At 40.8% G+C, this 144,179-nt stretch overlaps 3 protein-coding genes across 3 annotated transcripts in view; 1 reads left to right on the top strand and 2 right to left on the bottom strand.

Annotated features, from left to right (window-relative positions):
- The window catches only part of GPR26 (G protein-coupled receptor 26), an 11,794-nt gene extending 10,067 nt beyond the window's left edge, over window positions 1–1,727 (top strand). The window contains exon 3 of the mRNA XM_029962025.1: window positions 1,420–1,727. Within this exon, the coding sequence (XP_029817885.1) occupies window positions 1,420–1,651 (232 nt within the window). The 3' untranslated portion in view covers window positions 1,652–1,727. The remainder of the gene's footprint in view (window positions 1–1,419) is intronic.
- A 23,955-nt stretch (window positions 1,728–25,682) lies between these two features.
- Window positions 25,683–98,143, bottom strand: CPXM2 (carboxypeptidase X, M14 family member 2). Its single transcript, XM_018078529.2, has 13 exons — window positions 97,612–98,143; window positions 74,602–74,711; window positions 68,352–68,491; window positions 53,518–53,602; window positions 52,897–53,047; window positions 44,421–44,509; window positions 38,878–39,001; window positions 37,831–38,027; window positions 36,820–36,999; window positions 35,325–35,622; window positions 32,198–32,337; window positions 31,612–31,711; window positions 25,683–26,285 (listed from the first exon to the last, which is right to left on the bottom strand). The coding sequence occupies exons 1-13, from the start codon at window positions 98,138–98,140 to the stop codon at window positions 26,032–26,034; spliced, it is 2,397 nt and encodes a 798-aa protein (XP_017934018.1). The 5' UTR covers window positions 98,141–98,143; the 3' UTR covers window positions 25,683–26,031.
- Window positions 98,144–142,894: 44,751 nt separating this feature from the next.
- CHST15 (carbohydrate sulfotransferase 15) overlaps window positions 142,895–144,179 on the bottom strand; it is a 19,749-nt gene continuing 18,464 nt past the window's right edge. The window contains exon 7 of the mRNA XM_018078532.1: window positions 142,895–143,519. Coding sequence (XP_017934021.1) covers window positions 143,329–143,519 — 191 coding nt within the window. The 3' untranslated portion in view covers window positions 142,895–143,328. The remainder of the gene's footprint in view (window positions 143,520–144,179) is intronic.

Genomic DNA, 144,179 nt, shown 5'->3' with positions numbered 1-144,179 from the left:
TTCTCATTTTAGAACACATTCATTTGGATGTCATAGGCTCCATTTTATTAAACAAGAGAGAATACACCAGATGAGACCACCCAGCAGCTGGACTTGATGATAATTATGTCTCAGTCCTCATTCTACTTTGTAAGAAAAGTAATGGTCACGAGTTAGAAGGGGAGGTGGAAATAATAACATTTGTTTAGCTGAGATGAAAGGAGAGAGGAATGGGGCAGAATCTGAGATCTGAGGTTCTTTGGGACCTCAGAGCTGCTGAGCCCAGCACACACATCCAGGAAGAGACAGAGCTTCTGCCATGGAGCTTTGCAGCTTGGGCAAACGGAGAGAGACAGAAGGTCACAGTGCTGTAACAAATAAGGCTCCTTAGTCCCACTTTCATGCTTAAATGACTGGACTGTGCCATCTGCCAGCATTATTTTAAACAACACAATGTAGCGAAAGTTTATGGAACGAGAATAAAATGACTGAGGGAAAAAAAAATTCTCATCTCTAAAAAGTGCCAACATTATTGTCATTGCTGCTGCAGGAACCACGCTTCAGAATGCTCCTTGGAAATGGTGCTTTGTCTGAATAAACATGAGTAATTGAAGTATTTTCCAGTTTTAAGAACATCTGCTGCTGAAGACAGTTTCAGCAAAGATCTTGTTTGCCATGGCCTGGTGGGGCTCTCTAGCAGCACACGTGGTTGTTTTGTCCTCTATGAAAATCAATAGTTTCTAACAGCTACAGAGGCATATTGAATAGAACTGCCCTTTGGTCTTGCTCAAAGACATGGGGAGTTATCAATATTTCACTGTCAGAAATACTCCCCCTGGGCACACAGTGAACTCTCTGTGCTCCTTTAGGTACGAGGAGTATATGAAACTCTTCCCTCCCCTAATAATTTATAAGTTTTGTCTTGCTAGATTTGTTGCAAATGTATATACTTGGCCTTTAAGCTGTTCAGTTTTTAAATTCAAGATATAATATACCATCTCTTGATGATGGATTTTCCTTCCTAGTGTGCTTCTGCAACTCAGGCAAACTGTTTAAAAGCACTGAACTCTCTCTAGGAGTTGGATAGAAAGCTGGATAGCACTAGTGACTGGTTTCCCAGATGTCCTCAAGGGGACCTCGAACCACAAATTCAGACTAGATGCTGGATTTTCAGATTGATAATGGAAGAGAAATAAGAATTCCATGAGATCAAGCAGTAGCACTTTGGCCAACAGACCTCAAGTTTGCATTTGCAGTCTCAAAAATTCATAAGAGGAGGACAACATTCACGTTTTCATGAGTATGTCTTCCTTTTTGGTTTGCTGTGATTGCCCAGGAATAACTTGAGGGGTTTGGGGGAGGGTTAATGTCTTTCAGTTGTGCTGTTGCTCTGGGTTTTTAATGTGAATGTTCACTCTTTCTACCTCCCTCTTTCCACAGACTTGTTGAATTATCCTCCGTGGTCCACATCAGTTCCCACTGGGGAATCATTTCCAAGTGCTTGGCTTACAGCAAAGCTGTTTCAGACCCTTTTGTGTACTCTTTGCTCCGGCATCAGTACAAGAAGACGTGGAAGGACATCATAAACAAGATCCTCAAGAGGAGCTCCATCAACTCCTCCGCCCTCACGAGCGAGTCGCACAACCCGAATATATCGCAGCTGAACGAGTGAGGAGCCTGGTATGGGACCTAAAAGACATAAAACATGATACATGTGGAACAAAACTCAATGGCCTATCCCTAGTAGCTCTCCTCAGCTGTCCAGGTTTTGGGAGGCAGTGATGGACAGGGTCAGTGCCAGCCCATGTCCCTCCAGCAGCCCACGCTAACCCCTTAGGGAGTCAGGCTGCTTTGGACCTCCTGCCTCTGACTGGAAGAGCACTATTGATCTGTGGTCCTGCAGGCTTCATAAATACAAATCTCCCATTGATTTCCATCAGCAGTTGCATCCATAGATAAAAAGCTAGTCCTCAGCAGAAGGGCTCATGAAAGGAATGGGAGCAAACTGGTGTCATCATAAGATTATTCTAAAGAGCTGCACAGGGGTGTTTGTGCTGTGTTTTTCACTGGCTGCAGTTAAAGCTCCCCCTGATGTAGCTGCCAACATGGCTTTACAAAACCCACCCCAGCCTAGTTGCTTGAGAAGGATGTGTATAGAAAAAAAACCTTAATAGAAAAAGCTTAAAAAAAAAATAAAAATCCTTATCTAAATATTAGTCCAGTGCCCAACACAGCTTTCAGCCTTTTCATATATATATATTTTTTGGAACAATCTGGTAGAATTGAAGGAAAATCCACTTTTGAAGTATGCTACAGGGTGGATTCAGCCATATCTACTCTAAATTTTAAAGGAATTTACACAAAATCCCACTAATTTTCTCCCCCTTGGATTTTAGAAAAATTCATAAGGTAGGCAGAGTGGAAAGGTCAGGATACCTCCTGCCTAATTCCATATATCTGAGCTATAAAGAACCGAATTTTGCCCAAATCTGCAGAACTGGGCCCTGTGCCCAGGAGAAAAAAAAATAAATTCCTTTTCCTGAGGAGTTATTAATCATAGTTTTTTTACTACTTAAAGGAAAGATGAACCTAAATCTGAATTTAAAGTATAATTTTCAAAGCAAGTGGAGGAAAAATAATAGGCCTCCACTCCACCATGGAAGTGGGGCCAATCATCTGGATCTCAGGAGATTTCAGTCCAAATTTTTACAGCTCTAGATTGCAGTTATGCATAGGGACATTATTAACATTTCCCATGCCTTCAGATGCATGCCTAGATTTAGAATAGCCTTGGTTAATTAGGCTGCAATGGCAGTTTAAATAACAGCTGGCTGTGCTACCACCTCCCCTTGTTCATATTCCTACTGTCAATCCCATACTGAGAAAACACAGCCGGGATCATATTGAGAAAATAAGAGCCCACGTCGTAAAAATGAGGGATTACTTTTTAGTTACCACCTACTGTCATCCCAGAAAAGGGCTCGATAAGTTGCAAAAAATACCCACTGTTGAATTTTCTGGCCTCTGATTCAAAGCCCAGGCAGGGAACTCGGTGAGGGGCTTCACCCCAAAGCTGGTGAATGTGGGGTAACACCTCTGTTATCAATCTGGAGAGCCTTGACTTAGCCCTCGCCCTGGCATGGGCTACAGCTGCAAGGAACCATGTTAGTCTGTGAATTTACATAGTCATCTGCTCTGTAAATGGAAGAATTTATATGATGAAGATCATAAACAGCCACGTAAATAAAAATTTTTAGCTTAATTACTATTCAGCTATAAAAATACCACAATTACAATAAAACCTACACACTATTATAATCACAGATTTTAAGTTCTTACAACACTGCATTCAAATTAGCCCTCAGCCAGATTAAATAGTCTACCTCATCTTAATTATTTTCTTTCTTAGGCTTAACATAATTTTCTCAGGTGCAATAGATAAAGACACCCAGCTTAATACTTGTTTCTTAAGAAATTCCAGTCATTTTGATGACTGGGGTGTATCAGAACACATGAGTTTAAAAGAGATAAAAAGCTTTATATCGATTCATTATATGTTTTACTAAGATCACTTTTACTAAATTGCCCCAGGATGGTTGTCAAGGTCCACAACTGTTGTTAACTTACACATGGGCCTGTTGCCAAAGTCAGTGGGAGGTTTGTATGTTGATAAGGTTAACTCCAGAAGGATTTAAAATTTCAAATTTAAAGAGAGTAAGATAATTTCCTAGGAAAAAACCCCAACTATTCTACATTTAGGATATCTGTTAAAAGACAGAGAAAAATACAGCATTGGACTTGTCTCATTATGCTTGTGTATCACAGTCAGTCACCGGTTGATTTACGTGTCACCATGAGCAATAAATCTCTCCACTTGTATATGTTTAAAAATTTGTCTTTCTTTCATGGTGCCTTTCTTCTGTAATTAATCTTATAGCAGAGAATAGATATAATTTCCCCTTCCTTGCATCAGCTCTCCGACACATTGTCATATTTTCACCACCTGAAGCAAGCGAGAGTTGTAAATGCTGGTGCTTGACAAACTGCCTCAGTACACAAAATAAAAGTAATGCCCTAACATTTCCTGATGGCATTTTATAAGATACTAGAAATATGATACTGTGGCTTGTTAAGTGCTAGATATTCAGCTGAATTCTTATAGGCAACTGGCAGAATTTTCTAAAATGTATGTCTAAGTGATGAATGTAGATATGAGTAACTGTCTGCTGAGTATTATATGTACTATACAACACTTTGACTCGAGCCAGTTAGAATAATGATGGTAAATGTAATGCACAGTATTTATTACCTCTGCTCATGAAGCAGAGATGTTCTCTTGTCAAACACACGTGTGTGTGCGGGGGGAGGGGGAGAAGGGGAATTTCCATTTGTTATTTAAATATTTTTGGAAAATGTTTGTAAAGTATGGCTGCAATGTGTGCCCAAAATCTGGAACTGCATGTGCAAAACTGGGCAGCTGCTTAGGCAATATGCAGTTTTCTGTTTGTTGGTATCTGTGTCCCATATGCAATATCTATTCCTCACGTGCATGTTCAATTAACAATTTTTTCATATCTTGTAAATTTGGCAGGCAGAACACTGGCAGATGAGTAAGAGAACTTAGTCCACTATGTCATTTTGTGGATTCTGAGCTTTTCCTTTTGTTTATTTTAGAGTAATTTATATAATTTCAGAGCCCTAACTGTGAACTAGGATCATGGTCTATGTGATAGTTTTGAGCCAGTGTGAATGTGAAGATCTGGGTAACTGCATTTGGCAAAAAACTATGACAAACTGATAATTATTGAATAATTAATAAGCATCAAATTCTTTCCTGACATAAATCAACATAATAGTTGGTTTCACCTGAGGATTTGGTCCCATTACATGAATATAAATCTGCTTCAGGGCAATAGTAAAATCTTCCTGGAAGATATTTTTTAAAAATAATTTTTGGAAGACCTTTTAGACTTAGCTTCAGGAAACAGCTGCATCAGAACACCTTTAAGAGGTTACAGAAGTGAGGAAGAGAGAGATGTGAGTGGTAGGCTGAGGGCCAGGTAGGTTGGGAGCTACAAACTGGCTTTGTTGCTGCTCAAATAACATGTGTTCTCCTGGCTGCAGTGGGCTTTTCCCAGTGCCCTGTTTCCACAGAGTCTCTCAGACATTCACTCATCCCAAAGAGAAAGGCAAAAATTCTGTCAAAGCTCAGTAGCTACCATAGAATGGGCTGAGGCTGCAAGAGCAGCACAGATTCCACAGGAAGATCCTTGCTGGCTTGGGAAGACTCTGCTGGTATTCAGATGTGCTCTGTGGAAACTACTCACACTGTTTGAGTGACCAGAGACAGTCTAATTCCTGAAGCCCTGGGGGCTGAGGTCGATTGCAGAAAGTGAATTTTTCTGGACCTATCTGCCTAAGATTTCACAGTTCCCTCACATTTCTTAATCCCAAATGAAGAAGGTTCTGAAGTCTCTGCATATCTTGCCCTATGCATTTTTACACATATAGTGAATACCCTTTGGAGCAACCCTTTGGAAATTGTTGCTTTTCACTGCTGTTAGAGCTGTCTTCTCCCCACGTTCAGTGTTCTTGTCACTAAAGAAAGCTCAAAAGCAGAGACTTGTTACTTTACCCTAAAATCACAAAATACTTCAGCACAGAAAGCTCAGTTAAATCCTGATCCCATGCTCACTCTGTGTTCGCTCTGTTGGATAGTGAGGGCTGAGCACAGGCTTATGTGTTTGCAGAATAAGGGATCATACCTTTGTAACCTTCCCAAAACTGAACAAGTGAGAACAATAACATTGTAGCCTTAATTTTTTTTTTAATTTTCTTTTTATTCTTTCAGCATTCAGTATATAAAAAAATCTTTGATGGGTGAAGCTTCTTAAGGAAAACCACCCTGCTCCAAAAGGCAGCTGTCCCTCTTGGGGGGGCATAAAAGTTTACATGGAGAAAAGAGCTGCTGCAGTCTTTGTCAAATGTCTTCTTCTTACCTGTAATTCTGATGTGTATCGTGTAAATATGTATTTAGGATTGTTGGTTTCTAAGCAAATAATGCTGATCTAATGAACTAGAGAGGTTGCTATAGTTTATCACATATGTCTATATTTATAAGAAGGATGATTTGCCCTAGAGACTGTAAGTGCACTTCAGAAATGTGTGTGCCAAGAAAAAGATGCATCAGGTGTGTGACAGCATGAATGGGTGGCAATTGTGTAGTAAAATACTATTTTTTTGTTCAAGAAATACTATTGCACATGGTTTCAATGCACCCAAAGGCACAAGTCCATATGGCTGATTAATAATCTACAAAGATATGTTAGGAAAAGGATCTCCATTTGGAGTTGTTACTGAATCCTAGAATGGTTTGGGTTGGAAGGGACCTTAAAGCCCATCTCATTCCACCTCCTGCCATGGGCAGGGACACCTTCCACTAGCCCACATTGCTCCAAGCCCTGTCCAACCTGGCCTTGGACACTTCCAGGGATGGAGCAGCCACAGCTTCTCTGGGCAACCTGTGCCAGGGCCTCCCCACCCTCACAGGGAAGAATTTATTTCCTAATATTCAATCTAACCCTGCCCTCTGGCAGTGGGAAGCCATTCCCCCTTGTCCTGTCCCTCCATGCTGCTCTAAAATGTCCCTCTCCATCTTCCTTGTTCCAGTCACTGTAGCTGTCCAATCAGAGCTTTAAAGCAAACCTTTCTTAAAACTCATACAAAGAGCAAAAAGTCAAAAACCTCCATCCTCTTGGATTTTGGATCCAGCAAGAGTCCCTAAGGAAACAGAAAAGCAGTGCTTTTGAATGAAATGCCAGAGCATCCTGGTCAGATATCCGTGGGAATGCAGCAGGGTCCAGGTGCAAAGTTGGCTGCAGATTTGCTGCCTGTCTCAGGAGGTTCTGTTCAGTCCTGCTGCACTTGCACTGCTTTGAATTCTTGAACAAAAATTTTTAAAAGCCCTGTTGAATATCAAAGGGTTTTACATGCCCTTCTGACTACGAAACCCTTATGTAAAGACAGGCAAATTCTCCTTCTCCTTCTTTGCTAATGGGATCAATGAGCAACAGAGTTAAAAAAGAAATAAAGAAACCTCATTAATTGAATGACTTCTGTTAGAAAGAAAATCAGTGAAATACTCATTGTCCTTAGGGTCACACAGTAAACATGTGACAAGGCTGGGGACAAGTTCTCTGTGCTCTGTCAACCAGCCCAGCCTCATTCAAGTAAAACAAAGCCACCTGCATCAGCCAGAATAAAGAATGGATCTTTTTATAGCAGAAACCACAGGGCTTCCCAGATAGACATTTGAAAACTATTATCACAGATTGCCTTGGAAAATAGAAATAGATAACTAAGAGGTGCCTTGATTTACCTTTATTTGTACACAGGGCATTTTTCTAAACCTTGGAATTTTTTTCGCAGTGTTTTTATTTTCTTAAGATTATTTTAGGATAAAAATTCATGTATTTGGCAATCACTAATCATTCCCTTCTGAATTCTTACAGGAATGTAATGTATTACCAGTCTTTCCAGGTGCAGTTGGACTTAAACATTTGCCCCTACGTTAGATTATTAGATGATTACTTGCTCTAAAAACAAGATGTTAGGAGCTGGTTTTACAACTTCCTGCTGCAAGGAGAGTGGGGTTGCTTGGCTGAGTAAGGACCATTCATACCATGAGAGGTATAAAATGTCCAGTCTGTGTATTTAAAGTATTTTATTTTGCAAATATTGAAAACAGTTTGTTCCCTATTTCTAAAAGCACCTAGCCAGTCTGAAGGAAGATAGTTAGGAAATAACATTAATAATACCTGCTGTAGATAGGGCATGTTTTGATTATACTATTATAAATACCATTATAATTTATTGCATTTGACTTTTTTTTTGTATAACAGTGGGATGTAATTGCAGGGGATATTTATTTAGGGGGAAATGGTAATATAAATTAAACCTTTCTAAATTGCATGGATAAAGGGATGCACAGACCTCTTTGTAATGACAACATGCTCAAGAGTCTCATGAGTAACCATGGATTTTAGGGTCCCAGATAAGCTAAACTGTAATAATCTCCTAAAAGATACTTCAGTGATTCATTCATTTAAAGGCAGATACATAAAATTCTCTGTGTCTACAGTTTAAAGGAATGCAAAAAAAAAATTAATTCCAAGTTCAGGTTTTGAATAAAGGGGCCTGTGCTGTCTATTCTGTTTACAATGGCTTGTGCTTTGTGAATACATATCAAATGTTGTAATATATTTTTATTACATAGAGTTAATGGTTCATACAAAGTGACATATATAAATAAATACATACTATAAATGTATATTGTGATTTTGTTAATTCTACTGTTAATGAAATGTGATTATGATAAATGAATTGGTGTGAGCTATTTTTTCATATAAAATCAATGTTTTAAAAAGTCTGTTTCAGTTCATTGTTGCAAAAGTCAAGCCTGGTGTGTCATTGCAATGATGTGACCCGAACAATCCTGCCCTTTTTTGGAAAACAGCTACAAAGTCAACTGTAATAAAATATAATTTCATTGCAATATCAGCAACACAAGTGAAATAGTTGGAGAATCTGAATATCTGATGCATATGTCTAGTTGTAATATATATCTTTAGTCTTAGTACACATGATGCTACTTAGCTGTTCCTTAACATCTTGAGCAGGATTTTGGAGTTGGTGTGAAATCAAGAGTGGAGGGGAGGGGTGGGGACTCTTCCTGCTTCCTTCCTCCATCCTTCCCTATTTGGAGTTCTCACAGGAAGGTATTGGGTTGAATGAAGTGTTTCTAAATTCCACCCAAGCGGCAAATCCTGCAGAGGGAATAACTCCTGGTCCTCACAGAGCAGAAATCTTTTAATTGTCTATGTAAAGTCCAAACTCTTGGTCCCTAAATGTGTTTTTCTGCTGAAATACAGGGTTTAATCATTACAACTGGAATCATTAATAATGATTCTGGGCTGGAAGGGACCTTAAAGCTCATCCAGTCCCACCCCTTGCCATGGGCAGGGACACCTTCCACTAGCCCAGGTTGTCCAAGCCCCATCCAGCCTGGCCTTGGACACTTCCAGGGATGGGGCAGCCACAGCTCCTCTGGGCAACCTGTGCCAGGGCCTCCCCACCCTCACAGCCAAGAATTCCTTCCCAATATCCCATCTAGCCCTGCCCTCTGTTAGCTTGAAGTCATTCCCCCTTTTCCTGTCCTTGACAACCATCAAAACTTTCATTCTCAGGTGTGGGGAAGCACTCACTGAAACCAACAGCAACATCTCCAAATGTTCTCCCTGGGGTCTCTAGACAGAGATTTGAGTTGAAGATTAAATTCCAGTCCAGTGCACAGAGGAGGCCTCTTAAGGGCTCTTCTGCTTCCCATACAGGTGTTAAATCTCCACTGTAGCAGAAGAGATCCCAGAAGAGCTCAGAATTCTCAGACATCAAATAATTTCTGATTTAGCCAACACAATTACTTTGTGTTGTATTTTTTTATTCTCATTTCCCCCTGTTATTTTAAATAGCTCAGCATAGTTATATGTATAACTATACATCTATTTTCCCCATCTTTCTCTGTGCATTCCCTCCCTCCCTGCTGGGCACACACACACAGATTAACATGTGTCTCTCCAGATCAACACCCTGCTCTCAGAAAGCCAGGCAGGGCTGGATGAGGTAAATAATTTATTCACGTTCAGCCTGTAGCCACTTTCAGTTTGTACTGAGAGCAAGGCACAAATGAGGCTCCAAATGCAAAGCTTTCACTGTTGTCTTTGAAAGGAGAAGCTGAAGACATGCTGGCTCTGCAAACCCTCAGTGCTACAAGAACATTCCCACATGGGGGGAAGGCATTTCCCAGAATCACAGATCCATCCTGGGCTCCAGGGGCTCAAACAAACAGTTAAGGAAGACCTGCTAACATGATGTGAGAGATTCTGGGAGGCTGTTCCATTGGAATCTGTGGGAGGTTTTATTTTGCTCTGGTCTCCATTACAACTTTTTTTCCTCCCTCAGGAAGGACCTAAATATTGTCTTTCACAGTACAAAGGCAAAGGCAAAGGAATATTAATTCCTGGATAGTTCTGCCTGGAGATTTAGCAGAGGCAGAATAATTATCCTGGAAAATGTAGGAAAGTGTAATTTCAAAGGACTTGCCATCTACATGGTTATATAAATTTCTTCTTTTGCCAGCATCATGCTAGAACCAAGTTAAAAGCTTCATACCAGCTTCTGCCACCCTGACTTTGGAAGAAAACAAGCTGCAATGCCAATAATACAGTGGACATGTTCCCAGCATGGCATCCTCAAATAATATGATTATTTATTTAATCTTTTGCACTCAGTAGCATGCACAAGGTAGAAAAGGGGCCCAGACAGAGCTGTAGGAGTCCCAACACAAAATAAAGAGAGGTATGTGTGTCCCTAGAGGTGCAGCCCATCCCTGAGTCACTCTGGTCCCCGACGCTGGAGCAGCACATGGGAAGGTAAATCTCAGCACATCACCAGGGGACCAAGAAGGCTCTGAAGAGGAAAGACTGTGAGCTTGGTGGTTTCTGGGCCATCAGATAACAACAAGCTGACCTTGTTGTTATCCCCTTGTGTGGTCATATGGGTTGTTTTCCAATGGATGTGCCCAGATATGCTGTGCAAACACTGGAGAAATATCCATACCCATCAGAGGGCTGGAGCCCCTCTGCTCTGGAGCCAGGCTGGGACAGCTGGGGGTGTTCTCCTGGAGAAGAGAAGGCTCCAGGGAGACCTGAGAGCCCCTCCCAGTGCCTAAAGGGGCTTCAGGAGAGCTGGAAGGGGACTTTGGGCAAGGGCCTGGAGGGACAGGACAAGGGGGAATGGCTTCAAACTGACAGAGGGCAGGGTCAGATGGGATATTGGGAAGGAATTCTTGGCTGTGAGGGTGGGGAGGCCCTGGCACAGGTTGCCCAGAGAAGATGTGGCTGCCCCATTCTTGGAAGTGTCCAAGGCCAGGTTGGATGAGGCTTGGAGCAATCTGGGCTAGTGTCCCTACCAACGGCAGAAGGGTTGGAATGACATGAGCTTTCAGGTCCCTTTCTGAAAGGGGAAAAGGGAGCCCAAACCATTCTATGATTCTAAGGGGAAAAGGGAGCCCAAACCATTCTGTGATTCTACAATATCAGAATCATTAACTCAAATTATTCATGTTGGTGTCCAACTCAGAGTATTCCCAATGCATTTATTGACAGAAAGGTTCTAACGAAAGATAAAATTAAAGGAAACAAACCAAGTACAAATATCTGGCAGCAAAGAAGTGGCTGTTCATTTTTAGTGTTGAGTCAACAGAAAGAAAAAGTATTCCAGAGGAAGAGAAGATCAAACACCTACACTTCAATATAGGAAAAGTGCCTTTGGAAGAAGACAGAGCTCTGGAGATGCTTTTCCAGCTAAGTAAGAGAAAGCAAGCAGCAGCTCTAGCTGTTCCTGCCCTGCCCATACCCTCTCTGAGCCATGTGTAGCACTGGAGAACTCATCCTTTTTTTTCCTTAATTAAACAAATTCAGATCATTGTAGGACAGTATTTGCCAAGCAATTACTTTATTAATCTTTAAGCCTTGTATCTGAATATGCATATGCTGAACCATTGTATTTGGTAAGTCGGATCAACTAACTTTGATTGTTGTTTTGAACACACACAGAGGCTTCAGCAGAAAAAAACACCAGGAGAAAACACTGCACGATATTCTGAGCTGAAGCAGTCTAAACTTTCCAGCTGAGCTTGGTCATAGCTAATGCTATTTTCTGCTTGCCTTTGGGATTTGCTAAGGAGTTTTATCACTTAAAACTGCAAATATTTCTATTCAGATTTCTTTTTCTTTTCAGCACTTCCTGCAAGTGCTTTAGAGAATCTATTTCCAAGATGACAAGTGAGGTTCTGACATCTTTCCTGATGGTTTCATTATATACAACTGACTTAATTTAAAAATTAATACAGCATCTTTGCTGTCCAGGTATTACATTTAATTCCCATTTTACTAACTGCAACTACATAGCATTTTCCTATATCTGCCTATATGATATGTCACTTTTGCTTTCATTAGTTTGCAAGCTTCTTAAACTGTAAAATAAATTATTATGCACCTTTTTTACAGAGCAGTAATTGCTATTGCTATGTATTAAATATCCTGACTCTCATGATATATGTGGAGAAACAATGTTGGCTTGATTCATTCTGTTTAACTATGTTTCTGTCATAGTGTTCTTGGACTTCATAGTTACAAAATCTAAAATGTACCATTTGTCCAAGGTGACCATCCAAGATCACAGAATCACAGACTGGTTTGGGTTGGAAGAGACCTCAAAGCTCATCTCATTCCAACTCCCTGCCATTGGCAGGGACAAGTTCCACTAGACTAGGTCGCTCCAAGCCCCATCCAACCTGGCCTGGAACACTTCCAGGGAATGAAATGAATTCAAGATTTCACTCGTATCTTGGAATAAACCTCTCATTCTGTTAATGTTTGAGGAAAGGACCCATGGGGGCAGGACCCTGCCAAAAATGTTTTTATTCTTTTTTATTATCCTTTCTATTTCTTTCTATTGTAAACCTTCCACTTCCCAAAGGCAAACTGACAAAATCAGATTGTTCATTCAAGATCAGGTTCCTCTGGAATTCATACAGCTTTATATTGCTCCTAGAAATAAATGTTCAAGTGGACATGAGAAAGGACAAAGTGTGTTAAATGCATTTTCTTCTTCATATTCAGTGTAAGAGTGTCCAATAACCATAAACAGATATCTTTGGGAAGTCCAGTGACTCAACAATTTAGGAAGTAGATTTTCCTTCTACCTTTAGAAAATAATTCTCAGTAAAAAGATGTAATCTGGTCTACTAATCATGAACTTGCATGACAGTCTAAACTACTGTTTGGAACAGTTTATGCTGTAAACTGGTATTCAGCAGAGAGCTTTGCTTCTCTGAGTTTGCCTCTCATCCAGGGAGATTTTTATGCCAGCTGATATGATGATCCATCTTGCCTAGTGCCTAGAATTGCTTTTCCAATCAATTCAGACAGACATTTCCAGAGGGTAATTCATAAACCCCATGTTGCACAGAGTAAGATACCTAAGGAAGGTGACATGGCCTGCCATTGAAATGTCTAGCCTTTCTTCCAATTAATTTGCTGAAAATGTTTTATCTGAAATTCGTTTATAATCACTAAATCACAAAAACCCTACTATATGATCCTACTATACACTTCTTTTAAAATTTCTGTTGTTACACTTACTGATACCAAACAGCTAAAATTCCTATAAGCCCATAAGGAAGTATTTAAAATGCTACAGCATATGACAGCAGGAATTTCTTAAGAGATACCCTGGAGGGACCTGATGGACAGGATGTTGTAGAGACTTTCCATGGAGTCCAGGGGGCCTTGGAGTAAAGGCCCTGGTCTGAAAGAGTTTGATTACCAAATTCTCTATTTGCAATCAAGAAGGCATAAACACCAGATTTACAATGACAGCTACTCTGTGGTGTTTACACTGACAAAATCACTCCCAGCTGCAATGCTTTGGGCTACAGTGTAATAAAATAATTGTTAAGGAAATTATTACAGTGAGTAACTGTCCAGAAAAGTTACTGACACTCCATCCCTGGAAGTGTCCAGGCCAGGTTGGATGGGGCTTGGAGCAACCTGGGCTAGTGGAAGGTGTCCCTGCCCATGGCAGGGGGTTGGAACTGGGTGATCTTTAAGGTCCCTTCCAACCCAAACCCTTCTGTGATTCTGTCAATCTCACATTTGAGGCTCCTTGTCCCCAGGTGGGCTCAGTTATGACTAATTCCCCTCCAGCACAGGCAGACTAGTTTATACAGCTTCACTGCTGGTTGTTCCACAAATCTTCTCTACTCTCCAAATTATTTCCAAGTCTAACTGTTCCTGCAGCTAGGTTACTGTCTAAAATGTCTAACTTATTGCTGCAAACCTTGATGCAAACTGTACATCTCTGAATCCCTTTTATTCAGATACATCTACAGGAGGAAACATTTTAATAAGTGAGAATTTTAAGAGTTGAAGCTCTATTGGAAAAAACCTAAAAATATAAAAGATCTTTCAGGAAAAAAACCCCATAAACTTATGCAGCTCCTCTGCAGCTCCAGGGTTCACATCCTTCAGCCTGTGCCAGCTACCTGGGCTGCCAGGCTGGTCCTGAAATGCTGAAGTATGGTTTTGTAATCAATACCCATTAATTTCCCTGAATACCCTGTTGCTCTGAGGTGGACAGTCTTGTCTAAGTGGAACGAATGTCCCATAAAATCATGGAATGGTTTGGGTTGGAAGAGACCTTTAAGATCATACAGCAAAATTTCTTGGCTAACTAAAGGGAACTAATTAATTTTGAAATTATAAAGCCTAAATACCAGGATTTAGTACAAGAGACACTGCAAACATTGAAGGATTCTATGTATTATTCTGGATAAAGAGAAGCTTAAAACTTGGATGGCAAAACTAGTTTTTCCTTGTAGAGGGCACTGCCTGAAAAAATACTGCAAAGGAAACTCTCCTCTGGGATGTGTAACTACTGTACAGATATTTTCCCAGGGGATGATACAGACAGATTGTAAATCCTCTGCCTTCTTTCCCCATGAGCCTTAACTCCAGACTCCAGTGGAAGGGACACCTCCCACTAGCCCAGGTTGCTCCAAGCCCCATCCAACCTGGCCTTGGACACTTCCAGGGATGGGGCAGCCACAGCTTCTGTGGGCAACCTGTGCCAGGGCCTCCCCACCCTCATAGCCAAGAATTTCTTCCTGATATCCCATCTAACCCTGCCCTCTGGCAGTTTAACACCATTCCCCCTTGTCCTATTACTATCTGCCCATATAAATATTCCCTCCCACTCCTATTTATAAGTCCCTTTAAGGTACCAAATAAACCAGAAACAAACAGCAAACCTGGCAGGACTCTGAGGCTCAGACTTGATCCAAGGTAAGTCTTTTCTGTACTTGGACAGAGGAGTAAGAGCCAGGGTGGCACTTTCCTACACTAATGCTTTCAAAGGTCTACAATTTCTCAAGATGCAAATTATTGTTTTACCACTGTGGGAAAAAAACCCCAAGAGTTAGGCTTTACATGCAAAGTCATGATATGTTACATTTAGAAGGTTGCTTTTTCCTTCCATTTTTCTGATACAAAGATTGCTCTCAGCACTTTATCATCTGTCCTCGTTTAATCCACTGCAGAATTATCCTTGCAGCATGAAACATGGCCGTTGAACTCATTAAGTGACTTTTAATAATTGCAGGTTTTAAGGAAGCGAAAGACAAAAACCAACTGAAATTAAGCTTGTAATGAAAAAGAACGTGAAAAAAATGAGTAGGAGTATGGTAATTACATGCTTATGACTGTGACATTAGGCAAAAGAAAACAGAGCAGCAGATGGTATCTGAATCTAAAGAAAAATGTAAATGATGCTGAACTCAGACCATTCTCTAAATAATGGTGTGTTTAGCAGCAGGTAGGTGTTCCACCTAAAGAAGTGCTGCCTGGTAATTCAAGGATATACATCCAATATAGGAGGGAAATATCAGCATTCTTTATTAGATGAGAACTCACTTTATCAGTTTCTGTGTACTGCAGGGCCTTTCCTGGCCAGCTCTACAATTCTGCCTGTCAATAAATTCACATTAGTGTTGATATTTGTCATTGGCAGTCACACAAAACATCACCTTCTTCTGTGACCTTGGTACCCTCAACCCAGCTATTTGCAGTGCAGCCTGAGTCAGTTGTAGCAGCTCTCTAGCTCAGTGGGGAAAATAAACAGAACACCAAAAGCCAACAAAAATTATCAGCAGCTCTTTAGGACGTGCTCCCAGGAAGGCTGCTCAGGATCCTAATAAAAGTTTTGTGTAACTGCAATGTAAAAATCATCTTTCCCCAATTTCCCATGTCTGCGCCCACAGCAAAAGGCCAAGAGGAGGGGCAGGAGATCTGGCCAGCAAAGTGCTGACTTGCAAAAGAGGTTTTTTAAAGAAGGGTAGAAAGCAGGGCTGTACAAAGGTTTCATCAGTGAAAATTTGTGTGTCAGGTCTGATAAACTGCTGGCTGGAGCACCAGCCAGCTGCCTAAAAGCCTCTTCCCAGCCATGAATTATTGGGGGAGTGTAAACATAGTTAATAAGTTTCTTGGGCTTTGTTTTGCTCATGTTGTTATAATTCTGGAACCAGCAATGTATGACCACTCTGTAGAGCAAGGCACTATTTGTCTAAAGATATTTTTACTCGTACTTTGTTCCTCCTTTGCAATGCAAAAGAAAGAAGAGGAGGGGAATATATATCCATGCATTTTTCATATTTATGTACTTCTATATTTATATCACCTATAAATATGTATGTGTTTTACAAGTGTATTCCTCCAAAGGAATACTACAAAGAAAATAAAATCTATTGTCTGTTAAAAATTAGTCAATTATTTTATAAAAATATTAGTATTTTGTAATAATAATTTTTGCATCTTCTATGTCAAGAGGACTCAATATTTCTGCCTGCCAGCAAACAATGAGGCCAGTGAGGCAAACTATATAGGCAGTGAGGCCATCTCAGAGGAGCTTGTGGTTCCTCTACATGGTTTTCTCCTCTATTTTTTGGCCAACTTTCACAGGCTTCACAATATATCACAGGGACTGTGATATATTCCTGTTTGTGGTAAAAACAAGCAGGCCAGGTTGAGTTGATTAGGTGACAAAGGTGACCTGTGCCTTTCTAATTTTAATTTTTCTTCTTCCATATCCCAAATTCCATGTGTGTTCCAGAATCTCCATCTATTTCAAAGAGTCTACCAAAGGAAGGTAGGAAACCAGTGTGGCCCCACATGACAAGAGGAGACTGAGGGGAGACCTCATTGCAGATGCAACTTGGGAGGGGCAGAGGAGGGGCAGGCACTGAGCTCTGCTCTGTGGGGGACCAGGACAGGACCCAGGGAATGGCCTGGAGCTGTGTCAGGGCAGGCTCAGGTTGGATCTCAGGAAAAGGTTCTTCCCCCAGAGGGTGGTTGGGCACTGAACAGGCTCCCCAGGGCAGTGGGCACAGCTCCAGGGCTGCCAGGGCTCAAGGACATTTAGATGATCCTCTGGGGCACAGGGGGTGACTCTTGGGGATGGTCCTGTACAGGGCCAGAAGTTGGACTTGATGATCCTTGTGGGTCCCTTCCAACTCAGCATCTTCTGTGATGACTTCCTGGTCTCATTCCCCTTGCTCAGCTCACCTGCACTACCCATGAGCTTCCATTCCATGACCAAAAACAGCAACACTCTTTTATGTTTTGCATTATGGTCAAGAGCTTCATTACACCATCCCAGGCTCCTTACAGTGTATTTTCTCTCTCCCCTGTCCACCCCAGTTCCCACCAGTTCATGCCACGCCCTGCAGATGGGCTGACAAGTTACTGCTTGTTATTCCATATATTTTGTTTCTTTTAATGGATGCAGGTGCACACACTACTGAAATACTTTCCCCAGGAGCCCACAGTTCTTAATCATCCTATTAAAGTGATTCTGTGTTTGCCATCATTTTCACATTAAGATTATCTACTTTAACTGCACACACTGAGATGTTCAAATTATTTGTTGTGAACAGCTGATTGAATCTAGCTCTGTTTGCTTACAAATTGCCTCCTGCCTGCTCACAGGGTTAGGGAGCTGCTGAGTCACTGAAGTTATTCAAGATATTTCAGATATTTTGGGCTGGAGGGGCACAAGAACTATTGCTTACAGTGAGCTGATCTGACACCCGGTGTCTGACATGCCACGGGGCACCCTGCAGGTGAGCACCTCACCTGGTGGCATTTCAGTAGGAAATCAGAGTTCTTCTCCTCATTAATGCACATGTGCACAGTCTTCCCACAGCCACAGCACAACAGAAACAGCCTCCGTGCTCACCAGGCAGCTCAGGATGGAGCACAGAGACATTAAGCCATCCAGATAAATATCTATATCCTGGCTGTGTCCAGCAGGACCAGGGCAGTGACTGTCCCCCTGTGCTGGCACTGCTGAGGCACCTCCAGTCCTGGGTTCAGTTTTGGGCCCCTCATGTCAAGAAGGACATTGAGGGGCTGGAGTGTGTGCAGGGAAGGGAACGGAGCTGAGGAAGGGTCTGGAGCACCAGGAGCAGCTGAGGGAGCTGGGGGGGCTCAGCCTGGAGAAAAGGAGGCTCAGGGGGGACCTTCTGGGCTCTGCACTCCCTGACAGGAGGGGAAGCCGGGGGGGAGGGGGGGGGTGGGGGGTCGGGCTCTGCTGCCAGGGAACAAGGGACAGGACAAGAGGAAACAGCCTCAAGTTGTGACAGGAGGGGATTGGCTGTGATTTCTCCATATCCTTGCAAACTTCTGATCCTTGGCTTTCTTTTAAAACTTTAAAGGCTTTAAAAAACTACCAAAACCAGAGATTCTTCCAGGGAAAGCTGTAGAAATACAAATGTTGGCAACATCTTCCCAGAGCTCAAATGATATTTTTTTTTAGTATTTTGTTTACAGCAGCACCCACAACATGCTGGACCATTTATAAACATTCAAGTGTGGATGGGTCATGAACTTTGATGTAGAAAACCATTGTACTTTCCCAGTAGGAATCAGACAAAGATTAACTCTTGGCAAACCATGACCCTGGTCTTTGAGATACTGATAAGGAAGTGTCACAAAAAGGGACTGGGCAATATTATCTTGATATCAGTAGGCTTTGGATGGTTTCAATAAATAACAATGTGTTCTTGTTTCCTCTTTAAAGTCTCTTTACAACCTGACATATAAAACCATGGCCAAATTCCTAAATATTTCAAGGTAGTATTTTCAGATAGAAAACTCACAAAAGACGTCAGAGTTTTCTTCAGCAGGGTTGGGGGTTTGTTTTTTTTTTCTTTTCCCCTCCTTTTTTCCTTTTTTTTTTTTTTTTTTTTTATTGGTGTTTTAACCACTGTTTTATATCATGAGTTCTTAGGCTCACTGAAGCTAGATGATATATAATCAGGAAAGCTGAGGAATAGTAGAGACTCCTACATTCTGCTTAGATTGTTACTATAATAAGGCTACACTTGTACAATTTGTATTTCCTAATGTGAAACAATTGGCAGCTCTGCAGGGTGGATGCCCCCTGAGGGCTGCCTGTCCTCCCAGTTGCTTCTGTCTACTGAAAATAAACATATGAAGTGCACATAACATGCCCACACAAGGCTTAGGCTTAGAAACACACATCAGTGGTGCTGTGGGTCACAGAGACTCACTTCTACTCCATCGTTTTTAACATCCTTATTTGGTTTTTCTTTCCCCTTCAGAGCTGTTTTGTTTGGGGTTTTTTTATTCCTTCTAATAACAGACCTTTATTTTATTTCAAATTGGAAACAGATGATTTCAACATCCTCAACAGTTCATGATACTCCCATTTTAGAAACTCAACACCTCCATCAGGATTCTCAGTTGTGAGACTGATGATTCAGAGCTGTGCCTGTGCCTGCTATGGGACAAATACTCTGGACAACAGAAGAGGAACAGAGCCCTGGCTTGACTTGTTTCATCTGTTCTCCACTGCCTGTCCATCCTCCTGCTATGAAAAGGATGTAACACCATTTCCTCCACAAAAATTGCTGTGAAATCACAAACTCGTTGAAGGGGTGTTTCTCTGACCATTTCGTTTCCTGAGCTTTTACCAGCTCTCTTTCAGGCCCCTTGGTGTGAAAAAATAGCCATTCTGCTTTCTGCCAGATCCCAAATTTCAGTCATTTTCTGTTATATGAAAAACTAGTTATCAACAGAAATAGAATATGCAGCATCTGCTTCCGAACTCTCTGGGAATTTTGAAATGCCACCACTTAGGGTGTTCTTTGTTGGTCACCTCAGTGACTTCTTCAGAAACATGGACTATTTGAAAATTCAGGAAAAGGCAAGTTCGAAGAAGGTTATTCAGGACAAAGAGGGGAGTAGAAGATTTCAACTTGAATCCTCTTTTCCATCCTTCAGTTTTTCCTCTGTAAAAATGGTTCTCTTTCTCCCGCCCCAATCTCACACTTTTCCTGATCTCATTTCCCAAACACCAGACCCAAAAACCTAACAAGTTTCCTGCAGATGACAGGGATGATTTCTAGGGAAGGTCTTTTGATTTATATTTATATTTTATCAATCATCCAGCAGTCAAGGTCCTAATAATACACCTAAAGACTCTGATAATCTGGAAAGTATTCTCTGGAGACCCATACTGCTTTAAGAATGATAAATTGCTTCTGAAGCCAAGATGGAAATTCATCAATTAATTTGTGTGAATGCTTTCATTAGTGAGAAACTGATTTTACAATGCTGAATTATCTCCAAATGTATTATTTTCTGCACATAATTCTGAGGGTGACATGGTTATTGACATCAGTACCATCAGCACTCAAATTTACAGTGACTCAGAGTCATTGGACTGGTCCTTTAGGCCTTTTTTAGGTAAAAATAATATAAAGTGTGCAAGGAAACGCTGCTGTGAAATTTTAGTAAAACCAGATACATGTCTCTGAAAAATAACTCTCAAAGTTTTAACACTGAAAGAATATGTTTTAGCATTTAAAAATGACAATATAGCAACAAACAGCAGCAAACCCATTTAGAATTAAACTGAATAGGCAGATTGAACAGTTTATGTGTTGTTTCTCGTGGAGCTGCTGATCAATAATCGTGGTCCTTGAGCAAAACCACTGGGGGTTGGAACGTTCCAGGAAACCATTATGTTCATCCAGTGGCTCCAGACACCCTTCCATGGACAAATATAAACAAATAAGGCAGATACAGAGCAGATCATAAAAAGAGAATCAATTTTTCCATTCACTTCCCACTCCTTCAAAATTATATTTGTAAAGCTACTCCTGCTCGTGAGAACAACCTTGGAGTGAGGAGGAGCTGATCACTGAGCTCAGTCAGAGCTGGGGCCAAGCCAAATTAATGATCCCCTTCACCTGTGAGTTAAAGGCCTCCTAATAAATAGGAATGTGACTTTAACACTGTGAGTTAGAGGGTTCACAAGAAAATAACAAACAGAAATGTGATTTTAACACCTTTCACATTGAGGCAATGTAATCAGATCCACATTCTTGTGGTAAGAAACAGATTTGCAAATTTACATCCCTCTGGTCTACTGAAGTGAGATCATGCTGCCATTGATCCTTATTAACCCAGGTATTGAATTTCTGTCACATCCAAACCACAAAAAGTAACTCCATTTTTCAAATTTTACTTGCTGACAATAAGACTGGATGATTTTTTTTTTTTAATCTTTAAATGAGAGTTTGCTCTGAATGCTCTTTTTTATTGCCATTGGGATAGCACAGAGTTAATAAGAATGATTGCGCTGTTGACATAAGTGATATATTGAATTCTAGAAAGCAGCTGCTGCAAATTAAAGGAGAGTTAATGACTAGATAATTAGAATATTAGGTGGTTGATGTTAGTTCATTTAGTAATAGGTGGGAATTGTTACTATCTGTTTTCTCTAAACAGCACAAGTATTTCAGAATATGCAGTTCAGATTTGAAATGGAATTCAAAGGAAAAAAAAACTTTCTGTTCATACTGTGAACTGGTAAATAAATATTATTTCAAATATACAGAGGAGATTTTCTGGCCCTCTCTCTAGGTGTGCAACTGCTCCAGTAAGAGAAGAAAAAGGCTTTGAAAAGTTGTACCCTCTTAGTGAGTGTGAAGTAGAGCTTCCCTGGGCTCCAGCTGGAGAGTTGGTAGGTGTGCACAGAACTGTTGGTCCTGCAGTGTTTCCAGGCTGGAATAGCAGAGTCCTGCAGCAGGAGGTGGTGGTACCACGATTTACATGAATTCTTTGTGCTTTTATGCTTCCTCCCTCAGGCTTATGGCTGCTACCTAAACTCACAGAGACTGGTTACAAAGATAACAGGTAAAGAACCTCCAAACTTGGGCATTTTAGGACCCACAGCATATCACTTGCCAGTTTTTAAAGGTTAAACCAGTGAGAGTCATTGGTGTGAAACTTGTACTCTGTTTCAAGTTAACTCATCTCTGTTTTTGTGTTTCTCAAAAAGGTCAACCACCTACCACAGGATGATAAAAGAGACAAGTAAATCTGACTGGATCACTCAGTCACTGCCTGCTGAAATCCACACTTTGGGGAGATGTGCCAAATTCAGGGAAAATAATGAGCTGAAGGTAGAGAAAAAAACCCACAGCTATACGTGGATAAAGGAAGGGAAAATAGTTGGTGACAGAAGCTGAAAATATGTGACAGGCTTAAAATATCCAATGAAAAAAAAAGTATTTTTCAACCAGCATAGACAATGACTTCATTCACATTCATTTTTATCAGTTTTACCCACACAGAGCTCAACCTCCTGGTAAAAGCCAGACTAAGATACTCCTAACAGCCTTCTGGTGCCAGCAGATTAAAATTGGATTAGAGATTACCAAGATACACTACATTTATACCAACACGTGTAAGGAGATATAGTTTCAGTAGGTTCCCAAGCTGATTCACCCACTCCTGGAAGTGTCCAAGGCCAGGTTGGACGGGGCTTGGAGCAACCTGGAATGGTGGAAGGTGTCCCTGCCCATAGCAGGGGGTTGGAACGAGATGACCTTCAAGGTCTCTTCCAATCCAAACCATTCTGTGACTTGCAGATGCTGAGAGCTGTCTTTGAGAGGTTACTGCACTTATTACAAGGATGAATGAGAAGAAACTGAGATAGAAGATGATAAAAATTATGATAATTAGAGAAATAAAAAATGAATAGCTGGATAACATGACATGGATAGTTAAGGAGAAGCCAGTCAGCTCCCACTGTGTTTTATGATTGTCAGGGCTCTGCATGGGAGCAGATGAGTGATGGCTGATATTATCAAGGAGAGTGGAATATCTCCATGTTTTAACCTTTCATTTGTTTAACCTTTACTGTGTGGGTGAGGTTGTGCAGCTGAATTTCTTATTACTTGGAAGGGGTTGTATTTTTGTCTTTTATAGCACGGATGATAAAAGCTTAGCAAAGTTCTCACGTAAGTGGCTGTTAAAATGGATCTGTAATTATAAAAGGGCTGGTATTCATCCTCAAGTTTCATTTCCTTGCATTTCTGCAGGATTTTCTGTTTTCCTACAACACTGAAAGGAAAAGAGATTAAAAGCACAGAATTCAGAAAAAAGTACCTGTTCTAAAGAGGTGGAAAAGGTAAATAAAGAGAAAGCACTGGTATCCAGATTTATTGGTTTCTGTTTTGGATCTGTCTAAAGGCTAAATAACAGTGCTATGTATTTCAAAGGAAAGGAACATTTTAGCTCCCAAGTGCACAACTACATAGAAATAGGACACACATCAGTTTGGTAATATTATTATATCCAAGGCAGGCATAAACATCTTAGCATGAGACATTCACACGTCTGAAATTCCTGGTAAAATTCCTTTGAGCTTGAGTGTTTCCCAGTGTAAAGGTGCTGGACAACCAAAAAATAATTGCACAGACAAGTACACTTGACAGCTATTAGGCCATTTATTTAGTAATGCCTGGACTAAAATGGAGTAGGGTCACCTGCATTAGTCACATTTTGCTGTGCCCAAATATGTGTCAGCACTAGTGATGGCCAGTGAAGAGCACCAAAGCCACCATCTTCAGCATCTGATGTTCATGAGGTCTTCAGCAATCAGAATCTCTCTAATTTCACCTAAGAGATGTCCAGGAATACCCCATGAAATCCACTTCTTGCTACCAAATGAAAAATAACTTCTCGCTGCGATAAGCTCATTTCTGAGAGCAAAGCATGGCAACCTCCAGGTTTGTGAAGTTAAGCTCTAACACCGTTATCTTCAGGTGGAAAAAACTGACCTGTCAGGACTAAGAGGGTGGTTTCCACCTCCAACCTGATCATCAGAGGGATTTAAATTTGGCTCGTTTGTTCCTCGTTTGTCTGTGCATGTTAAACCACCCCCAGCAAGGCAACTGGACAGCCTTTGTGGGACTGCAGAGAGAATCCACCTGAGAAACTCCATCAGTTCATAGCACAAAATATAGTGTATGATCCTGATCTATTGTGGTGACAACAAAACCTACACATGCCAATAAACAAGCCAAATTTAACTGCTAACAAATTGTCTGCTCTCATTACTCCATATTCAAAAATTATGTCACGTTGCTACCTGCACAAAGACATCATTAATCCCTTCTCACCTGTCAGAAAAGAATACCCTTTTTGACAAATTGCTGTTACATTTGCCATGCAAAAATATATGGCATATAGAACGTTGTAAGGGTGGTAAATAGGGTGAAATAATTCCAAATGATTGGATTATTTGTTTACTTCTATGAGTTAATCTAAATGATGCTGACTTGGAGCTGTTCCACAATTTAAGTCATAGAGAATTACGTTTGCACTCTTCTGTTTTGTTTAAGCCCTTGCTGGCAAACACATTGCTGTTATTTAATGGTAATTGCACAAAAAGCATGAGCTGGAATTATCTAAGAAATTTAAAAATATGGCTATTTACTATGCAAGAGTTCATGATTATGTTATTCATTCTCTAAATCTTTTTGCCTTGTATGTGTTTCCAACATTCCTTGACAAGAAAAACAAAGGATTTAATACAGATGGCACGTGATACTTTTACAGTAAGTTTTCTACTGGCACTTTATTTTTTCCTCAGCTTTGAACGATACTTTGGGGAATGTCTGTTCCAAGAATCATATCAAACAGGCAAAAACTGTAATAGCAATTAAAATGTTTAAAACAGAATTGTATTTGGAAGTGTATGCTGCAGTCTTTCTACCAAGCATATTACAAGATGTTTGTTTAGCCACAGACTTTTGGCTGGCTAAAATCATGTAGCTGACCCTTTTTTTTTGGTATAATTAAGATCATAGCATTGGAGCTAACAGAGCAAAGTCACATTTTCATCCACTGACACTTTGTCCAGTGTGTATTTAGTTCATTCTTTCTAGATCTGCATCTTTCCTCAATCCTATCCTGCTGTACAGTTTTGTTACTTAAAAGCCAGTAAAAAAAGCACAAATCCTGCTCCCATAGAAGAAGCAGCTGCAGAAGCAGGATGAGCAGATCATGCAGTGGGACCCAAAATCCCTTGCATGTCACAGAAGACAGTGGCATGAGATGTGCATGAGCACAAAAGGCACTTAAAATCAGGCCAAAAATCAATTAATTTATGAACTAAGCACCTATCAGTGGCTAAGACTCTCCTCTCATACACATGACACAACTGGCTGTTCCTCAGGAAAAGCTTTGTTCTAGTCCTTGTCCCACGTTAGAGAAGGGCTGCAATGCCACAGCACCAAAGTGGTCCTTATCCCAGGATCTTTTTATTAGGTTTAGTTCACAGAGTAAAAGTGCAGTCTTAAAAAGCCAGAGAAGAAAACACTCCTGGCATTAAACTCTGGACTCACATTACATCATTAAATATAAACAACCCAAGCAGGAAAGCAAAGGTGGGTTATTCACTGCAGGTTTTTTTTCTGAATGTTTTGGTGTTTGTCAGAAGAGAGACTTTCAGGGAAAAGGGGATGAAATTATGACATGTTTTAACCACATTAAATGTAAGTTGTCCCCTCTCAGCTTTCCTTCCATATGAGAATAAAACATAAGGAATGTCAAACTTCTTTAGAATTCCAAAAATACACCAATTTTATACTTTAGATACAACATTTTTCAATTTTGCATTCAGAACAACACTTCTCCTTTACAAGTGTCTTTTTTTTTTTTTTAATCCTCCTTTCTCCTCTTTTTAAAGAAAACAGATTTACAAAGGATCAAACAACCCAACAAGCCAAACATTTCACTCCAGGTTAACTCAAAACACCTTCCTACGTTCTTCCTGCCTCTCCCTTCAACCCGGGGGCCGTTTTTGGTTGAGCCTGAAATTTTGCTTCCGATTTTTCCGCCAAAAACGAGAACCCCCACCGTCCATCCCGCTCCACTAACAGAAAGGCCTCTTGCAGAGAAATATGCACGAAGAGATGGGCTATGAAACTCTCACTACGACTACAGCCAGGCTGGCAGAAGCAGAGCTCGTGGGCACCGGGAGATGCCGGGCCGGCGCCTATCGGTGCTGCTGCCAGTGCCGCGCCCGCTGCCGGTGCCGGCGCATGGACAGGCTGATGGGCTGCTTCCCAAACTTCCTCATGATCTCCTTGATCCTCGCCAGGTTGGTTTTGGAGATGGTGAAGTCGCACTGGGTGGCCCCCATGTCGTAGCCCACCTCGCAGGTCTTGGTGGCGGCGGTGTAGCCCTCGGCCCTCACGCCCACCACGTACTCGCCCGGGTTGAGGAGGCGCCAGTAATCGCCGTCGGCTCCTGGGAGGGGAAGAAGAGGGTTTTTTTAGGACACTGGTCTTTCCTCCTTGAGGAAGGTGTTGTTTATAGACTCATTAAGGTTAGAATAAACCTCTGAGATCATCGAGCCCTACCATCAACCCAGCCCTGTGTTCACCACTGAACCGCATCCTCAAGTGCCACATCCACGTGTTTTTTCACAGAATCACAGAATCTCCTGGGTTGGAAGGGACCCACAGGGATCATTGAGTCCAACTCCTGGCCCTGCACAGGCCCATCCCCAAGAGTCACACCCTGTGCCTGAGAGTGTTGTCACAACACTCCTTGAGCTCTGGCAGCCTTGGTGCTGTGCCCACTGCCCTGGGCAGCCTGTTCAGAGCCCAACCACCCTCTGGGGGAAGAAGCTTTCCCTAATATTCAAGCTAAACCTGCCCTGACACAATTTCAGGCCATTCTCTCAGCTGGAAAAGACCTCTCAGATCATCACCTTCAACCATCAAACCAGCACCACCACCATGTTCAACACTAAATCATGTCCTCGAGTGCCACAATCCCATGTCTTTTGAACACTTCCAGGGATGGTGATTCCACCACTTTCTTGGGCAGCCTGTTCTAGTGCTTGAAAACCCTTTCCATGAAGAAGTCTTTCCTAATATCTAACCTAAACTGCCCCTGGAGCAACCTAGGGCAATTGAATGAGGATACAGAAGTCCATGCACAGGGGTAAGATGACACCACAACCAGGAACTCCCCCATCCTCACACCAGGAGGGTGTCAAAGAGGCTGCTCCCCATCACACACACCCCCTCCTTGTCCTGCCAACCCTAGAGGAAAACACACCTCAGTCACATTTTCCAAATGATGAAAAAAGGACAGTGGGCTTCAATCTGGCTTAAAATTTTTGGCAGGTGGAAGGTCCTGAGGCAAGGGGTACAAAAAACCTTCCCCAAATTAATTGTAACTGATGGATCCAGAGGAGCCCCAGTGGAGTAACCACACTGCACCCATGACCCTGACCAGGCTGCCTGGACACAGGTTTTGGTGCTATTTTGTATGCAAAGCATGTGAATACATAATATCAACTCACTTGGAGATGTAAGTAAATATCTCCGTCTATAAAACCTTACACTGAGTTTTATTACACTGATTTTCCTACAAAGTATAATTCATCAGGGTACTTAACCACTTTCTTACCTGTAAATGCACAAACAGAACTCCTGTAATCAACTAAACTACTCATGCACAAAGATATATTTTAACACCTCATTGAATCAGGACTTACTGGTTTCTTCTTTTTCCCTCACAAATGATCTCAGATGTACTCATTTTATGTACCCATCTGTACATAAAGATGACTTTAGGCTTCTTTTAAATATGATTTTAACTAGCAGGTATTCTTAGTTGTGAACTGAAATAGGTCAAAAACTAATACCAAAAATCAGTTTTGCACTCTGTTCCGGGAAAACCCACTGTGAATGAAAGTACATATTCAAACATGTAATTCTGTATATAAATAGAAATGGAACATCTCTTGCACTAGGAGGGGTTGGAGTTTTTTAGCACTGATGAGAACTGACAGCCTTACTAGTGCTGGCCTTGGGTTGATGGCAATGCAGGGTGTAGCAGAAAGTAAAGATGATTTGCATAAAAATATTATATTTAGGGAAAAATCAGACTAGCCAGGCTCTTTTTAAAGAAATAGGATTTTAATTTAGGGTTTGGTAAAATAAAAAAAACACGTTTGCAAACAGCAAGTGTTAAAAAAACATCAACATTGACTATACCCTGAAACTGCAGTCTCTGAGTGCCTCAGAATTGCACCCATTCCCATTCAGGTTAATTCTTACATCCCAACTTGCTTAGATTTTTCTTTTATCCAGTTTGACCACATTTGGGTTGATGATCAAACATTCTATTTCTCAGGATTCAGGTATTTTTAGGAAGGGCTCTAAGAGAAGCTCTTTATTCAGTTCTCCTTTACCGTTGGGTCCATTGGAGACTTAACAAAAGGACGAGACATAAATCTGCCCAAGTTCCTTGTATTTATCCCCAAGGGCTCGTTTTTAGCTGCAAATGCTCTGGCATTCCTACAGGGCAGGGAAAAGGCTACGGATCACCCTGTGAGTGGCTGTGAACACATCCCTGCTCAAAGCCCTGCTCTAGCCCCGGGAGTGCAAAACTGACCCACATTCCTCTGACACATTTAACAGTCAGTTCATCACAGCCCCACACAAGGCCAGAAATAAACCTACACACACACACACATCACCGGGAATTTATTACAAAGCTGGATATTAAGCCATTAGCAGGATGCACTTTGCCTCCTTTCCATTTACAAGCCAGCAGACACAAGTATTTCTGTCAGCTGTCAGTGCCCAGAATTTAATACCAGGCTAAAAGGTTGGGGGTTTTCTGAAAATCACATTAAATCCAGTAGGTAAAAAATTTCAGAACAGATGGCAAAAGAAACACAATTAAAAATCCAGATAAATTTAGTAAATAATAGGTTTGCTGAAATAATAGGTTCCAGTGGGAGCAGGCTGGAGGCAGACGACATCCATTTCCACCTCCTGGATGTGGAAAAGGATTGCCATGTCTGCTTAGATACAATAATAATGCATTAAGGCAAACACAGTACTACTACAAGTTAAATGTGTCAGATTACTCCATAAATATTTCAATTAAGAGAAATACTTGGAGCCTTATAGGACAGACCTTACTTACAATTACGTAAAAGTGCAAAAGTGATTTTTACACTAAAATTTCACCCTTTTCAAATAGACTATAAAAATCTATCTAATACTCTCTTACCTATGGAAGACTGTCCAGGAAAGCTGACCATACTGCTGCACACCAAATGCATGTAACAACTAAAACTCAAATTTTCTCTAGTGCCCAGGCAGCAAGGAATGAGCCTGGATAGTTATAATATCAGAATTATGCTTAGCTTGGACTAATTTTATTAAATATTACTAAATGCGACTTCAAAACCCTTGGGTTTTGTTACATAATATGCACCGAAATCATAGGAATCTTATCAAAATATTGATTAAAAATTTCTCTAAATGTTGTGTGAAATGAAATTAGTTATGCTTTGGCACAAATCACACAGAAACATGTATTGGTCTTTGAACTCTGGCTGTGATTCAGAAATGTTTCACCAGGAACAAACTGAATGTTTCTTCATCCATATAGACTTTGACATTCCCAAAATGTGCAATTACAGGAAGCAACCCCAAAAACGCCTTTGCACCATGGGGAAAACAGGTGCATTTGCTCATCCAGTTGATGAACTCTTTCCAAAGGTTATCTTATAGACCATAGTCCATATCTAACTGTGACAACATGTAATCACTCAGATTTAATCGATAGTTACATCTGCATCAGGAGAAAATGGAATAATTTCCCACAAAGCTCTTAGTCTCGGGATCAATGTCTTCAATTAGCCTATTAATAGTGTTAGCTGAATGTCAGCATCCCTCTCTTTCCATAAGATAAATTGTATGTCGAAGAGAAATTAAAAACAATGTGCGTTTCATGCACTTTTTTTTTTTCTTTGTCCACAGGAAGAAGCAAAGAAATTTTCTCAAACATGTAAATGTTATTAGAGGGATTTTACAGATAAATTTTGTCTGGCTCTACGGAGTAGTTAATCACATTAATGTATCCATGAAACAGTAGACACCTGAGAGCTGAGCTCACTTGAAACAAAACTTATCTGAATAGAGATAGTGGCCATAATTCTTCTCCTGCTTGGCCTATTTTTATATCAAGGCAACTCAGAGGTTTAAATAGAAACATTTTTCATTTTAAAAGGTATAAATGAAAGAAGACTGCTGACAGCTTGCCTTCTTTATCTGGAGTTATATGTGTCATTTTAGCTTTTTGGCTCTAACATAAATCCTCTGATTTCAGAGACTAATGAGACGTGTATTGTTATCTGGATAATATAAAACAGGAGACAACTTTTATGTTCCCATTTAAAAAGTGGTTCCCAAACAGAGTGTGAGCTTAAATGTCTCATTAAAAAGAAAAATTAAAAAGAAATAAATAAACACTTTTATTTTAAACAAGTTCAGATGGCCTTGAGCCATAGAAGCTCAGCAATAAGATGAGACACAAATAGCTGCATCATTCCCTGAGTGTTACAAGGTGCATTTTGGGATCTTGCCCATTTATTGGACTTGTCAATGAGTCTCCTTCCTGTAGCACTTTTACTGTCTTTAATCTGTTGACTTCTGTTTCACATGGCAATCCAGTGTACAGAGGGCTGGAGGTTAATCACACACTGCATTAACTCAGCCTCAACCAGAGCAATACATCAATTCTGTTAACAGAGTAGTACAACCCACACTTCATGGCAGACTTTCAAGACTGCCAAGGCTTCCAAGACAAGAAAAAACAGCTGATTACTTTAATTCCCACTATCATCTCCCAGTGGTCCCGTTTTGAAATGTTTAAGGCAGAATCATTATTGTCTAATTAAATATCTGTCATTCAAGGTTTTCTCTTACAATGGAGACATAGTACCACTGAAATCAATCATAAACTAAGTTAGCTATTCCAAGACTCATTATTGGCTCAGATCATCTACTGTAGCAAACATTAAGGATTTGGAAGCCAAAAGCTCCGTGATATTCCATAGCTTGAAATCAGTTTATGTGTCCATGTGCCATACTGTGCCTCAGTGGCAAAGCTCATGAAAGTGGCATCAAATAAAGGACCCAGAACACCAGCAAAGACATAAAACCACATAAAGGTAGTGTTCAAAAAAATATGTGGATGTGGTATTAGGGACATGGTTTAGTGGTAACATGGCAGTGCTGGGTTAATGATTGGACCCAATGACCTTAGAGGTCTTTTCCAACCTAAATGATTCTGTGTTTCTCTGATTCACAGTCCTATAACTGTTAACAGCCAGAGGAACATTCTTTACCCAACATGGCATTACCTGCACCCTTGTTTTTCAGTGCTACATTTATTCTGGGTTAGATTTGCACTACATTTACATGAGAAAAGTGACAGTAAGAGTTCTTTAGACACAGTCTTAATCAGGCTGTTGATTTGGGGCACATAAAAGCCTATTTGCTCAATACTTTGTTGGAGGTGGAAAGAAGAAGGGGAGTGGAGAGGAAAACCATAGTTCTGTTCTTGTCTACACAGCTGCAACATAGAAAGAAATGACTCCCTCCTCATGTGCCAATCCTTCTGCACCACTCTCCTTGGACTATATCCTACCTGCTGGCCTTTCTCCTAAAAGAGTTCAAACCTTCCATAAAATTCTGTATTTTGCTTTTAAACCACAAATCTGCCCTTTTGCACTCATGGTTTTGCTTTTTTCTTTTACCTGTGCGAATGTCATGGTTGACACCTTCTACTGAGATAACAGCATTTGGGATTCCCTTTCCATGCACATCTTTCACTATGCCTTTGATGCCACGATGGACCTATGGAGAGAATAAAAAAGCAAGTAAATATTGCACAGCAATGAACAGTTGTATTAATAATGAGTTACAATGAATTATTAATTCCATGTGTGAATTATGTGTATTATGTTCCTATTTTATGGCTCACAAAATTGTGAAATATCACTATTAAATCCATATCAGCCCTCCAGGCATTAACTTGTGAATCAGATTATGAATTCTGTTAGGATTCCTGAGGCATCAAATTCAAGATATAGATAAAAAGAACAGATGAAGCAAGAGACCCAAGGTTTTTGGCAAATTTTCTAGCAAGCTAGAATCAAGTTTTGAGAAGCTTCATGGCTGAAGTGACATGTCAGTATTATTTGTAGGGAAGATTTCTACCATATATACCAATAACCATGTAATTAGTCATGCAAGAAAAAATAAATCAGAAACCTTAAACTCTCTCTCAAACTGAAAGGAGTAGTCACCAAGTTATTTAGAATTTGCACTTCTGTGGAATACCTGCTCCATGAAAACAATCAGGGACTCGCGGTTGTTTTCCCATTCTTCAGGCAACTCACTCTCATGGGGATATTTGTCACAGCCAACGTAGATGGAGAGCTCAAAGCAGTTTGTGTGCAGGTAACTGAAGTCATTTATGCCTGTCAACAGGGGGCAAAAAAGGAAACAATTTCATATCCTTTTAAATCTGTTAATCAGATCTGATCTTTTTATGCAACTTGTTCATGTAACTTCAAACACAAACTGGGTATTTATCTGGCTGGCTCAGTGTGCAGGCCTGGCAGGGCAAAAGATTTTTAGAAATGCCACAGTGTGGCCAAAACAGTAAAACAGATTGGCTGGAGTTGCAGTCACCAAAGTTGCTTCTGAATGAAAAGAGTTAAAACAAACCCCCTGCTCCTGTCCAATTACCAGAGAGCAGTAGTCAAGTATTTAATGAGCCCTCTGTGCCTTCTGGAAGCAGAGCAGGAGGATTATATAATACAGATGTTCAGCTTTTCACTTCTGGTGATGGGGAAAACCTAAATATCAGCCAGTGGCATATGCTACTCTGCATAAATGTGCTTCCTCTCTATTTGAGAAACAGCCACAATTATTTTCTCCTCGCATACTGTATCCCATCCTGACTAATCTGCTGTGAAATGTTTAGCAATACATGGTAATTGCTCAGTTTTAATACTTGTATTTAAGAAAATGGCTTAACTTTGCCAAGAGCAACTCTTTCATAGTGTCTGAACATGCAAATCCAGCCTTGAAAACACTGGAAATAAAACTAAATCAATCTATTCTTTGTCCTCATGCAGTTCAGCCAGTGTAGAAACTTTATATGTGAAATTGCTGAAGAACCTGCATTCATTGCAGTCCAAAAAATGTGCAGGAAATCACATGGCTGGGTTTTAAAGGTGTTGGATATCTGTGCTGCACATACTTCTCTAGGGATTCTCTGGTACTGGAAAGAAATTAGAAAAATTCCTTGTAAATTCTCCCATGGGATGAGCAGCGAAAAGTTTCTGTGCATGGTCACTGCAAGGCCAGGAAGAAGATGGATGAGGAGAAAAGGAATGGATAGCTTCAAGGTGTGGTACAACAAGATGCCACCCACACTGAAGGGCAGGTGGGAGAGGTTCTGCAAGCAATTTATTGGAGTGTCACCTTCAGGGCAGGCACGAAACAAGCAGGGGTTAGGACAAGAAAGTGTTAGTGTTGATTTAAAAGGTAAAGAAATAAAAAGAAAAGTGGAGTGAGCTATACAGCTATATCTACATAGTCATGGAATTACAGAGTGAAAAAATACAGGAGAAATCTGGAATCATATTTGGACAACCCTTTGCAATGCAAGGTGGTTGGTTAACTGACAGCTGCAAAATACATATCTATATATGCATATATATATATATATCTGCACTACAAATCACTTCCTTGCACTTGTCTAAGCAGACACAAGAAGTCTAAAACTACTCTGTAGGTTGAAGATTGAGCTCAAATAGGAACCATATCTTTTGAAGTTTACTGTGGAATCCAGTGTAAAAACTGCAAGTGAAAACAATATTCTAGAGTTTGTCTCAAAGAGTATCCTGGAAGTCTCACTATAATGGGACAGAGCAGGGTATAAATTATAATGAAAACATTATCAAGAAATAAATCAGATGAAGCAAATCCAATATGTAATTGGTACTAAGAAATCAGGATAATATTCAGCATCTATATTGTCCATCATTACTTAATGTAGCTTAGTATGACAGTTGTTAGTGACATGGCCAATGTCATCTTTCTGGATCAATTCATAATGATGTTTCTTATAGCACTTAGGAAAATTAGGCTCATAAATTAGATAATTAAGTGGTCAAGTGAGTTTTCAGAGTATGCTTTAGAATTTGCAGAAATGCACAGCAATGTATTGTCAAGCATTGGCCTTGTGATCTAAAAATTCAACAGTCCCCCCCCCCAATTTCACCCAATGCTTTTTAACTTCCTGAAAAAATATTTGAGAAGTTAATTCTTGACTGTAGCCTTTAAAGGCTGGCCAGGATTAACTTCACATGGGCCAATGTAAAAGCCACAGAAGCTGTGTCCAAAATGTAGAAATGTTTATGCAGTGGAAGTACCTGCAAGTTCCAAACACGAGCCAGTTCCAGTGAAACGTGGGCTGCACAGACACTTTCCTGCATCTGTTTGCCATCACTGCTGCCGTTGCTCCTGTTGTCATCAAGTGATGGCAGAAGCCAGGCTCATTTCTTAATTTCAGAGAATATGTTGTTTGACTGATTTACTTATAGAAACACCAAGATTTTGTGCAGAACTGTGGTGAATCAGCAGAGTGGCTGATTCTGAGTCTGCTCCAAGTGCACACCCTTAGAGATAACTGTGCCTAATGCTGTTAAAAATGTGCTTCTAATTGGGCTTTCCTGGAAATCCATGTTTTGGCTGCACCACGGGACGCAGCTTCCCTCTCGTGCTCCTTAACAGGGTGACAGGCTTGGGTGTGTGGTGATTGATGCAGCCTGGATTTTATCCTGGCAGCAGAAATGTCTATGGAGCCCATGCAAAGTTTTAAGTGTAAAGATTTCCAGGTCTTTTAAAAATAGGATGGTAGCAAGCAAACAGCAGCTTTTTTTGGCATATTATTACAACTCAAAGTGAATGTGATGGGGGGCTGATCTGTGACCGAGTTCAGTGAGCAGGAGGCTGAAATCAGGATTGCCTTATCTGCAGGCCACTGGAATCTCTCCCTGGAGTTACTGCTTCAGCTCTGACACTTGTTCTAATGTTCAGTAGCAGTTTTCTGTTGTCACCTTGTGAGATGACAAAGGCTGACAGCGTCCCCCCTGCCAGTGGGTTTGACCTGGGTTGGTTTCCTCCTGACAAAGCATCTTGAATGCCCAGAATTCTTAAAACTAATGTACTGGATGTGCACTTTGGGAAAACTCAGTTGTAAATTAAATAGTCACCAGGTGTTACTGACAGTGCCTCCTTCAATGCTCTGCTAAGTGATGAAATGCAGTCAGCAGACCGTCAGATGGGGATTTATTCCTCTTAGAACACGTATTTGACCAGCACTGCCTCTGCAATGTGCACCAGGCAGTGGTGGCACTATCACATCCAAGTTGGAGCTTCTACCAACACTCACTTCCAGCCACGGTGTGCCAGGAGGCTCCATTAACAGTGCCATCCTCCTTCTGGAAATCCTCCGTGTGACACGCTCTCCTCCTCGCGTCCGTCATCAGGCGGTGGGTGGAGGCGTAGGAATAGGCCAGCCAGCGGAACACGTGGTCGTCTGGGGTGGGGGTGTAGTCCTGGGTTTTCCACATGGACCTCACCATGTCGTAGGGATAGGCCACCACCAGCTCCCCTCCCTGCAAATTGCCACCCAGCACGAAAGGGATTTTTTCCATCCACGCTATTATTGCCCGTGTCTCCACCGCCACCTGGGAGGAAAAGGAAGAGCAGCCTTGGTTCAGCCTGTGGGAATCTGAGAGGCTGGTTTCAAGGTGCAGGAGCCCTGCTGTGAGTTCCTGAGCTTGAGTAGCCAGCAAGGAGAGATGTGGCCAAGGAGAAGGGCTTCTTTAAATTGTCAGCCATGCTTGGGAGGTCACAGACAAGTCAGAAAAACTAACAGAACCTCCTGCTATTAATTTCTGAGGAACATCTATGTGCAGTGACAAGAGCAGGAAGTGATAGAGATGTCACATGGTGACACTGCTACCCCTGCCATTGGCTGAAATGAGTTTCCAAACCCAGGGATTTTAAACCTAATGTCCATAAACTAAAACACAAAAGGTTCCACCTTGACATGAGGAAGAACTTCTTTTGTTGGAGGTTGGCAGAGCACTGGAATAGCTTGCCCAGAGAGGGCATGGAGTCTCCCTCTCTGTAAACATTCCAAACCCACCTGGATGTGTTCCTGTGTCACCTGCTCTGGGTGACCCTGCCTTGGCAGGGGGGTTGGAGTAGAGGATCTCCAGAGGTCCTTTCCAACCCTTATTATTCTGTGATTCTGAAGCACTAAAGAGCTGCCACAATTAATTGCCTTCCCCTCATCCACTCTTAATGGTTGTCATTTTATTTAAAAGGTCAGGCAAAAATAAGTTAAATTTTTGGCACTAAAATCCAATAAAGGACTTTAGCATAAGCCACTGCATTGGTTTTGCATATACCTGAGCTGTTGCTGTGTTATTTAAGGTAAGAATATGTTTCAAATAAGAACAAATAAGAAAACCCCAGGAGAAATCTGTAAAGACACTGAGTTTGCAAAGACCTCATCTACACCACATCACTAAGGAGAAGCCTGATTCACATGGCTGAGCTCCATGGTGGGCTTTTCCCTGTCTACCTGTTGCTGCCTGAAAATTGGGTATTGAGTCCTCCAGGTTCTCTCAACAGCCAAGGGAAAAGGGAATCCTCCAGGAAGCAGATCCTTCCTCAAGACCTGCCTCTAAAACCTGGGGGTGAATGGTCCTTTTGTGGGGCATTTTTATTTCCACTGACTAACAGGGAAATCTAGACAGGAAGATTAGATCAGCTGGGGAACTTCAGCCTCAAATTCCTCATTCCTTGAGAAATGTAAATCTCTCCGTCTCAGTACATCCCAGCCTTGGTGTCCCCCTCTCTCTGGCCTTACTCACAGTGGCGTTTTCAGACAGGTACCAGTCAGGGATGGGGATGTGATGGTTTGGAACTTTTCTTTTACTCTTCTTCTGATCTTCTGACTCCCAGAGCAAAGAGTTTAAGTCAGGGAAATTATTGTTGATGTCAATGCCGTCCTGAGTCCATCGTCCTAAAGACCAGCCCCCTAATTCTGAACCCTTAGATTGAAAAATAAAAGAAAAAAAAAAGGGAAGAAAAAAAAATATAAATGTTCATTCAGAATATAACAACCTGTGAGCCCTCAGCAAAGTGCTTGGGAATGTGCCAGAGGTAATTCTGTACAGAGAAATGAAGGAGTAACCATTTAATTAACTGAAATAAATGTTTGGCTTTTTTCTTTTTTTAATTTTGTACGAAACCTTGAATGCGGTGAAGCAAAACCCATGAAAAACTCCTCCAGGTTAGCCAAAATATATCCCGCAAAGGAGATAACACACTTTCCCTTCCATGACTATGAATGTGACTTTTCTGTTCCAGTCTTCTGCTGACTTCCCTGGAAGATTTTCCAGTGCATTTGACCAACCCTTACAATTTTTCCTCCCGGTGTCTGTCTTCTTCCAGACAGAATTATTATGATGCCCTACACAACGTGCTCCCCTTAAAGGTGCACTATTAAATTTCAACTGTGGAAGAATGCAAATACTCATGTGCTTAGTTTGGTTCCTCATGAGAAACACACTGCCTGGATTTTCCACTTTCCATAACGGTGTTCCCATTAATATATACACCTCAGTATGGTTTGTTCTGGCAGTGTTTGTAACCCTTCTTTCCATATATATTTTCCTGTTAGCCAATGTCATATAAAATATTGTTTCTTTCAGTTTTTTCCTCAGTAAAATGTTCCGGTGGTTTATTTTATCTTGACGTGTTTATTGTTTAATTTTTAAATTGTAAAACATGAACTTAGAAAAAAATAATGACAAGAGGGGCATGTTTTATTCATCTACTACAAATAAAAGAATTCCTGGAGGTGCTGATAATCACATTACCGCTTTATATGCCTTGTCATATCCATCTGGGTTGACTGAGGGCAGGAGGTGGATCCTTGTGTCCTCAATGAGATGGACAATCCGTGGGTTCCCAGCCAGGTATTCCTGGCACATAAACTGCATTAGCAAGAGGATTAGCTCACGTCCAAGCACTTCATTCCCATGAGCTCCTGCAATGTAGTGAAACTCTGGTTCCCCTGTTGAAAACACATGGAGCAGAACTGTGGTCAGAGCAGCAAATCAAATATCTATTAAATGTCATTGATGTCAATCAGCCAAGGAAAGCTGGAGAAACGCCTTAACTGCACAAATGATGCACAAACTTTACAGAAACAAATTACTTTCTGTTGCTATTTCAGAAGAACAGGTTTATGTGCCAGTGATATCTAAAGCCACTGTGTAAAACTTCCGAAATCCAATCTTGGTTAAACATATTTCTAATTGCACTCACAATTTTGGCATGTTAGAGGTAGATTTTAACAGTTCTGATAGTCTAAAAATAACCTGAAAAATACATTGCTAGTAGTTCTCTCAGACAGATGTTAATGCTCTTAAAAGATAAGTCAGTAACTGTACATAATTGATTTCTGACTTCACAGACTCTTTTCCTTCTCTAAAACAGGTTCACATATGCATTTCAAGGTTATAATGAGTGCAACAATCCTTGTACTCGACAACAAATTACTTCAGGGATGATTAGGAATAATGTGCATTCACCCCATGTAAAAAAGGTAAATTTCTTCCATAGCTCCATAAATCCCCACAACTAAAATCCATTCCCCAGTACTAAAATTCACTTTTATTTTATTACTGTAAAGAATTATCATTAAGGAATTTGATCCCATGTTCAAAATGTCTTCTATTAGTGCTCACCGTCCTCTTCCCAATTTAGAAATACAGTGCTGAAGTTCCTCCCACATACATTTGAAATCTTTGCTGCCATGAATATAATTCCATCAGTGATAATTACAGCAGATACAGGAAAAGAGGAGGGGAAAAAAAACCCCAATCCCAGCACCCTTCAACAGATTTAGATTAAATCCTAACCAACTTCGTGCTCTCCTGGGTTGTCAGAAATCTCGACAGCATAAAGCTTCAGTCCTTGGTTGCTTTTTCCAATATTGTAAATTCTTGTGATATTTGGACACATTTTATTCACAGTTTTCATCAACTGCCAAAAAAACCAACAAAAAGACATGTAGTTAGACAATGCAGCATCAAAATAGACCCACTATGAATTACTTCTTTCCAAATTGGATGTGGCAAAACTCATCATTTTCTTCTCTGATTATTTCTTAGTTGTAAAAGCTTTATGTTTAGTTCATGAATTTATAGCTCTGCTATCACAGTTTTAAAACATTACGCAATGGAGAGGAATTAAAATAAAGGAGATTAATTAAAATAATCACATTATGATGTACTACAGGTAAGGGACTTGAGATGACCCAGGGTGTTGGTGACAGCACCTTACAGGTCACCACAGACACACTTTATCCATAAGGAAGATTTTCCATTCCTTTACCCTGTGCAGCAGCAATTTAATCAGAAACAAGTGAAGAGAGAAGGATATAATCCATTTAAACAGGATTTTCCCAGTGAGTTCTGATTATATCTGTTTCTGCTGAGGGAAAAACCAAACCCACCCTTCTTGCATTACAATGTGAAATCTCATATGGAAAAATTGTTAATTAAAGTAGTGATGACGTGGCCAAAATTGCAAAACAGATATAATATGGATGAGTCCCCAAACAGAAGATGTACTCCTTCAGTAAATAAAAGATTCCTCAGAATGTGCTTATCACATTTCAGCAAAAAATAGGAAAAAAAAAAAGAAATAATAACAGCAATGTTGTCAGTGAAGACATTCTGCCCATCAAAATCTATTCAATTCACTCTTTCTGCAGATATTGCATGACATAGTCAAAATATAATCTAATAATTATAATAATATAATAATAAAATGCTTAGAGTTAAGCATATATTTCTGTTTAAACCAATGGAGTTCCACAGATGTCATCCAGATCAGCATATCTTGAGCCTAAATTGTCCCACAAATACTTTACTGTGGTATTTCAGGTGAATGTTAAAGTGTACAAACAAGACTGAAAATTTCTTTACTAATATTAAGCTATTGCAAATAGCTTTAAACAACAAGAATATATCTGCCTTGATCTTTTTTTCTTTGGGAGGAATTAAAGAAAGAAAACAGTACTTTACTGTAAATTGGAACCCTGGGGACTGTTAATTAGACAATCATTTCATAAACAAGCGTGCATATATTACTGAGGAAATATTGTGGCATAACAAAACTGCTTGCTCACACATTGTTAATTTAGAAACAATATTGGATGATCATAAGGCTGATGATTTAAAAAATGTAATAATTAGATATGTCCAATTCCCATGCCACCATTTAGCAAATCTAAGTGCTAACACAACTCACATTGGGAAGATCATTAAAATTCCTCTCATATAAAGCTTCACTTCTATTTATAAACATTTTGCAAAGAGACTGAAAAGATGCTATTTCTGTACATTTGTTCATCTCACAGATTGGTTTTATACATAGGAGAAACAATTCTTGTGGCAAGTCTAAACTCATCACTTGTCTGAAAAATACAGTCAGTTGTGCTCTTTCAGTGTATTTCTTGTTTCATATCTACTTATTTTCACCACTGTCATTATCATCAGCGTGCTGGTATTATGGGTACTCAGATATTCCCACAGAACTCTTTTTAATGTTCTGGGCATAGGTAAGTGTGTGTAGTTTATTGTTCCAGCTCAAACACGCAGGTGAAGCCAGAGAACACTGGTTTACATTTGGTAGCATTTTATTTAAATGAGTCAATTCCCTTTGAGACCTACTGCCTTAAATCTTCCTGGTTAACCTGCTCATAATGAACCAAACATTTTATCAACGGATATAGAATCACAGAATCATTTAGCTTAAAAAAGACCTCTAACATCTTCAAGTCCAACCATTCCACCAGCACTGCCAAGGTCACCACTGACTCATGTCCCCAAGTGCCTCATCTACAGAGCTTTTACATCTCTCCAGGGATGGTGACTCCTCCATTGCCCTGGGCAGCTGTGCCAGGGCTTGACCACCCTTTCTGGGAAGAAATTTTCCCTAATATCCAATCTAAATCTCCTCTGGCACAACCTAAAGCTGCTTCCTCTTGTCCTCTCCCTTGTTACGTGGGAGAAGAGACCAACACCCATCTGGTTCTAAACTCCTTTCGTGGAGTTGTAGGGAAAGATAAGTTCCCCCTGAGCCTCCTTTTCTCCAGGCTGAGCCCCCCCAGCTCCCTCAGCTGTTCCTGGTGCTCCAGACCCTTCCCCACCTCTGTTCCCTTCCCTGGACACGCTCCAGCCCCTCAATGTCTTCCTTGTCATGAGGGGCCCAAAACTGAGCCCAGGACTCGAGGTGTGAACTCACCAGTGCCCAGCACAGGGGGACAACACAGAGATATGAGGCTCTAACAGACCAAAACTTATTGAGGTCTTCTGTGTGGGGATTGCTCATGTCCCACTGACAAGAGAATGAGGTGGATCGTGATAGGATCAGATTCTATGTTTCTCTCCAGTAGAAGTATTAGTTTTTCACTCTGCCAGTGAGTAGAGATATTACATTAAAAGGAGTTCTATTTTAGGTAAAGGCTAAAACTGTACTGTGTAAATATTGTCACTGTCTCAGACTTGTGTTAACTAATTTCTCTCCTCACACCTTCTTCCAATTGGAAACTCTGTCCTTGCTGATGCATCACTGCATCCATGCAGCTCCAAAGCTGTGAAAGAGGAAAGATAAGCCTGTCCTCTCAGAGCTGTCTCTGAACCCAAGCAGGGAAACTTCTGCCTCTGGAACTTCCACAGAGAAGAAGCTTTGCTAACGTGCCTGGCACTCCAGTGCTAGCAGGATACCAAGAACATCAATTTAGCAAAGTGGTTAAAAGTACGTAAATGCTCATTAATAGTGACAAAAATGCCTAGAACCAACTTCAAAGTACGTTACATGCAGTGGAAATATTTGTATTGGCCTCAGTAAACCCCCCATCATTTCTTTAATTGCAAACATATGATTATTTTCTGAGTCAAAGAACTTTTCCTGAATTAGAGCCTCTGTATCAGACTTTACTGTGACTGTTTTGGTAACAGTGGGGAATTAGTAATGTAGTTAACTGTTTCTGTAAATATAATACTGCAAATGAACATATTTCATATCTGATCTTCTCATAACCATTTCCTATGAATGGCACAACAGGTCACCTGAAATGTCACTGTGTTTGTGCTTGTACAAACTGCCAAAGACAATTGATGATAACAGTCAGGTCAGGCTTTATTAACAACCAGCAGGACTGTAAAATGCTTCCCAATTACATTCACTAACAGCTGTTATTGACACATGTTCATGTTTGTCACTTCCAATTATTTACCTTATTAGTGACCTGAAAAATACTTCAGGCAGTCTTTGAAGAAGCCCCACAAAACTGGTTTCTGAGGGTCTGATTCCTCCATTTTGCAGAAAAGGTGTACTAAATGTAGGTCTAAGTTCCATCTACACTTACAGGAGGCAAAAGGACTCTCAGTCAATGTTTTTCAGGTTAGGACTCCTCTTTATCCCCTATGGAGATCACAGAGTTGTTGAGGTTGGGAAAGTGGAGTCCAACTGTTGAACTAACAGTACCAGGCTCTCTGGAAACTACCTCTTCCTTGAGCTTGGAGAGTAGGAGATACAGACCATCATCCTGGCGTTCAATGAAACCCAGGATGTTGAGCTGGCATGCTCTGACCTTGCACATTTGGTTGTTTCACCCTCAGATCAACCTGTTCAATGGTTAACATACACAGTGCTCTTCAGTATTCCCCATTATTACACCAAGCCCATAAACAGCTGACCATGAAGAGCAGCCTGAGGATTCTGGGGCCCTTGGAGCCTGGCTTGTACAAAGATGAGTCAAATCCAGTTATGTGGATTTCATAATTAACATTCCTCTTTCCCAAGAAAGATATGGTGTGGGTTTGTGGTTTCAAAGACAGGGTTGTACTCACGTGTCCATCTCAAACCATTCTAACAGCTTCCTATGCTGCATGAATACCTCATATAAATATTTTGGACTGACTTCTGCACAAAAGTTCCCACTGACTGGAAGAAGAATATTGAATGCTTTTTTTACGAGAATAAAAAATTGGAACTATAAATTTCACTTTCCTAACCAGAGAGTTCTATTAAAATAATCTGACACTGAGAAAATCCCCCCCCTCACAAATGCTTCACATACTGCATTATGTGACGAATGCAATGTTTCTAAAACATGGCCCAGGGAACACCCTCTCCTCCTCCTTCAGTATTTATAATAAATAACTTCAAAGACCAGAATTTTTCTAAGATGGTTGGTGGTGAAGTAGCTATGAAAAGTGGCATTAATTTATAGGTTACAGGGGGATTTGGGGGAATGTTTGGGTTTTTTTTTAAGCTGACTCTGACAGTTATTGTTCTTTTTTGCCCTGAAATTCTAAGAATAGTTTTGGACCCATTGTAACGCAACCCACAATCTTCTGCCAACCAGCAGTAGAACCCAACTAGAATCTAATGAGCTCTAAATAAATTAAGAGGAAAACTGAAATTGTGAGAGCATAAATACAGTTCACAACTGACCAGCTCTCAACCACAGTCACAAATTTCCTACTTGTAGGAAAAGACTAAAAAGATTATGTTTTAAAGCTGTAGGTTTTTCCCCCACGATGTTTCTAATCTGATCAATCTGTCTTTCTGCAATGAAAACCTAAAACACGCTTTATTTTATTGTTCTTGACAGTAATTATGCCAATTGAGTTTCTACTTGTCTAATCTCTGTGCTCAGAAATATGGGCCATGAAATCCCTACCAAAATAAATGTGTGACTCAGTACACAATTGCTCAATAAAAACGAGTGGTGATTCATGCAGTATAAATACACTGAAAATTCAGCACACAGCAAGTGATTCACACACATCAAGTCCAAACATATTATCTTTATATTTGAAGACAAAGAGGGCAGAAATATTTCTTCAGGACAACCCACACTTGTGTCTGTGGTGATATGAAGCAAGATTAAAAACAACAACAAAAACAAGACCAGGGTTGGCTGTTTGAAGCTAAAGGAAATAAAATAACAAGGCTGGTAAATTTAAAATTATACTAACGGGATTTTTTTTCTAGTGCTTTTGGTGAGTTTCTGCTGATTTTCACAGCTGTGAATATGGAATTGGACTTTGTAGTTTATTCTGATTATCCAAAACCACTGAAATACATGAGAAAATTGATGGCTTAATCAGGGTGAAATTTGAAAGGACAAACTGTGTCATTCCCCACTCAAATAAAAATGGAAGAAAAATAATGTCACATTATGAGTAGATACTCCCTCTGTCATGTAGTCACCTGTTTAAGGTTAGTTTATGTACAAATTTTAATAAATTAAAACAGGAAAAAAATATTTTAAAAAGATATTGCAGACACTGTTTAACAATATTTTTAAGAAGTGGAATCCAGATTCCAGAAGACCTGAAAAGCCTGCACCCTCCACCCTCCAGCCTCCAGCCTCTTTGCCTACCTGCCTCATTTCCTTGTAGTTGTGATGCTTAAAGTCCAGATTATCTGTGGTCGTCATTTCGTTTCTTCTGTGGTAATAATTATTTGGGTCTGAGAAAAGAAATAAAAGAATTTTCACGTGAATTTCAAATATAGAATTTTTTTTATGCCATAACGCATGTAGGAAAGAGGAAATCTGAATTCTACTATCCCATATGTACTTAGGGAGGGTTTTCAAAAGCAAAACTCAGACAACTAATTTAAAATATTTCTAATTACTGCACGAATCAACTCATCAAATCAAATCACAAGTCAATAGATCCAAATAGAAGCCAGGAGGCATCAGATTTCCAGGCAGCTACTCTGCACAAAGTACTAAACTTGAACAGAAAAGCAGAAGGGCAGCCTGGGGCTGCAGAGGAGGGGAAAAGACACTGGAAAATGATGAGTCAGATGCAAGCTAAAAGAGTGGAAGAAAAATCAAATTAGAGGAAAATGCCACAGTAAATGTTTTGTGTCCACTTGATTAATTTACTATTGAAAAGAGTTATCTATTAATTTTCTTGATGAGTATTTTCAGAGTCTTTGTGCTGCTTGCAAAATACAGAAAGGATCCACTGTGCATATTAAATATTCCTGATTATCCTCCAAAACTGTTTTTGTGAAAGTCAGAGGACTTTGTTACTTAAAAATTAGCATATTCATTTCTTTATGGATATTATTTATAGTTTGTGTATTTTGAAATATCAAAGGAGAATATTTAGATAGAACAAAGTCTTTTGTCTCCTTGACATTCCTGGCCATTCACCTAGGAAAAAAAAAAACACAAACAGTCCAAGACTGTTAGGGCTCTGCTTTAAATTTCCTGATAGATGTGCTCCTAATCTAATCTATTATGATTTATTTCCAGAGACAAACAAGTCTATTTGGAAAACATCAAACACATTCCTTAATTTGCCATATCTGGGATGTCTGGAATTTTGAGTAATCGTTTGTAAAGCCGGTGGCTGTCAGGCTTTTATGAAAAATTGTTTCCCTGCACACAAAATCATCTTCATCGGTTTAAAATTATTGGGAAAAAAGTGAAGTATGAAAGTCTAAATATCATCCTCTCTTATTGCGACACAACCAAAGAAATTGTCTCCAGAGAATAAAAATCATTTTTTTTTAAACAGTATCCCCCACAGCTGTGATATTTTTTTGGGAGGGGAAAGCATAATTCTTAGTAGGAAGAATATGTAGTTAATATCCTGCAGCAATAAACACTTACAGAAAATTACAGAAAATACTTCAAAATACTTTAGAACTTAAAATTTTTAAACTTCATATTTTTACGTTAAAACCATTCAATATTCCCATAAAATTCTAAAAGTATTTGGGTCTTTTGAACTATTTAAGGAATATATGGAATGAAGCATGCAGGTTCCATTAAGCTTCACAGTAACATTACCCATCTTCTCAATCACTTATTGAGTCTTTATTCCCAAGTTTGTCTCCACTTCCATTTCCTAATCTACAGCAGAAATGCTGGAAGGTCAGTTGAAGGTTGTTCTACAAATGTGACTGAAAAATATCCAAAAAACCCTATTGCCCCAACAAAGTGTAGTTGTTCCATACAGTTTGTCCTCTCCAGTGAGAACTTAGTTCTGTAAAATGACCACCTGGAAATGGGCTTGAATTTGACCTTAATTATAGAATCACAGAATGGTGGGAGTTGGAAGGGACATTAAAGCTCATCTCATTCCAACCTCCCTGTCATGAGCAGGGACACCTTCCACTAGCCCAGGTTGCTCCAAGCCCCATCCAACCTGGCCTTGGACACTTCCAGGGATGGGGCAGCCACAGCTTCTCTGGGCAACCTGTGCTGGGGCCTCACAGGGACGAATTTCCTCCTAATATCTAATCTAAACCTGCCCTCCTTCATCTAAAAGCCATTTCCCCTTGTCCTATCACTGCATGCCCTTGTATTCAGGTGAGAGAACAAGATTTCTTTGCTAATTTTTTAAAAAAAAACCCAAAACAGTTTCGAAGAATCAGAGCATTAAGATTCACACAACTGACCTGGGTTTTTTCCAGTCTAACTTCAGGCTAAAGTGATGCAAGTCCACGACAGCAGCAATGCAATCCTAACTCTGCAGATCCCTCTGGAAAGCCAAACCCTTAAAGGTCATCCCATGTTAATCTGTAGAAATTATTCATTAATATGTTGATGACCAAAAAATAGAAATCATAAAAAAACCCACTTCTTCTCACACAATCTGTCTGATGGCCCACAGAATATCTTCATAACTGAAAAAATATCCCTTTGTTGTAAAAATGTAAAAATAAACCTCATAAAACTGCCAGGATGTTGAAGGTTTTCTATATCACCACGAGCCAAAATATACAGCAACTGATTTTTTTTCCTAATACTTTAATCCCATTCCTTTCAAAGTCTGGCACTTTTTCCATACATCAAACACTAATATAATGGGAATGACTGTGAATGCTGTAGAGTTGGTGGAAACTCAAAATATTTGTAAAGTGAGAATGATTGTATCTCTGGCCCTTCCTCAACAGCAGAGTACAATTTGACAGTTCCCTAGAGAATTAACACTCATATTTTGCCAGGTTCTGCTGTAGTCTGGATCACTGGATTTCTGCTGCAGCTAAATTCAGAAAGCTAAAATTTAGAAAGGCACATGAAGTTTGTGCACAGCTGGATGGGCCCACTTCAGCAAAAATTATTTTCTTTAACAAAACAGAGAATAAAAAAACTAGAAAACTCGAATTGTGTAGAATCACAGAATGGCCTGGGTTGGAAGGATCCTTAAAATTCATCCAGTTCCAATCTCTCCCCCTGTCACAGGCAGGGACACCTTCCCCTATCCCAGGTTGCCCCAAGCCCCATCCAACCTGGCCTTGGACACTTCCAGGGATGGAGCAGCCACAGCTTCTCTGGGCAACCTGTGCCAGGGCTTCCCCACCCTCACAGGGGAGAATTTCTTCCTAATAGCCAATGTAAACCTACTCTCTTTCAGTTTGAAGCCCTTGCCCCTTGTCCTGTCACTCCAGACCCTTGTAAACAGTCTCTCTCCATCTTTCTGGGAGCCCTTTCAGAGCATGGAAAGCCACAGTTAGGTCACCCCAAAGCTCCTCTTCTCCAGGCTGAACAATCCCAACTCTCAGCCTTTCCTCACAGCAGAGGTGCTCCAGCCCTCTGATCGTCTTGGTACCTCCCCTGCCCAACTCCTTTCCAGCATGAAAGCCCTGAGAATTGCCCATAAAAAGTACCAGAAAGGACCAATTGCTCAGCAGTTTGACATAGAGAAGGGATTTTCTGTTCTGTTCTGTCACAGCTCAACACTGCACCTCAACCACTGGAGCCCTGATGCTTCCTGAGGGTTCCCAGTTATTTTGCTCACCACAACGTCTGCTGGTCTTTTTTTTTCTTTCCTACTTTAGTTTTCAGTGTTAACTGCTGCTAGAAAGGTATGAAGTGAGCTTCCTGATGTCTTGGAATCAACACTCACAGAGCAATACTATCAAAAGAGTCTCATCTATTGATTAAAATTTATGTGCGTTCCCAATGCTTCATTCTCACAGAATTCCTTCTGTGAGCTTTATGGTATCATATTAAAGGAGTTCTGCATACTCAGAAGTTGTGTTCATATGGTGCTTCCAACATATGAGATAATGAAGTCAATCCAAGTGATCCAGAGACATTTTAATAAAAAGAATATTCTCATCTAAATCCTTTGGATCGCCTTAAAAACCTCAATGAGCTACTTTGCAAATGACTGATTTTTTTTAATTTCTGAGTAATATAAGTGAATTTGACTTGTCTTCACAAAATTGAACATCTCACAGACAGCACATGTGTAATCTTGAAATAAATCCGCTGGCAGCCACATCAGGTGATTCCAAGTTTTTTTTCCACATGACCTGTTTCATGGCAGTCTCATGAGCATTGCTCACGAGCATTAAGATCACACATTAAATCAGCAAGGAAAAAAATCAGCAATGAAATAGTATTTTTCAACTATAAATGGATTCTTTTATATACATGTGGATGTATAGTCAAACATAAAACAACTAATTCCAGTTAAGCATAATGAGTGACGATAATGGGTGAGAGGAAACTCAAACTCTTAATCTGCAATAGTTGCTTCTTAAAGGTTTTCTACCACCATTTTATCATTCTAATGATTTCCTGCAGCCTGATTCTGACAATAATGACAATTCTGAGGATTCTTAACACTTCTTCAGGATAATACACACTTAATTTTAGAAATAAAATATGAAACAAAACCTTTTAATGACACCCACTGTATTGCTGGGGGATGTTACATAGCTGTCTTGATGAGCATGGAGAAACATAATACATTTGCCTTTCCCAGGAGAATTACCTAATTTGGTCTCATTTTATTCAGTCTTTGCTCAAACTCACAAAAAATTTTAGCCTGTCCAAGATTAAGTTTTAGCTTTGAAATGATAAAAGTAGAACCCAAAGACAGACTGTCATCCTAAGGAGGGATTTACTCTCAGAAGTAAGTCTGAGTACTGCTGTTTACATGACCACTTATAATAAAAGATACTTGCAGAAATTCACATTTTTATACAAAATGAACACAGTCCTAAACTTGACTAGGTAGCCTGGCATTAAGAGAGAAGCAATGAAAATGGGACTTAATCCACTGCAAAACACAGTACTCCATTATAGAGTTGTTAAAGTTCATTTTTTAGCATGGGTTGAAAGTGATGGCATAATCATGGTACCAATGATAGTTTTCTGTGTAAGAACTATTAAAAATTAAATTTCATCACAAATTTATACCATTAAAATAATTGCCTATTGCCTTGAATACCGTACAATATAAATAAATGCATGAAGAGCTCAGCTAATTTTCTCTCTCCGATCTCTGGGTGCTTTTGATCATAAGCAATTCCTTTTTGACTCTCCTTAGGTTTGAGAAAGAAAAGGCAAGGGAAGTACATCCATCCCTCTGAGGCAATTGCAAAAGACTGTGTGTGTCAATCTGCATCTGTGTAAATACCAACATTTTTGGAAAGTGGAGAAGGAATTAAATGCTTGTGGTTTTGTCCTCTTTTAGCCCAGTGAGAAATGGCAGCACTGATCATCTGCTATAGGTGGGATTTTCTGGTATCTTTCCTCCACAGATAAATGTCTTTCCCTTGGTGAAACAGGAAATCATTTCTGTTGCCCCAAAAATATTACTGACACAATTGGATAACACAGCTTCTTTTTATAGAGCTACTGTAACCGTCTAGAAAAGGTTGTTTGTCAAAACTAGCCTACAACATACCAAAAATGTATGTTATGGATAAGATATAAGCATTTCAATGATAAAAATTACAATTATCTTGTAAAATACAGATTAGATAACAAGTAACTTCTCTGTTCCAATTATGCAAGTAGTTTTCTCATTTGTCCAATTTTTAGTGCACCCAGCACATGCAGTAGGTTTTATGGTCAGAGCCTTACCCACAGGAATGGATCCTAGCTGTCTTTAACCATTTCCATCTCATTCTGAGAGTGCTAAAAAGCTTTCCCAGAATATTAATATTAATTATGAATATTAACCTTTCCCAGGTTTCTTCTTTATCTTTTATACTTTCTCCTTATTCCTTTATTACCCTCCCCTGTGAGTCAGCATGATGAAAAGCTGATACAGATCACAGATTGAATGCAAATGACTTAATTTATTCAAGGATTAATAAAGACATAAAACCTAAAATTACAAGTCTAGAAGACATGAAAAGAAATTCACAGTCAGGAAAAATGTCTTACTTTCCTTCCACCTTTCTTTTTTTTGGAGATTATTTCCCTATGCCCCACGTGCCTGTGCATTGTCATTGCCTCAGGAGGATGTGTTACCTTGGGACTCTAAATTGACCAAACTGCTCCTCCTGACAACTTGATTTCTTGTATGTTCACACTCAGGGTGCAAAATAATCAAAACCACACACAGTGTTCAAGGAAACAGAGCATCACATAACTTCTTTCATGGGTCTTTGGGCTCTGGAAAGGCTGGAGCTAAGTGAACTAACAGAGCTTCACCTCCTGATTTTGATTAATTTAGGAGACTTGCTCAGTTTTATGGAAAAAACTGTGTCAGGACAGAACCCCTGATTTCTGTCACACAAACGATGCAGTGTATCAGAGCAGCGCTGTCAAAGTCGCTGCTCCCACGGCCAAACCATTGGATTATCCAACTTGGAACGAGCAAGATGACACCAATAATGGGTGAGGAATCCACTTAGAGTGAACTGCAAAAAGTGCCATGTCCTACAGGAAGAAAACGTGCGTGGAAAGGCCACTTCAACCTGAGGAGCAGCTTTGTTTCGAGCTCCTCGCGTGCGATGAATAAAATGAGCGAGAAGAATGAAATGTCAGTTCTTTCTGAGCTAAAAAGATGGGTCAGCACTTATCAAAACCTATTAGTTCTTTCAGTCCAATTACATTTTGTAATGAACACACCCCATTCCCATTATGTTTCTCAATGAATGATTCTGGTATTTTCTTTCAGGAATATACTGAATCAGACACTGCGGGCAATTAACTCAATAAATGACTAGCAGGAAGATGCACTGATGCTGTTTCCATGCTAATGCAAGACCTGTGACAAGCTGTAAGAGCACTCAGCAAAACAGTGGTGGAAGTGCAGACGTGTTCTCACCTTTACCCACTGACACAGCCCCAGGAAGCTGAAGGGTGACAAATGTTAACACTGCAAAGCAGAGTTTGGCCCTGAGTGGGTATATAGCCAACAAAAATCTGGGGGAAGTAACTACTGTGCTAACTAAAAATCACCTTCCCAAATACTGACATTTTTGCTCTTTCCTCTTTGATTACACTTTTAGGGAATAGAAAAGACCCATGAGAATTTCCCTACCAGTTACCCTCCCAAATGGTTTGAGTGTCATCTCTTTCATCCCCGTGCCCTCTCTGTCATCTCTGGAGACCTCTCTGTAAAGTCATGGGGCTGAAGAAAGCCTCAGTTTTCCTTCAGCCTCACACCTGGTTTATACAGAGTGGATCCTTTGCAAACCTGCATAGGAATTTGGGATAGATCACTGTTCTTTGGGAGTTCTTTCAAGAGCTGAAGGGGAATACTGGCTGTGGAATTGCCCATCCAGGGTAAGAGGTACAATGGGGAAGGAGCAACCCACAGAGCTGGAGTGCTCTAAACCCACAGCAGAAAGAGAAAGAAATCAGAATCCTAGTGAGAACATAAAAATTCACATGCACAGGGCACCCCTGGTCACTGCCATGAAATCCAGGATATATTTTTTACCCACAGATAAGCAGTTGTCTATGTGCTCCTAAATTTCACACCTTTATGGTAACACAGCTACAAAGTTTTACGACAGTACTTGCCCCATACTTCTCTTTGTCAGAGAATTACCCCTTCCCAGAGAATTATCCCTTCCATGCCCCAAACTGTTGGTTTTTTGGTTGTTTTTTTTCTCCCTCGAGTATTTAAACATCTAAAGGACAAAAAAATCAGGTTACCTCTGCTTGGCATGTGGAGACCCTACATCAACAGTGGAATTGGAGGCAGCAAGACTCAGAACAGAGGTAGATATAATGAAAGCTCTGGAAAGGCAGTTCTCCTTCTGGCTCCAGTATTTTGAAAATACTATTTATAGCCCTCTGCAAAAAACTCCCCAAGGTGCCAGAATTTGAGATCAAATTAAAAATAAAAGCAGATGAGAGGCATGGAATGAGCAGTGAGAGACTTAGAAAAGCTTTGAGCAAACAGGTTTTTAACTATTTATATACATACACATACATATGAAGACATAAATCCTCTACAAGACTATTTACAATGTGCTTAACAGAATCGTGGCCTTGCCAGAATTTGCAGTATTGAATGTTTGTTTGGGTTTTTTTAAGTGGTCTTTCATAGCATAGGACCATTTACTTTCACTTTTGACTTACCATGGATCATGCTGGATTTAATAACACTTGAAATTTGCTAGGAATTCCTTACACCCCCACTTCCCTCTCTTCCCCCCTATAAGATAAGCACTAGTTGAGTCAGATTATTTGCCTTCAAAATATTTCAGAGAAGTCCTATGGCTTAAGGAACAAAATAAAAAAAAAAAAATCAGGCTATAGAATTATAATTGTTTTTTCTTGCTTTGGAAGCTTAAGACATCTGCAAGTGTCTGTCCCAATACATAATCCTATTGCCACCATAGTACCTGTGCACTCAGTAAGATTAATTGCACTGTATTTAAGCTCAAACAACTAAGAAAATCTTGTTGTATCTCCCAGGCAATCTTGTTTTATTAATAAAGCCACTTACTGTGGGTTTGCCTGTGAAAAGTTATCCTGATACTACTTATGATTCTGGACAGGTATTTCGGTTTCTTTTTGCATAACTCTACTCTGTCTAAAGTATTATATCAAAAGAAAAGATATTCAAAGGAAATGGAAATTCTGAGTCTTGGCACAAAGCCATGTCAACATCAACTGAGAAATCTCTTACCTGGCAAAGGACAGCCCAAGATTTCCAGTCTCATGCAGATGCTTCCTTCCTCAAACCAGGAGCGGGGGTTTATCCGGATGTAACGTGCCACCAGTGGCACCGGCAGCATATTGAGAACTGGGATCTCTTTCTCACTGTTTCCTGTAAAAATCTATGCAGGTCAAACATAAGAAAATGGCAAGATCAGTTCTTCAAAAGGTCTTTTAGCAGTTTTGGTTACAGAAACAAATGAAATCACCCAGTCGAGCCCCAGGCTGATGGTGGCCCAGGCCAGAACTGCTCTTCAAAGAGCACAATCCCCTCATGCCCCTCGGAGCTCTACAGCCTCTCTCTGAAAATAGGCATGAGATGTCCTCAGGGATCAGCAAATTGATGCTAATCCCAGCATGGGCCAGCAACAAGAAAAGCATTTTATCATAGGCAGACACAGCCTTGCCAGAAGGGGCACTCTGGGTCCCTTTCTTTACTATGTGATTTGCTCTTAAAATCAGGGGGACCACTGGGAGATGTTGCCTTTAAGTGCTGCACTGACTAATCTGGCAAATCAAAACTCCAGATGGCCAGCCCCCTGCTTTCCAGCCTCTGCTCTTTATCATAAAACATCTGTTTCCTCATACTCACCACGTCTCCAGATTCGTTTCTGACAGCAGTCCATGCGTGGCTGTCATTGCTCACCAAGACTCTGTAAGAGGTCACCCAGTTACTCCTTGAAAAAGACAGAGAGTAACTAAGTTATTTTTCATAACTTCAAATGACTGTACATTGTTTAGTGTAATCAAACTTGTAAAGCTTCTGGCAATGGAAACTCCGCTGGACAAAGACATGTCAACAGCTGGCTGAAATAGGGACATGCAAACCCAGATTCAAAAAACAATTCAAAAATCATAGCACCTAGAAGCAAAACCCCAATGTGATAATATTCTTCTATTCCAGGAGGTGAGACATTATTGTTCTCCTTCCCTTTTATATGCAGAGTTTGGCATAAATGGCTTATCTAGAACAGATTTATACAGTGTTCAAAAATCATCTTTTCAGCTACAGAACATTTATTAGTTCTGCTGTTATTATCAGAGAGGATGGGAAAAAAAGTAATAAATCCTCTAGGATGAAATGTCTGTGAATTTCAACGAGAAAAATTTCCATTTCTTTCAATACAAGAATAACTGGAGCCTGCAGTCATTCTTGTATTTATTAGGAAGAGATAAGGACAGAGAGACAATTCTGTCTTTGCACAGCAGAGTCCAATTGATCACAGCACCAGTTCATTCCTACAATATCCAAATCAATCCTCAGTAGGCTGATCTTGGTAATGGCCTGTTATCTGATTTACAGCAAAATCCCCTTTAAACTAAAAAAGCAAAATTTACATTTGCACTTCAGTTATACCTTGTCTGGATCCAGCTAAAGAAGAGTATGAAGAGAAATACAACGCTGGTTCCTATATTCTGAGTGGAGTAAAAGTTATGGAGTTTTTACACTGCTTGGGCATTATCCATGGAAATGCATATACAGCTATGGAGAAGGCTGGAAAAATTAATACCCAACTCTCATATTTGTAAGAAGGAGCAGCAGTAATTTATTTTTGCCCCTAACACCTTCCTGGCTTCAGTAGGCAGGGACTGGGAGGAGACCTGTGGCTTAGAGGTGGGTTTGTGCCATAAAGCCAGTCCAGGATGATTAGATTCTGTATTTATGTACATAAACTGATCATGCAAAACCAGCAGGGCTCCAGAGCTGTCATTCTTCAACACAGGTTCTTAGCTAAGCTACACTCAGATTGCTGGGAGTGAAACCAGGGTGAGGAGAGCTCTTGGGACCCCAGGGAAGAATAGAGGCCATTTGGGAAGTTATGGGAGAAGCATCAGAGCAAAAGAACTGGAGATCAGGGAGTACCTGGAAGGACAGACACATCTGTACAAAACTTCCCCTTGTACTGCACCCAAACAAATACGACTTTGGTTGTTTGTGGTTTTTTCTTTTAAAATCAGCAAATAGTATTAACAAACTACTTATGAACACACACACAACACACACACGTTGGTTCCACTGTGCTTGTGTGCAAAGGGACAAACCAGCCTTTTTGAGCTCACTGAAGAGAGTCAGACTTCTAGTGAAGACCAAAAAAGGGGCAGCTTTAAGATCAGCCCAAGTTCACCAAGCTTCCCCTTGTACAAGACAGTGACCTTCAGGTAATGCCTAAACCAATGGATGGCAGCAGAAAATTTGTAACTTTAGATTTCCATCTGCTATTTCATTTTCTGAGTATCAGTGCTCCCACTTACGTAGAAGGTTCAAACTGATGTCCAGACTTACCAAAAAAGTACATCTTGACATCAGGTTTTCTTGTGTTGTTTTTTCTTTTACATGCTGAAAACCAAAGATGAGGCAAATGTTTTGCAGGATTTGGAAAAGCACTTCTGGATGTGTACATTAATGCCTCCAAAGGCAAAAAAATGAGATATCATGTGATTTTGACCAAAAAAAAAAAAAAAGACTAAACAAACCCAGCTCTGTTTTAGACACTAAAACAGTCCTTTGCAAATCTTTCACCAGCCTCCTTCAATGAATAGATTTTGCCATTCATGTTAGATTAAGTGGAAAAATCTTGACTATTGCCAAGCAGACTGAACTTTTTGTTATTGCAATGAAAAGAAGGATACATCTATCACTTGTAATGCACACAACTTTTGTATTTGGTAAACAACTGTAACAAAGTTAGCAGCACTCTGCAAATACTAATTGTCTGCCTGTCAGTGGAAGATCTCCTGGGACAGGAGATTTACTGGAGATCTGTGAAGTGCCATGCTGGCATCTCTAGTACTTGGCTGTAAAATGATAAATGATATACAACAAAATAAACAGTGACTTCAACATGTTAGATAAGTTTACTGTTGGCTCTTGCAAAGAACTTCACTTTCTTCCCTCCACTTCTCCGTTATGAAAAGTTAAAGAAAGGCAGATTTACTTCTTTCAAACAGAGGGGCTACAAGAGAGGAGGAGAGTGACTTGTGACAATGGCATAGAGTGACAGGACAAGAGTGATGAAAGAAAGCAGGGTTAGATTAGATATTAGGAAGAAATCCTTCCCTGTGAGGGTGGGGAGGCCCTGGCACAGGTTGCCCAGAGAAGCTGTGGCTACCCCATCCCTGGAAGTGTTCAAGGCCAGGCTGGATGAGGCTTGGAGCAACCTGGGCTAGTGGAAGGTGTCTCTGCCCATGGCAGGGACTTGGAACAAGATGGTTTTTAAGGTCCCTTCCAACAAAACCATTCTGTGAATCTGTGAAATGGCCAACAGCAAAACTCCAGGAAAAGGAAAATAGCTTTTTCTTTCTGAATTAAAAGAAAATCTTTAGAGCAAAATATGTGGGCTTGAATAAGGATGGTGGGAGTGTACATATTGAGTGTGCATTTGGGGTTTTTTTAATTTGTTTGTTTGTTTTGTTGGAGTTTTTGTCTGGATTTGAGGCTGTTGGGTGGTTTTTTTAATATTATTGGCCATTTGCAAAAATAAGATTCAATGACCAAAAGAGGCAATGTCACAAAACAAATAACATCATTGTTTCTGAAGTATTACAGAACTTTTTTCACTTCAACTGCACAAATCAGATTAGGAGGGCAAACACAAATACATCCATAGTCATTGCTCAACATCTGCAAAAGAAATTCAAACAAAATGCTGCAGTCACATAAAACCAAGACAACAGTGGACAGTCTTTATAACTGTGACTTCTTGAGAAACTCATGGCATGTATAGAAAGTTTTTAAAAGAACAAGCTCATTTCACTGGCATGAGAAAATACTGCTGTCACAGTAACTTTTCTAAGATGGGACTTTTATTTAACGTATTTTTATTTTCTCACTCCCCACCATTGCAAAGGTTCCAACTTCTCCCAAGGGAAAACGTATACAAATCAGTCCTGCACATTTTCCATCCTGAGTGGCAACGAGTAACGTGCTTTTGAGCAGCAGCCTGCAATTAAAGTCCAAATGGGACTGCATCCAGTCCTGTAGAAGGACCTCAGAGGGTCGTGGGATGAGATAAATCAGTGTAATGTGTTAGGACACACACCATATACTGTTATCTGTGCTTGCCTGTAAGGGATAAGCATTTTGTTGAGAAGCAAAATAAAGACATCACAGTGACGAGATCCTTCTCCCACTGGCACTACAAAACTGCCTCCAGGGGCTTAGACTCTTCCCCTATTTTTTTCCAATGTCATTAGAAAAACAGCTTCTGATAACAACAAGAATCACAGAATCACAGAGTATGCTGAGTTGGAAGGGACCCACAGGGATCATGGAGTGCAAACCTTAGCCCTGCACAGACCCATTCCCAAGGGTCACACCAAAGAGGATCATCCAAACCCTCCTTGAGCTCTGTCAGCCTTGGTGCTGTGCCCACTGCCCTGGGGAGCCCATCCAGTGCCCAACCACCCTCTGGGGGAAGAATCTTTCTATAATATTCAACCTAAGAAGGTTCCTGTCAATTCAGATTCCCCTCAGAAATGGTGCCTCCTGCCTAAAAGTCACGTCTCACAGGATGGGGAAGGGGAACTCTGTGTGTATTCTTCTGTTCAGAGCATTTGGAAAACTAGCAAAACCTACTGCTCAGAGTTCCTGACCAGGCAGCCGAGTATCTTCAAATCCCAGATATTTCTACAGCTACAGACCAGCAGAAGAACATTCAACCCACCAAATATTCCTGAAAGCTGCAGTTTTCCCACACATGTGTGACACATGAGGTCTGCTGCTCCCAGGAAGCAGATGGAGGTGTTGCATGTCCCCAGTCTGCTTCCAGCAAGCACGATGCTTCCTGGAACTGAAGAGTTCAATACGTCTGTGGTGCTCAGTTTATTCATGTAGGCACAGAAATCTAAACATTTTTGTGGAAATCCATCAGAGAAACACGACAGCTAAAGCAAGACCTTGTGCTAGAAGAAGTATTGGGGAGTGTCATCTGTGCCATTACCTGGTGACACCAAGATCCATCTCACGGGGTTGGGATTTGCAGACACTATTTCTGCAGCACGTCACATCCAATCTTTTCAGGGCCCATCAGCACTGAACAATAAAGCTGTCTAAGGAAGGCTGAAACAAAGCCATGAAGTTTTCCAACACTTAGGATGTCCCTGTTGTGGTTTTGAGAAGCTCTTCTGGTTTCAACCTATAAAACATTCCTGGACCTACCATTATACTCCTCAGGGAAAAATACAGATATTCGTTGGGTTTACCGAGTGGAGGAGACATGATTCAGGGACAGTCCTATGCCAGCATTCAGAAAAGAGCGTGTTAATTACTGAGCTCTTTCTTGGTAGAAAGCAAAGCAATACAGAAGTTATTGCGTGACAATTCACAAGTGCCCAAGCTTAGCTCCAGTTCATCAGGCTCTCTCACAAAGTGCCTCTTCCAGGACTGCCTCACAAATTTCATCCAGGCTAGAAAACGATCACGAGGTACAGATTTGACAGGAACCCTTTGGATTCAGGTGCATCTCATTAATAATCCTTTTTAAAATTTATGCCAGCCTTATCTCTTCAGAAGGAACCCATCTGAAAAACCTCAATATCCATTGCCAACACTAATCAATTCCTTTCAGACAAAGTAAATGCAAAAATCAAAATATGATTCAAATTCACTTAATGTGGTGCATTTTTAAATTATTACTAATTACTTGGGTTTTATCTCTAATGCATTAGCCTTAGACAAGGCTTATTTGAATATCTTCAATTTCAAATTCAGCTTCTTGTGACGCATGGAAATGTCCTGCTTTTCCGTTTTCATCAAAAAAAGAGACAGTCTGAGGGATAAAGCGCCTTGCCCAAGGACAGAGAGAAAACCTGAATCAAAGCAGAGATTTAAAAGCAGATCTCCTACAGCCTTGGCAGGTTCCTATCCCAATAATCAACTTTTCCTTATATCTAACAGCAGCATCAGGCTACTGAGCACAGGGAAAGGCATCCTGACAGCACCAGAACAACAAAATATCCCCGAGACAATTCACTGACTTTTCTTGATGTGTGTTAGACACGAGGCTGAATCCCAGCTCAGCAGAACACACAGTGGGTGTTAAATGGGAAGCAGTGGAGGGATGCCAGGCTGGTTTCTGCCAGGCTCCAGCAGGCAGTGCATCAGCTGAGACTTGGCACTATTTGGGGATGAGTTTATTTGGTTTGAACAGCATCTGCTGCATGTAATGTCTTAAGGCCAAACTTCTCACTCATGGAAAGCTGAATAAGCAACAAGTGAAGTAAATCTGATACTTCGATCCCAGTCCCTAAGGATGCTTTTCCACATCAGTGAAACCCCACATGATTTGAGATAAAGAAGGAATGTTGAGGTCAGCAGAAGCTCAAGCCCACAGTGGCAGAGATGGGCCACAAACATGATTAGAGGAATGGAACACCTCTCCCGTGAGGAAAGGCTGAGGAAAATTGGGGTTGTTCAGCCTGAGGAAGAGAAGGCTCTGGGCTGACTTTATGGTACCTTCCAGGGCCTAAAGGGGCTCCAAGAGAGCTGGAGAGGGACTTGGGACAAAGGTCTGGAGGGACAGGACAAGGGGGAATGGCTTCCCACTGACACAGGGTAGGGTTAGATGGGATATTGGGAAGGAATTCTTGGCTGTGAGGGTGATGAGGCCCTGGCACAGGTTACCCAGAGAAGCTGAGGCTGCCCCTGGATCCCTGGAAGTGTCCAAGGCCAGGTTGGACAGGGCTTGGAGCAACCTGGGCTAGTGGAAGGTGTCCCTGCCCATGGAAAGGGGTGGGACTGGATGATCTTTAAGGTCCCTTCCAGCCCAAACCATTCTGGGATTCTATGAGATTCTGGGGATGAGACTGGCAAACACTGGCAGAGTTCACATTAATATCTTCTACAATGGACCTGGCTCCAGCTGAGTGTATTATTCTTCTCCTGTCATGATAATCTGATTAATCTGCAATAAAAATGCTTACAATTATTATAAAATAGAACCAGTCAGGCAAACAAATGTGTATGCTCCAATAATATATAAATTGACAAGCCCAAATACTTGAAATAGCATAATCTCTATACCAAAAAAAATGCTAGGCAAGCCTTAGATTAAATGGTACTCGTGCAACAGAATCCGCATGCTGGCAATTAAATGGCTTTCTACTTGAAAAATTAATTTGTACTCTCATGCAATTAAATGTAAAACCATTAATAATAATATTCTATAATAATATTTATGCTGACAAAATTTTAAATCACCCACTGCCAAACACTTTTCAAGCACGACAAGTCAAAAAAATGCTCAGGTTAACCACAGGTAACCCAGTAAGTTTACAAACTGATTAAAACAAATATGATTTAAGAGATGGAGATTGACTTGCAAGTAACGGTATTTTTTTAATAACTGAAATATTTGAATGCTTAATTTTTAAAATTGCTTCTAGCTGACTTAAATGAATGTACTGCTGTGAAACCCAGCTCTTTGGAGGCCTTATGAAGAAAAGCCCAGGGCCAGAATTTCACTTGCTGGAAATGAATTCAGCACAGATTTTTCAAAGCTTTCCTCCATGAGCAGGAGTTGGGGTTGCAGATACCTTTGCCACCCAATGTCTGCAGTTTACAGCCAGGTTTTTATGAAGATTTTCATGTCTTTCTGACCTTTCTATAAAATGCAGTGCCAGCTGTAGGTGTTTCCTTTTGCTGCTGTACATTCAGACAGGAACACTTGAAGCCACCAGGGTCAAAGACGTTGACCTCTCCCCAAAGACTTTGGTCTTAACACTCTCATTTTGGGTCACTCTTTGCAAAAAGATCTGCATGTGTTTGAAATTCTTCCTATATCAGACTTTCCTTTTTCATATTTTCTGTATCTGTTAAGCACAACCAGGCTGTGATTCCTTTTCTTCAGAACCTCCTTTTGTGATATTTTTAATTCTCCCTTCTCTTTGGTGCCTATCAGTCATGTATTTGAGGAGAAAAATCCGGACTATGCAGGTACTGCCCCATTGCATCTTTTTGTCCCCTTCTTAACTTCCATTAATACTAAAGTGATGGAAAATAAAAAGCCTTGACAGTAACCAGCAAACACTGCCATTTGTGTGCACAGCTGGGAGCCCATTTAAAGCAATGCTGAAGGGGCTCATTGCTACCAGGCTCACACAGAGATGTGGCCAAGTGCCACTTGGAGCATCCAGAAGGGACACTGGTTTGGGAAAGCTGCACAGGGCACGAGTGGAGGGACAGGGAGCACGATGTCCCTTCCATAATCCTCACACAACCATTCTCATTGCAAGAAGCCACAATGCACAGGCAAAACATACAAATCAAGGCTTTGATGAGTAAGTGTGAGTAACCTGCTGCAGCAGATGCCTGTTTTCATTTAATGGAGCCTTTTCCAAAAGGCTTCAGCTCGTTTGATTTCAAGTCCCTTCTGTGGAGCTTAAAAAGCTTTTCTTCCTCTTCTGAATGTCCCCAGTGAGCCTTGTTGTACAGAGTAGGTTCTCTCCACACCCCAGCTCCCTTTCCCAGGGCAAAGGGGTGGCTGACCAGGCAGGAGCCCTCCCTGGGGGGTGGCAGGGACCTGCTCCCTCCTTGTGCTGCGCTGTGAGTCACCCAGCCTTTGGCAAAAGAGCACCGTGACAGATCCTACCCTCAACAGAACAGCAGCAGTGCTGACATCCTCACCAAACAAACTTGTGGAAGTGTAAACACGTTTCTGGGTGTGCTGTCAGAACTCCACCTGCACAGAATCACCCCAGCTGGTCACCAACCCAGCTGCCCCTCTCCGGGATGGTGAGTGTTCATCGGCAGCGGTGAACGCTGTGTCAAAACCTTGTGTGAGGTACAAGAATTGAGCTGGAAGATTAACAGGGCACAGGGACTGAAGTAAAGCAAATAATAGATGAAGAGTACTGGAAGCTACAGCTGCCAAAGTCTGGCTCAGCACTGCAACAACTGAAAGCCCATGAGATGGATCCACCAACACACAGTCAAAAGAAAATATAATTTATAAAGTAAACCAATCATAAGCATTAACATAACATATAACTAGTGATATTACTGTTATCAAGAGAGCTTTTTCTACACTGTATTCAGGTTATTTTATAACTCCCATCAATATACTTGATAGATATCTGTGGATTTGGAACAATTCCCTCTATGAGTCTGACTTTGGGAAAGCTGTAACAATCTCTGCAGTTCTGTCACCCCGTCAGGGCAAATAACTGACTTAATACACTTTGCACTGACTTAATACACCAGAGTAATTCAAGTCTGCATGCAGCAGCTGCTTATTTTGTTACACGACTTGGATAAAACATCCAGACGTTTCCATGGAACTTGTTGAAGTTTCACCAGGGTGTGTTTTCACAGCCTCTGCGTAGGGACAGGAGGTACTGCTTTAAAAGTCAGTCTGTAAGTTTGTCTGTAAGCTGTACTTGTGAGCTGGACAGGATTTAGAGTTTATTCTACTCCACTCTCAAATGCAGCATTACACTGCTGTATTTTGACCTTTCATGGGTACAGTGCAAAATTCTGTTTTCATATGTTGTAGAAACAACTCAAATACCCATAAATAACCACTACACTGTCCCCAGTGCTAATGCAGTTACACTGATAGGATTATCACTGCTCTTTCTACTACTGTGATTGGAATACTAAAGATGCTCATGTGATTATCTCTTCATGAAGCCAATCTTATACTGAGACCATGGTCTTACCATCAGGGATGGCTGATAAGAGCCTGGCAGTGTTATTATTATTTTAATGGTTGGACTCGATGATCTCTGAGGTCTTTTCCAGCCCTAATGGTTCAGTGATTCTATGTCTTTTACCCCCTTGCAGTCCTCATGTGCAGACTGCCTAAAACCAAAATCTAGCTCCTGAGGAGCAGCTAGTGAGTGTAACAATAAGTTGAAATGTGGGGCAACATTCATTTTGTGACCAAAGAAAGAGCAGAATGCTGTACCGCCAAAATTAGCAGCAAGCAAACTGCACTGACCTAAATTTATCCTCAGCTGTACCTCTGGAAGGCACCCAGCTTGCTACAGACCTACAACTCCCTAAGGACAGTTTGTCAAAAGGGATTTTAGGGGATCAGGGAGGGCTGCAGTGCACAGAGAGAAGGCTGAGGATGAGGCTGCACTATAAAAATTTTGCAAAATTATTCCCCTGTTCAATCACAAGTATCTTGTCATTAGCAAAAGCATAATCAGACAAAATCAAATCTGCTGGATATTTATTATTTGCTGTCCCTACTGAGCAGCACAAGGAAATCAAACGAGTGACACAGTAGGGAGCATGGGCTGGTGGCTACACCAGCTTCTAGTTAAAAGGCTGCTTCAGCAGAGATGAACAAAAGTGACCAGCTGAAAAGTGTGTCAGTTTGGAACCAGGTAAGTCATTCCCTCCAGCCAGCAGTGCCATTGATTTGTTGTCTCCTCAAAGCTTTTAAGAGTTATTGCAATTTTGCAAAACCTAGAGACCCACCTCTACACAAATCAGGCTTTAAAAATTAAGATCCTCCCCCTTCCATTTTTTTTCCCTAAAGACAAATATCTTGCATAAAATGTCCTCCATATTTTCATGGAGCTGAAAGGTTTTAAAGAGAATATACTGGAAACTAAGTCTGTTTTGATTTTTTCCTGAAAACTTCAGAATTTTGCTTTGGACTTCAAGCATCCTGCACAGATTATTTTATCCATGCTTTTTCTTATTGTTGTCATTTTGTCATTCCATGATACTGAATAATTTAATGACTGAAAGGTTAATTATAAGAAAATGCATTGTCACACATGTATTTTACTCACTGCAACATTACATCTTCTTCTAAAACCAAAACATCCTCTGCATTCACACAGCCTGAAGCTCTATAATAGTCAGCACACACTGACTCTATTTAGACATGTGGGTTTTCTCTTGATACAAAAGATGATGTTCAATTATCAAGAGAGAGTTTGGTTTGTGGGAAACATGTTTCCTCTGCTTTTTAGATTCTTGCCAAACTGCTAAGAGTGGTTAATATTTTCTTGCCCTCTGTCAAGAGAGTGCATATTTTAAAGTGTCACATCATTCCTTTAAATATGTGGCACAATTCCACAGTGATGCATCCAGTGTCTCACTCAAAAGCCTTGAACAGTTGTCTAAAGATACTTAGTTTATAAAACTGAGAGTTGTATTGGCAGCAATATGAAGAATTACATATAATATTTGTCCCCCAAATATTCAGTCATACAAAGGAACTGATACTCTGCCCATTTTCAAGGCACTGGATTTTATTCCTATTAACCAACACATGTGGCACTTCTGACTTCTGGATATTTTCAGTGAAAAAATCAAAAAGAAGTTCCGGTTCTTGCAGCTGGGCCTCACTTTTTCTGTGAAATTCAACATCTGCAGATCTTCTGGATAATTTAAACAGATTTGCCATTTGTGGTGGTAAAAGAGCACTTTCCATGATTTCAGGTTTCCCAAGAATGACTGAGGTACCTCAGGTCCATGTGCTTGCTTTAACTGGTAAAAGGAATGACTCCTCAAATCCAGGAGTTTTTGTTGAAAGCTTGGTTTTGCTTATTACAAGTAAAAAAAAAAAAAAAAGGGCAAAAAAAGATTTAATTTCATGTGACTATCCCAGAATTCACAGCCAGGCAGCTTGAGCAAAAAATTTGACTCTGATGTGTTTTTCCTTAGAAAGGAAATGATTAAACAATTCAAGTATTCATTACAAACCAAGCTCAGTTTCCTTCTCTCCTTTCAGGTCATCTGTGTTTTCAAGAGCTGTTTCTGCAGCTCTTCCTCCTCAAGGCTCTCATGTCTCAAACACGAGAGTCTGGGATGGACAAGCAGAGCCACAACAGGGAGACAAGACAAGGAATAGCAGCTTTCCAAGTGAGATTGAGGAGAAGCAGCTCCAGTCACCAGGCAGAAAGTGGCCACTCCATGAGTTTTTCTGTTCTTTGCATTGTGTAAAGGGTAACCTTCAGGTCATCATAGCCTATAAAGCTCAAAAAACCAATAAGCCAGGCAGGGTGTGAATAGACTGTCACTGGTTGGGGTGGCCCATCAGCAAAGCCAGGCTACAGTTGCCAGAGCTGCTATAAAGGAGTAAAGGGCTGCATCCACCACCAGTATAATACCTCTGGCTACAGCATCACACATAAAGCAAAGCAAAGGCCAGACTGCTAAAAACTCAAATGCTGCAGCCCTGCAGTGAAGGTCAAAGCTGTTTGATCCAGGATACAGCAGGGTGTCCTTGCCTGTCCTCTCTCATGATTTCACGTGTCCTCCTTTAGCCAGCAGCAAGAAAGTAAAGGGACCAGGACAGGCATAAACCTGACTCAGGCAGAAGCTCACACAGGACTTTCAGTTAAGTACATTTTTTAATTTTGTTAAAGTTTCTTGTTCAATAAAAAGAGGAAAAAAAGGTTGATTTTCTGGTTCTTTATCCCTGTTACATAACAACATTGGTTAACCGAGCATATATCCCTGTGTCATAGAATCACAGAAGGGTTTGGGTTGGAAAGGATCTTAAAGACCATCTCTTTCCACCCCCTGCCATGGGCAGGGACACCTTCCACTAGCTCAGGTTGCTCCAAGCCCCATCCAACCTGGCCTTGGACACTTCCAGGGATGGGGCAGCCACAGCTTCTCTGGGCAACCTGTGCCAGGGCCTCCCCACCCTCACAGGGAGGAATTTCTTCCTAACAGCCAATCTAAACCTGCTCTCTGTCAGTGCCTTGATTTTTCATTTTTATTTTTAATATATAATGTTGGGAAAGTCTCCAAGGCTTTGGACTAAATAAAGATCTTACCTTGGCTCCCCTGCTTGGCAGGCTTTTGCTTTTAATACAACACAGATCAGAGAGGTGTTTTTTGGCTCTCCTATCTACAATAAGATTATTCTCCAACATATGTTTCCATCAGTCAGGAAAGCACTCTATTCTTGTCACATACCCTCAAGAAGTTGGGAATGTGCCTCAGGTAACAGAATGGCATCTTTTTGTACAAACTTTCATATCATAAACAATCCTTTTTGATACCACCACAGGCAGCAGCTGAGTAAAGGGAAAGAAGCTGATGATTCTCCTTTGTTTCTGGTGCCCATTAGAGAAAACAGTCACAAAGGAACTTACCCACTCCAATAAAGTCCTGCCCCACTGTTTTTCCTGGGCTGGTTTACAAGAGTCAATTCACTGCATGCAACCCCTATGGCTGCAGTCAGGTCACTGTTTCCCAAATTTACCACACGTATTGAAACTTCCACCAGTGCCTCTGAACCCCATCAAGGCAGTTTCTGCTCCAAGCTCATGATCTCTGCTGTTGCCTGGATTGAACTTCCCTTGGCACAGCTCTTCTTCACAACAGAATTTCACTTTTTTCCCCCTTTACTCTCACCTTCTTGGCTGCTGGAGGAATTGGTACAGAAAGTCCTAAGGGATCCCCTCCTTTCATGTGCAACAACAGGATCAGCTCAGAAAGCAGCATCTGCCACCTTGCTGGGTATGATGTCCCCAGGTACTGAGACTCAGGAAACCTCCAGGACACCACTCCTGGCTCAGGTGAGGGCTGCAAACATCAGCCTAAACTCTTCTGAAAGCACAAACATCTACTTTGGTACCTTGGGGACTATCAAGCTATTTTTAAAACCTGAGGACACACAGATGAAAGAGCAAAGCACACAAACATCGACTGCATTGATTTCATCTGCTCAGTCTGAGGAGGAGAGGGAGCAAAAGAGGTGGATTCCAGGGAAGCCAGTCACACTGCCAAAGCTGCATCAGGAGACACCGAGTGGGATGGAGAAATCACACCCTGACAGGAAAAGCCACCACAAAAGCCACTCTTTTTTGTCCCTTGTGTGCAAGCTGGAAGTAGGGAATGAGGTCACCCCTTTCTGGGACTATTTCTCCCCAATTCTCTGGTCCAGCCATGGGGCACATTTCAGTCTTACAGGACACGTTTTCCAGGAGGCATTAACCTGCCCCACAGTGCAGCTGCTCCAGGTGAAAACATCTTTGCTCCTGTCAGGCAGAAATGGGCCTGGTTTTCCTCAAATAAGAGTAGAAATCCAGGAGGAGCCTGAACCTGCACTCCCAGCATCAATCCTGCTCTTCCTGGAGATCCTCAGGGGTCTTTAAGGGGAAAAAGGGCAAAATGAAACTCCCTGCCCATGACAGGGGGGTTGGAACTAATTGATCTTTAAGGTCCCTTCCAACCTGACCCATGCTGTGATTCTATGTTTCTACAACTCAACGAAAAAACCAATAGAAAAACCCCCACAAACAAACAAACAAACAAACAAAAACAAGATGACTGTGAATATCAACTATAAATAGTGTCAAGTCCTGCTGTAAACCCACAACAGAGTTGAACTAAAAATAGAAATACAACAGGATGAAGCAGTGAAGCACTGGTGTTGATAGAAACAGCAATGTCAAGAGAATGAATATAGAAGAGAATAAGAGTTTGCCACAGTAATTATCTACCTACAGAACAATGTGGAATAAATATAGAGATCTTATTGCCCAAAAGGCTCCTACTCCCACAGCGATGTTAAAAGGAATTAAAAAAATCCCACAGAAAATTAAACTCTAGAGAGAAAATTATTCTTTTTCTTAGATATAGTGGGATTTTTCTGATTTGTCTCTAATTACATGTCACTCTTAAGTGAGAGGTCTGACCAGAATGGATTCCCTGCATGCTTTGTCAAAAGGTCCAGCAGCACAAGTGAGATTATTTGCTCACAGTGAGACAATGAAAAATTAAAAGACTAAGTAGACATTGTAAAGATCAGGGAAAAAAACCAGATCATCACCTCCAGATCCTGTTCCTGCCCTCTGACTGCTGCATCCCTCATATACAGCCAGGATGAATGAGGGAAGTTGTGCTATAGAGCATCTGGGTGCAGGTCACAAAGGAGGAAATGCACACCAGTCTGCTACTAAACACTTCAATTTTGGTCAACACATACAGCACTGGTTTGTTTTTTTGCTTATATTAAATTCCTCTTTAGAAGAAAAAAGTATAGCTATGAAGTTTGTTTTAACTGCTTGTTTAAAAATCTTGTTGCTTTGGAATTATACCAATTGGTAATTGCCCAGGGATTAGGAAGTCTCAAAGATGAGTGGTTATTCTAAAGTAAATAAAAACCCCAAAAGCAGTACTTAAACTAACCAAGTTAAATGTTGGAAAAGAGTGAGAAAGTTTGACATGAGCAAATTGGACCAGGTGAGTATAAAGGCCCCCAGTCTGAGGGAATCTTTATTCCTTTTCCAGAGTTAGATAACAACTACACAAGTTTGCTATCCTCAAATTTGTATTTTATACCATATATAATGACTTTGCCTCTTACTGTTCCTCCATTCAATTGTTGCATGTCAGATAATTTCCACTCCTTCTTTTTTTTCCTTGAAGAACCAAACCACAACACAAGACAAATTCCTCGGTCTGAAAGCTCAGAATCTGATGGAGAAAAGCAAACATGTACTTACGACCAGAGGGAGTTTCTTCCTTGTGTGATGACTCCAGTGAATTTTGTGAGCCTTCGAGCATCTACTTCAATCCACTGATATGGGTCATTTCTTCCTGCACACCAAGCACCATCATAAAAATCATTTTCGTTAACACCTGCCTGAAAAGAAGGTAAAGCTGTCTATAAATCAGGACTGAGGAACTGAAGGTCTCTCATGGGAAAAAGAAAGGAACACATGAAGTAATCTTTCATCCCACTCACTCCTTTGGTGCCAGTTTAAGACCCTTGAGATGGTTATCACGAAAATATTTCCTTACTCAAAGCGGGGAGGGAAATTCTGTAAAGTCCCTTTAAAAACTAAGAACCCTCACATATAAGTTTCAGTCAGATAGAGTGTCCTGAGCTTCAGTCTGTTCACCTCTCTGTGCTTGTGTCCTGACAGAGCCTTTACCCAGAACAAACTATCCACGTGGTCTTCAGTTTTGATAGTCCTAAAAAGCCAGTTCCAACCCATGTAAATAACATTCAGGGTTTAGGCAATCTCCTTTCCCCGGGAAGCAGCAAAGGAGAGTGTAGGGTGTATGGAAACAGTACTTCCCACCAATTTTTAGCACCAGAATTATTAATTTTCATCACTAGGGTGGCAAAGGTTAAAAATTCAGGAATGTCCAGCTGTACTCCAACTTGAGTACCAATCTATATCCCAATTTATGTCATCAAACCCCTCACAAACAGCCTTCTCAGCATTTCCAAAGAATTAGCTGAAGGTATTTTGGGTAAGATGTATTCCAAATAAATCTGAAATAGCATTTAATGAAAAATGGAATCTGAGGTCTTCAGATATTTATTTTCTTTCTCAAGCCCAGGATATGATTTGCACCAAGCTGGATACTGGCATAAAGAGCAAGAAGCTTTGCCATATGGTCCTCTGAGGCTACATGTATTTTTATGATTTTTCATCTGCGATTTATGTGGATTTATCATTGCCACCCATGCAATTCCAAGAATGGATATCCTTAAATATTTCCCAGATAAAACTGAAGAGTTTTACAGACTGTTTCTACCCAAATGGGCAATGGGTGGGTCTAACTCAGAGAGGATACAGCCGTTAATCCCTTTTCCCAGTGTGAACCTTGTGGCATCTGAAGGAAATTCTGCAAAACACAGACATGGATTCAACTTCTAAAACTTCTCGTTTTCTCAGGTATTCAAATCTGAGATAGGGCAGCTTAGAAATTATTTGTTATCCTACTTCTACCAAAATAAAATTAAGCCACCTACTTCTATGCATTAGCTCTGATATTTTGAAGTGAATTTTGTATAAAAGTTGAAGTATGAGATACAAAGTCTATTAGCAATGGAAGGTAAATTCTCAAGGGGAACTGAACAATAGGAAAACATGAGGATACAAATCTGATCACTGACCTGAGTTATAACCCTTTTGAAGAAAAGGTTTCAGTGTGTTCTAAAATAAGATGGAATTTGAAGCAGCCTTAGGCTTTAAAACCAGTGCTTGCCAGGAAGAGTTAGGATCTACAGAGTACCTTGAACAGCATCCTGCTAATTCCTTTCACACTGGTGAAATTCCACCAGTTTCTGCAGACCAAGTACCCACATCAGTTGGAATCTGAGTTTCATCTGAGGATATTTCCCACTGGTGTGATGCTTATCAGGGTATAGACCTCTCCTCCACATTACAATGAGAAGAGGGAAGCAGAAGAAAGAAAAAAGTGCTCATTTAAAAGAAAAACCCCACCTAAATTACATACTCAAGTCTCCAGGGTTTCAACTGGATTTAAATAAAGTCAAGTTTAAGTTGTATATCCAATATGGGGAGTCTTAGTTATCCACAACTTAAAATACTATGGCCTTAAATAGGGGAGAGGGAAGAAAGGGAGAAGGAAAGGGAGAAGGAAAGGGAGAAGGAAAGGGAGAAGGAAAGGGAGAAGCAAAGGGAGAAGGAAAGGGAGAACCATTCTGCTACTTCTTCCTACTTGCTTATTTTCTGGCATCAGCTGCTTTGAAGCTAAAATAAAGGTTTTACTAGGTAAAAAGAAGCAGATGTCTGATTAACACAGAGTACTACCTGAAAAAGAGAAGTTTAATCAATGAGAGGTTCTTTTCAGAAATGTTCCCAAAGGAAAGGAAAAGAATCACCAATTTATTGTACAACTTCTTTTTTCAAGCTTCAAATCTGTCTTTTTTTCTTAATGTGTTTAATTTGCCTTATGGCTGGTTCAAAAAACTATGAAAAAAAAACTTATAAACACAATCAAATATTTTGTAATTAGAATTCTTATTACATTTCTTCAGAAAAAAAATGTTCACTCCTGAACAATGGGAACAATTATCAAATATTCTATCAAATTATATAGATCAAGATACCTTTCCTCAATAAGATGTTTACTTGAATTTTAAAAATCTATATTGAATTACTGGAAAGAATAGATTCAAGTTATGACATGGACAACTTTAATTATCTTCATAAACAGGAGACTGAAGGAGCTGATGAAAACTGGAAGCAAGGGCTGGGTCTTAAACAAACCCTTTTCTCCTTCACTGAATTTTCAAGAATAACACAAAGTCTAACCCAGTTTGTATTTCACCGGCAGCCAAATGCAAAAATATTTCTCAGTATGCAGTGTCTTATGAAAAAATATCTTTTGGATACAGGAAAGGAGACCTTTTTTTCCTGTCACTCAGGAATAAGTTATCTGGAAGTGTGAAAGTTAAAAACTGTAATTCAGCTAAACCAAATCAACTGTTACTATGTACCCAGAAACTGAGATGAAGGGTACAATTCCTTTACAAATAATTACTTTGTAATTTAATTAATGTTTCTCTTCCAAATTATATATATGTGCAAGACAGAATAAACACTTGCTCACATTATCACTGTTCTAAAAGCCTTATTCTATAATGAGGAGATAGATACTACTGCCAAAATCTATTCAAATGAAGAAAGAAATACCAGTCTTCTGCCACAAGTCAGCTGGAGCAGCAGTAAAAATATATCAAATATCAAACCACCTCTGCTCAGATTCTTCTCCATTCCCAGCAGGATGATCACAAAAATTATTTTACCATTGGAAGTTTGGGAGGGGAAAAAAAAAAAAAGCATTGCTCATCACAGGTATTTATAGCAACCACTACCACTAGGGAAGAAGTAAAGCACACAGGCTGAAAGGAGATCTTCAATAATTTTGTCTTTTATTTGTGTTTTGATAATGGAGTTTTTCAAAGTGAACTGCTGAAACAAAGAACTGGAAAGACAACCATAGAATCATAGAATGGTTTGGGCTGGAAGGGACCTTAAAGATCATCTCTTTCCATTCCTTGCCATGGGCAGGGACAACTTTCACCAGCCCAGGTTGCTCCAAGCCCCACCCAACCTGGCCTTGGACACTTCCAGGGATGGGGCAGCCACAGCTTCTCTGGGCAACCTGTGCCAGGGTCTCACCACTCCCACAGCCAAGATTCCTTCCCAGTATCCCATCTCCCCCTGCCCTCTGGCAGTGGGAAGCCATTCCCTCTTGTCCTGTCCCTCCATCCCTTGTTCCAAGTCCCCCTCCAGCTCTCTTGGAACCCCTTTAGGCACTGGAAGGTAATATAAGGTCTCCCTTATAGATGTATGCCTGTGTTTGCATATTGATTTCATTACATGGTTAATCTTCAGTGTTGTTTGGATTTCTCCTATCAGGAAAATGAGGAAGGGAAAGAAACATAGTCTGACTTACTATTTCAGATTTTAACCTCTGTTAATTATTGTAGTAGTGACAAATACTAATGACTTTCATCCCTGAAGGCAGAGCACCTCAATTAATATTATTTTATGCCATAATTTTTCCTGATTATGTTAAATTACTACTGATTGTGCCACTGTTGCAGTTGCAGGCTAGATCTCCAAAATATGGGTCTCTACTCACATTGCTCCTTCCACGAGAAATCCCAGCTTAATCACCATATTCATACAGGACTGGGAGCAAAATCAGGTCCTACACAGTGCAAGGGCACAAAAGAAGCAGATCCTAGAAGGTCTTATCCAATTCTGCTAAGCCTGTTCTTCTTTGGAATAAAGCACACATGGACTGTTTCATTTCATATGCTTCAAATAATCTAAACAGAAAAAAAAAACCAAAACAAACCCTTCAGAAGCTTCATTATTCTGCAAATTCCCTGTGAACTGAGGTAGTGCCAGTTACCTGGGGAGAGCCCTGAGCTTCTCAGCTGACTTCTCATCAGATGATGAGGTCAAGCAGAGAGAGGATTTTGCCTTATTTTGGGGAGGAACACAACAGTCACATGAATATTGTGTTGAAATCCAGATCATTGAACAGGGGCATCAGCCCATAAAATTGCTCATCACCATACACACGGATGTTCAGAGAATTTCAGTAGCACACAAGTCTCTAAGAGTCTCTCCAACTTGGGCCAAGGATTTTTCTCCATGTGCAGTGCTAACCAGCATGAAAACACAGTAGCCTGAATGCCAGTGCCTTTTGCCTTTCCCCAGCATGCTGCAACCTTTTCTTCTGAGCAGCAAACAGAAATCACCAGGGACCTCATTACCCATCTGACACATCAGTCCCCTGTAGAACCTGCTCTTGGTTAGAAGCAAATACTCCTTAAATATGACTGAAAATCAGGAGCCTTCATGCAAAGCAAAATTAGGCACTGAAAGCCCAGTGACAGGGTCACTGAAACCCCAGTGACAGGGATCTGCACATTCTAAGTGGCTTGAAAAGTTTTAGCACTGTTCATTTTTAACTGATCCCAAAGAAAACAGTATCTTAATAAAGACAACCCCATACTTTTAACACTGCCAGCCATAGTAGTAACCCTAAGTGGTCAAGTGTTTAGGGAATTCTTGTATATACATTGTACAGATAAGCTTTCAGTAGGGGTAAAAGCTTTGGATCAAATTTGGTCTAATCCAAGCCCTGGGAGCTTTCAGGAAGAGCTAAGTGGCCCTTTTTCTTTTTTTTCTGCTTGCTTCCCTTGGCTTCTGCTGCAGACTCTGGACAATATTTACAGGAAACCTCATCCACTTCTCTATTTATTTTAAAGCAGTGCTACTGGTGATGATGGACCCCTGGTCTAAACAAGTATGGTCATCCTTGTATTTAAATAAATTAAACTTTAACACCAGCATGAAAAATAAGCAACCACAACCAACATGGAATTCAGAGGTTTACACCACAGTCCTTGGTCTCATGCCACTAGATAAACAAAACTGTAATAAAATAACTAAGCATTCCTCTAGAATCCATCTGAATATCATCTGCACATCATTTTTGTGTTTGTGAGGGTTTCAGTTTTAGCAGAGAATATGAAGCAAAGAAGCAAACTACCTCACTGGGATCTCAGAAGACATTAAGTATGAAGGCTGCAGGTGAGACCTCACGCTGCACACAACCCACTGTACCTGCACAGGGGCTGGGAAAGGAAAAGCCCCTTCCCATGTCTGTGCTGGCCTCCTGCCACTCCTAGTTCCAGTCCTAGTTCCCTAACTAGCAAGCACCTTCAGCTGGAGAAAAAAAAAATCAATCAGAAGGTATAATAATAAGAGATAACAAATAAATTAAATAAACTTTAGAGATTTTTCACTGTTGGCTTGGTGCTAATATCCTGTTTATGACTTTAATGCTGTACTTTATTATGCAACATAACATTTTTAGTCTGGGAGAGACTGCAATTCAAGTAACAGCACTAATCAAGTGGAAAACAGAAACATAAGACATGGGAAAATGGAATTGGGTCCTGCAAGACACCTAAACACATCTTTAACATGAAATAAAAGAAACTAAACAACATTGTATGCTGGAGGCTTCTGAACTGAAGTATTTTTAGGTAGCATAATCACTGCAAAACTGCCTTAGGGAAAGGACTTCACTTCAAACCACACTTTCAATTAAGCATTGTCATTAACTACAAGCAAAAAAGCACCTTGCTGTGTGATCTTCCTTCCAGGCTGATTGTTAAGGCAGCTGGGATGATTTTCTATAGCTGGGAAGGGAGCTGCTTCCACCTTTGCTTGCTCACAGAGGTCTGTTTGGATTTGCACAGTAAGTTTGGAGATTTTTCTGACTCGCCCACGAATTTAAAGGTTATCCATCAACCTCACTCACTCCTGTAATTCCAGTGTTTCCCCTTCATTTGAATTACATGAGCTGACAAAGCAGTCAGAACCAATAACTATCCACTGGTTCTCTTTATACAGCAGAACAACCTGAAGCCATTCTCCCACTTAGGAGAAAAATGGATGTTACCTGAATATTGAGCCTTCCTCTGTGGGCCCCCAGGCCGTAGCGCTTCGCTGTGGAGGCATGGAGCTGGAAGTCAGTAATTTTTAATGTCTCTAGACCAAGTGGGGGGCAATCTACAAAACAAAAGATCGGTTAAATTTTAATTAAGCAGAAAAACAAAACCCAACACCAGGCGAACAAGTGTTCAAAGTTTCTGGGTTTCAGCAGCGCCGAGCTGGCTGGGCTCCTCACCGGGATGAAGGAGCACAGTGGTGCCAAGGTCCATGAGAAATGGCAGCTCTCAGAAAACCCACGAGGCAACGCAGATCTACATCATTTTGAGGGTCTCAGATAATTATTACTGCTTGCTGTGTGCTTCAATTTTTCACAGATACGCACAGTATTCCCTATCAAGTGCTTTTCAGTACAAAACACCACTAAAATGAGCTTTTATTTTTCTTTTTGGTATTTTCTTTTGCAACACTCAGTTTGATTTTTTTTTTCCCCCTTTCCCTGTACTCATTCCAAGCTACTGTATGAAGTTATGTTTCTAATTAAAATCTGTTCTGGGAACTTCAATCACAGTCCCTCCTGTTGCACAATAGCATCTGTTACAGAGGTCTGGGAGGCTGGAGAGCTGAGCTTGGCAGAGGTGGTGACTAAGCACAAAGAGAGTAATTTTTAAATAAGTGGGCATCTCTTTAAGCCCTAAATTCTGCAAAGCCTTGAAGAAAGAAAAGCAGGTGCCATATATCCCACCTATATATTTTTAATCAATCACCAAAATATCGTGAGGCTATCACAGTTCACAGGACCCTTATTTTGGAAAAGCTCTCTGAGATCATTGAGTCCAAACATTAACCCAGCACCACCACTGACCCATACCCCCAAGTGCCACATCCACACAGCTTTTAAATCCCTTCAGGGATGGAGGCTCCACCACTGCCCTGGGCAGCTGTACCAGGGCTGGAGAAGGTACCTGCCAACCTCATCCTGGCTGTGTCTAACTTTCGGGTGCAGTTTTGCATTATTAGGCCCAAACTGGCATGAGATATGAGATTTCCTAGGCTCCTCCTTAGTTCACAACCAATTAAAATCCCTCAGGAAAAATATTATGTGCTGTCAATTCATGCTGTTGTTTCTTTGTTTATCCTTAGGAAGGTTCTCACACAAATCCAGGGTCAAATATCTCCATTAGAGGCAGTAAAGACAAATGCTAAAAAATAATGTATTTTCTAAAGTACCAACAGTGATCTTGGTATTACATAAGAGACAAAATATAGACAGCTCCTCATTTCAAAGAGCTTTCAATTTAATTATCCAAAACAGAAAAGAGACAGGATGTATAAGGAAAGCCAGAGGAAGGAATAGCTGGGAGGATTTTGGTTTCATTGGCTGATTGTTTTAATTGCATTTCCTTATAGAGTATTTCATCTTTCATCATATTCTGACTGGAACAAGGCTCAGGCTCTGAAAGTTCTCTGCTGGGAGTAAATAACATAGTTGGGAGCTGTCTGCCTCTCTTAAACAAGTTCAGTCCTCAAGACAGGTTTGGCAATCAATCTCATGGTGTAACCCTGAGAATGCTTTTGCACTTTGGTGTATTTTCCTCTGTGAACAGCTGACACTCAAAAATTACCCAGAACTACCCATGCCAGGTCTGAGCTGAAAACAAAAGCAAGCTGCTTTTAGATGCTCAGTTCATAAAACATCATTTAATAGAATCTTTATGCTGCACCTAACAAAGCTAAGGGGCGATCTACAGGTACTGCTGGGAGTTATAAAATAAAAGGCTCTTTCACATTGTGTTTCACATTCTGCTCCCAAACTGCAGCAAAGGCTTATGGAGCTGCCCCAGGTGCAGCCAGCACATCCCTGCTCTGTGGGATCATGCTGTGCAGAGACCTATTTTCATGAAATCTGTAGGAAATGCACTATTTTTGAGCCTGGCAGCTGCCTGTCAGGCCTGGCTGAGGTTACCTGCACTGCCATGCACCTGCCAGTGTATGTACAAGAAGCAGGTTTGGTTTTATTCCGACTGAAATGTTATTAATTTACTATAAAGATGCAATATTCTAGGGCTTGCTGTGGATTTGGATGGGTATTTACAGGCTAAAAAAAAAAATTCTCTGCATATTTTGATGTTTATTATCTCTGTTTCAAGAGAAACTGGAGCCTAATAATACGCCCCAAAATATTCATGTGGATTTCAGATAACGGCGCTTCGCTGCTCTTTAGTTTTCAAGGATGAATTACTTGTGTTGCCTGTGAAGGCATCAGATTAACAGGCCAACGTTATGAAATGCTCAATTTAGCAGTTGTCGTCAATGGAAAGAAGATTAGGCTTGTATGAGCAGGCAGGGACTACAACAGGCAGGACAGATACCTCTGATGAAAACTCTGCAATAGGTTGTTCACAATCCATTGTCCTTTCCCAATGTGCTCAAGCCTTACAATATTTCATGTGAAATCTTCAGTATCTTTACCATCAATTCAACACAGTATCCGGGAATTCATTTTTTATCCTTATAAATTAGTAGGAGAACACCTAACTTGCTTTCTCTGAAGGTGGACTAGACCTTAAGCTGTGCCACCACTGACTTACCAAATCACATAAAGATTCTTTTTCTTTTACCTTGGTGAGAAAAACCCAAATATTTTGCTCCAATGTTTGACTGGAAATTAATGAGAATAATTTCTGCCACAGTTGGCTCCTCTTTCTCCAGGGATTATCCCAAACCCTGGTGCAGAGCAGCAGGACTCTCCTTACAAGACCACTGACCTTGAGATGTTTCCATCTGTGCAGCTCTGCACAGAAATTATATTCTTGGAGTCATCAAGCCTATTGTCTGTAGCAGCTTTGATGTATGGAATTTGTGCAGTTTTCCACAAGATAAGACCTTTGATTTTGCTTTTAAATAAAATTATGCCTTCTATTTCTAACCATAAAATTTGAATATTAACACTTTAGGAACATCAATGTTTTCCAAATGCATACGAATTCCAATGTCAATAAAGGGATGAAAAGAGGAGCATGTAGACAAAACCAGAAATCTATCATGTACACAGATGGTGGGAACAAACTTTTCAGTATGGCCTCTTCTGTTTAACTCCAATTTACTTACAAAAATACAACAAAATCCACCTAAAGTTGCCATTTCCTTACTGAAAAAGAAAAAATTCCTGAGTCATACCGTGAATTTAATTTTAGATAAATTATTTTGTTGGGGTATGTGTCCCCTACTTCTTAAAGCTACTGGAGATAACCAGGACAACCTTGTTTTGAAAAACATATGGGAAAAGAAACTGATTTATGGCACTCATAAAGAACTGTGCTTTTTAAAGTATTGCTTTCATATAGTTTATTTATCTTGAAGAAATCTTCCATATAACAATGAAAATTGCCACCTGATCAATAAGACTGTCTTAATGATTTTGTATTCTCCATGCTAGTTTGAAAAAACCTTGGGGATGCTACAGAAATTGGACAGCAAGAACAATCAGAGCAGTTCAGCCCTTACAGCTTCAACTGGAAATGACCAAGTTATTGGGTTGCTTCTTTAACTGGCTGCAAAATTAATCATTAGAAAATTCAGAAAATTCCACTGTGGTTTTGAAAGACATTGAAATACATATAATATGAACATAACTTATTAATAAAATAGACCTGGAGCACTGGTGTTTTAGAGAAACTGAAAAACAAGCATTAAACTTGTAGATGCAGGGAAGAGGCTGAGTTATGGACATTTCTCTCTTCATGGCCCATATCCAACCATAATTTTGTGTATGATTTGCAACCATGGATAGGTATTCACTTTAGAAACAAGCCATTAATAAGATGTCTGGATCAAAGTAATTGATTCCAAGATGTAAAAATAAACGGGACTTGGATTCAGACTTAATAACATTTGTACCTTGCAGTGTGTTCTTGTGAGGTTTCCATTTCAAAACAGCTTTCCTAATAGAGATGCTAAATGGTCATATCTCAGTGTCCATTATTTTTAATTATGCTTCTCCTATTCAGTCAGATGGTTGTGCCTGAGGGCAGCAAAGCATTTCTGGTACATCCACACCTGTTCCTTAAAATCAGCAGGAGGAAACACTTAGGAATTACTTCAGTCACAACCTCATCTCTTGAAATCTGAATTTACCACTGGTAATTTAGGCTTGCCTATAGTGAGAGCACCACCTGAAGATGCTGCTGAGCCATTGTCAGCTCAGCCTGCAATCTCAGCATGTGTGAGGGTATTTGGAAGCTGTTTCATCCTCACAATGGCTGTGTCCTACTGATGCAGCATCCTCTACTGAACCTCTGGTCAAAAAAAGCCCCTTCTCAGAGCCAGCTTGCTTCTCTTTAACTGCTCTGAATGATGCAATTGTATTAGCAGGGATCCTTAGAAACATAGTAGTTCCACTAGTAGGAGATATATGTACAAGCAGGACATGGAAAGCACTTGCCTTCATCTTTATTGCCTAAATTATTCATTTATTTTATTCCCTTTTAGTCTAAATAAAGGTTGCCAGATAAGCCCAGACTGCCTTTATAGATCTTGTATCTAATAAAGATGCATTTAGGAAATCGTTCTGTCCTCATCTTCTGGAGGCAAAGCAGACAAACGATTGTTTTATTTAAAGACTCTTTTCCACCAATTTAGGAGTACATCCAGTTTTTCAAATGGAAAGAAAGAGAGAAGCATCATGTTTCTCTTCATTTATATTTTTAAGAGCCATACCTACAATCATTTTCAATTCCTGCAAGTCTATGCTTGTCTAACTCATCGTGCACAGTGATGTTCAGATCCAGAAATGGAGGAGCATCAGCCTTGTGCAGCCTGACAGTCCTTGGTGTTTGGAGGCAGAATGTTCCCTGACCATATTTATGATTTTCAATGTGTTTTAGCTCCAAGAGCTTTGTCATTTTTAAATACAAAAAATGTATTTAAAATACCCTCAAAAGAGGGGAGAAAGGATGTCACACTACAGAGGTACAGGATTTTAGAGGAGACAAGAGGAGTTCAAGGCAGTGCTGATGGTGAGTTAACACAGATGTTTTTCTATGCAAAGAATGGTTTCAGTGCCAGGATTTTTTTGTTGCTGCAGTATCTGTAATTTTGTGTTTGAGGTCTGAGCTTGCACCACCAAGCCAACAGAAGGACATCACTATGAGGGATATGAAAACCTCATCACCCTTCCAGTGTGATTTCTTTAATTGGTGCATTTTCCATCAGAACATGCACTGCCAGTAGGATTTTCAGTAATGCAGCAAGTCCCAAGTTACCACTGCAATGAGCAGCAACAACATACACTTAAGTGCCTCTAAAAATGATGCTGTTCAGCTTAGAGGGTCAAAACCACACTGCACATCTTGGCCTTGGCGTGGCCAGAGTTTGCCCAAGATCAGAGGGTGACAGTGGCCAGCAGGTGCCTACAGCAATGGAGGTGATTTGTCACTGTTGGAAGGGAAGTGGGGATGGTGATGTGCTTTAGGATGTTATTTCTAATTCTAGAAGCAACAAATCACTGTAATTAATACCAGTTTTTTATTTCTGTAAACTCATTTGCCTGCCATACTTGGCTATAGACTCATCCCTGGTTCTCTGGGGACTGAACACATACCTTGTAGTCAGGTATCTCATGGCAAAATCCCATCTATATTTAGGTTTGGATTCCTTGTTTCTTTTTCTGGGCCATCCCAAGGTAGATACAGAATTTAGGTCTTGTTTAAGCAAAACACTTCAACATGCAGTTAAGAAAGAAGAAACAAAACTGTGCAGCTACTGATATAGGTAAATTAAGCACACAACTAAGGGTGTGTTTTGTGGGAATGAAGACTTTAATGCTCATTATACTATTCTTAGGTCTTTATGGACTTGCACAAAAATTCTTAATGAGGGCAACATCATAAATTTTGCCCCAACAACTAAATATAGAGTTTTTCCTACAAAAAATGTGGTTGATAATTCATCTTCTGGCAGCAGAAATTTTTAATGGAAACTCTGGCAGTCTAATTCCTGTGGTTAAAGTAATACTTAACTCAGAGTCATGTAAAGTACTTTAATACTGCAATGAACCTGCAAGGTGAAATAACAATAAAAGCTTATTTCTGCTAAACTTTAACTCGCTCAAAATACTTTCTGATTGCTTTTCTGTGATGGACAGCCTTTGTGGGGGCTGAGTTAAACAGAAAAAGGTTCTCTGTTGTCTAAATAATTTTTTATATTTACAGTCTAAGGACATTTGGGGGGGGGGTAAATTTGGTCTAGCTAAATTTTGCTTTTGATAATGTGATTGTGGAAGTGTGAAATTTCCACAGATGTTCATGAGTCACAGTCTATACTTGTTAGGGCCCAGATTTTCCCTGAAAACAGGTCCATGGATTTCAGTCTGAGCAGTTTTCTGACTTTGTTCACGTCCAAAATGTTGCCAACAATACATATAAGTTCCTTTTTTGTCCTGAATTCAGACCACAGCCCCCATGCACCTCAGAAGATTTGAAGCAGCATCTTGAGGCGGGTGAAAGTTCCTAAAACACATATATTTTGCTTTTATTTGTGTTTGCTTTTTCTGAAAAACCCATTCCCAGAGCACTAAGAGAACAAAGCAAGCAATGTGCACTTACAGCAAATCCTCTGTACAGCAGTTAAAACACTAAATTATAATTCCAGATCAAAGATCAAATAAAGAATTAAGGAGATAACCAAAATTTCCTGTCCTAAAACCACGTTAATTATTGGCTAATGTTGCACCAAGTCTGTATATTTTTCTAGGACAAGCAACAAACACTGCCTGGGGGTTTAAGACACTGGGGACTTCTCTCAGAAGGGCAATATTTATCACTCTGCAACACTCACTTATGATTGCTGTTGAAGGTTTTTAAAAAAAAAAAAACAACTTTAAGTTAGGAGCCATACAACCTAACTCTGTTAGAGGTCTGACCCAAAGCCTCCTTAAATCAGGAGGGACATTTTCAAGGGCTATAGGGGAGAGCAAAGCTTGAGTGAGGCTTCCACATTCAATATCTCAGAGCTCATTTTCATGACCAGATATGCCTTTTACCAGGGACACACAGACCTCTCCCATGGTGCAAAGACACTGAACAATTCCATCCTTTCTTTCTGCCACCAAAACACTGTGGACCAGCTGGCAGGACTGGGCACAGAAGTTACTTCAAATGCTGCAGTGCACAGACTCTTATACGAGGGTAAAAGTGCCCCTGTCCTGCTTCCAAGGTTGAGGGAAGATTCAGCAATCAAAAGCAAATAAAGAATAAATTAAAAAAAAATATCTTTATCCTTTAGGTGAGGTCTGACATGAAACCAAACGTTTCTGAGATTCAGAAAGCACACTTTTTCATTTTCTTTCATTGCTTTTCATACTTCTGCTCTCTCACAAAAGGTTGTGGCTGGCTCCAGATGCAACAAAACTAGCAGGAAGAGCTTCTATTATTCCTGGCACAGCTGGGAGGAGGAATTTCCAGAGAGCCTGTTCTCTTGGAGTTTTCTGGCCAAGTCTTCAGACTGGAGGATCATCTAAACTCCAGATACCACATGCTTTCTCTGAGCTGCCTCCTGCTGCCAATGCACAGCCTGCTGAGGAGATGATGGGATCTGTGACAGGGACAATGCAGGAGCCTGATCCCACATGCACAAAGTCAGCTTGTGGTTCTGCTTCTGGTTGCCTGGGGTCCTTCTGCTCCAAGGGTCCTTCTGCTCCCTTACCTGCCTGCAGACTGCAGCCTCCTCCAGTTGGAGAGCTGGGTAGGCATGGAAACACTGTCCATAGCTATTCCATGTCTTAAACCGGTTTCATCTCTCTTTCCCAATGCCTTTTTAGGAGAAGAGAAAAGCAGGTAAAGACAAGAACCCAGATATTCTCCCTCACTGCCCATGGGAGCATCACCTTGATGCCCTGACATGGGAAAGGACAAGGGTGGGAATCATATTGCAAACCTGGTCATGGCGTCCAGGCCCATCCCTGGAAGTGTCCAAGGTCAGTTTGGACAGGACTTGGAGCAACCTGGGCTAGTGGGAGGTATCCCTGCCCATGGCAGGTGTTTGGAACTATGTAAGTTTTAAGTTCCCTTCCAGTCCAAACCATTCCATGATTTTATGATTCTATGAAATGATGGGAGGACAAGCTGCATCCATCAGCACACAGAGGCATTAAACATCACTCCAGGCATAGCCTAGGAGTGGATTCCAGTTGCTCATGGCACAAGGTACCCTCTCACACCTGAAAAGTCCTCCACTTTCTCTACAGAGGAATATGTGTATTTAGTCACTCTATAGGAGACATATCAATACCTTTATTGGCCAAAAATATGCAGTCTGGAAAATATCATATAAATTCTTAATTTTTCATTATGAGCTGTGACTAAGGCTGAATTCTGTGCTATTAATTTTAAAATGTCTCCTCTGATGTTTTTCTGAAGCACAGGGAGAAGACTTACTGTAATTCCAGCTAAAGCCACAAAACTGAGTACAGCCATCAAAAATGAGAACCATCCTCTTTTTTCCAGAGCCAAACAAACAGACTTAGCCAAACAATAGAGAAAAGAACTGAGACAGACCACTTGCACAATGGCTGGGTGTAGGACTAAAATTACCATTAAAAACACATCTTCATGCTAGAAATAGCTTAAAATGTCAAATCACTGAGGTGTACAGCAAGATTAAAGATTTTATACTAAACATTAAGTGTAGCCATCAAAAATAAATACTGAAACTTGAAATACCATTAACAAGTACAAAACCAAGACAGAAAATAGCTACAATCTTAAGATAGAATCCCAGCTCAATAAGAGACATCCTAAAAATGTTGAAGTTTGACCACGTTAGCAATTCCATTTGACTGTATTTTACCAAAAATAGTATATATATAGAAAGAAAGTCATATGGGTATAAAACTGCCTTATAGTGGAATTATTTCCCTCCCCCTCAATGAAAGGCTGTAGTAGGAATTTTATACAGCAGTAAATATATCCATAGTTGGTATAGCACGTTCACTAGGCAGTTGTACAGAGTGACATGAAATTCCTTTAACATAAATAAACTGGAAAATATCCATGACTTCTGGCCCTGGAAATGTACATTTCCCAAGAATTCTGCCAGCTCTGAGGATTTTGCAGCACAGCCATGTTTTTGGAGCAAAAGATGGATCCCAGGTGGCACAAAGGAAGTATCCAAGTGGCAGGACATAGGAAAGGGGTGTATGTTCTCCACCCTGAGGATCAGAATTGAACACCTGGGCTTTAGTAGACCTAGAGGTGAAACACACATGAACACCTTCATCACTTCTCCAAAAACACCTAATTTCACTAAAATAGTCAGCACTACTATGATATCACCCAGTTTTCACCTTCTCACTCTCCCAAGGACACACATGAAGCCCACACACATAGAGCAGGAAAAACCTGGGAAACTGTAAAGTTCTCATTAGTAGTGATGAGCCATTACACTTTATCCCCACTACTACACTTACTTCCACTCACAAGTACTAAATTTACACTTGAGAAAGACTGAAATCAGCCACTTCCCAATCAGTACTACTTAATGTTATTTCAGTTTTAATCAAGTTAAGCTCTAGCATAGACCAAACTATGTTTTTTCACTCCTCAAAAAGGCAGAAAACATGCTGAAAATGACACTGCAACAGATGCATCAGCTTCCTCTGGTGAGGCAGTCCAAAGACTAACACAAGCAAATCACTGATGGAGATACAATCACTTGGCTCTTCAGTTTTAGGTTTCATAGTAGGCTGTTTTCTACCAGTTAAGCTTTCTGACTTAGCTCCTGATGGGAGCCAGAAAACTTCAGAGCCAGGATGATGAAGTAGTGTGAGCTGTGCCTTTAGGCAGCAGAGACTCATTAGTCATCTTAGCTGAGAGTTGAAATGTCATCTTTCATTTTTTTATGGTTAAAACTAAAAAATATTCAATTACCAATAGAATGTAGACTAGGAGCAGTTTGTATTTGCAGCGAGACCTGGGTGAATTTTACAGGATCATCTTTCCCACAGTCAGCCCTCCTCTTCTGCCTTGTAAAAAACACATCCTTGACCATTTTAAATCTTCCCAAATAACGTGCTGCTCGTCAGCAGCACCATTACAAGAAGACCCTCAAAGATGGGCTGACCCCTTCAGCAGGGATTGCCAAGCCAACCATCCCACCCCAGACCCACCTGGGCTTGTCTCCCTTGGAATAACTATCCCTCCTTCTCCAGCAGCAGCAGCTGTGCTCCCAGTGTGAGGGGCATTGCTGAGGTGGTGGGAGGGACTGCTCGAGGCTCAGGGTTGGTTTCTGAGCCCTCACCCTGCACAGCCTGGTCTCAGTTGCTCCAAGCCTTCCTCCAGGTTGCACATCTGGGATAAATACTCGACCTATATAGAGAGCCTGTGACAGGAAATTCCTAAAACCTATCCAACTTGGGTTTGAAACCTTTTATAACGTGTAAGTCTGAGTTTTATGGAGACCTGGTGTGTCTGCTCCAGCAGGGAGTTTAGACATTTATACAGTTTTTATTTTCTTTTTCCAAACATCACATCTGTTGTTATTATTTCATGTGAAATGATAAGAAGAATAAACCCAAACACTTCTCATAAGGCACAGAAGTCATCATAGTGCCTGGAGCTGTCACTCAGACAATGATTTCAGAAGAAAGTTGTGTGGTTACTATTAACCTGAACTCAAACTCTGTGCTCCTTCCCAACACTAAAAAAAGAATCAGTTCGTGTTTTCTAGAGCAGAGTGAAAGAAAAAGTATTTTGGTTGGGTTGCTTGCTTTTCACCTGATTATTCTTTTTTTATTTGACATAATTATTCATTTGATAGGCTGTGAATTCTTAGATGCACAGCTGTAAGGCAGTAACAAAATGTCAGCTCCCTTGCAGTTTTTTGTAGCCCGCAAAAGATTCCCAAAATTCATTCTGTCTAACCATCTTTTCTGCTTTGTTTAACAATTCAGCCGTGGTCCAGCAAAGACTCACAATCACAGGCTCCACATTTAGCACGTTGGAGGCTTCACTGGTTCAAAGCAAAGTGTGTCAGAAGCTTCCAGGGAGCTGGAATGTGAGTTATTAGCGAGTTTAAAGTTGTCTGCTTTCTCAAGGCTGGGAGCCCAAAAATCCAAACTGAGGGCAGTGCATTTCCCAGCCTGTGGACCTAAGGAGGAATGCTCAGGAGGGCATTCAGATAAACACTGATTTTTACCAGTTGCTCAGCGAGTTTGGCATCCTTTCCCTGGAGAAAAGTGTTGTGCTGGCAACAGCCCGTGTTGTCACCAAGAGAGTCCCTGTCTCCACTGCAAAACATCAGTGTGTTAATGTGAAAAGTGCAGGTCATGATTTGGGATTTATAACTCAAATGTTGCTTTGGAGCCCACTCTCCTTCCACCCACAGGAGCTGAAAGTATTAACTAAGCATAGGTATTCTGCACTTGAAAAGCCATGGGACAGGGAAAGCTCCAAGGGAAGCTTCCCTGAGCACGAAACTCCTCATTTTTCAACTTGCTAATTGGGAGGAAAGAAACCTGATTAAGGATTAATGAGCAGAAATATGGAACAACTTTGCAGAGGAAAAGTTCTGTGCTGTTTTCTCTCCACTTTTTCAAAGAGCTCTGTGGCATTTTTTTCTGCATAACTCCCTGCTAGCATTTTTTAATCGTATTTTGAGAACTTTCCCATTCTACTCCTCTTGTAAGAATGTAGGGGCTCTGCACTGACTGCCATTTGACTTGCATTCAAGCACCAAAAAACCCCAAATGCATATTTTGCAATATGAAACAATTCAGATGTGTCTGCAGTATTTTGTATTCCACATGCTACTACCTCCACCAGGATTTGGATTATTTAAGAAGTAGACCTACAAGTCCTCCCCCTTCCCACTCCTTTTCATTTAATAGTTTAAAAAAACACTGAATGATTTCAGCTGGTTGAGAGCTTTGCTCTTTGTACACTGTGAGTTGAAATATTGCTTGCAAATAGACATCACTTTTTCTTTTTAAAAATGTTTTCAGATCCTCAGCAATAAGCAGAAGTGTTGTAGAAAAATTGGATCAGGAGTATATTACCAACCATAATTTCTTCTCTTTTAAATAAAGAGTTCAACCTTTCAGGCAGAGAACAGATGTGATACCTTGTGATTTCAGTGACCAGATACCTCAACCCTCATTCCTCCTTGCAAGTTTGGCAGCTGAGGAATTCATCCTTTTTCTTCTCTGAGGCTCATGCATTTCATCCATCTCTTGGATTCAGCAGTACCTGGGCTCACTTGGTTAGCATTTACAAAGGTCTTTGAAAGAACCCTCACAGCTTTCTGCCTCTGCATGGGATCCTCCAATCCTCTGTTCCACTCCAAGATGGAAACAAGATTTTTTGGGGGGCCCTTTTTGTCACAGGTCTCTAATGAAATACCCGAAGCAAAGGAACTGAACTTAGATGTGAGACACTCATTTGAGGAGCCTGCAGGAGTTTTGGACTGCAGATCTCTGCTGGGATCTGAGAGTAAACAGAGGAACTCAGGAACAAAATATCTTCTGAAACAGCTGTATTTTTCCTGAAACAGGTATTTTTCTCTTTGTTTTAGCTGGGGTGTGTGCTGGACCCTGGCTATGACTGGTCCTGGCTACTCCTCCTCTCCTTTCCTCTCCTCAGCCTTCTCTTTTCACCAGCAGCATCAGAGCTATTGCCTCACCTGAGGGGAAACCTCCAGCTCCAGTGACATGCACTGAACACTGGGGCATGTCCCTGTGCTCCTGGGTCACCTGCATCCTGGGGCAGATCCAAATCCACTCCAAATTTACCATGGGAAGCTCCAGCCCTCCCTCCAGCCATGTATGTAGACCATATCACCCAGACATACTCCTGGCAGAGCTCTCGATGGAATCTTTGCTTGGAATTTAAAGTGTGTAAAGACAGTGCAGTTTAAATACTCACTGGGATAAAAATGGCTCTGTCCTTTGGGGTAGGGTATTTGCCATCCAGCTTGTGATGACAAATACAACTGTTTCTGAAATAACTGCTTTCTCTAACTTAGAATCACAGAATCATTAAGAAAAGACCTCCAAGATCAAGTCCAGCTTTTGACAGTTCTTCTCAATATGTGAACAATCAAGGGGGAAAAAAAGGAGAAAAATCATGTTGTCAAAGGCTGAAGTATTAAGTTCTACCTTTAGGCAATCACATATGAAAGAGTGGTTGAAAATGAAGGTTCTGTTCTAAGTCAGTGAAAAATTTTGGAAGATTTGAGATCCGGTTCTGTGTTCAGACATCCTCTGTCTTGTTTATGGGGCAAACTCCTCACAATATTGAAAAGTATCTGAGGGAAAAAAAGAGTGTTAGATCCAAATCTGGCATAAGGGGTGGTTGTACCAGGAGGCAGGTAGTGTTTACATCCAGGTTTGAGACCAGCTCTTCCAAGAGACTTTGAACTTTTCCCTTCATTTGACAGATGTTTCAGGAGAACCCTGAAAATAAAGAGGAGCTATAAACCTGTCACCATAAAACACTGTGTCTCTAAAGAGGAGGACATTAAAATACTCTAATTTCTGGGAAAGAGTGAGAAAGATGGTTTTCAGTTTGCTCCCACTGCAAACAACGCCCAGCACACCATGATGATTAATGTGGTCAGGCATCACCATAAATCTTGGATGTGTTAAAGGAAAGGGATACTTGAGCCTCTCTCTGTGCTCTCTGATCAAACCTAACTCCCTTGAAATGTGAGACTGTTTTGCTTCCTGAAGTTCACACGAGGAAACAGGTAAAAGGCAAATCTGGGGACAACAGAGACCAGAGACCTCCTGAGCCTCTCCACAAGGCAAAGAAAATTCTGTAAGAAAACCAGGGACATTTGGGCTTCCCACTCAGCTTCCCTTCTAGGTCCCAGCCCAGGAGGACCAAAAATGAAGAGCCAAAAAGAAGGGAAACAACAAGAGAACTACTAAATCTGTGATAAATGGGAGTGTGAGAAAGAAATCATCTGTAGGAAGCACTAAATCTAAGTAAGAAACTCAGATTTAGGAAGGTCTATCAGCCATTGTCTGGATGAGCTGTTGAGGTCCCACAGAAAGGAAAACCTCAATACAGGACTCTGGTGCTTTAGCCAACTGAGTGCCATTGTAGAGCAGGTGAATCCTGAACCTGACATCTTCAGAAGTGTCTCCTTCTGGATGGTGAAGATCTGTTGCCATGTACCAGGATTTCTAAAGACAGGAGCTTCTCCCTTAGATTGAAATCTGTTGGCAATCACAAGACCTTACCACTTCCAAAACTCTATATTTTTAGAAGTTTATAACTATAGAAATGCACGTAACCCTTTACTATCAACTTTGCGAAGATCTAAGTTGTGTTGTGAGTTGATTCTTTGGGAATCCCGTCGATTACAGGAGAACAACACTATTGCCAGGTGCCTTGAATAATTCCCAAGCAGCCCCAGGCTGATGTATAGTTCATATAACAAGTCTGTCTGGCAATTCATTAAAGAAAAAAAAAAAAAAGGCCACAAAAAAGATCTGTCAGTAATTAACCACCACCATCTCCCCCCAAAAAATCTCAATTGATATGTTCATTACTGACTTTGAAAGTAGTTTCTATGTCAGTAGCTAATAACTACAAAGCAGATACACTGTGTAGCAGAAAGAAGCAAAAAGACATATAATCTGCCTGTACATGAACTAGGTTTAACTAGGTTTAACTTATGTATACAGCAACTTTAATTGTGTTCCTTGTTTAGCCTGTTGGATGCAGCAGCACTTTTGTGATTACAGCATCCTGCTAATGCTTATGGGAAAGCAGGAACAGAACTCTGTAATTTACTACTATTTACAGACCTGTACATTTACAGCTGAATAACCACAAGTAAACAGAAGATTAATGCTTTATCTGGATACTTTCACTATTAAATCAGATATTCAACTCCACCCATGAGTCACAGGTACTGAAGTCACTGTGGTCCTCTGGACCTTGCCAGTCTTTTGCAATTTTCTGCAATGTCAAATCCCAGTAACGCAGCCCCACACAGCCCAGGCAGTTCAGATTTGGGGGTCATTCCTGTGTCAGAACAGCAAATCATTCACTCTTCCTGATCCAAGTGTAAAATGAGTTTCTCCAGCTTTGACAGAGTAGTAGTATCTCATTTAATTTTTGAAAGGCATCCTTGTAAAATATACTTTGCAGTGTAATGAGGGTGACTTTCATTTATATGGCAGCTCCTTTAAACACCCCTCCAGAATCATAAAGTCACTTTAAAGCCTTTTTTTGTTTAGAAAAATAATGTTAACCACTGAGGTAAGGAGGAATGAATTCCTTGGCTTTCCTTCTCTCCATTTAAACTATAATTTGATGCAAATCCTTGCTTGCTAACACCAGTATGTCACTCACCAGAAGAGAAGTATTTTATGTCCGAAAAAGAACTTTAGATATCTGTCAGCAGACTCACCAGAATATCCTTTGTAACTCAATTCAAGCAGGACCAGAGACATTAACAGCTAAACTCAAGTTCTCTAAAGATGCTTTAAGTGATCTCCACATACTTGCTCTGAAGCCTTCACAGACACCCTGACTCTCAGAGTCACCATCTGGTATCTCTTCATTCTCCCCCTTGTTTTTCTCACCTTTTTTTGTTGCCATTTGAGAAGCAGTTTTCCTTTTACACCTGTCAAGTTGATTTAGCACTGCCTGGTGACTGCATGAAGAATAAAACACCCTGCTCCTCTCTGGCAGTGCTCCATCCCTTCCAGCACACAGCAGACACCCAGAGTACCCTGTTCTTCCCCACATTAGGATGATAAAACCACAGGGGAATGGAATCATAAATATGCCTTTTGCTGTGCTACAAGGAAATTGCAAATCTGTTTACATCAGAGGTAATAAAGTGACACTGCAGTGTATTTTACTAACGTTTAATGTAGTGGTTTTTACAGCTTGGTTAGATATGCAAAAACCCCACGAAACACCTTTTGAGCTGACAGAAACAGAGAAAGGCTTCCAGAGGAGCAAGGCTTGCCCCTAAAGGAGATACATGTTCTCAGTGACCAATATCATGTTTGGCTTATGAAAAGAAGTCCTCATCAGGAAAGTCATCAGCCAAAGCAGCATTAGAGACCCATTTCTGGGCTGGCCAGGGTCCTCTGAACACCCTTGTTCCACTGTCCATGCTCTGAACTTAAAAGTGTATTTTAAAAGGTAAATAATTTTGACTACATCAGAGCTTTGCTTGTTCCCATTTTCCTCGAGTACCCAAGAAAATGGTGTTAAAGGCACGTATTTATATTTCCATAAGCCAAACAGTACCACAAGACATAACCTCACCAGAGGCCTGACAAGAAGTCCAGATCTGGGGCATCTTTTGCATAACGACAAGAATAAGCAACAACTATGTGTGAATACAACACTCAAATCCCAGCTCTGTACTCAGATGACCAGTCTTTTGGTAGTCTGCTCTTTACACAGACAGTGAAATGGGCAACACTTAAAAACCCCAGGAAGAAAAGGCTCAGACATTGAAAATTCAAGAAATTACTTCTTCTGCACCACAGCTTCTACTTCCATTATTTCATCTTTTTTACAGATTCTGAGTTCACAGAGCTGACAGAAGCCTTCATTCCAAAACCAAAAGAAATAAGCAAAATTTGGTTGTGAACCATTGGATTGACCTGCCTAGCCAGCTCACTGAACAGAGAATAACATTAAAAACCAAGACTGAATTCAACTAATGAGTGTCTTGTAATATGCTGGCATTTCAGGAACAAGCCTAGGTTCAGGTTCATACTATTAAAATCTATTCAGTGAAACCATCCCTTTTTTAAAGAGGTGTTTTTAAAGAGGTATTTTTCTCACCCTAAAAATTAGTTTGAATTCAGAGAAAGCTGCTAGGAGAATTATCATGGAAAATGGTTTTCTCTAGCATAATCAGATCTGTTTATTCTGATTTTTCTTTCCTCATGTTACATTATTCATTGAAGCCATGGGTAAGGAAAGATACTAATCAAAAAAGTTTGGCCAATTTTGAGGGCATTGCTCATTATTCATTCTTAGTCATCCTTTGTCCTCTTTTGTTGTGACAGTCTTTAAAGGATGGGCTCTTAAATTGAATGGCTGTGTTACATTTCATTATTCTCCTTATTTGTATAAGTGCTGAGGAGAAAATAGAAGCTGGTAGATGAAAGAAAGCTCATTAAAAGCCACATGTTTTCATCTTTGCTTGTCACATCTGGCAATTATGATGTGACACAGGTCATATTAAAATTCATGGGATAGGCACCTAGGGCCAATAAGTTCATTCTTAAAAGTTCCTGTTATAAGAAGTTCAAGCAAAAGCTTTAAAATTAAAATACACATTCTAGGTCGTGCTCCACTTTCTCTAGGCTTCTCAGAGAGGGAAGTTACAAGGTTTAAGAGAGAAGATACCAATGGACCACAAAACAGCAGCTGGTGATTACGCACCATATGAGAAATTCTGTGCTTCCTTCTTCTTAGTTCCTGTACAAGTCATTTATCACTGAATAACCTTCACTTAACCACCAGCCTATGCACACAGCCATCTCCCAACCCTCCTTTTACCCTCTGATGCAGTTCCCTAACCCAAAAGCCTGTTTGCTGTTCCCCTTGAATCTGTTTTACATTTCCAGCTCCCGCCCCATTTCTGCTCACACCTTTCCTCTACGCTCCCCGTCGTGCTCCGGAGCCACCGCTGGCTCTGCTCCCACCCAAACCCACACCAGTCCCCTGCCCTGTCTGGCTTTCAGTCCTCCCCTTCCACTCCAAGGCACCTTGCCAGTGTTCCCAATGCCTTCCTCACAGCCAGGGCTCTGAGACATTCCATGTGCCAGTAAAGTTCAACACGCTGGACTTTAAACATCTTTGGAAAAATTTGACTTTGATGACTCTCTTTGCTCCTAGACTTCCTCCTAACTCTCGACCTACACCTCCAGCCTGTTTCCAGTGTTCTCCCTTTCCACCTTTTCCAATTTTGCCAAGAAATGGTGGTTCACAGGCTACCTTATCCTTCTGTTTCCTTCTGATCTAGCTGGAAACCTGGTGTATCTTGGTGACTTCTTAAGTGCTTTCAGCTGTCAGTTCAATACCTTACATATCACTCTCAAATCTTCTTTCCAGTGAAAAAATTCAGGATTCAAATGTCAGTTACACCATAAACTTGTCAGTTTTTAGCTTCACACGCTCTTCAGATCTTTGCCACCATTTTGCACTAAAATATCTCCATTTTTTCCCGAATAACATCTCTAAGATTCAGTTTTTCTTCCTCATTCACTTATTAATTTCTCCCAGGTTTTATGATCTCATATCTTTATAAACACCTCAATTAATGTACTATCAGTTTATTGTTATATATCCAAATTCATTCTCCAAGATAATTTTCATGATTGCTTGCCTTGGCCATTTTATCCTCTCTTTGCCTCCCTTTGTGACTCCTGACACCCAAGTCCCAGTGAGTCCTGACCCATCCAAGGGATTCTGATGCACTACATAAACGAAAAAGAAATAGAAAACTAAAAACCTTCAGAATTACATTGTTGAACAGGTGGCAAATCACACAGAAAGAAACAAATCTGGGGCAAGTAAACAGCAATGCATCTGAAGAGCTTCATCAAGCCTGGGGAAAGCTCTAAAATGAGACAAGACAAAAGAAATCACGATCACTAACACAGACACACGTTGGATTGTGCAGAGATCAAACAATGGGAAACACTGGTGAAATACAGAACAAATGTGCACTAAACCCCATTCTGAGCACTGCCATATAAATAGACATCACTGCTTTATTTTTCTAAGTGCAATCAGAATTGAAACATGGCCAGAACAAGAACTGCAAGTCTTGTAAATCAAATCAAAATCGTTATGGATTTATTTGTGGCAGATTTGAGGGCAATAGGATTGACAGTGGGAACTGCTGAGTCATGGCCCAGAGCAATGTGCAGCACTGAGGAGTGTTCACTGGGACCTCACCCCATAAACCTCCCAGTGATGAATTTTGGGCTGTACTCGGACCCCAAACTCTGAAGGCATCTGCCCCACAGATGGTAGCTGAGATGCCACGTATTAAACTCTATTAAAGGCCTCATAAAAAGAAAACACTGATGTTAACAAGGCTCTTTCCACTGATTTGAATGGGCTTTGGATAGAGGCCTGTTCAAACAAGGACAGAATTGGAAAATGGAAATACACATATATACAAAAAACTGTCAATCCAACTGTTTACCTTCCAAGGATGACCTAGTACCAATTAATTTATGAGTCACTTAAAGGGCAAGGAGGCAGATTGATATTTGTTACCTGAATCCAGTATCTGCAAATATTGATTCTTATAATCTTTTTTTTTTTAAATTACATCCCATTACAACCCAGCTGGCCTCAACGGGATTTCTTTCTCCATTAATATTTCACAGATTACAAATATCTATATTCTCACCACCTTCAGTAATTAGCTTAAATAAGTTGAATCCATGTCATCTGTTTTGTGCTGTGTCCTTCAGACTGTTCCATTTGATTTCCACTTTGATTCAAAGCTGGGGCTGATCAGGACCAGCTGCTCAGCCAAAGGGCAGATCACACGTTCCCATTCCCCCTCTTTCTTCATCCCAGCTCCCAGCCAGACTATTGTTTGCTACAATTAATTAATCCCACATGCCCTGGCTGCCAGTGAGCCTCACAACCCCCAAATTTTTATATTTACTGCATGTCCAATAAATTAATTCCACTTCTGGATAGGTGCATAAACACATAGTTATAAACATATATACACAGCACACATCCTTACCCAACCAGATTTATACCTATTATTCATGGATATCTGCTTGACAACTGCTATTATTCTTTCTTGCTGGCCTCTTAACATCAAAATTTGAGAAAATATAGGTATGAATTCACATTTAGACATCTCTGTGAAGGGCCAGATTTTCACATCTTCATTTCAAACCAATCCCTGGTGACACAGTGACATGCTAATAAGCATAACAGTCACTGCCCTGGCAGGACCTGACCCTTGCCTGCTTTTGAGTAAGAAGTAAGGAGAAATTTCAAATATTATAGCCAGAATTTTTAATACTGTAGCTCAAATCGCCCGACAAATGCAATTTCCTGCTAAAACCCCGCTGTTTTCACTTACATCTTTAACACTTGGTGACAGTTTCCCTCACTGGGTGTTTGCCTTAGGGCTTATTATGCCTATTGCAGTTCAAATAGTTCAGCTGCTCCCAAGGAAATCCTAAGAATTTTCCCATATTTAAACAAGCCTAACAGTCAGCTTGTTGAGTTGATGTCAACTGCCCAGGAGCTGGATCAAGGAGTTTGATGGAGGGGGATCAGTTGTTTTTTCGTACCTCTGGCTATTTTTTTTAAACCTCACAGGCTTTAAAACCTCTTATTTCACAGGGCTGGTGAAAGCTTGGAAGCTCAGCTGTGCCCAAAGGGCACAAGCCTGCTGTGGGAGGAGGGACTGAGCCATTTCCAGCTGCTTTTGGTGGTGCAGCAGGAGCCTCCACCCTTGTCCCCTTGACCTTGTGTTTGGCCATGCAGAGGGGGAGAAGGAGGCTGAGGAAGGACCTCACCTGACTGAATGCAGGCATGAAATGAATGAGGTAAGGTGGGAAGTGAAAACCAGCAAAACAGAAGATGAATCCTGCCTGTGTCAGTTGGTTGGCCCACAGTGTAGCGTTTTCTGGGGAAGGAGAAAGTCTCATTTTTAAAAACTTTTCTGATTCCTTAATTTCCTATACAGAAAAACGAATGTGATTCCATTTGCAAAATCTAACATTCTTAGAAAATGACCAAATGAAGACTGTCTGCAAGACTTCACTATGCTCCCTTAGGGGCTCAGCTCCTAGTGGGAGATAGTTTGAATTTCATATTGCTGTTACTACAATGCACAAAGCAAACCAGATTAGGACAAGATGAGCATTCCACAGGGATGAAGGTAGTTTGGCATGTCTGCTGCCTTCTCTGCAGCTGTAAGGTGTTCAGTGCAGCATGTGGGGAATGAGGAAGATGCCTGTCTGTAAAGACAAATTAACTTTGCCCTGGTGGATTGGGTGATGTTCTCATCACTGTCGTGTTTGGTGGAGTAAGTGTGAAGCCATGATGCTGGGGAAACTGAGAAAAACCAACAGGGAAGGTGAAAGGAAAGCTGAAATGCAGAACATCCCAGGATGGAGATATGTATTGACTTCACAAAACTAAGGAAGAAAAACCCTGCTACCTAGTTGGGTACCTTTAAATTCCACGTGTTTCCCATGGAATCATGGAATGGTTTGCATTGGAAAGGATCTTAAAGACCATCTCATTCCAATCCCTGCCATGGGCAGGGACACCTTCCACTAGCCCAGGTTGCTCCAAGCCCTGTTCAACCTGGCCTTGGACACTTCCAGGGATGGGGCAGCCACAGCTTCTCTGGGCAACCTGGGCCAGGGCCTCCCCACCATCACAGGGAAGGATTCCTTCCCAATATCCCATCTAACCCTGCCCTCTGGCAGTGGGAAGCCCTTCCCCCTTGTCCTGTTCCCTATCTTCCCTGCCCTCCTGATCCAGTCTGTGGAGGTGGAAAGCAGAATCTTTTTTTTTTTTCTTCCTAATCTAAAAAAACCCCAAACCCCAAAAAACAGACAAACCAAAAGAAATCACATTAAAACAATCTCGGATGACCTAATGTAGACTAAAATGACTGCACTGATGTAACACACTTAATAAGCCAATTCTTGAGATGGTCCAAGCAGTATCATCCACTTGGGAAGCTGCTGCCTGGCTGCTGGCCCTGAGGGAGAGAGGGCCATGGATGCCTCGTGCCTCTCCTCCCCCAGACAAGATATTTCTGCTCTCCTCCTTGACTCTGCCTTGACTTACACTGACAAGCTGCTCTGCCTGCCCCACAAACGGTTCTCCAGATTTTAGAAATTATATTTTCTTATCACTATTTATTAGTTTAAAAGCCCATATCTTTGCTAGTCAAATGCTAATTAATTTCTGTTGGTGTTAACATTAAATTTAAAATATTTTGTTTACTATGTGCAAGATGTAACTGGGCAAAGTTAAAGCCAATCTACAACCCTTGATCCTCTGTTTTGCTGTACTAGTGGCTCTAAATCACAAAATTTGTGCCATATGCTCCAGCTGTTAACAGTAAGTTTCCATCAGAAGTAAAGGGGAGTTCAGCTGTTGGGGGGGTGGGATTTGGCCCCCAAAGTTTACAGCTCTAAAGTTCATGGACCAAACTCACTCCTAAGTATCCCAAACCAGTAAAGTAGCTACCAGACAGTCAGAGAACGTAGAAAGAAATTACTCTTCTTCCAGGGTGGTGCAATTAGGTCTTGATGGGAACAACTGGGTGGTAAAAACTGATCAAGTTTCTGCAAACTATAATAATTGCATATTTTCACCTAATCAAGTGCAGAAAACAGAAAATGGAATTAAGGGTGGTCATTTGATTATAAGGCATTTTTTTTTGCTGTTTAATTTCTTTATTTTGCAGGTCAAAAATTAAAGTGAGCTTGTTAGAGGCTAGTCTTCTACAGGAAGATCTCTGTTTACATATCTTCCTCTGGAGGGCTTCAGAGTGAAATCTCAAAGAAATTCACAGGTTTATAAGTAAAATTAATTCAGTAACCTCTCAGATTAAAGAGAGAAGGGATAAAGAGAGGTGTCACTATATGCAATTACCTTTTACTATGGAATCTATCTCTGTTCTTTTGCTTAGAGAACAGCAGTTTTCACAACATGCCAATTGTCAAATGTAATTAAGAATAATTAAGAAGGAAAAGTCCATATACTAGCCAGAGTACAGCAGCATGAATACATTACAACTCCAAAATAATCTCTTTACTAGATAAGGAAAGGCTTAAAAAGTAGTAAAAGTTCTGCAGATCTGTTGTAGAATATTAAAAATTAATGTGTTGTCATCATCATCACCACAACCACATTTATTGTTATTATTGCCAAGGCTGCCATTAGCTGGATATTGATTGATGCAAAAAGTTACAGGCAACGTGAGATTCAGCAGACTCCAAACTCTGGAGGAGGAGGTGGAAAGTTACCTGGTGGCGTTTCAAGAATCGGTTTTCCTTTTTTGTTGTTCTTCTTCGGTTTTAACTCTTTCCTGCTGGGTTTGAACCGCGGGTGCTCCTCTGTCTCTGCAGCGCGGTGAGGTCCTTCCTCTCCAGGTTGCTCCGTGAAAGGAAAAAACTCTTCCCCGGGATATGGAAAGGAATAATAATGATCCCTGTTGGTAATTTCCTGCAGGTAATAATCCTGATCGTCCATGGGTACAGCCCGGGACACATCCCCCAGCAGCGCCAGCCCAAAGGTGCAGAGAGCGAGGCAGAGTTGAGAACATGAGCCTTTCTTGCTACGGGCAATCATCGTTTGCTTTTGCGGGAATCTCCTCTGCGAGTGCTGGAACTTTATTTGGAAAGAGGGAAAAGAGAGTTTTGGCAGCTGCCAGAGCCCCTCGAGGAGAGGCAGAGGCTGCCTGTGGGAAGTGCCTCTGCTTTGGGCGAGTTTGCAGGAGTTGCGAGGAGCGCAGCGGGACGGGGCTGCGGAGGGAGGGGGCAGGACGGGATTCATGTGATCCTCGGGATCCTCAGCCAGCCGGACGGACGGACAGACGGACAAACGCTCCGCTCCGCCGGCGTTTGCCAGGTGGGATCCCCAGCACCGTCAGCTTCGCTGCTTCTCCTCTCCTGCCTCGCAGTTTTGGGTGGTCGGTGCTGCTCTCCCCCAAGCCCAGAGTTACGCGACAGTTCCCGCTTAACCCCCAAACAGTTTCTTTAGTCTTCCCACGCGCGGCTGATCCACGAGAGGGTTTATTGGAAGAAAAGTAAACTTGGCAGCCGGCCTGCTCCTCCCAGCCCGTGTCCAGAGGGTTTCCCTGCCGCTGGAGATGCTGCGCAGAAGGGGGTGGGCACACGGAGCCTGTGGCTGGCAGGGGTCACCTGCTGGCCCTGCCACCTGGACATGCAGGAGGGTATATGGGATGTGGGCTGCTGACAAATAATCCTCGCCCCATATATATTGTGCTGTATTCCTTTTTGTGGTATGTTTTTTTCCCCTTTTGGCGTTTGCAAAGAAGAATCCCTCTCCAGCACCAATCACGGCCTCCCTTGTTTGTATTAGTTTACATTTACATGACATCAATAATTTATATCTCTATAATATTATATATATATTATAAATTATATATATATATATAAATTTATTATATATTTACTCCTCTCTCTCCTCTCCTCAATAATTTATATATATATATAATTCTATATATATATTAATTTATATATAATACAACTTGTATATAAATTATATAAATTATATTTACATTTATATGACACGAATAAGTTATATATAACTTAAATTAGTTTACAGATATAAAAATATGTTTAAGTTTATGTATAGCTGTGTTATTTTATAACAACTTATGGTTTAAATAATATAGTTTAAATAACACAGTTTTATATAAGCTTATAATTTGTAGTAGTTTATTTCATAATAACTTGCAGTAAATTATCCATAACTAATATAACTTGACAAGTATCATGTGTCAAGTTATAAGAGACTTCTCCTGGGGTATATTGCAAATCTCTGGAGTCAGTCCAAATAAAAACCAGAAAGAACACTGTTCATCAGTGGCCCTTTTTCTCATTCTTTTTGGAATGGTCCTGATATTTGTTCTCTCTGAAACATCTTCCCAACAGCCCAGGATGTTTTGTGCTACACACACGCAACCCAGTGTCGTTAATGAAATCAATTTGTCTGAGAGTAAAATCTTATCTTTCATCTTTTTCATACCTCTAAAATAACCTTCAGTGCTGAAGGAAATGTGCAACAGTTGGCTTGCATGAAATATGAATTCCTACTCCTCTGTTGAAAATACCAGCTTAGATTTTCATCATGTATATTGTATTTCTTGCCATGGTCCAGTCAGCTGGGAGAAAGTATTGCATCTGTTGCCCAGTCTTTATTCTTCCTTTGTGCTCACATTTTTTGTGTGTTTCTCATAATTTTGGTACCATAATAAACAACATTTTATATCTCAGTACCTGCATCTTTTGGTATATTTGGTTTCCAGACTGTGGGTGATCCTGCCCATATACATAATTATCATCCTTGCTTTCTTAGTTGCAACCCCAAAAGGAACTTAGTCATTATGCTGTGTCCGTTGTCCTTCCTTTTAGAAAAATGTAATTCTATTTTTATCCTTAATTTTTACTTTTTAAAAAAATTTAAATCTAAATTATATGGGTTTTTTTAATTTAGAAATTTTTATATTCTAAAACTAGAATAAAATAGGAACTGAGTCCTACTGGATATGCTGTGTGAGAAGCAGGCTGCTTGTTCCCTGTGCTCAGGGGCAGGCTGAATATCCTCTTTTAGTGATTTCACAGTTGTTCTTGTTTTCCCTTTCCAAAGTATCCAGTCCTTTCTCCCCTTGGTCCTGACTTCTGAGGGCAGAGCATAAGCTACAGAATATATGTATAATTTTGTTGCCATTTGCAGCACAGTCACTCGTGCAAATAATATGAATGTTCACATATCTAGAGAAGAAGTAGATAAATAAATTTTTCCATGACATCATTAAGGACTTGGTTTTTTGGTAACTAAAGGAGCTTTAGCTGCAAAATCACTATTTAACTTATTGCAGTGATCATAGAAGGACACACAGAAACAGAAAATTGTAGACATTTCCAAGCATAACAAGTGATATTTTTGTAAAATATAAAGTCAAGTGTACATTAATTAAAGACCTTAGGATTGAAATTTGGCGATATTTTACATTATATGCATTTCACAGTTTTTCATGTGTACATTTCTACAAGGTGTGTATATAAAGATCATGTGTTTTCTCTTCTATATGATACCTGTTCTACAAAGAGACAACCGTGTAGGCTTTAATTAAAATTAATCTTATATACTATAACATGATGTCTCCCTTTACTAGGTGAGAATGCAGAGTAGCTGTATCTAGAGAGATGTATGACTATAGCTGCATAGAGTATAGCAGCAAAAATCTTCTCCTGCCAAGGGAAGACCTGAACTTAAGCAATACTTATAAAAAAATATACATTTAAGTGACAAAAATACCCACCCAAGTGTCACCCACATCACACATCACAATCTTACCACTGTCTACAACTCCCTGGCAGGAGGCTGGAGCCTGATGGGGGTCGGGCTCTTCTCCCAGGGAACAAGTGACAGGATGAGAGGAAACAGCCTCAAGTTGTGCCAGGGGAGTTTAGGTTGGAGATTAGGAAACATTTCTTCCCCAAAAGGGTTTTCCAGCACGGGCACAGCTGCCCAGAGCAGTGGTGGAGTCCCCATTCCCGGGGGAATTTAAAAGACCCGTAGATGTGGCTTGGAGAGCCATTTTCTGTGAGCTGTGGGGATGTGCCCACCAGGACACTGCAAGGCACTCAAGGACAGGCAGGTTTTCCTGCATGACTCCACTTCCACAGGCAAGAACTTTGCAGAACATCAGGCAGTGCCACACCCGCTCCTCCACCTCCGGCAGTCACTGCAAATAACTCCCCCTTGTCTCTCTGTACTTACCTTAAGGAAGATTTGTTCATCCAAACACACCTATCAATATCTATTCCTGGGTATAAAACTCTGTCAATCACCAGGTCCCCTATATTTGTTTCACTTGAATTTTAATACTTTCTGTGGATGTGGATGCACATATGGATGCACTGCTGCCCCTTCCAGCCCCACCTCTATTTTTGGGGTGTCCATGAATACAGCCAGCAAAGTCTGTCTCTAGGCAGAATTTTTTTACTTGACAGTGAGATGTTTTTATTTTCTTTTTTTTTAATCTGTCAGCATCCTAGAAGGATACAACTTAGAGGAAAGGAGGTGTTTTCTCTTTTTGGAGTGGCACAGGAGTATTAAGTTCACTGAAGGCTCAGATGTTTTGGGCCTGGGGGCTGTTCCTTTTGCCTGTGAAGTATCACAACAGCTTGTAAAAACTTGCAGTTGATGTGGAAGGAGATAAAGCAAACTCATATTTTTTTACAGCAACTGGAACCAGCCTCATCCTCCACTCCTGAACTGATGCCAGTGATAGTGTATAAGTCATTCTACACTTTGCTTTAAATCTTTGTCCTGCTGAAGTGAAACACAACATGCTGTAATCTGCAAACAAGCAGCATTTTCCCCCTCTGTTCCCAAGAAGGATTTGTATGAAAGATGATGGTTTACCCCCTCAGCTGGGGTAACATTTCTCAAGCCACATATTTTGAGCCAATTTTACAACACCCCAGAAAAAAGAGGCACTCCCAGCTCTTCTTTGCCCCTTGCAACCTCCCTCCTGGGAGAGATTTAGATTGGGTGTTAGGGGAAATTTCTTCATGGAAAGGGTGGTCAAGCATTGGGACAGGCTGCCCAGGGCAGTGGTGGTGTCACCAGCCTTGGAGGGATTTAAAAAACCTGTCGATCTGGCACTTGGGGACATGGTTTAGTGATGGGCTTGGCAGTGCTGGGTTAATGCTTGGGCACGATGATCTTAGAAATCTTTTCCAACTAAATGATTCTGTTAAGTTCAGATTCAGGACTGCATTTTCACTTAAGAGAGTTAGAGTTGTATGTCTAAGCACAGTCCTTGTTCAAGACCTTGATTTGTATTTATACGACACAGACAAGGATCACACATTTACATTTAATTCAACTTCAAGCAACTTTGGGACTCCTGCAACTCTTCTTTGGAACATGTGCATCTTTTTTTTTTGTCAGAGTAAAGCTCTGTGATTGGAAAGCAGAGACAAAGAAATAGGCATCTCTGTTCCCTTGCCATTCCACAGCAACTTTCTGAGGTAGCACATAAGGTTTCTATATGCTTTGGCAACAAAATGACTCTAAAAATAACTTTCCTTCTGAAGACCAGTGAAGTTTCTGTTCCTTTGTACTTCAGATCTGTACTAAATCAGGAAGCACAGAACAGAGCAAGAAAACAGAATTACACTTTTTAGAGTAATTTTCTTTTCCACAGAAAGCGTTTTACTCTTGCAGTCAACAAGGTTAAACCTGCTCAGAGGAAATGGAAACCCAAAACTGACACTGGGAAATACAAAGTAAACTGAATTGAACATTTATATGTCCCTTTGATGCCCATTTCTTACATATGTAACAGAGACAGGTGCCAAGGTTCTGCTTACCTGTGTATCCCTCCCATGTATGCCCGGGGTATCCTGGCATTTGAAAGCCCATTTACACTTGTTGATTAGGCAGATCCTTGACAGAGTGGTTCATACCACAAAAATGGAAACGTAAACAAGCTCTCACATGGAGATGTTTTAGTAGGTTTTAAGATACATTGAATTTAAAGGGAATATATTTTACCAGGTGAGGAATGCCAGATATACATGGAATCTTAATATTTGTCTCTGAGCATATGCAATAATGATACAAAATGTGAATTATCCTCATGAACAGGCTGCTGTTTCCTTTGGGCAAACAGACTTTAAAATAAACTGATGACATTAATGAAGGCAATTATTTCCTTCATCAGTTGTTTACTTTAACTGCTTAGAAATGCAGTGTGTATCCCAACTGGGGAAATTAGCCCAGTGCATTCTCCCTAACTTTTCTCCTAAGAACAACATGACCTTCAGATAATCATTCAGCATATTGCCTTTGTGCTTGTGTCTGAAGAAGGAGCTCGGATTGCCATGGAAACAAAAGTTCCTTGTTCTCCTATACTTCCCTGTGCTATGATAATACTTTCACTGTATGAACCCTTTTCTTAGCCAGAAGGGGAATTGTGGGATTTTCGTGTTTTGAGCACCTCAGAGTGATGGATCAGTTCATGACAGAAATGCTCTGGATGTCAAGCAGAGACTTCACCCAGCATCGTTATTATTTGGGGATATTTAGACCAAATCCATCTGCATCAGTCCATTTCTCTACATATACTTACCAGAGTTTTCTTTACTTTTTCCTTCTGTGCTGAACACATGAGAAGAAACAGCATTTCAAGAAAGACAAAGTTAACTTGTGACATAAACAAAGCCTAAAAGCGTTTCTGACATTTTTGCAAAGAATGTAGTAGGTTGGTTTTTTGGGGTTTGTTTTTTTTTATGATGGGAACTACATTTCTTCATGTCCCAGAATGACTGTAGATTTTGTGTTGACAACACATTGCCCTGGCATTTGGCAACCACTGCTGGACCACAGCCAGCAGGATTATCACTAGGAAAGGGACTTGAGAGGCTTCCTTGTGATTAAAAATTCTGTAATACTAGCAGTACAAAAAGAGAAGTAATATTATTTTGTTTAATACTATTTAGTTGTGGTGCTTCACCAGCGTTGGAAGGACTGTATGTCTGCATTAGTCAATGGTTCAGATTTCTTTGCATCGTTTAAAAATGGGCAAATTTAATGTGCATTTTATTTTAACTGTAAAACTGAGACAGCATTAAGACAAGAGGGATGACTGGAGGACAGCAGTTATGTGGAACAGTTGGAGAAAATGGGATGAAATGCCCCTGCTGTGCACTCAGCCAGGACTGCGGGTGACGAGTGTCTGGAATGACCTTTTTTTGGTTTTCTTGTATGAAAACAGCCACTTCCAGCAAATTCCCATGGACATCACCTACCTGCCAACATTCGAATTTCAAAAAGTAATGACTCTCACATTTCAGTCTGGTATTTCCTGGCCTAAAATTGCTGTACATGTGCCATGCAGAGTGTGAGCAGCATGTTTAACACATCCCAGGCAGCAACAGGGAAATGCAGCTTGGGGTTTGTCTGAAACCAACTTAAAGGGCATTTTTTCCTGGGATTTCTTCAATATTCACAGCCTGAGAAGTCATGAATGAAACTCCACTGGGGACAGAATATGGTACATAAATGTAGTAATCTTTGTCATGTTAAATGTGATAGAGCTGGTAAAGGCAATGTCATCAAAGAGTAGTCTCTAAAATTTCTATATTTAAGGATTGTGTTTTAAATGGAGAACAGGAAGGAATTATTCCTTTCAGATACAAACAGTATTCGTGGCTGGGATTCGTTTGGGTGAATAAATACTTAATGTGATATTTTCATATGATAACAATGTCTCTGCATAACTTAAGTCCAAATCCAAACAGATTCAATTTAATTTAGTGCAGTTTTTAGTGAATGTTTGAAGGTGGTGAGATCTGATTTTGTTTATCTTCATAATCACATGTTTTTGTCAATATGCTGGAAGTACCCTTCACAGTGCATTCATTTATGAAAACAGTGAAAATGCAAGAATTAAAGGGAGAGGAAAGCAATGAAATGAGTTTTCACTTGTCATACAAAAGTCATCAAGGATTCATGTCAGACTTACACTACCAGATATGCCAATATAATTTCACAGCTGTGTAATAAACTTGTTTGAACTTGACTTATAGCCATTAAAAAAGGCCTTGTGCCAGCATGTTGGACACAGCTATCTGAGATGAAGTGATAGGATTTAAAGGCACGGTGAAGCTTTAAGGCTATGCAGATGCTTACTGAGAGGTGGCCTAACATAAATTATAAAGTTCCACTGTTTGAAAGGCACTAATATATTTTTCCACATAGGACTTGGCCCTAATTCTGCCAAAAAATGCAGGATACTAAAGACTACCTCACATTTTAAATTCTATCTTAAGTATTCAGTTTCCAAAAATCATAGAATAGCTTAGGTAGAAAGGGATCTTTGGGGCATTAGCATCCCCCTTTTTAACCTCCTTTGTGTGTTTAAACTAAAAGATCTCTAAGACAAAGTGTGTTTCTCATGGTGTGGTTGTATATCCCACCCATTAATGAGATCAACACTGTTAGACATATTATTGACTCCAACAGAGTTAGACCCTCAAGAGTATCATTATCACTTGGGTTACTGAATTTGTTTTTGAAAAGAGTGAAATTTAGCCAAATACACCCCACAGTGCAGCTCAGATATGGGTTTGTTTGCCTCCTACTGGTTATGGTAAACATGGTCCAAGTGAAACATCTCAGCTTGTCAGCAGAGTAGGGAGTAATTTCCAGAGGCATCTGTCAGGACTTAAGTGGTTTATCTCAGAAATAATGACAATGACAGTAGTGATAATATTTTTGAAAGGAAATCACTTGTGACTAACAGGAAGAAGAGCTGCTGTCTCCTTTGAACAGCACCCAGACAAGGGAGTTTTTTATTTCTTTTTTATTGCCGTCACAGGATTGATAAAAAAAACTGGCATGAAGCAGTTTCAAAGTTTTCCTGGCATTTTTAAGGATGCTGCTATTGCTTATGACCTTCTCTTTCTGTCCTTCCTGTGGTCCCCACACATTTGCCTTGGGATGGGCCCTCCTCTTCTTAATCTTGTATAACATTGATCATAGCGTGTCAGGGGAGAGGCTGAGTCCAGGGCCAGCTGAGCAAGGGTCAAGGTGCTTCTCCAGATGATGAGACATTGTAAAGTCAAGGAGGCTCCCTGATCCTTCAGGGTCACTTTCCCAGGCTTCAGTACAAATATTTCTCCCAGGATCTGCCTCCACACTCGTGACTGTGTTCTGCTTTATCTCCCCTCTCTATTTCTCAGTGACCACAGGCTCGGGGCTCCATTTCATGGAAGGCTTCAGAAGATTTGCAGTGGTTTTGGAATGAGATCAGCAGACCTCCTGCAAGGCTGGAAACCTGGGGAATGGGACATCTGCAGACATGAGCCTTGAGGTCGGCCTGATATTTATGCAGGCCAACACTGTACCATAATTATCTTTCCCATCTCGTTTCACAGGTGGTTTGAAGCTACATTAAATAGGATGTGTTTTCTGAATATAAACACCCATTTTCAAATGCATTCATCATCTGTATTTTATTCACTTCAGGCAGAAACTCACAAGAGGCTCCAGATCATTTGCAGGGAATATTACCCTAGGCCTCTTTGCCAGCAAATAAGGAAAAATGAAAAAGTAGTTCCTCTGTCTTCAGAGAACCCCATCATGTACTCACATATTTTGATTATTTAATATTCAGTGACAGCTTTAGGTTTTAAGGGTACTTTACATGTATTTTAAATGAGGTCACAGTCATATGAGGTCACAATTTTTTATAAATAGTAAAGTCATTTGAACATCAGTTTCATCAAAAATGTCACACCCTTCATCTGGATCATCTCTAACAAATTCAAACTGTTACAGAAGCATCATTTTTCCATCCTTAGTCCCTCAAGTCCCATGGAAGACAATTTATTTAGTAGGTTCTTTGGAAATGCCTGTCCCATTGTGTTGCCCTGTCACCAAGCTGTGTGTCCGCTCATTTTCCCAGATGTCTGTCTGTCTGCAGTGCCCTCGTCACCAGTGATGCTGGAATTCCTGATGGATTTCATTTGAACTGAATGGAAAAATCAAGATGGCAAATAAATTCCCTTTGTATGGTATGAAAATTGGCTGAATAGTAAAAACATAGCCAAGTTAGTAACCCCAGGGATGGAAAACTGCGCTGGTGAATTTAATGATTTTCTGTTCTGTTTTGCTTGCTGATTTCTCAACATACACATAGCTTCAGACCAACCAAAGCACAGGAATTCTCTTGCAAAAAGGGCAAATTGGGGGTGTGGGAAAGAGCCAAATGTACTCAATTAGGACAGGGGAGCAAGAGATATGAAGAAAAACTGACCTCAGTGTGATGATCAGCCATAGGCTGCTCATTAGAGAAACCTAGAGAGATATCGATAGAAGTCATTAGAGAAGAATCATAGAAAGGCTTGGTTTGGAAGGAACCTTAAAGTTCATCTCATTCCACCCCCTGCCATGGGCAGGGACACCTCCCACTATACCAGGCTGCTCCAAATCCCATCCAACCTGGCCTTGAACACTTCCAGGGATGAGGTAGTCACAGCTTCTCTGGGCAACCTGTGCCATCACCCCCTGAACAAAGGATTTCTTCCTAAAATCTAATCTAAACCTCTCCTATCTTAGTTTAAAACTGTTCCCCTTTGTCCTATGATTATCTGTCCTTGTAAAAAGTCACTTTTTGTCTTTTTTATAAGCCTCTTTAAGTACTGCACCACCATCCCTGGTGTGTGATTCCCACATCCCTCACAAGGCTGACAGGCAGGGCAGGAGGGCAGACTGCTGAAAGCTCTTCCTGAGTGAGCTCCCAGACATGTAGGCAGCACATCACCAGACAGACTGAAGCTTTGTAGGCATGTTTGATTAAAATCACATATATTCACCTTAAGTACAAAGGAAGCAGGAAACCTCCCTCGCAATACCTGCCCTACCAATGGACTGGCCAGATGTGGAATTCAGGTTGCAGCTAAGAATTTCTGGGCTTTTTAACAGTTGTGAGGGTACATTGTGATTGGTCTCATGAATTAATATGAATCCAGTCCTCGGCAGCAGATCATCTCCCCTGGATTTTTACAATGAGCAGAGCTGTCGGCCACATCTCGCTTTAATTCCAGAATTGTAATTATTTTGGTTCTTGATTCAGCAGAGGCTTTGCTCCGAGACCTGAGTGAGTACCCTGTGAGCAGGGTGGGAATGTTCTTCCCGATCTGAGCTGCTTGGCATTCTGTGAACACCTTCTGTGAACATGGGCAAAGGGCTCTGAGCCATGAGGAGGAGGATGTTGAAGCAGACACGAGGCTCATCAGTGGTCACCTCCCTGTACACCCCCTCACATATCTCAGCAATTCACTGCAGGGCAGTGTCAGTTATTCAGACACTCACTAATCCACTCAGACAAACTAAGGGTTTTTCCAGCATTATATTTTCCTGTGTGGAATGTTACATGTCATGAGCTTCCCCACATCCACAAATATCGGCTGCATGGAGAACTGTGCCCAAGCAACCTGAGGGCCAGCACAGTGGGGAAGAAGGATGTGATGTGCCCTAGAAAGCTTTCTTCTGCTGTACCAGAAGTATCTACACCTTGGTAGTGGAAAATTAGCTCCAAAAGTTCAGGTCAGTTGGAGGATCACTTACAGCTATTTTCTACATGGTTCTCTTCTGACTGTGATCCATCACACATACCAGACTAATGGATTTCAGTGCAGCAGCTTTAGCTTCATCTTCCTTTATCTTGGAAAATCTTGGTAATGGTATTAAGTGTATTTTTCCATAAATAATTTATAGAAGGAGACCAATCTTGTAATTGCAATGGAAAATATTTGTTTCTCGTTATTTCGCCCAATCATGTGTAAATTCCTCCTGTCTACTTGTCTAGGAGTCTCACAAAAGAGAAAAATACTTAAAAGGCAATGTTTAAAATACTCTGGAAAACACCAGAAGCTTAAAACAAGCCAGTAGGGGAGAGAAAGGCAAAGCAAGACACAGTAAATTCCAGACAGACAGCCAAATTCCACAGATAAACATTAATCTGGGAAAAAAAAAATCCTTGCAATTTCTGAGATTATTGGAAGCGGGTGTTTGTTATCATGGATTTAAACTCTCTAGAATTTAAATACCCACTCCTACCTTTTAATATTTACACACTCAGTGCTGCAGGAACAGCACTGCCAGCGCTCACCTGCCACAGCGAGCGCAGAGAGGGCAACCGTGTACCAGGGTTCAGATGCAAACCCCAACCCCATCCCTCCCGTGACCTGCCGGGAATGTGAGGTCTGCTGGCTGCAAACACCCCTCCCAGCTCCAATTTACAGCAATTTTCTTTTCCAGGAGCCCTAATGAGATGGTGTTTACAGAGCCCTGCCTGTGCGTGTCAGCGGTACCGGGAGCCCGTGGCCGGCCGTGCAGCCCTGCCCTGCGGTGCCAAGGCGAGCAGCCAGCTCCAGGCTCCAGCAGCCCCAAAAGACTTTCTTCAGGCCACATCAATTAATGATCCCCTGGATTTCTATCTCAGTTCCCTTGCAGAAAACCCAGTTATTTTGTAGCTTGGTCCCTTCATGCCTGTGCCATCATTTCACGTGGCTCCTTACTCCGTTTATTACAGTGTTGGTGTTCTCAATAGCTGTTTTTTTAATAAAATAGAATAAAACCAGAGGGTTTTATTATTAGCCCAAACAGAAATCTATTGGGACAACATTGCCTTTGCAGACAGACATTTATGCTTGCTCTGCCAGTCTCTTTCATTTCCTTGTCAGAAAATAAATGTCTGTTACTACAAAGAAAGGTTTAAAAGGCACAGTTGTGCTCGTGGTCTCTTCAGAGTGGACAGTGATTGTGCTTCTATAAATAAACTATCAAAAGCTATTAATTCTGAAGAACCAGAAATGCATGTTCATCTTTGTTAACAGATAAGCTGCACTCCTTACAAATCAGATTTCGGAAAAAAGAGAGAAGAAAACTTTTCTTTTTCCATACATTCTTCCATTTTCCCCAGGCACAGAAGGGCTCCTTGCATATTTTCCCTTCTTTGCACAAGCAACAACACATGGTCCAAGCACAAGCACAGAAAGCTGAGGAATAGCAGAGCTGAGTGTTGCTTTGAACTCTGGCACTGACTTGCTATGGGAACCTGGTCATGTCATTTAAACTTTCTGCAACTCACTTTCTACATTTATTCTCCTTGGAAAAAGTGCATTTTTATGCAGCTGGTAAGAGCTATCAGCATTAATCACTTGTACTTTCATGTGCATTTGCATATTGAACACAGATTCAATATTACCAGATAACTGTGTTTGGGTTTTGTGGTTTTTTTCTGATTTATATTAGGAATAATAATTAATAAGTTGCTTGTGAATGGTGCTCCACCATCCTGACAAGGAGAAGGCAGGAAAAATCTTGGCATCTGTTCCAATAGTGTAATCTGCTTTCACTCCGTTTTCTAAATTCTTGGAGAACCTACAACTTGTAAACTACCCACCAGTTTTACAGGCACCTTGTTTATAAAAGGGGTTATAAGAGCCTCCCTCCTGCTAATACAGTTTTTGAGGTCTCATCTCTGCAAATTTCCTGGGTAAAGTGGTGATAAAGCATAATCACAGCTTTCCTTTGCCACTGAAGGAAAAAAAAAAGAACAGGTAAGATGCCAGTTATATTAATAGTTGATTCACATAAAAATGTAATTTTCCAAACAAATGAGGCAAAAATTTTTCCCTAATGGAGAAATTTGGCATGCAACTTTTTGAGTTATACTCAAAATATAACTTTCTGCATATGGCATGTTTTATGCCTACATTTTTAAAGAAAGGTATAGAATTAGTTACTTTTCTGAAAGCTTCACAGTTCCTTAATTTAGGGTTCGTATCTCAAGAGGACCACACTTGTGGGCTTCTCCTAGTCGGCTGTGTGCTGGTGGTGCTGGCCATGAATCACTGTCATTTGGGATGTCAGATGGATTGCTCAGCATCAGGAAGAGGCGTTCAGGGAGAGCTCTGCCGGGGGGTGCAGAGCAGGCTGACCTCCTTTGCAAACGCGGCTAATGAGGGTTTAAAAATGAGGTCAGGGATGTGGTTTTGTCCAGAAGAACATGCAGCTGGTAATGATGTGTAACTTCTCCTTTTTCCACATTTATCATTAATTCAGGCTAATTCTGAAGAATAGGCTCATGATCTGAATGGTAAAAATTGTTATAATTGGTTATTTAACTCCCTTTCCAGAAGCTCAGGGGAGCTGAATACCTTGGACAAAAGAAGCAGAAACTCTTAAAAATGTCTGTTGACATTCTTGGAGGATGATGTCATCAGGCAGCTTTTTCTTAATACCGGGGTGATGCATGTGTGTGCCTACAATTAATTAACTCTTCTTTCTGCCTGGCTCTGGGTAGTTAATGATTAACACTTCTATTTGCATGATAGCAGTCGGAACAGATTAGCTCAAATTGCTCCTGTTTCATCTCAAAATAAATGCAGATCATAATACCAAATAAACAGCAGCAAGAGCCAAGCCAACCTTGAAGTGTAACATGCAAATGAGCTCAATACAAATAAGGATCCTAAAATACTAGGAGGGTGTGAGTGTCCCTCTCTGTACCAGTAAACGCTGTCCCAGGGGATTTCTTTCTTTTTGATTGTACTGATACCAATTCTAAAAGCAATTCCTCCTGTCCAGACATGTCTGAGTCCCCAGATCCCCCCAGCATGTGTCCTGTGACAAGCCCAGGGATGATGGATTAATTTAAACTGTAAATGAGATTTTTAGAAGATGCCCAGAAAAATGTTACTGTATAGCCCGGACAGGCAGCAAATCAGCCCAGAGAGCAGCTTCTGAGCCATCTCCATGTGAGAATAGCTGCAGGAGTGTGAATCCCTATCTGCTTGGATGGTTTCCAGGGAGTGCTGTCTGTCCATCACCGGGTCAGGCTCCCACCAGGACCTCGGCACGTGCCTGGGGGCAGATGTGCTGCTGCCGAGTCACTCTCGGTTATTTCAGACCACTTCACCATTCCTGGCTGGTTCAACTGTGATTAATGGTGGCAGTTCAGGGTTTGTGCTGCTAAACACCAGGTTTCCATTGTTTCCCTAGTGCTCTGATATGCTTTTTCCTCTTTTTTTTTTTCCTCTTCCCTCTTCTATTTGTCTGTGATTGTGTACAGCCCTCTGCTCCCTGGGGCTTCACCACATGGCCATGGGTGGCTGGGAGCCCCCCACATATATTAATGCCACTAATTCTGATTTTCCCTAAAGTCCACAGGGAAAGGTTGTGCAGAGCCATGTGTAGGTAGAAGTAACTGTATTCCAATATCAGGCTAAACACCTGTCTCAAAACCAGAACTGTAACTATAATATACACTGCATAATAACCCATTGCAATAACATTTAAAATTAATAATATTTTGTGGTGACTGAGCTACTTATGAAGTATGTCCCTACATAAATTCTGTGTTTTCTGTTAACAAGTCAGTTCAAGCTATCCTTTACCCAGAGCATCAATAATCTGTATTTTGTAAAATTAAAAATATGAGAAAGGAAATCAGTAATAATTTTAAATCTCTGCAGCCTCCATATTCTCTGTCAAAATCCAATAAGCCAGGCCAACTGGAACAAAAGTTATTAAAGAAAACATTCTCACAGTATGGATAGAAAAGCCTAATTAATTAACAAAACAGGTTAATTAGAGAATCAAACTGGGATTTGATAGCGACATCCAGAGCACTAATACAATTAATTACATGTGTACAATTAACATGCTGTGAAGATTTGGGCCAATAGATTATAACTTTGGAGTCTGCTTTGAGCATGAGGAGAAGGTGAGGGAGATCTTGTGACCAGGTCACTGCTCAGATCAACTGGGCATCAATTAATGCAGGAGGCACCTCTAAGGTGGGATCCACGGAGATTTCTGCAGCACCACTGGTGACAGCAACCAAACCAGGGTCAGCCTGGATGGCTTGAGGGGGCTTATTTGCTTTCAGCTTCTTGCATATTTCCTTGAAATTATCCCAGATGTGATGGCTCCCTTTAAATGAGGCTGCACAAAAATGCCCATTATAATTAATAATGAAAGCATCCATGTTCATTTATCCAGCCTCCAGGATGGCTCATGCTGAGACTCAGCATTGCTACCACAGCTACACTGCTTTGAACAGATCACACCAGACTGAAGCACGTGTGGTGTAAATTGCTGTAGGTCTGGTGCAAGGAAAATTAGTATTTTGTCCTGTCTTTCTAGGTTTGCTGCAATAGCTGACCCAGCCCTGGCTTCCACTAAGAGAATTTACTCTCCAGGAAAGACTGTGCATGATGATGTGTCTGCAGCCAGCTTGACCTGTCCACTTCTGTCTCTTCCTTGAGGTGCCCCTTAATGCTCATGGTGGGCAGAGGGACACTCTTTGTGTCTGTCAGAAAGGGTCCTTGTTGCTTCACCAGGGGTTTCTCTGCACAATTCATCCCCTGGAAGCAGGACAGTGTTCAGCTGGGTAATGCAAGGGAAAGCTCAGGGGGATCCAGGTCCAACCATCAGCAGCCAGAATGGAAATAACTGTCATGGTTAACATTCAAAGAACATTAACCTGCAGTTTCAACCAGCAAATTGCTTTCACTTTGCAGGAGCAGAGCTTTTGTTAAAGGTCCATCCCACACTTTTAATGAGAGATATATTTTTATGAGAGTCATGCAAATAAATTAGAAAGCTTCAGCCTTTGGACTGTTGCTGGCTTTGGTGGCATTTGCAGGCACATCTTACATTTTTTTGAACTTCATGTCTTTCTTCTGCTCTGAATGAAATGGTTATGCTGTGACATACAGTCCAAAACAAGATTCACTCTGTAAGAGTGAGCAGTGTCACATCCACATTTTGTGGCTGCCTGCTTCACACTAAAGACATCATCTTGAGTCATTTTTCTCAGAACTGCTTTGAAGAATAACTAGTTCAAGGTGAAATCTGAGACTTGGAAAAATTTGAGGAAGGGAGACAGGGGAGGAAGCATTTTTGAATTCCACCACAATGGAAATGCCAGTGTTTGCAATGCCAACCCACACAGAACTTGGCAATTTTAGCGATGTTTCAGAACACAGCTACAAAAAGGTTGCCAGCATAAGAAATTCTGCCTTCCAAAAAATAAAAAACCTGTTTTTCTGCACTAGACAACTGGACACTTCACTGGGGGTTAGAAGTCCCCTGGGTGAAAGTAGATTTCCAACAGCAGAGGGCTCTTTTGGTTCAGCAAACGATGGAATTATCCAGTAGCTGAAATTAACTGATAGAACAAATTAAAAGCAGAACAGAAATGAGCCACAAAATTTTAACAGCAAGGCTAAACTTTATTGGAACAGCCTAACTGGTGACAGATGTGATAGAGGAGTGAGAATTTCTTTTAAAGTAAATTTTGGTGTAGAAATAACCTAATAAAACACCCCTTCTGAGCGGTAATGTGTAGTAGATCAAAATGGATATCCATAATTTTCCATCCCAAATCTACAACTTCTCATTCCTCTATGAAAAATTTCACAAGCTGAGGATGAGGGGTTAACATGGTTTTAATTCTTACATTTTATATGGTGGTATTCTGAAAATTTGTTTTGATGCAAATGTTGTTCACAGAATTTTTACATTTTGTTGAGTTTTAGTTATGCAAGTTCGCCAGCCTGATGCATTTACAAAGTATTTGGAAATACCACTTGAGGATTGAATTTAGGATTTGGAAGGAAATCAGGTAGTTGAAAAGTAGTTGAAATCAGCTAACTTAGAGTTCTTGGTCACTGGAAAATTATACTTTTTCCCCAGAGGGTTATGAAGTGGACATTACAGATCTGTAATTTAGTGACAACAACATTACCTTGTCATGCATCTTTCATTCCTGAGGCCACTTCATAGAATCACAGAATCATTTAAGTTGGAAAAGACCTCTAAGATCACTGAGGCCAACCATCCCCCCAGCACTGCCAAGGCCACCACTAACCCATGTCCCCAAGTGCCACATCTACAGAGCTTTTAAATCCCTCCAGGAATGGGGACTCCATCAATGCCCTGGGCAGCTGTGCCAGGGATGGACAACCCCAGACTTTGGATCCTAAAAGAACAGAAATGAGTAGATGTGCATTTAGGTGCAGAAAGTTTATAGTCTTCTTGTGTTTGAGTTCATCACAACCTCAACAAAATGACTGGCAGCAGTATGGTATGTGTTCCACCTAAACAATAAAAACTAGTCTTACTTAGCAGGAGACTTTTAGATTGAAACCTGGTATTAATGTTTGGCACTTAATGCCATGTCAGGATGTTTCCTACAGAGTATTAAATAGCATTTGTTTGGTGTATGATCCTTTTCTATGAAAAGCAATAATTTTTTTTCTCAGTTCTGAATTTGTTCCTGATATTTATTGTAGAAAAAATTGCTGTATCTTTCTATTCTGTGTAGAAATTGTGGTTAACCTCCCTTTAATCTGAATCTGCCAATTAGTGGTTACCATAGCACAGCATCATGGGTGAATACAGGCAAATGATTTGATTATTTGTACAGCCTATACATGGGGTCTCTTCTTGGGACCTGGGGAATATTTGAATGTAAACTGAATGCAGGCAGCTCTTTGAATTTCATAAATAAATACCATATGTCAAACCTTTTCACATACCCTTGTGTAAATTGTTGGTTTGTTTGCACTATGTAACCAGATGTTGTTATGTAAAATATCTCCCATGCTGAGGGCTGTTACTGGAGGCTGCAGAGAGCACATGCCTTTAGCAAAAACCTTATTTTCTTTCTAGGTACAGCAGTTTGTAACATTTTGTCTCTGACTCAGAATGGATTCAGCCTTGATTTACACACCCCAGAAGGAAGCAGCAGGCTGTATTTATGCAATACCCAGTGCCAGCAACTCCATTAGCCTTGAAAACTGCTCCTTCTCCTCTTCCTTCGAGGCAATGTCACCTTTTAGCCCTCAGCCATGGGCCTGAGGTGCAACTGCACATCCCCAAAATGAACAAGTTTTTAGAACCACAGAACTGTTTGGATTTAAAGGAACCATAGTGATCATCTAGTTATAACCCCTCTGCCATGGGCAGGGACATCTTCCACCCAACCAGGCTGCTCCAAGCCCCGTCCAGCCTGAACTTGGACATTTCCAGGGATAGAGCAGCCACAGCTTCTCTGGGCAGCCTGTGCCAGGGCCTCACCACCTTCATTATAAAAGACTCCATCCTTTTTTTAAGGATTTTAAGCCTTATATTTAATCTTAATTGACCCAAGGCCTCCTTCCTAAGCAATAAAGGACTGGGGGAAAAAAAAAAAGACATTTGTGAGTGTTTATCTCTCTTAACACCTGTGGGCATTTCAATGGGAGCAACTTTTCAGAGCTAACTCCTTCTTTTGGCAACAACAGCTTTTCACACACAGAGGGATCTGAGGCAGAACCTACATCTATGATCCTCTTCAAATTGTTAATACTGCAGAGCTTGAAGAGGAGACTTTACAGATTAAAGGGAAAGGCAGGGGGCAGCTCACAGACTTTGCTGAGTGCTCAGAGGGGTGAGAAGGACCCATTCTCCCTTTGAGAGCAAAAGGCAGATCAAGCCACGTTTATGAGCCTTCTGACAAAGGAAAGACTTTCTTCAAATAATGAATACAGTATCTCACAACAATTTTCTGCTTTGATCTGATCAGCTGCCCTTGTCACTGCTCCCTGCAAAACCTTTGTGCCGTGGCTCCCGTTTGGAGAGGTTTGAAGCAATTAAAGGAAAGAGAGAAGAGCTGTTCTGCCATATTATTTTGGAGTTCATTGAAATGGCCCTTGCACAATGTAATGGACCACCAACTGCTGGGAAATTCAATCAGAACACAGAATTACAGTGAAAAATTAGCCTACTAAGGAGCAAGTTCAGTTCTATTCCGCTGAGCAAAGTATTAAAATATCTCTGAGCATATGGCTCCCCTGTGATTCCCATTTAAAAACAATCTGAACTGACTGATGAGGGAAATTAAAGGGTGCATCTAAGCATTTTCTGCAGCTGTCACAACAGAAAATTATTTCATTTTCCTCTGTACAGCAATATACAACTAAAAATTCTATAAGGCCCCCAGCTCTACCAGCATAGAGTACATCAGCAACAGGGGCGTAAGGCCTGGGTGATGTTTAGCCCAAAAATGTTGTTTTTAACCACCTACTGGCTTCACTCATGTCTATCACCATCAAATAGCAGAGTCTATCTATGGAAATAAAATCATAATATATTTGACATCAACAATGTGTTACTATTTTGTTCCTACAGTGGATATCCCTAAACCCGAAACAAGAATTTCGGGTCATAGGTTTGGATGCAGAAGTGGATCAAATCGAAGTTCATCATTGTAGAAGAAGACAAAGCCTTTTATTGTGCTACAGAAAGTTCTTCCAGCAAAGGAGACAATGGTCAGACAAAGAAATAATCATGTAGATCACCTCCACATGGATTTTCAGAGCTCATCTGTAGGTACCTGTATCATTTGTTGTCCTGCTTCCTCAGAAAACCAGAAAAGAGGAGTCATGTGAGGGTAGAGAGGTTTTGGCTCTGTGTCAGTTTACCTACAGGGTGATGAAATATCTTGGTGTGGAGTTATAATTAAGGCAAAAGGTTTTGCTCAGCTCCAGATATTGGTATGAATATTAAGTTCTGAAATAATGATGATAAAGTCTCCAAAATTTATTTTTTTTCTTGAGGCTGAACTAATATTTAAGAAAATAGGAAATGACTTCTTGCAAAATCAGCTGGTAATATGATGTATATATAAAAAGTCTTTTACTGTAAGCTCAACAACGAGCTATTCTTCTAATTTGTGACTTGTGGTCCAAGAGGAATCATGAAATACATTCCCTTTGGTCTTAGTTTCCTCTGGGAAGCAAAGGCATCACATGAGCCCAGGTTTAAGGATGTGCCATGCATGGAAGGTGAGATAACTGCCATTTCTGAGCTGAGCTCAATTTAATTCTGCAATATACCATTGATTTGGTCTGGAGATACAGCCCTGCCTGGCTTGTGCTTCTTAAAACTGATATTCATCATTAGTGCAAGAGCAATGCAAGAGTTTCTGTGTCTGAAGCTCCCAATAATGCCAATGATTTGAATAATCCTTTTGTGACCTTTTCTTATCTGTGAGTCAGCACTGAGTCAGTATTTCCTTCTATGATAATGAGCCATAAAATCTGTTCATCTTTATAAAAATGAGGAAGCTCTGTCAGCATTTTAGGGAAAGAACAAAAGAATGCAGCTACTTTGAATTACTGGTGGTGTAAAAGGCTTTTTGCCTTCTACACATCACTTAGAATGTTTTAATAAGAAACAAAATTACTGACAGAGCCATGGCATCAAAACCCCATAATAACCTATTGTTAAGCAGTAGCCATAAGAGTATCTCTTATACCTTTTAATAAGCTTAGCAGTCAAAATTCATTGAATCTCAGACCACGTGGCTGAGGCAGCTGGATATTATCAAATGTGAGGTGTCAGAAGATAAAGATGATTGAAGAGAAATGTAACAATCACTGGTGAAACCTGCAAACTCTTAAGTCAGGATCTTCAATAGTAGCCTGATGCCCTAAATTTAATGGGAATTGGGAGTAAGATGTTCCATAGCAAAATGTAAGTTCTACAAAGAAAAGGAAATGAAGCAGAACTTTTAAAAAGTAATACATAATTCAAAGCCTAGAAGAGATGCCTTATAATGAGAAACTTCACATTTGTTCTGCTTAACAATATGAAGATTGAGAGTCTCTTGTTTGCACTGAAAACATCTTTGCAAGTTGCAGAGATAATCAAGTTATCCCTAATCTATTCTGTGCTTTGAAAGGGGATAAGTGATCTTACTGGTCCCTTTAGCTGGCAAGCCTATGAAAAGACATACAAAGCTTTTTTTCCTGAGCCTGATGACTGTTAATGACTGTGAGAACTGTGCATATAAAATCTCCACAGAGTCGAGGTGGCACAAGCATTTTGTAACACTTGTACTAATATCTTTTCTCTTCTTCCTTTTCTATTTCCACCCAAACTGCAATTTCTCCGTTCAGTGCCTCTCTTTTCTGCATCTCAACTGGTTCTTTACCTTTCTCACCTGGCAATGTTTCTCTGTCCAGAGGGGCCTGATCTGTCTTAGGTGACAGATCATAGATGACCTCAAAGAGTAGATTTGCCTCCTTGACAAGGTGCACTAGTCAGTGCTGGCTCCTTAATGCTCTTTTGGCTTCTGTGGCCTGAGTATCAGGATGATTTTACCAAGCATGTCTGGGAATTTTATGGCACTGGATTGCTGTGTAGAAGAGCACAGTGTATTGTATCCATCAAAAAAGTCAGTAGGGTTCTTTGTTCTTAAGCTAGAAATCATGTTGCACTGCTTCTCAATCCCAGTTTGTCCAAACCTTGTCCCTGCTGCTATATCCATTGATCAGAATTGGTATCCTGATCTCCTGATTACTATCAGGAAAAAGATGAATCTTAAGGTGTATTATAGCTTGAATGTAAGCAGCATTTTGTCTACCAAGGTGCCTTTTTTTGCTGGCTTGTGCTGGTGATACAACTGCTCACACATTGTAATTGATTGTAAGTAGAGCTGACTTGAACCATTCATGCTGTCTGAGTGATTAAAATTCTCCAGATGGATCCTCAAAATGCAAAGGTCATATAATTAGCCTCCCTTTAAGTGAGAAATTCTTTCTTCAGGGTCTATTTGCAAAATAGAGTGCAATATATAACATGGGAATCTCTGCAGAGTTCAGTTTAGAGGGTCTTTTTGCTGTAACACTCCTCAGGTTTAGGAGAAGGGTCCCAATTTCAACGACAGACACTTTGTACTTAATAATGAACATCATGTGAGCAGCAAAGACCTTTATTATGAAGTTGTTAAGTTAGAGCTAAATTTTTTCTTCTGTGTTTTTAATCTTAATTTGTCTGCTTTAAACCTCCTCTAGATTGCCATGAAGCATTTTGTGAGGGTTTTGATCTCTATTAACTACAGATGCATTTGCTACAAGAAAATATGACTTTAAAGGGGTGCCAGATTTTTATTTTCCTAATTTTAAGTAATGGAAATAAATAGTTGTTAAAATATTTCAATAATCTCCATTAAATTATTAATTAATTATTTAAATTATTTTAAAAATATAGAAAAGTAATTGGCCCTTCTGTTTTCCCAAAAGCTTTCATTTAGATTAAATCAACAGGTGTGAAATCTAAATGTAAATCTAATACAGAAATTTTCTCCTATATTTTCTGCCATATTTTGCCTCTGATGCATCTAAAGATGGTTGAAAATTTTCTCATACTTAGGACAAGTACGTGCACTTTAAAGAACTTGAGTGCAGATTTTTTAGTAAAGCCCCTAATTTCCACTCAGAGCAGAAGACTAAGTTGCTAAAAAGGTGGAGAAGTCCTGAATTTTCCAGCAGAACTTTGGGATGATATGTACAGCAATGTAAATACTGTCAAAGGGATGGCAAAGGAAAGCTTCACCTCTTGCAGTCTCACAGTAGGTCTGGAATAAGGGAACCCATGTTTAGCTGTGCACAACCTCAGCATCACCCACCACATTTTTCTTTGTTTCTCTACTACTTTGCACTTTTTTCTTCTCCACCCTGTTACCTGGCAAGTGACCCTTGCACACCAAACCACTCTGTCTTTAAGTTTCCCCCCAAATAATTTTTAATTCCTTTCAAAATTCTAACTCTAGCGTTTTAATTCTACTTTTAATTCAATTCCAGATGAAGTTTCCTGTGGTTTGGGATGGAAGCCTTTATTTGGATATTGAGGAATGTCAATGGCAGATGCACAGCAGTGGTTGTGCTCTAGCTTTGGCCTCCTCCAGGCAGTTTTCCTGCTATATGCCAGGGCTCTTACTGTGGCCAGAAAGGATTTTTTTCCTCCAGAAAGACTCCATTAGGATCTGAATTCATTTAAAATACTATCTCTTTTTACAGATCTCCCATTTTATAACATGACTTATTCAATCTGACTTAAATGTAATAGTAGTCTCATCCTAAAGGCAACAATCTTTCTGAAAACTCTCTTATGGTTTTAAAGCACCATATAATTTTTAGCAAGGCTGTGCCATTAATAATTTATTTCTACCGTTTCTCTCTTTTCTTCCAGATTTATACTAATTGTCTTCTATAATCCCATATTTTGTTTTTCTCTTGAGTTATCTGGGTGAAGAAGGAAAACTTGTGAGATTATTATTAAACTCCACCTAGAGTTGTCTATCCTTGGTGGACTCAAATATCAAGGCCACCTTTCTAAATGTTGTTCAGTGTGAATTGCATAAAGAACTGAGTATAAGACATCTGACCTTTTAGTCATTGTATTTAACAAAGGGAACATTTTTGTACATTTTAAAATGCATAATGCCTCTGATGTTTAAAAAGTATCTTAAAGATATATATATTCATTTAAAATGCAAATCAAAACAGAAACAATGGTCAGATTAATCCTGGAGAACTCAATCCTAGCATTTAATCATGGATAAACTTATATGCCACCTAATGGAGAGAAATAGGAGACTTCTGGAAAGTTGAAAAGTTTGGGGAAAGTAGTAGCTGAAGATCCTGAAAAGCAAAAAGGAAGGTTCTGATTTTTAAAGAAAAGCTAAAGTATCTTAAAGCTCTTAAGCTTTAAAAATGTATGTAGAACATACAAGCTTCCATCAGCATTTAATTTTAGAATGCCTTCCTAAAAAAATTATAATGTTCATTTTATAATAGAAATAAGTCTGGGCCAGTCAATGATTGGTAAAATCCTAAGGGGTTTTTCTGCAAACTGAAGGTTTTACCTCAGCCTAACTTCTTGTTACATGGCCCTGTGAGACAGTTTATGTACAGCTAAAGCAAACAGTGTGAGCCTGACAAAGGGGATGGCAAGAGACAATCTATGATGGACAGTTATGGAACAACATGTCCTCAGAAAGAGTTCCCTGCCACAACTGGCCAATCCAAAGGGAAATGGGGACATTTACAACAAGTCTTTGATCCTCACTAATCATTCTCATATGCTGTGTCTTCTTCAAGAGTGCAAGGAAACAAATGGGATGCTCTTTGCCCATTAGTGAGGAAGAAGCTCATCCAGGTGCCACCAGGGATCAGCTTCTCTCCTTCCAGACACAAAACCAAAGAGCTGCCCAGATTCCATTTCCCAACACCACAGGTAGACCCAAAGCAAATCTCCTGTACCAGAGCTGCTCCTCCAAGGCTGAGGGGTGATCTGCCTTCTCTATGATTTGGAAGGAAGGATTGTTTTCCCCCTTGTACAGCTTTACATGTACAATTTTGCACACATATCTCTCCCTTCTCAGCCCTGGGAAGCAGCTAAATATTGTTTTCAACCAGTTGCCTGCACTAAACAAACCCTCTGCTGCCTTTGGAATATGCTCATAAATTTAAATCAATGCTGAGCCTGGAGTCTCTGCTCCTTCATAGGAGCATATTTTTTATGTTGCAAGTATATTCTTGAGACTCCAGAGGCTGAATCCCTGCCTGCCAGCCAACATCTGGGGCATCATTTTTTAAGGTAAACATTCTGGGTTATTATAAACTGCACTAATCTCCCTTGTTGAAATTTACATTTCTAAACCAAAGAAGGATCATGATGCATTTGTCCTGTCACATGTTATGGCATTTAACCAGGAGGTTAATTCATTGATTGACTTACTGCCTCTCTTCAGCCTGCTTTGCTACTAATCTTCCATACAAATGGGGTTAAGGAATGTAATTTAGATTTACCAGCATAAACAAAGCATACAACCACCCTGCCAGGATGTAAAGCTTGGGGAGTGCAGGGGATAAGAAGAAAACAGTGCCGCTGAAGCAAAAATAAAATTAACACTGAAACCCACGTGCTGAAATTGGTGACAATTAGAAGAAACAAACTGGGGAAAGGAGAATTTCTGCTCCCAGCAGCCAGGGCTTGGCACAAAGGCAAAGCGGATTGAGAAGAGAGCAATCTCCCTCCCACCTTGTCATCTGTGCTCATGAGCCAGCCTGGATGCAGATCACGGGCTCCCCCTTCTTGTGATGTCTGAAATCAGTGCCCAGTGGGTGGGGCTGAGGGTTCTCCTGTTCCCCTGGATGACCATGGTGGTCAGAAGACCCTCAAAGGACACCGTGAGCCCCGAGGTGTTTGTCACTGCCATGGCTGCAATGGGCCGAAATCTGGTCTGGTTGACTTAAAGCACCCAAAATACACAGACTAAAGGAAAGAAATTAAATGATCACATTGTTTTGAACACCTTCCAGCAAACCCCTCCAGCTGAGAGGTCTTGCTTCCTGGAAAAAAAAAAAAAAACAAAACCACAAAAATAAAAGCACTCTGTTTCTAGCTTAGTTTCTCCCCCCACCTCTCATCCTGCACCAGCACAGAGCAATCCTGCCCCTACAGACTCAGAGGAGATGTGAAAACCAGCATCTTCCCACATCAGTCCCTCCCTGCTGCTGTTACAGTTTCAGAGCAATTTCTACCCTGCAGGTAAATCCTGTCAGTCTGTCTGTCAGCCCAGCCACATGGAAACAACTTCTGATTATTAAAAGTATCGTGAGCTCTCCAGCCTGGGGACCCAGAGGGCTCCAGGCACTCTCCAGCACCAGTCAGTGGCAAAGAAAATACCAACTTCTGTCCAAGTGGCACAGGTTTTGCAATGTGCAGCAAATGGTCCTTTATGGCCACCCATGGGATCGGGGTGCTGAGCTGAGACCTGATGATTTCACCACGTGCACTCTGAGCAATTCCCAGACTTCTGGCACGTTCATTTTTGCCCCTCTGAGGGTAACAAACTGCAGGAATAAATCTGAGCAGGTTGTCACACAGCTTGTCCAACCATGGGAGTTTGTGAAGGTGACGGTGATGGAGGGGAGGGCTGTGTGTGTTGATGTCACTGTGACAACAGATGCTTTGATGGGCTTTGGGAGAAAGGCTGTGATCTTGCTGAAACATGTGGCGTGGAGGTGTGAATGTGTGAGGCAATTATAGAATCACAGAATTATTTGGGTTGGAAGGGACCTTAAAGATCATCTTGTCTCGCCCTCTGTCCTGAGCAGGGACACCTTCCACTAGCCCAGGTTGCTCCAAGCCCCGTCCAACCTGGCCTTGGACACTTCCAGAGATGGGGCAGTGACAGCTTCTCTGGGCAACCTGTGCCAGGGCCTCACCACCCTCACAGCCAAGAACTCCTTCCTAATATCCCATTTAACTCTGCCCTCTGTCAGTTGGAAGCCCTTCCCCCTTGTCCTGTCCCTCCAGGCCCTTGTCTCAAGTCCCTCTCCAGCTCTCTTGGAGCCCCTTTAGGCACTGGAAGGGGCTCTCAGGTCTCCCTGGAACCTCCATCTGCATTAATGAAAAGGCAAAGTATTTTTCCCTCTCTGCCTCCATTTTCTTCTCTGTCTCATCCTCTGGTTAAAATGCTTTAATTATGGAAATCAGGAGGTTCTTCCACTGGGTAAAGAAGGGGAAAATGAGTAAATGTCATGTTCAGAAACAAAGGAAGACATTGCTGGGTGAGGAGTTGCAGCTGCCATCTTCAGAGTGCTGTGTTTGAACAGCAATGTCCTGCTTTCTCTGGGAAAGAAAATCATCCTCTCAGTAGATGGTGGCAAAGACCAGTGTTGAAAAAGGTTTAATGAGTTATTGACTTCAATCTGCCTGCAAAACATTCCTTCTTTTTTAAAAAAAAAAAATCAAAATGAGCGTGCTTTGAATACAAGCTGATGAATTCAAATCCTCACCAAAAAAGGTGAGAAATCTTTCCTAATTTTAGTGTCTTCAGTCTGGACATTGTTCTTTACCCTGAGCAAGATGTCATCCCAACTGTTTTTTTTCAGAAGCAACAAAATAAAGTCCTTTCTGCCTGTCTGTACCTTATATTGCAATAAAAGGGCTTTACTGGGATGATAAGTTGGCAGAACTCTGTCAGGTCATAGCCCATACAACCCACAAGGACAGAGTTGTCTTTATGGGCACTGAGCCAATTGTAAAAAGAGAGGGGAAAATGGAAAATATTTAATGGATACACCCATTTTTAATATAAATCATATCTTAATTGAATAGAAGATTATTCATGATTCCATTTTCATCTAATCAGAGAACAACAACTATTTTTAAAATTACAGAATTTTCATAAAATGTTCACTGTCTTTATATATCACTTTCTTAAGAAATCTGTAGAAAATGACAATGTAACAAAAAGTTTTCCCTTTAGTTTAACAAGACAGTAAGTCAGGGAGTTGTCATGGATTGACTAGCAAAGTCACCTTCCCTGAGAAATATTTATTCAACATTTGGCTGCACTTCACTCTTTGTCTGATTTCAGTCTCACAAAATCAGAACACAAAGTTAAGGGATGTTGTTTGGGACTTGGACAAGAAAAATAAGTACAAGAGTGTTTTCTGATCTGCTCCAGTTAGAAATGAAATGGATTGTTCTCTGTTTTTTTTATTAGTGTGTCTGAACAATTTTGACTTTTTGGGAACATACCAAACCAGAAGTATTCAAAATATTCCCAGGATACAAGAGGGTAACTGAAGTTGAGAAGTCCTGTTTACTGTTCTCTTGGAGGAGCTGGAATTTTCTGGCTGGTTTGTCTTTTCTTTACCATCACCATTAAGTGGTAAAGGATGTGCCTGAAATGTGTCTGGCAGATCCCAAAGAGCACGTGAATCCAAATATTGGGAGGAGGGGACAATTAGCAGGAAAATGTCACCAGGATATTCATGAGAGTGTTTTACAATGGAACAGGTTGCCCAGAGAAGCTGTGGCTACCCCATCCCTGAAGTGTCCAAGGCCAGGTTGGACAGGGCTTGGAGCAACCTGGGCTAGTGGAAGGTGTCCCTGCCCATGGGACACTAGGGGGTGGGAACTAGATAATCTTTAGATTCCCTTCCAGCCCAAACCATTCCATGATTCTATATTCAGAGCTGTCAGAAAAGACACATTTTGTGTGTGAATACCCCTGAATTCAAACACTCTTGGTGTGGATGCAGAAACACGACGAAAAAATAACACCCCCAGATTCAAGAGAATAAACGTTAATTAATCTTTCTTTCCTTTCTTGAATATCTCTGTCCATATTTTAGGAAGTAAAACCATTGTGGCTTCATCACACAGTATGTCCAAGGAAGGCAGAGATTTTTTTAAGTCAGAAAATGTATTTTGCTTACCCTTCTATTCTCAGGGTAAGGATTACCCTGGATCTGTTTGTTGTGCTTTCTCACATCCAGGCTGATCTCTTGTGACTTTCTGGGGAGAATGTTTTCGGAAATAAAAAGCCTTTTCTTTAAACAAGCTGCGACATGGCTTTTCATCCAGCTGACAAAACAAAACAGAGAACATTTTCAGTAGCATGTAGGAGTGGGTTTTGGGGTCTTCTGTTTACATGCAAGAATTACTTGTGGCAATGAATCAAATTGCTGGCATCGGTTTTGTCAGGACTCTACCATTCCTTTTTCTTTGTATAATAATATTTACTCTCAAAGCACCTCCAACTACAGCCTAAAAATGTCAGTGCAACAGATAAATTTCACTTATAAGATACAACAGACACTTCTTTTTTTCCCTTACCATGAGACTGTGATTTCTGCTTCAGATTCCTTTCCTTAGTCCTTCCCCTACACTCATTTTTCTCCAAGAACTTCCATAAGCTTGTTCTTCATATCTATCAGCATGAAAAAATGCACACTGAGACAGAAATATTATTAAAAAGCTTTTGCAAATCTCAAACCCCGGTCGTTTGTTTTATTTAAATAAGAACAGATTTTTCCAAATTTGCTACCATTTCTTGGTAATAGCCCATGGTGCATTAATAAAATATGTTTTGTTGCTTGCAGTCACTGTATGCTTTCCAGAGGTTATTCCAGTAACAAAAGCACATTCAGATATGTTCTTTAAGCGAAATAAAGGAAAACAAATAAGGTCAGCCCAGCAGAGAGGTTTCAGTGGCACTAAATCTATACAGCTTTGAATCCTGATCCTTGTTATCTCCCCTAGTCCAGCTGAGGAAATGCACTCTGTGCCTTTGGAGGTTTCTTCAGAAGACTTCAGTGAAGCACCCACAGAGCTCAGGTTTTGTGGGGCCAAGGTGATGTCCTACCCCAGAGCCTTCCCCTGTTTGACCCCCTGAGGTCCCCAGCAGAAGGTACCGTTGTCTGTGAAGGAACAAGTCCATGGTGCGACCCAACATCCTTCTCTCCCTGTGCTGGGGAAAAGGATGGGATCACCAAGGATGTGGGATTGTCACAGTTTGGTGTCCCACCTCTCAAATTACCAGCTCCTTGTGCCATGACTGTGCTGTGTGGTACGTGACACAGGTGACGTGCACTGAATTTGATGGTGTTAGTGCTGCAGTCACTGACACATGTCCCAGGGACTTCATTTGGATTTTCACTGAGAAGAAATAAAATCAGTGCAATTTTCTGATTACTGAAAAAAAAGAAGATTATTTACCTTAAATACTAAGAAAAATTTACATTTGAAAAACCTGTAATGTTGAGTCCAGGCAAGCTAAGCAAAGTCACTGTCTTGCAACCAAGAAAGCATTCCATTTTAGAAGTGGTAGAGCCTGTGTTACTGTTATTCTTACTTCTGTTATCACTGAAGGAAAGAGGGAACAAAAAGTTTAAGAAATCCTACTATATTTCTTAATGTTCCAATGAGTACTGAGTCACAGGTTTTTTCTTCTTGGGCTAGAGCATTAATAAGAGGGTAATTTTCTAGTTGGTTGTGTGTCAGGAATATAATCTTTATCCTGCTTTTTAGAACAATTAACACTTAGAAGATTGTGATTATGTTATGTGCTATTCTATAGTAACTACTGTAGGAATTCCCAAAGACAATATCCTTAAAACCCCACTGTTCTATTTAACTAACTTAGGTTCTGTTTAACTAACTTGGAGTGATATGGCCAAGTAATTATATACTGAGGCCATTGTGGTTATAGTAGAAAATGTCAAGTATTCTATTCACAAATATTTGTGATTTTGCGGTGATTTAAATAAACAATTTCTCAGTAATAAGAACTCTGTCAGGCATTAGGCAGAATGGGGTCAGGCATTGAAAATGTTTTTCATTAGAAAAGATATTTCAATTAGGATTCTAGATCTGAATTTTCTTTTTCTTTCCTAAAAAAATTATATCAGTCACTTACAGATAGCTCAGGTAACCTTGGAAATCACTGGAACTGGTCCTATGTTCAACAGAAACACAAACTGCTGTTTCTTTGCTTGTTTTCAGATATAAAATGCCAGCTCTGCAAAGTGAGTAGTTCCACAGCAGATCATTTTGGAGAGAGTCTTGACAGTTCAACCATGAATCAGAGCAAAGAGACGGATTTCAAAATGATGTGTTGAAATGTAGTTTCTGCCTGTCGTTTCTTTTGAAATATTTGTGCTCTTTCAGTAATTTTTAAATCAAACTTTGAAAATTTCAACCAAACGTCCGAGTTTATTCCTTTTTATTATTTGTGTAAGCCAAGGTTTAGAAATTTATGTGGTGTTTTATATGAAAACACCTGTTAGAATGTATATTCTGAGATGTCAACGTGGATAACTAAGTATTTTCCTCTCAGACCCTCAGCATGTCACTCACCAGCTCCACCACCCTTCAGGAGATTGCCTTGAGGGATCAGGGCTGAGCCTGTGACAGGAGGAAGGGATGATAAAAGTTAAGGATTGATTTAAGATCCCTGTCCGGTGCTGCTCCCTGAGCAAAGTCATTTGATTTGAGTATTTGTCCCACTTTTTCCATCAGTGGTGCCTAACTGAACATGTTGGCAACTGGAATTGTGACAGTGTCTTCCTCTACATTTCCCTTCACCCACACAACTGGTACTCAGCTACTATTTTACAGAATTTTTACCTATTTCCTTCTAAACTATCAGGATCAGCCTCATTCGGTTTCTTAGCAGAAGTAAAAAGTTCTTGGAATAATGAACCAAAATAATATCATATTTTATGAAGGCAGTTCCAGCCCTGCCATCCATAAAATGATGGTTTTATGTAACTGGGCAAGGGCTGGCTTTCTAATGGAAACCATAGTAAATACATTAAATAAAACCATGTGCTGCTAATTCGTTCCAGATCTGCTCTATTTTCTTGTGTTGGCACTTCCTCCTCCTTTAGCTCAGCATAGATTTGGTATTTCCTAAAAGTTTCAGGTGTTAGAACAGAAAATGCACTTTTATTTACATAGTGTTTGTCATGGTAAAAGCACAGAAAACTGCTGTTTTAAAGTAAATCTGTGAACAGAATCTCTTGTGAAAATCGATGAATGCAAATACTTGATTTTTTGTGGAACATTGCCTTTCAATTAACCAACTCACCTGCAGCAATAATGAGGTAAATAACGAGAAAAAACCATGCATTTGTGTTCACTGTGTGGGCTCCTTGACTTGGAAGAAGGTTGGAGATCATCAACACACACCAAACACTCCAAGAAGCCAGCCCACAAAGAACAGCACTGCACACACCATGCCAGTGATGGAAGATTTTATTACAAGTCACCTGGTAATGAGTATTTTCTTTACACAGGTCAAACACTCCAAGAAGCCAGCCCACAAAGAACAGCACTGCACACACCATGCCAGTGATGGAAGATTTTATTACAAGTCACCTGGTAATGAGTATTTTCTTTAAAGGTCCATCAGCTGAACTTATTTAAGTGTCAACTTTCTTTGAAAAATAAGTTCATTTCTAGCTCACATAGCTGGGAAGGCAAACATGAAAATGAAATAGGAAACCCGTGGATAACAGAGAAATGCAACTTTCAGAAATCTAAAAGTTTTATTTTAATTAATTTCACATTTCGTGGGTTTGGACCCACATTTTTCTATACATGGCATTAGTAACCGTTCATGTGTTGTATGTAATATTTTCTCATTTAATTAAACCTGCATAATCTGAAAGTATAGGATTTTTTAAGTGACCAAATGGTTTTCAGAGAGTTTCTGTTGTCTTGTAAATACACCACAGTCCAAGAATGGAGTTCCCCAACCTCATCCAGGAATGCTCTGTAAAACTTATCATCCTGACCTCTACTAGTACCTTTACAGAATGAGATGTCCTTTGGATGCTTTGCCTGAAATACATCTTTTGTAGAAGTTAAGATGCATTCCTGGATATTCCCAAACAGATCCAAAGCGAGGTAGGATAGTCAAGATTTCTCAGAGCTGAGGATTGATCAGGAAGAGGCATTGGCCTTGCAGCTGATAACATCACTCTACCACTCTGTGTTAGTCCAACAACCAGCACTGCAGGGCCTTACTCTTCCCCAGCCCCCCTGGCTATGAGCAATAGCAGTAGACAATAAAGAAATGTGAATAATTACAAGGATGTTTTGGAAGGATGGAAAGGAATGCATAGCAATTAATGCAATGTTTGAAAGACCTTGGAGTACTATAGCAATACCAGCCCAAAGATCTCTTTTTCTTTCTTTAAAGGTTTGAAACACATTTTGTAGTTTTGGAAATTATGGCTTTTTCATAGAATCATAGAATGGTTTGGATGGGAGGGACCTTAACTCATCTAATTCCAACTTCCCTGTCACAGGGAAGGAAACAACCCTGTATCAGGTTGCTCAGGGTCCCATCCATCCTGGCCTTGAACAATCCCAGGGGTGGGAATTGTTCCATTGTACAGCTGGACTTTTTGTATAGGTGGACTGAAAGAAACTCAGCACAAATAGTAATTTGGGGTTTTTTTTATTATTTTTCAGACAAAGAAAAACCTGCTCTTTTCACTAGGGAGGCGGATGATAAGTACAAAGAGACCAAACCTTCTTTTACATTATTATGACTGAGGATAATCTTCTCTTTACTACATGAGAGCAATAAAAAAAGACTCTTAGAACAACAAACATTTCTTTCACAACTTTTCTTGAATGAGAAACTGAAAGAGACCACCTGGGTCATCAACTTCCACCCCATGTAATGCAATGCTGCTATATAAAAGGATGCTTAGTTCAGAAAAGTTCTTAAAACCCATCTGAGGAGACCACAAATTACACCACTTATCCCAGCAACACACTCAGGACCTCAGCTCAGAGGTTGTGTTGTGAAGCACCCCAGGGAGAAAGGAGGAATGATGTAGGAACTTCCCAGTTGCTTTAGTTCCCTGCAAAAACACCAGTATTGCTGTTGGATAAAACTCACAAATGTGTATATAAATTTCCATAGATTTCAAGGAAATTTTTTAATTTCTCCTTCTCCCTTTACTTTTTTTCCCCTGGACAAGCAATTTCTGATATTCCAGCCTTTCCTCATTTACGCATCTGGAGACACCTTGTTGATAAACCACCACTATCTCAAGGCCATATAAAATTTTGATGAGGCATATTCTGCCAGAGGGAAGAAGATTCAACATTTCACCTGAAAGTACCTCTTCTACAGAAACTAGGCTACTCCAGCCTTTCCACTCAAAGGGCTGAGACAACAACCCATGCTTCCAGTTTGGATTTGTAGCCGGTAAGAGCAAGTTCCTGCTGGAAGGAAAGCTGCTCCAGCAGCAGCCAAGCTCCTTCCCACTCCCCAGCTGGCTCCCAGCAGGGGTGCTGGATGCACATCTCTTTGCTCAGGACCTGCTGAGCTCTGACCTGCCCTCGGTGGGACCACCATGGGGAAAACACCTCCCACAGCCGGGACTGGCTGCTCCTGCAAAGCTTCCCATCCCACCCTCGCACATCCGCGGAGAAGAAAGGAAGTGTCTTTTCACCAAAGGAGACACCCAGAGGAGGCTCAGTGCTTTGGAGAGTTTCCCAGGAGCTCCTGTTGTTCTCTCCATGGATGACTTTGGCACTGCCCCATCTTGTCCTGCTGTCCCTGTGCAGCCACCTCACATTCCCCACAGAGCACACCTGGGTCTGTCTGCAGGAGGGATGTCCCTGCTGATGGGAAGCAATGCAGGGTCACCACCTCTTAGGACTTGTCTATAGATGGCACCAAGGCTGAAAATCCCTGCTCCCAGTCCTTGGAAACCTGCCCTCTGGTTGTGCCTACTGGGATTCATCCACCTGCACTCAGAAGAGACAGAGGAGGATTTCCTACCTTTCAGCAGAATTATTTCCTAAGCAGTAATTACAGGCACGAGAAGATGCATCTCCACAAAGCACATCCCAGCACGATAAATGGATCAGAGAGAAGACTCTGCAGATCCCAGCACTTCACTATTCCTTGTGCCTGTAGGGGTGTCATACAGAGAAATCTTCCTTTTCTTTATTTTATTGTGACTGTGTCACATATTTTCTTTTTTTATCGCTAAATCTGCAATGTTATTTTGTGTAGTCTTTATTTTCAGGGTGGAACTTCCAGTGGTTGCAGCTGACATATTGTCTTGTGATTTTTATTGAATTTTTGTTTAATCCTTAGCCAGTAAGAAACCCTTTGAAGCAGCAGAACTGTGCTTCTCAGCAGGTTGATCTGGACACACAAGGATCAGAGACAGTTGCAGGCAAATACATTGGAGCAGAAATCACAGACTTACTGCTGGGTCCCTGACAGCTCCAGACAGAATCACAGAATATCCTGAGTTGGAAGGGACCCACAAGGATCATCCAATTCCAGCTCTTGGCCCTGCATAGGACAGCTCCAAGAATCCCACCATGTCCCTGACAGATACTCTGCTTTAGTATTTTGCTTCCTCCTTGCTCAAAAGACAGGAGTAACCAGGAGAGGACCTTGTCCCATTAAGTCCCCCCTACTACTGGTGTTAGACCAACAACAAAATCCTCACTACAGGGGTTGCCAACCAGCTGAGCTGGTGTTTTGTCCACACAGAGCTCTGACCCAAAGCATTTCCATGGTTCACCTTCCTGCTGTTCTCCCCTTCCCCAGCAGCAGAGCTCCAGTCTGGGATCACCAGAGCAAGAACCAGCTGATGTTTAGGCTTGGGAGGGGATGGTCAATGTGAAGCCCCTCAGCTCTGCTCAGTCCTCACTACTCCCAGGTCTCACTTCTCCCTCTGCAAGAGTGTAACTGGAGCAGGATGTCCAAATGGGGAGGAAACAAATCACCTGGAGGTGCATCAGTCTTAGCTGTGGCTGCACAGCAGCAGCAAATGCAGTTATGATCCAAGCTGGGATGGACCAGCAGTGTGCTCTGGATTTACTGTGACCCCAGAGAGTGCCCTGAAACCCAACTGCCTGTTCCACAGGTACCACTGAGCCTGGAAATGCAAAAACATGGCAGGAAGGTGGAACTCTGAGGAAACGACACCAGCCAAATGGATTTTCTGCTCACTGAGAAAAAACTCTAAGCAAAGGGACTGTTTGGATTAGAGGAGTAGCCTGAAAGTAATGATTCCTCTCATTTCCAACCCTAACCGTGGCACAAAGTGCCCATCCCACAGGAGGATGCACAGTGGGCTTGTGCTTTCCTTTGGCTGCTTTGAACACTTCAAGAACATGAAGATTTCCCATATGGAGAATAATGCCTGGCTTCAGCTCTGCTGTGTAGGGGCCGGTTTCACTTAATTTTCATGCTGGAAGAAGCAAAAGCAATTTTTTTTCCCAAATATATTCAATAAAAAATAAAAACAAGATAGGAGACACTGAGAATAAGCATTGCTGCCCCTTACAGTCATATTCAAATTGACTTTAAACATGTAAAATTATTTCCAAACTGCAGTGAACATCACTGCATGTACATTTTTTGCACCTAAATTTCCTATTGTGATTCCCCTGGAGATGTTTTCCTTGAATAATATTCCCTGAGCTTTGCACCTCAGTGCATATGTTTTCCTTATCCTAAAAATGGAATAACTGGTCCCTGTCAAAGCATCCAGCCTCGCTCTCTTGCAGCTGTATTGGCACTGTGGGAATGTTCACGCTCACCTTTGGAGTCAATAAGCTTGAGTTTATGTTTAGAGGCAATTTATGCTCTATACAGGGGATATTCATCAAACTGAAGATTTCTTCAAGTAGCATCTTGAAGAAAAGCGTGATTCAAGTGGCTCAACCTATCCTGCAAACCTGAACCCTTGTTGTTTGTGTTACATCTGCTCATTAAAACTGGGCAAGTGTTGAAATGCTTCTAGGATAACCAGGAATCAGCTCAGCTTTTTCTGGGAAATTGTTTGAACTGCAGAGCAGAAAATCTGCAGCATGTGTGTAGAAATCAGTCACACTGGGGAGAAGCAGGACAAACATATTAGGAAACCCAGGCCTGAATGGAGCTAAATAACAATGTACATGTTTCCAAGCACATAAAATAATTATATATATTTAAAAAAAAAAAAATCAATATTTTCTTGGTTCTTGGATTGAGAGACAACCAGGTTTTGGCTGCCTTCGCAAAGCTTTGAAAAGCTGCATGTATCAAAAAAATCTCAGGTTATTGTTCAAGCTACTTATTCTAATCAGTTACATTCCTCATATTCCCTTTTGCTTTGTCCTTCTAAAGCAACCAGAAAGCAAACACTGGGCTAGTTCCTGGCAGCAGAGGAATTTCTCCTCATGCCTGTACACAAGCCCAACCAAGCTTTCTCCACCGTCCTTCGTACCTGGAGCTACATGTGGTCTCCTGTCCAGCCACAGGCTTAGTTTCCTAACTTTCTTTTTCAGTTCCAGGTTATCTCATGAGATAAAGGAAATTTTGGTGATATTTGACTCTCAGGGGAATTTTAGTTAAAGTGTAATGCCAAACCAGTGTTGTGGCTGTTTTGCCTCCTGATGTTTGCCAGCCTTGAGGGTAAGCAAGATGAGCCCAGGTCTGTCCTGTTAGAGGCTTCTGGAAGTCTGATAAGAATCTGGAGATGACACTTCTAAATCCCAGGGAAGTGGGGAATAGGTGCAAGATCATCTTCCTTTCCTTAAGGTTTGATGATTACAACCATGGTCTGGGTATATTATTGTCTGGGGGCAAATACTTGATACAGAATTCTTGAAAGTAAAGAAAATAAAGAAGTAATGAAAAATGAAGAATATACAGCTCTTAAAAAAAAGCAGTCCTGAGAGCAACACTAGATTTTTGAAACACTCACAACTGAGGGCACTTCACATTTCAAAGGTTTACAGTCTAAAATTTCTGAGATACCTGCCAAGACAGCAGTGAACAGTGAACATCTCTTGCTAGTTGATTCACTTTACAGCTGGAGGACCAAACCATGCTGGCAAAAACCCTGTTTCTCTAAAATAAATCAACTTACCCCCACCCTCAGTAGAGCTGCACTTGGAGCCTTTCATCTCTCTCTGCCCTGAGTTCTCCAGTTCTCCAGCACATCAGTTCCTGAAGCCAATTTCTTGGCTCTGCCATCAGTTAACTTGAGCAAACTCTGCCTCCTGCAGTGCTGGACACCTACAGCTTCTGCCTCCTGAGGTTTTATCATACTCACAGTAGTAGTCCAAGTGCTTTGAACCTTCTGGCTTCAGAAGCTCAGGATTTTGATTGCTTGCTGAATTGTTCTGTTTCAAATACCTACCTTGGCTAATGCTGTGCTGCCTTCAGCCCCCTAGCCTGTAATTCCACAGCAGGATGTACCTACCAGGGTGTTCATTAAGCAATATTCACTTCTGTAGCACATACAGAAGAAAGGGAAACTATTGAAAAGCAGCTCAATATGAATGTATAAATTCAGGACTTCTCAAATACAGCATTACAAAAGCTCAGCCACACTTAGAATGAGAGGACTGCTCTGCAGCACCGCCTGCTGAAGTGCTGAAATGCTCTTTTAATGCAGTTTCAGGAAGGCACATATTAACCATTGAAAAAGGCCAGACCATGCACACTTGGCTTTGGATTGGGAACAAGTGTTCCAGATTCAGCCTGGGCCATATTACACAGCACTGTCAAGGACTGACTCATAAATACCAGCTTGGTAGGTGTTATTTAATTTTTTTTCAGTCTAAGAAACTTGTTTTCATGTGTTCATAGTGCTACTGAAGCACAAAATGCTTTGGCAACACCCGGTTTGGGAATATCACTGAGGTGACAGAGCACTTAATGAATGTTGTTAATGATTCAATAAATACTGAGTTGGTTTCTGAGTGTACCCCTGTCCCAGGAGGAATTTTCAGAGGGGATGTATTGTTCATATGTCCTTCTCCTGATCCATCTTGCAGGATGACTAAATATCGCATTGAAATTATAAACTCAGGGAAGTCAGGCTTATGTTTGCCTGCCACAGTAAGGAAGTGGGATTTTTATTTGGTACTTTCAAAATTACATCGGGCTTAGAGAAGGGATTTGTATTCAGCAGGATGGATCAGAATGAATTTGAAGGTCCCCCAGTCCTGGTAGGCTCATGCAGGAGAGAGAACGGGCATTGTGATACCAATGGGTTTATGTGAATAGAATCAGTGCCATGAGGTTGGACTTGATGATCTTAAAGGTCTTTTCCAACCTAAACAATTCTATGCTGAATGAAAATTGTACTGCTGTGCATGTTTCAGCCCTTTTGCCTAAATCTCCCAGTGCTGTTTATGTTGTGTCTTGCATGAGTTATGTGTGAGTTACATTGAGTTATGTTGAGTTACAAATGAGTTATATTATGTTATGTGTGGTTTTGTGTTACATAGCACAAGAACCAATTTTTCTTCACCACTTGGTCCAATTCTGGGGAAATCTCTGCTTTCTTTTTGCCCACCTGGCTGCTGTCCCATCAGACATTTCCCTTCTTTCCCCCCAGGTTTCTTTTGCCACCTCCCGAGTGTCCCTCACTGCAACTGTGCTGCAGGGCAGGGAGCTGGGTCTGGCTGTTCCACTGGATTTCCAGCTGCAGCTGAATTTCCAGCTATGCCCTGCCCTCTTGTGGTATCCTGTTGGCCTCATCATGCTTGTTGCTGGTCTCACATCACTGGAAAATAGATGCCTGGTGACCCCTCAAAACTGCAGAGGGGCTGGGGTGGCAGTGTGCTGCACCCCACCTCTGTGCTCCTGCCCCACATTGCCCCTGTCAGCAGCATCACACCTCAGCACCTAAAGTCACCAATGAGGCTTCCCACGAACAGAGCCCCAAATAAAAGGCATATTATATTTTTGCCATCTGTTATAGATCCTCTGGACCAGAATCTTGCCCTTTATGGGTCCTTCCACCTAGAGCCTGCATTCAGGGACAGAGGATACCTGAGAAATCAAATTAAAACCCTTTACTCTTCTTAGCTAGAAATGCAGCATTTAGCTTCTCCTTCAGGTTCTTAATTCAGTCAAGCAGTTCCTGTTCTTATTTTAGCCCTTCCCCTCAATAATTGTTCCATTCCCTTAAATAGTTTTTGGTCCTTCCCAAGGCTAAATTGAGTGCTGGGCTCTTGTATGAGCCAGGCAGAGGGATGTGAGGAACCCACATTTCTATAGATCTCATCCCTGTCGCTCCTGATTTTTCTCAGCACTCCAGGATTTCCTTTGACTCAGCTTCAGGATTTCTTTCTTATTTTCCCTCTTTCTCCAACCCTTTCTGTAGCTGTTTTTTTCACAGCCTTTGCCTCCTTGCCCTGCTGTAGGGCCACACTGCCTGGTTTTTATCTACAGACAGCAGTTTTCATTGCTTTCTATCTCTGATTTCAATGTCATAGAGGAGGAGTTAACATGTGTAGGCCCAATTAACCACTCAGACAGGACAGCACAGAGGGCAACCCTTGCCTTCTTCCAGTCCTGGGATTGCTTGGCTGGAGATATGAGTGTATTTCTTCTTTAATGCCTGTTTAATCTTAGCATAACTTTTCCCCAAGGAACTCTCACTCTTCTCATTGAAGACCTGAGAAAGCAAGTCACTTAAATAAAGTTTATGTATAAATCAATATACACACACCATGTGTCACCATGAGGGCTGAGCTGGGAAGACAGAGAGCTGGGAATGCTCTAAATCATATTGTGCACTGGTCTGACTTGCAGATGTGTTCAACAAGTCTATAAACCAAGAAAAATAAATGCTGAAGTTTTTCACCACCCTTTTTTTTTAAAATGTCGCTGTGGAAGATGACCCAAATTGGTTTACTAAACTGTGAGCAGCCTTGAGTGAATGATGTCTCAGTACATGTGTGATGCAGACAACCCCAAATCTGTGGTCTCTGAGAAATCCAATGTGTTCAATAATCAGGATTCACTGATTTTAGCTTCATCAAAAGATAAACTCCAAGTTATTTACAAGTCACAGGCCTCTATAGCTCAAACTAAATAAAGTTTTGGGAGCTGCTCTGAGGCTCTTCGTTCACTGCCATGCTCTGAGTATCAGAAGAACCCTTCTCTGTCCTCATTAGTAGTGGAAGAGATAATTGGCTAAGTGTGTGAGACATGTTCAGACTGAAGAAAGAACTGTGAGACATTCTGCCTTCCTTTAGATAGCACGTGGCAGCAACTGCTACTTCAGCGACTAAACAGCAAATTTAAAGCTCTTAGAGTGGGGATTTTCAACATATTTCCAGTAGATCTTTCATGTCCCTGCCCCTGCCAGCCCAGCTGAGGCACCATCACACCTACACCTGCTGGAAGGGGCAGCCTTTTCACCCAGCAAAGGGGTGCTCAGAAGTAATGAGGGTGAGGGACAGAAGGTATCTTTCGTCTGAAATGTGATGTGCTGATTACTATTTGTGTCTCTTTCAAACCTTATTTTCTGCTAATTGTGGCTTGATACGTACACAGCAGGCCTCTAATTTTTAATGGCAGCTTCCAACCTGGCAGATCATTAAGCCCCTGCCAAGCTGGCAATCATTTTAAGGGTATTTCTATTGATTGAGATGGTGCAGGGAGATGGTGGAGTTTTCACAGGAGGTGTGACTTGAGAGCATGGGTCCCAGCAGGACATAGATGAAATCAGCAGAGGTGAGCATCTCCCTGGATGACATGCTGGTGACATCTTTCCCTGGATCTGCTTTTCAAAGCATCTCTGAAAAGCAGGATTCCCAGGCACAGCCTGACAGCGTTTTGGGAGCTGCTCTGAACTGACTACTTATTAAAAGCTAAAAGCACTGCTACAGTGCCAACACCTAACAAATCCCCTCTGTGGTTCTCCCTGATGGTCTACGCTGGTGCTGCCAAATCCAAATCCTGGTGTGAGACTGCAGCACATGCAGGACCCCACACCAGCTGCCCAAGAGGGACTGAAAGGATGAGGTTGTGACAAGGTGGGGGTCGGTCTCTTCTACAAGTAACAGGTGACAGGACAAGAAGAAACAGCCTCAACTTGCAGCAGGGGAGGTTTAGATTGGAGATTAGGGAAAAATTCTTCACAGAAAATGTCTCAAGCACTGTTGCAGGCTGCCCAGAGAAGTGGTGGTCACCCTTCCCAGAGGGATTTAAAAGCTGTGTGGATGTGACCCCCGGGGACATGGTTTAGTGGTGGCCTTGGCAGTGCTGGGTTAACAGACTGACTCAATGATCTCAGAGGGCTTTTCCAGCCTAAAGGATTCTGTGGTTCTCTAATGCTGGAGCTGTGCAAAGTCAGCACTTTTCCACAGGGTCCCCAACTCCTGATCTGCACTGGAAATTTTATTCCTGTGGGCACCTGAAATGAAGTGGAAATTATTTTTTTTTCTTTTCCACCTGCCTCTTCCGTTTTCAATGTAGGAAAAAAGTACTTGCACGTCAAGGGCACAAAGTACTGCCGGTGTTGACCACAAGATGGTACTGCAAGACAAGCATTCCTGCCAGGAAAGACGTGCTCATGGAATCATAGAATCGTAAAGGTTGGAAAAGCCCTCTAAGATCATCAGAGTCACACCGTTAACCCTGCCTTGCCAAGCTCACCACTATTCCATGCCCCCAGGTGCCACATCTACAGGTCCTTTAAATCCCTCCCACCGCTTCCCTGGACAGGCTGTTCCAGGCTTGGCAACCCTTTCAGTGAAGAAATTTTTCCTAATATCCAACCTAAACCCCCCCTGGTGCAAATTGAGGCAGTGTCCTCCTGTCCTATCAAATGCCCCATTCAACACACCTGTGTTACGGGGATCGAGCAGGAGGGAGTCTTTATGACACTGGTGTGCCTTGTCTTTAACAAAAGGACATTTAGCTTAGCTGGAAGATGGATTAATTTCTTGGCAGAAAAAATGTATTCAGGACTGTGATTATTTCACTGTTTATGTTCAGTTTGCTAAGCTGAAGCCCACAGCCTGTGCCCTGGACTTGACAGATAACAACACACCACTTTCCGTGTCAACCACTGCCTGTTTTCCTCAGCAGGAGATCCTTTGTTTTTATTGTACTTCTTCCAGGCAGCAAAGATGCTTGGCCCAAACAGTCAAGGTCTTACAGACAACACATTTCACATTCTTCTGCAGTAGCAGCAGGAACATTTAGAACTCACCCTTTCCTCAATGCCTTTGCACTCATGAAAGCTGCATCTTTGATTACTTTTGTTCAGCAGACATAGGAGTAAAAACACAATATAAGACACGAGTTTTCTGAGGTCTTTGCAAGGAGCCACTGCTATGCCCTGGCATAAAACATATTGTCTTGATATTAACTCCAATTTCTTAGTAAATGGCTGTTGGGGGGATGCAGGTCAGCTCAGTGCTACAGTGACTAATAATAATAATATTGATTTTTTTTAACAGCTATAATTGTCAACAGAAAGGTAAAGGGAACTGGAAGAACTTGGGGTGAGCCTTATCCTATCTGGAAATTTGCTGTGAAGCCACTGAAGGGCAGTGATACACTGCTCTGTGGCTGAAGAAGAAGGAATGGGACACCCAGTACTGCCACATCACTTGAGGCAGTGTGGTTTTATTTTGTTCCAAGTCACCAGATCAATAGTATCTTTACAATCTGAACTAGAGAGTAATACCCTTACCTCTAAGGTATTAACTATTAATACCTTGACTATTAATTATCTGCTTTTTGATACTTAGTCATGCCACAACCCAACAGTATAAGGTCTCAGTGTGTTAAAATCAGGAGATCATATTTTGGAGCTCATGAAGGAGATGAAGACATAAAAGCAGCCTCACTGAAGACTTCACTTTCAGACTCCTAAAAGAGAACCTGTGGCTGTAGCCCTGTCCCATGTCACTGTGCTGCACAAACCATGATGACACCCAGCACCACCTGCTCTCTGTTCACCTTACCCATGCTCTGGCACGGCTGGTCCCCGCTGTCCACCAGCACACAGGGAACCTTCAGCCTTCTTCCTCTGACTCAGAGCAGGGAAAGACCTTGACCTGGCAGGGTGCTGGGTATGATTCAGCCTAAAGCAGAAATTTTGACCACAAAGGATGTTTTGATTTGAATTCTATACAAAGGCAAAGGGCAGAGAGAACCTCCCAGAGAGAACGGGTGGACTGCAGGGATCAGAGCTCAGCACCAGAAATCAGTGTGACACAAACCAGGGGGTGTGATCTGTTCATGGCATTAATGCTCAGGTTAAATGACAATGGCACATCCATTCATTAGCTTTTAGGGCTGGTAAAATAATGCCATTAGATCATCGTAGTAGTTGACAACTACTGGAAATCTTTGACTATGGCAGATCACGTTAGGAAGCATCTGCATAGAGTTACCCTGACCACACAGTGCTGGTTCCAAATCAGAGCAGAGCTGGATGAAATCTTTAGTGTAAATAAGCTGTTGATTAAATTTTTTACATCTGTAAACAGTGGCAAATTTATTCTGATTTTCTGTTTCATGCTCCCATGATACTTTTTGTTTGTACTGCTAAAACAGTCCATTCTCAGTTCTCTAACCAATTTTGGTCTGTGAGCATTTCTGAACTAGAACTAATCTGTTCTGGTTGTCTAGAGTACTTCCCCAAATGACTTATTTTAGGCTTTCCAAATCCCAGACTGAATCCTTTTTAAACAGCACATTACCATTTGGCAAAGGACCTAGAAATGGTCTTCTGTTACAAAACATCTCACATGTCATCAATTGTATTCCCGTGTGAAATGTTCAGGATTCATCAAGTTTTCAGCATTAATTCTCAATTTAGAGACACATGAAGTGAATAACACGTCCCCGTGGAGGAGGATGGGGAATAGTTATCCTTAGTATTTGCAAATGTTTTTGTGAATCCGTCAGTAAAACTGTTGTGGAGTCCAACATCAAGGTCAAAAGGATACATGAAGTCAATTAGAGAGGATTCTTTGGGGTTTTGATACCTCTTACCTAGAGACCAGATTCATTTGACTCACTCAACACAAACTTAGGGAGGAAATAATGGGTTTATCCCTTGAAAGGAAATTATCAATAGGCAGCATTAATATTTATCTCTTTAAAAAGTCCCTCACAGGTGGGGGCTGGTTCCATCTGCAGGAAGGCTGCAGACTGCAGCTGACAGTGTGTGACAGCTGACCAGGGGTGCTTGAAATCAAATATTGAATTGGTACACATCTCTATACAAATCTGGCCATTATAGTCAAATAAAAAACTTACACAAAGTCCAGAGTTTCTCTGTAACTTTCAAAATGCTTTTTTTTCTCAGATCTGCATATCTCAACCTCTTTAACTAAATGCAGACATTTTTCCTGAAGAGAGAAACAGACAATGTGCAATTAATTCCTTAGGTAACACATCTTTTCTGTTGAGGATGTAAGATACTGGGCGTCCTGAAAATCTATGCTTTTGATAACAAAATTTCATATGGATTTTAAAGTGCACCTCTCTTCTCAGTGGAGAAAACTAATCATGTAGAATCTAGCAGAAATCTCCATAAAAGCTCTCCATGACCAGGAATGGACTTTACATAAAGCCTATTAGTGCTTTCTTGGGAAAATATGTGAGTGATATGAACAAAAGATACATATTCATATATACATGAAAAAAATATATAAGGCAATGAATTGGCCTGTTGTTTAGATTTCAGTCACCCAGTCTTACCTGGGTTGTAAAATTTCCTTTTACAAGAAGAGTGGCTAGGAAAGTCCGTTTGACTTGAAGATATAAATTAAACTTGGACATTTATGTGAATGCCATTATCCTTTATCTCTGTTCCAGAATTAAGGAAACAGAAAACTTAGTGTGAGTGAAGACCATTTTAGAACCACAGAATATTCTGAGTTGGAAGGGACCCACAAGGATCTGCAAGTCCAACCCTTATGAATGGCCCATGTGGGGATTGAACCCACGACTTTGGCATTATTAGCACCATGCTCTAACCACCTGAGCTTATCTGGGGGTGAATATATTGACAAAAAGAGACAGAATTTTTGGTTGAATTCAATTAAAAATTTTAATGACTAAATGACATTGATTGATTGATTGATTGATTGAAAAAATGAATGAGTAACATATACTGAAAATGAGATTATAAGCGTAATTGTAGGATGTTGCAGCATCTTAGAGAAGGTAAAACTTCAACACCCCTGTGGAAGAGTGTCAGACATCATCTCTGTCCTTATGCTTTTCCACTCGTTTTCTGGGGTAAAAGAAGTTACAATAGACTGATAAGCAAGATGCTTTCCATTCTCACAGGGAAAATGTGGTATAACTGTTGTGAAATGTGCTGACTGAAGGTGAGAGTCTCAGCTCATCAATCGGCTCCTCTTTGGAATGGGAACAATGTAAATATCCACGCACAAAAATAGAATTTAAAAAAATAAAAACTCCTTTAAGCACTGTATTTGTGGCACGAAATTTACATATTTTATGTCCTCTTCCATAAAAAAGCATCATCAAAAAGAACTTGTGCCAGTTTTGTATTAAAAGGCCTGTAGAAATCCCTTAAAATTGCCTTCGTGGTTGGTAGCATCGGCCCCAGGCTTCTGTCTTCAGGTCGTCTGGTGTTTGATGCAGGACTCTTGGTAATCAGAGCTTCTTGTTTCTCACTTAGAGGTCCTGTGGAAAAACAGAATATTATCTTAAAATATTTCACCAAAAAATGCCCGTGCTAAAGGAGACTAACGACTACATCAGAAGGTTTGCCAGGGGAAGACAAATGTAATTTTTGTTAACAGCAACAATGTTTTGGAATATTGAATACAGGCTTTGATTAGTAAAATAAATCACTATTAGTAATTATGGAAATAATACATTTTCCTCTCCCATTAATTAATCATCTCTATGAAAAGCAGCATAAATCACTTCTGGAGGAAAATATTTGTTTTCAGAAAACAACAACGATATTGAACACAACTTGCCATCCATTTTGGAGCTGTCATTCTTTTCTACTGCTATTTCATTTTATTATGTGAATTAAGGTCATATTCTGTTTGTCTTGAGGGCTGTCAGTGGGCTCAAAGTGGCGCACAGGGGTAGTGATGCCCCTATTCCAGGAATAAATGTGCATCAGCAAGATAAAATCCTGCAGACTTTTCCAGCATAAACCATATTTGGAAAGAAGATGCCAAGCTCTTCATCTGTTCAGTCTGCTACACTCAAACTTTCTCATCATCTGGACCAATCTTTGGACCAGACAGACTATTTTTCAGCTGCATTTTCATTCTCTTGCTACTGTCAAATCAACATTGGGCAACATTTTGTCTGCCAGCGTTTCTC

This window comes from Manacus vitellinus, unplaced genomic scaffold (genome assembly GCF_001715985.3).
Source record: "Manacus vitellinus isolate BGI_N305 unplaced genomic scaffold, ASM171598v3 scaffold_40_pilon, whole genome shotgun sequence".
NCBI classification, from domain to species: Eukaryota; Metazoa; Chordata; class Aves; order Passeriformes; family Pipridae; genus Manacus; species Manacus vitellinus.
This window is presented reverse-complemented; position numbering and strand designations above follow the sequence as displayed.

Excerpts from the sequence above, each read along its gene's own strand:
- CPXM2 (XM_018078529.2), bottom strand. The coding sequence starts at position 98,140 with ATGAATCCCGTCCTGCCCCCTCCCTCCGCAGCCCCGTCCCGCTGCGCT. Across the intron at positions 53,603-68,351 it reads GGAAGAAACTCCCTCTGGTC|GAGTAACTGGGTGACCTCTT; the intron begins GTAAGTACATGT and ends GTCTTTTTCAAG. Across the intron at positions 53,048-53,517 it reads GAAACGAATCTGGAGACGTG|ATTTTTACAGGAAACAGTGA; the intron begins GTGAGTATGAGG and ends TGACCTGCATAG.